Source organism: Haliotis rufescens, unplaced genomic scaffold, assembly GCF_023055435.1.
Source record: "Haliotis rufescens isolate VD_foot unplaced genomic scaffold, xgHalRufe1.0.p SCAF_4, whole genome shotgun sequence".
NCBI lineage: Eukaryota > Metazoa > Mollusca > Gastropoda > Lepetellida > Haliotidae > Haliotis > Haliotis rufescens.
In genome coordinates, this window is record NW_025964112.1 from 43,048,439 (window position 1) to 43,192,617 (window position 144,179).

The window sequence follows — 144,179 nt, forward strand, 5'->3', positions numbered from 1 at the left end:
AGGTACATAATTTGATGAGGAAGAATGTTTAGCCAAAGTTTCACCCAGTTTATTAGCAATATCTGATTTATCAGTTAATAATTCATTCCCATTTTGAAGATGGTGGATACCAGATTTAGATCCCTTACCTTTGATTTTTTTAATCATGTTCCAGACCTTCGACATTGGCGTACGTGAATTTATTTTTGAAACATAAGCTTGCCAAGACATGCGTTTATTTTGCCTAAACGTACGCCGTGCTTTAGCATTTACAATTTTGAATTTATTTAAATTATGTACCATAGGATGGTGACGGAAATACTTTTCAGCTTTCTTCCGTGCCTTCCTAGCTTGTTCGCAAGTATCATTAAACTATGGTTTACGGATGTGTGGATTAGCAGAGGACTTAGGAATAAATTCATCAGCTATGTGATTTAGTTCATCAGAGTGAGTGAGTGAGTGAGTATGGTTTTACGCCGCTTTTAGCAATATTCCAGCAATATCACGGCGGGGGACACCAGAAATGGGCTTCACATATTGTACCCATGTCGGGAATCGAACCCGGGTCTTCTGAGTGACGAGCGAACGCTTTAACCACTAGGCTACCCGACCGCCCCTAGTTCATCAGAAAACATTTGTATTGAATCAGGAACATCAATAAAACGACCAGGATGTAACTTGTTTTCACAGAGTAATTCGAACAACGACCAATCAGCTTTACTGAAGTTCCATCTTGATGATGGAGGAACATCAGATGGAGTTATGTTTTGAAGAATAGTCGGGAAATGGTCACTTCCACAGAGGTCGCCGTGGACTGACCATTCAAATTCATTTAATAGTTCAGAGTTTGTGAGTGATAAATCAAGAGATGAATATGTGCCTGTACCGGGATGTAAATAAGTTTTAGAGTTATCATTAAAAATACATGTCATTGTTCGAAATAAAGTCTTCTAATATTTTCCCTTTATGGTTTGTAGCAGTACCACCCCAAAGTGGATTATGCCCATTGAGATCTCCCATGATGATACAGGGCTTGGTGAGCTGGTCATATAGGGCTTGAAGATCAATTATTTGAAGAGTCGAAGATGGAGGTACATAAAGAGAACATAACGTGAAAACAAAGTTTAAAGTTAACCGAACAGCAACAGCTTGAAGTGGCGTATTAAGAGGAACAAGGCTATGTATAATACCCTGCCTCACCACGACAGAAGAGCCTCCAGTGACTTTAGCAGCTGGAGGTGAATAGAAATGATACGAATCATACTGTCTGATGTCAATTAAATCAGTATTTTTTAAGTACGTCTCTTGTAAGCACAGTGCTGATGGTTGATAATCCTGAATTAATAATTGTAAATCATTTAAGTTGTTCCTTAGTCCTCTGCAATTCCATTGGATAATGTGAGAAGAGCTACTCACGGCGGCTCAACTGGAGATCGTGAGCGGGAGGGAGGTCCATTCCCATGAGCTGGGACTGAGTGACTAACCTCCATCTCCAGAGGTTCAAAAGGATTATGAACCTCAATAGTTGTTGTAGGAGAAAGATTGGCTTGCGTTTCTTCTTCGATTGTTTTTTGTTCATCCTTGATATGTGGGCTTTGCCCTGAACAGTTTCAATTACGGTGTCTGGTTCTGAACGAATAGTTGTAGTAGGTTCTGGTGAGAGAGTCTCTGTTTGAGAAGCTGATTTTGCTTTGGATGGGTCATTTCGAGATGTCTTACTGGTCTCCTCAATAGTAATTTGTTTATCCTGTATCCACGAGATATCAGTTTGTGTGGAGGACGTTGAAATGTGACAGCTGGAGTAGGAGAAGACACAGCAGCTGAATAAGTACTGGTAGAAGTTTGCGATGGAAGGAGTAATTTGTTGGCATCTGTGTAGGAAATGTTGTTTGTACATTTGAGTTTCAAGATTTTAGTTTCCTGCTCAAATACAGGACAGGATTTGGATGAGGACAAGTGCTTTCCGTTGCAGTTGGCACATTTGATTTCATTTGTGCAGTCTGAACTCTCATGAGTTCCACTGCAACGGAAACATCGTGCCTTAGTAGAACAAAATTTAGCTCCATGGCCGAACTTTTGACAATTGTAACACCGGAGTGGATTTGGGATATAAACCTCAACTCCGATGTTAAAGTAGCCAGCTTTAATTGATTTTGGAATAGTGGACATTGAAAAAGTGAACAGATAAGTCTGGGTGTTAACAATAGTTCCTTCCTGTGTTTTCCTGGTAAAACGCTTAACTGCGGTGACGCCTTGATTTTTTAATTCATCTGCTATGTCCTCTTCTGCCATGTCTGACAGACAGCGAGCGCGATCTCTCAAAATACCTCTGCAAGAATTCAGTGTCTTGTGCACTGAGACAACAACCTTTGTGTTAACAAACTGCTGGAGATAGCAAATTAACGGATTGTTGTCTCCGTGTACATTAACAAGGATTGAGCCAGAACGAAGACGTGTGACATTCTTGACTTCCCCACAGGTACTTTGGATTCCCTTGGAGATGACAAAAGGATTGAGCTTTAAAGGAGTGCCATCAGCGGATAAAATGACGATGAACCTAGGCCAAGAATCGGCCACTTGTGGAGAGACATCTTCATCAGACGAGACAGAATCTGTATGCCTACGCTTGTTTGTATTTGAAGAACCAGAGTGCAGATTTAGAGACATGTTGTAAGTATAAGTTTCAGCATCCCTGCTCCCCACCCACCATCGACTGTCAACAAGGACAGTGTTATATTGCACCGGATATCCAGGATGCAAACACCAGGGATACAGGGATGTTATACTCCAGCAAATATGACTTGAATAGCTATATTTATCTACCAGATGTAGTGCCAGGCAGGTTCAGTCCATAACAAGAAACTGGAGACATACAGAATACAGAGGTCAACATCACCAGATTGGCCCTTGAGCCACCGCCTTCTGGCGTAAGACTCTAGGCAATTTATTCAATCCAAAATTGAGAATTCATACAAATAATGCACGGCCAAGACCAAAATATACATTATCATACAACACAGGTGTGCATATACAATATTACGCACAGGGCCTGGCATGACCAGCCGATTGATAAGACCGGGCCCATCTTACCACCCGTCTAGGCGAAGTAAGGGTCGAAGTAGTGTGTTGGGCAAAGGAACACAGTTCCAGGAACCAGTGCCCTCAACTACCAGACTCCCGTCCTCCGCCGACACAGGGACGCAACCCACGGCAAACGGGCTGCCCACTTTGATCGCCTCTTACGACCAGCAATGGGGTGCTGTGGACATATTCCAACCCGGTTGCTCTTCACGAGTGCCCCCCCCCCCCCCCCCGCCATGATATTGCTGAAATAATGCTAAAAGCGGCGTAAAAATACATTCAATCACGCACTCACTCTTTAAAGCTTTTCCCATGATAATTTGTTTTGGATAAAATCCCAGACACTCACCCCCTACAGACACTTCAGGGTATATAAAATGGTAGGTCCCTAATTCTGAACTCACTATTGTACAGCCTCGAACTGTGTTATTAAGGTTTCATTGTTAAACGTCAAGGTGTCGGCCATGACAGTTTACTGCGTCATCTACTTTCTTTCATGAATGTTCGCAAATAATATCTAAACATAGTAACAGGAACCAGGACCGCGATTGACGTGTATTCATAAGTCATATCGCTGGTTTATAAAGGTATTATATCCACCCGGTATGTTATTTCAGCTTTGAATCAGTGTGGAAGAGCGTTGTGAGATAAAGCCTCAAGGTACACATGTTATGTTGATATGTAGACATGGTTATCCCATGGCAATATATTTGACACAGGTATCATTTTAAGTTTGGGACCGTAAGTGTACTGTTGTTGGTCAAATCCTATTTTCAAGTGTATGCTTTCCTTTCCTCGTTTAGTTTACTAAACTCTAGTATTGACAGCTTAATGACAACTTTCAAACTGGTGGCTGTCGGTGACGAAGCAGTTGGGAAGACTTGTCTTCTAATTGCGTTCAGCACAGGCTCCATTCCGGAAGAGGGGGTGGGGGTGGGGTCGGGTGTGTGTGTGGGTGTGTGGGTGTGTGTGTGTGTGGGGGGGGGGGGGGGGGTTGAGTGGTAGTGGTGGCGTGAGCTCCTTAAGAGAAAGTGTTTATCATAAAACCGTAACAGTATTAATGTAGCGGTCATGAACACCTTCATTATGACCAACGTCCCACGCCGTCGGGTGACGATGACACATTAGCAATCAAGTCACCAAGCCTGACCACCCGATCCATTTAATCACCTCTTACACTCAGTACGGGTTCCATTCACGGAGAAACTGCCTTCTTCAAAGCCCGAATATTAGATGGCGATTACATGTCCTTTGTTTTTAAAAAAAATAATCCTAAAAGAAGTTTTGTTTCTGCTTATATCTCCAGGAGGATTATGACCGGCTCCGCCCCTTGTCCTACCCCCAGGCCGATGTGTTCCTCGTGTGTTTTGATGTCACGAACAGAGACTCCTTCAAGAACATCCGTAAGAAGTGGTACCCGGAAGTAGATCTCCATTGCCCTTATAAGGCAAGAGTAATCGTCGGCTGCAAGACAGGCGAGTGTTGTACACGGCGACGTATTGATTCGGGTGGTCAGAGGTAGAGCACTACCGCCCTCTGTAGGTCAGTGTTTGACCACCAGCAACATGTGTTGTACAAGGTGACCTATTGATTCGGGTGGTCAGGCTCTGTGACTCTGTTGGTTGTGAGTCTTCGTTTCGTTGCTCACAATATCAACCACGGGTCCGTAGGCATTTTGCCATTCAAGCTCCGTACAACGGCGTCCCGATATGTATAATAACGCAGATTTAGATGTACTCAATGCGCCGGAGCTAAACCTAAACACATTGTTGTGTGGCATTATGGCGACAAACAAACGATTTCAATCATGATCAAATTGTGATAAATGAAAACATGGCTGTAAGATAAATTCGCTGAAGGCACAGAGGGTCCGTCAAACCATATTCCCCTCGAGGTAAGCCGACAACTTATATACAGTAAACTACGTTTATAACGAACACGCTTATGACGAACTGACGGATATAACAAACTTATTTTTTTGTCCTGACCATGTGCTGTATACTAGTATATGCTGCAAATATGCTCATTATGAACAACGGTTATAACGAACTAAAATTAGTGATCCCTTTAAGTTCGTCATAACCGTAGTGTAATGTACATTGTTATTCCAGACTTGCGTGATGGTGTCGGTGACAAGACAGAAGTGTCCTACAAAGAAGGCTCAGCATTAGCTTGGTCATTGGGAGCGAATTACTTTGAAACAAGTGCCCAAGCTATGACAGGTTTTCAGCAATGTTTCGAGGGAGCCGTAAGTACGTTTTCTTACCTTTCATTAGATATATGCAGTCCCCACCCAACCTCAGATGCATTGTATTATCCCCGGATCCCGAGATATTTTGATTGTACAATATACTGTAACAAATAATTGTGACCGGACTGAAATGATGGATTGTCTTGTATGTCACTGGTGAATGATGCATGGATACCTTTCAGGTCAAACTTGGATTTAAGTATGATGAAGCCAGGAAGAAGCGAGACAGGTCAAAAAAATTTAAGAATCCCCTGCCGCTTCCTCCAGCAAAGCCACCTGCAGGTATGTACACTCTACTACACAAACAGTAACTTAAAAATAGCCGAAATTACATTGTAGACACTGTACTCACTAATACAGTTGGACCAGACAATCCAGTGATTGATATCATGAGCATCGATCCACGCAATTGGGATCGATGACATGCATCAATCTAAGTCAGCGAGCCTGACCACCCGATCCCTTTAGTCGCCTTTTACGACATGCATAGTCGCCTGTTACGGCAAGCATGGGTTCCTTAAGACCTATTCTAGCCCGGAATCTTCACGGGGACACTAATACAGCAGTGTATGAGATATCTGTACGACTTTATTTCATGAGATCGCCGTCTGTTAATTAACTTTCTTTGAGGGAACGAGTGAATGAATGAGTGAGTTGGATTTATCTCCGTTTGACGGATTTTCAGTTATCTTCTGAAGCAGATCTAAGATGTGCATCATATACTACGTTGCCAAAATCCACACGTGCGGTTATGGTGCTTATAAACTAAGAATCATAATCTAAAATTCGAACTCACGTTCAGGGCACATCTCGGTGTTGATATTAAAATGATTGACTTCACTCAACATGTGTAACTAATGGATTCAAACTACCGTTTGACCGATGTCTGGCATCGTGAAGTATTACTTTATAGTTAATATCTTCCATGCGTCAGGTATTTGTAAATAATCACCATGATGCCACTGTAGAGCCAGCCCCGTTGCCGGAGATAGAGGCGTCCAAGTTTGCTGAACACTGGTACCAACTCCTGGAGTACCCCAAGTTCTCGGACGTCACCTTCCTCCTGGGGGACAGGCATCAACTGGACGCCCACAAGCTCCTGTTGTCCTCAGCCTCAAAGTTCTTCGCCCAAATCCTGCAGCTGCCAGTGACGAGAAAGGTAATGCGTCGTTGTGATGTTTCATTGCCAATAATTGGCCATCTCGATGGTTTTCAGAATGTATTTTTCTGGTAAAAACAAACGTTATGGTAACATTACGGAATACCTTGATACACAGTTTTGCTAAAGGTGCATGAGTGATATATAAGCAGACTTTATCAATATTCAGGCAACATTACGACGGGAGAGATGGGTTTTACACATTGTACGAGTCTATCCTCTTTAATAACCCATGCTCCACCAAAGACGCAGATATGTGACCTTTCATCTGTGTTTTGTATCTAAATATTCAACAGGTAGTGTTTTTATTCAGGCCAAGCGGCTGACAAAGGTCAAGGAGACAGAGGTCATAACCCGGGATGACCTCAACTGATCCCGGTTGTTTTTAGGTGACGAGTCCGGACAATGAAACGGAGAGATATGTTCTTTTGAGATGCCCTTCAAACAGTGTTCAAATATTCAAACTACGATTTTTGTTCAGACCAACCAGCTGGCAAATGTCAAGGGGACAGAGGCCATGACCCGGGAGGACCTCAACTCTGGCAAGGTGGAGGGCATCACCTTTGTGTCCGACACAGACTGTAAGACAAAGCCAGGTCACGTCATTATTCAGCTCAGCGCTGACATCACTGCCGCCACATTCACACACGTGCTGGAGTTCCTCTATACGGGTAGGCATTTGTTTCCCCGCCCTTTTCTGTGTTAAATAGCACGAAGTCGAGTTAGTGTATGAAGTTTTATGCAGTAGTTCAAAGCTGTATAAATGGTCTTTGCAAAATCGAGTCCAGGTCAAGCAAACAGCTGCTTTATAGCACAAGCAACGGCCCATATCATCGGGGTAAGATGGCAAACAGTTAGCCAGGTCAGACTTTGTAACCACTCGGTCTTAGGGTTTAGAGTTTTCGACCTGGATTAGGATAAAGGGGGCCTTTCTCCTGACAAAAATAATGTTACGTGTCGGAGTTACATGGCCTTTGTATGTCGTGGAACTTCCGAGGTCATGCAGTCAGAAGGAAATACCGTGTTTTTTCCACATATTGAGTAGTTGCTGGTTGCTAGTTCGAGTCTCTGTGAATTCCATCTCAGAAAATAGCAGGCGCACGTTTACAGGAGTCCATGAGAACATTTCCTTTCTGGTTTTACAGGAACTCCCCGACTGTCCGATAATGTCAGTGATGAACACCTTGAAGACCTCATCAGGGTGGCCAAGATATTCAGATATCCCCAGCTGGTAACGATTTGCCGCAACGTGTTGAACGACGAGGATATCCTTAATTCCACAATCAGCACCTTCCTCAACGACGAGACGGCGGCCAAGATGAAGGAGCTGTACTTCAACCAACCGGAGGAAGCTGATGTGGTTTTCGACATTGGAGGTAAAGGCGGGCACTACCCTATTGTAATTTCAATGTTTTTGGAAGCTCATGATACTATGTCTGCTTGTGTTTAAACGATTATGTAACTTTGATGGTCTGTTTCGTGCTGGATACTTTGTGAGTCCGAGGTCATCTGATTCAGGTTTCGAGGTGTACGCACACAAGGTAGTCCTCATGTCTCGATGTGACGTCATGGCCGCCATGTTTGGAGGTGCCTTCATGGAGGCTTTTCAGTCGGGAATGTGCAAGGTATGTCCTCGCATCTGCAAATCATCGTGAATATTTATTATTAATCTGTAAAGTCGGCACGGTAATATAATTATTGATTTGTACGTAAACAAACACTCAGTGGACAAAGTGTGATTTTATAGATTTTTTATATATAAATTATTTGTTTGTTTGTTGTTTAACGCCGCACTCAGCAATAGTCCAGCTATATGACGGCCGTCTGTAAATATTCGAGTCTGAACCAGACAATCGAGGGATTTACATCATGAGCATCGCTCTACGCAACTGGCATACGATGACATGCATCAACCAAGTCAGCGAACCTGACCACCCGATCCCTTTAGTCGCATCTTACGACAAGCATAGACGCTTCTTTTTGAAAGTATGCGTTGCTGAAACCTGTTCTCCGTCTAGATCTTCATGGGTCGTGATTTTATATAATCTATTCTCATAGAACATTTGTGAAGAGAAATGGGTCGTACATTTGTGTAATGTGAAAGCTCTTCAGTTCCCTTAAGTGGTAAAAGGATAAAGAAATGATATATTAGAAAATATATATTGATTGTTAGAAGATGAAATTTAGAAATTCACTGGTTTTGTTCCAGGTGAAGATTCCAAACACAAGCTACGAGTGTTTGCTTGCGTTATTGGAGTATATCTACACAGACCACGCCCCGATTGAAGGTGGTGATGCGGTCGGGATATTAGTCCTGGCGGATGAATACTGTCAACCTCGCCTCGTGAACCTGTGTGAGTTATACATCACCAAGGAAGTTGACCGGAGCTGTACCAAGAACATCAAGAAGTCCGACATTGACGTCATCGGCCTCCTACTGACATCACAGGTAGGGTTATATTCAGTATGAAGATAACGCTATCGTGAGACTCAGTTACTTAACTTTTACGTCGTTTCAACTTTCAGAAAACCCGAAAGTCTTCACCAGTAAACACAGAGAAATTGATCAAGGACGTGGGCAGTTGGGTAGCACAGTCTACTATTTGTCCGGCATGGCAAAGACCCGGGTTCGATTCCCTTCTTGTAAATATATGCAGCCGGTTTTTGGTAGCCTTACCTCTGCTTGCTTGTTACGGGTTTTTTGTAGCGCCACAACGCCGCGCAGCTGTCTAAATGGTGCCTGCACTTCATCTCGTCCAACTACATAGCGTTCTCCAAGAGGTCAGAGTTCATCATGTTGAAAGGCGACAACAAGGTATACGTGGAGGAGAACCGATGGCCGCCAGTGGCCTACCTCAAAGAACTGGAGAAGTATGAGAAGAAGGTGTCCAAACTAAGAAGAACATGTTCAGTCATGTGAACAATTTCATAAACAGACTCATCATTGGATTTTTATGCTGATCGTGTGCATCACACGGGAAATGTCCTATCAGGTGACGCACTGCAGTACCCGGATAGGAATTACTACACGTTCATTATGCGGATGTACGAAACTATAAAATAGTTGTGATATGACTGTGAAATAGCTGTGATATGACTGTGAAATAGCTGTGATATGACTGTAAAAATAGGTTTTATATGACTGTAAAATAACAGTGAAATTGAGCGACTGAGTATTGTTTTATACTACTTCTAGCAATATGCCAGCAATATCACGGTGGGGGACACCAGACATGCTGTGAAATATATGTTTTATAACTGTGACATAGGTGTGATATGATTCATCTTCCCGAGGTAAGAGAGTTAACTGACTATAAAAGTCCAGTTTCCAATCTTGCCGAACTAGGCTGGTATTATGGAGTAATGTTAAATTTTGGCTGGACTAACGAGTTTGTTCATAGTCCAATCAAATTGGCGCACCGAAATCGAAATCCGGTTCGTAAACTGTCGTGCAGATTTCGGTCGATTGCAGGATTTGCAATGCATGTGCACCGCCAACTCGATATCAACAGTTATTTTCCAAATCTTTTCATGTTTTAAATCAAGGTGCTCACGTGAGGGTGGAAGGGACATAACTGGTAATAGCCACTGGTGGAGCTACGATCGAGCCCAGGAATTCCAACCTAGTTCGCCAAGGGTGGAAACTGGACTTTTATAGTCAGTTAACTATCTTGCCTCGGGAAGATGGATATGATTCGGAAGCAGATCTGTGCTGTAGCAGTGCCGTGTGGAAAAGCTTTGAAGTAGCTGTGACATAACTGTAACATTGTAACCTGGGGCGATATGCTGTTCCCAGGAGTAATTCTGTCGTTATTGAAATGTTCATTTTAAAGTTTCAGTTGTGCTCTTTGCCTGTGCGAGTGCATGAGAGTGAAACTACGGTTATAACGAACTCAAAGGGACCACTATTGCGAGTTTGTTGTAACCGTAGTTCGTTATAAGAATTTCGGCCGTCAGACATCTTGGATCAAAACAGGTGACCACATGTATGCGCAGACTTTCCTCGCGTTTGAGAAAATTAATACACAATGCCTGCCATATCCATGACTGATATATCCTGTTGTATATAAACATGGCTACCTACATACATGGATACTACTTTAAGGTCTACTCGATTCTTTCATAATACTTTAGTTATTCGATCATGAAATGGACCGCTTCAGTGGTGTAGTGGTAGAGCGTCCGCCCGGAGAAGTGTAGCGGAGTCATACTTATAATGTAGTTTACAAATCCTTAATAATGTACAGTCGGGATTTAAAGGTTTTACAAAAGATGGATTGTTGAACGAAACAAGAGAACAATTGATAATTGCTGAAATGATCACATTGGCAACACCAGAAAACATTTCTATTTATCTTTGCTGTAAGAGTGTGTTTAACAACACCACGAAAAGACCGCCTCCGTGATCTAGTGGAAGAGCATTGTGTGTGGCTGCTTGTTCTAGTCCGGACTGATGCTGATTTATACTGCTAGCCCACTGAGATACCATGCCGCAGTGTAACATGAATACCCCACTCAGACACAGTATACTGACTCTGAACAGACCAGTCCTTGTTTTAGCTCCTTAATGCCGAGCGCCAGACAGGGTAACAACAAGTACCATCTTTGAACGTCTTTTGGTATGACGCGGCCGGGGATTGAACCCCGGACCTTCCGCTCTCCGGGCGGACGCTCTACCACTAGACCACGGAGGCGGTCTGGATAGAATAGGTCCCCAGCAAGGTATAATGGTCGTAAGAGGAGACCAACAGGATCGGATGGCCAGACTCGGTGACTTGGTAGATGACGTGTCATGTATCCCGAAGTCGCGGATGGTTGCTCACATATCAATCACTGGATTGTATGGTCAGTACTCATCGTTATAACTGTAATATTGCGGAGTGCGGCGTTAAACAACAAACTAAACGAATCGCTCTTATTTGGCAAGTGATTCACCGGCACCGAGATGTTTGTTTGGGACAAGTGCAGCAGGATCGATATACAGAGCTACGGACCGGATAGCGATCTGCAGCTGGCTGCATGCGGAGTAGATCTAGATTTGACATTCCCTGTTGTAGTTGAAAGGCAATAACTGGCATCGGATTAACATGTCCAGGCACCTATCTGTCATCTATTCATCAATTAATGTGAATGTACAGTTATTGTCGTCTTCATACAATGTTCAGTGTTCAAAAACAGGAAGAATAGTTTCATTTCCTTAAGATGACATGAATCCATTGAGGAGAGAGTGAAAGAAAATATTGTCGCCAGTGCAGTTCCCGTGACATTGATGATATTCCCCACTCTCCTACCCAGAGTTCCAAGTACCTCTGCCACAGACCAGCGACATGTGACGATGTCAGATGTCACATCTTACAGTGCATTAAAGAAATTACCTGTGTTTTTCATCCGTTTCATTTTTGAAAAGTCTACACATGTAGATAAACATATGGTATGAAATGGTTAACTTTCACTGAGAAAATGTCCTTCAACGTGTAAAATGTTTACGCTTGCGAATTTATCCTTTGTTCACATTGGCTGTACGGCTCTTGGAGATCCCTATGGAGAGCTAGCGGTATGGTCACTTTGATGTGTAAAGATGAACAAAGATATATTATCATTCTCTTCGCTGTTGTTGTAGAAACATACCCACAAATTAGGCCAAACAATGTGTCAAAGCGCACTGGAAGGCTTGCATTAGGCCAGTCTGCTCTGATTTCAAAATAAGCGCGTTTGTTTACAATCAAGAGGTCACTAGGTATGCAAATTAGCCTGAGACAGCGGTGTCAGTTCTGCACGCATGGTTTCAACGACCAAACATGTCATATTGATTCTGGGCAGCTTTATACTGTTTTCCAGAGATTTCGATGTCAAACTGCCACAAGGAGGCGGCCATGACAGCTAACAGCGCCACCTACTTCCTCTGACGAATGTCCACAAATAGAATCTAAATATAGTAACAGGAGACGCCAAAACGATTGGCTGGCATTTTTAACTCATATCGCTGGTTCATATAGGCAGTATACGTCAACCTGCTGTGTTTCTTAAATTTCGCAGTGAGATACGGTGTTCGGAGACATTACTCGTAAGTACATTTCATGTTTACACGCATGTCTATCTACGTTTGATTTGTTTGGTCTCCGATCTGGTTAATTCAGTTCAATGTCAGACATAGGTGTTCTGCCCAGTAGGATGCTATCAACATAATTCTGTTTACATTCTGATGTCATATTACCTAAGTACAGCTATGACATAGGAACAAATATAGCACAAAATATGTAAAGAGTAATAACTTGTTAGCCAGTCTAGACCTTGTAAGCACGGAAACCTCGCTTACCAGACGGTCTTGTTTGGAACACCTATCGTAATACATGTATATGTATATAAGTTAGTATCTATTTGTTTGTTATTTAACGCCGCAGTCACCAATATTCCAGCTATACGACGGCGGTCTGTAAATAATCGAGTCAATCAAAACAATCCAGTGCTTGAAAACATGCATCAAACCAAGTAAGAGAGCCTGACCACCCGATCCCTTTAGTCGCCTCCCGATCCCGTTAATCGTGACAAGCATAGTCACCTTTTACGGCCCTATGTATATATATTACTACCGACAAAAAATAAGGGAACTTATGATTTGAATGTAGCTATCGTTCAGATGTACATTTACAATACAGTGGCGTTGCATCTGAGCGCACCATGTGATCATAAACAGCACGTGATGCACGTTCGCACAGAAACCCAAGTGAACTCACGAGCTCTAATGAAATGAGCTCAGCACACTCTTGAAAAAGGCTCCGAGACAGTATCTCAATGAATAGACGCAAGTATGGGCACGACAGTGGTATGTGGATGGCGTCAATTTCCCAAGTTGCATGAATGTTTAGCAAACAAAGTGTAATTTCTGAGGGACAAGTATGGTTAAACAGGTAGGACTGCAATGAGACACTGCCGTGGCAAGCCTTAAAAATGACACATATACAATATCGTCTCAATACACCAATTCCGCAAACCAAAACATTCAATTCTGCTCCTGTTATCAATAGAGAATGCTGTACAATAACAGGAAGGCGAATGTCAACATCTACCGTTAAAAACCGGCTCTGTGCAGTCCCCTGAAAGCAAGACCTCCTGTGAAGGATGTGACCCTAACAGTTTACCATGGACGACAAAGATTTTGGTTGCCTAGGCAACACCAGGGGCGGGATGTGCGCCAATGGCGTTACACCGTGTTAACATACGACTCAAGGTTTCCCTTCGATTCACAAATGGCAGAAAACGTTGTTGGCGAGGTAGCGTCGAGCGGTACGCCAGGGCAACAGTTCGTGACCATGATCGGTTAGGGTTTGTAGTGTCATGGTGTGGGGTGGTATCACACTTGACAGGGCGAACTAATTTGGTTATTGTGAATGGACATTTGACTGGCCAACAACATGTTCACAAAATTTTGCATCCTATCGTTGTTCCATTCGCTAGAATTATCGGCAGAAACTGCAAGATGACAATGTCAGACCACATCGCGACGAGGTCGTCACCGATTATCTCCGGCGAGAATCGGAATACCCCCGACATGTCCATGAAAGAGCATCTGTGGGATGTTCTCGGGCGGAGAGTGTACGCCAGCACCAGCCAACGCGGCCCAGCTTGGGTAGCTCTTCAGGCGGAATACCAAGGGCAACCATACGCATGTTAAACAACGGTATGCCATCAAGGTGTCGTGCATGCATCGTCCAACAGGGTGGGCACACTAGAAATTGATCTACACCCCCGAAATTAGTTTTACAGACATTTATCATCATTACTCCTCCACGATAATTTCATCAGTTCCCTTTTTTGTGTCGGAAGTATATATTTACAGCAACATTAGGGCAACACCCGAATTAAGTCAGTTTCTTGAGCATAAATCCTTTAATGCTCTTGCAGGAATTTAATCATTAGGGGTGGTGGGATAGCATCGTAGTTAAGGTTTCGCTCAATACGTCGTATGCCCGCGTTCGAATCCCCACATACATACAATGCGTGAAGCCCATTTCTGGTGGCCCTTGCTGTGATGCTGCTGGAATATTGCTAAAAGCGGCTTTAAACTATACTCACTCATTTAATTGTTATGTTTGCTGTTCATTCCATGTTTGTAAATTCTTGTTTTGACAGTAATATGAAGGAAATCAAGCTAATTGTTGTCGGTGACGGTGGAGTTGGGAAGAGTTGTCTTCTCATTGCATACACTACAGGCTCCTACCCGGCAGGGTACATCCCCACGGTGTTTGACAACTACGACGCCAACGTCATGGTTGATGGTGAAATTATACGCTTAGGTCTCTGGGACACAGGCGGGCAGGTAAAGTAATCATAATCAGCTTAAATGTTCATCATAATACTCATAAAAAGGGCCCAATACTGTTATTAATACCAGAATTATGTCAACACGTTTACATCAGACAGACCAATGGTTGATAGTGTGAACAATCGTGGGAATATTTTGCCTCCGATTTTGTCAATTCTTAAATCGTTTGCCTCAGATTTTGTCAATTCTTAAATATTCTGTTACGTATTACCATAATTTAATTAATACTGTTGCGAACATACTCAGGTTCCATGTTTTCTATAATATACAACGTTGAGCAATTGACAGTACCTTTAGTCAAAACGCCCCTCTAAAAATGAATCACAATGCACTTTTGGTAAAAAATGGTCAAACTACCCTACCAGAAAATAAATAACTCACCATGCATTCTTGCCTTACAATATGGGAGTTAGACTGAAGTAATACCTTCTTGTTTGTTTGTGTTTATGTTTGTTCATAAACGCTGCTCTCATTATTATTCCAGCTGTGTGACGGCGTTCTGTAAATAGTTACGCCTTGATAAGAGGAATCAGTGACAGCTTTTGTGTTGGCTAACGCAGCATATATGACGGTGGTCTGTAAATAATATATTCTGGACCAGACAATCCGGTGATTGACATCATGAGCATCGATCTACGAAATTGAGATACGAGGACATGCATCAACCATATCAGCGAACCTGATCCCCCGATCCCGTTAGGCGCCACTTATGACAAGCATGGGTTGCGGAAGATCAATTTTAACTAGGAACTTCGCGGGTTAAAATCAGTGATTGATATTATGACCAACGTCCCACACCGTCGGGTGATGATGACACATTAGCAATCAAGTCACCAAGCCTGACCACCCGATCCATTTAATCACCTCCTACACTCAGTACGGGTTCCATTCACGGAGAAACTGCCTTCTTCAAAGCCCGAATATTAGATGGCGATTAAATGTCCTTTGTTTTTAAAAAAAATAATCCTAAAAGAAGTTTTGTTTCTGCTTATATCTCCAGGAGGATTATGACCGGCTCCGCCCCTTGTCCTACCCCCAGACCGACGTGTTCCTCGTGTGTTTTGATATCAAGAACAGAGACTCCTTCGAGAACATCCGTGAGAAGTGGTACCCTGAAGTACAGCACCACTGCCCGAACACGCCAAAAGTAATCGTCGGCTGCAAGACAGGTTAGCAGGGGTCTTGGTACATTATAACTCAGTTCCAAACTAAGGGGTTTTGTCACTGGCAAATGTTGAAACGATTCAAGTTTTAAAGAACATTTCTTGTTCATACTATGTTAACAGATTGTTAACAATTTGACATGATGTCATTGGACCTGTTTGTGTTTTTCGATAAAGGACTTTAATCGATACTAAACCAGTAAACAAAGTTTGTTTGTTTTGTTTGTTTGTGTTGTTAAACGCCACACTCGGCAATATTCTAGCTATATTATGGCGGTCTGTAGATAATATGTCAGGGCCAGACAGTCCAGTGATTGGCATCATGAGAATCGATCTACGCAATTGGGATACGATGACTTGCATCACTTAAGTCAGCGAACCTAACCACCCGAACCCATAAGTCACCTTAAACGACAAGCATGGTGAAGACCAATTCTAACCCTTATCTTCACGGGTTTCAAACCATGTAATATTGCTTGTAAGAAGTGTTTACACCACACACAAACACTGAAGATGGCTTTCTGTGCCATGATGCCATGGGGTTCAAATGTAACACATCTGGAAACACAGGTATCACGTCGCTATTGATATTAGTTAAATAATAGCTTCTAAATTCATTTGACTGTCATCTTCCTCACATGACTTTCCTTATTTTCATTGCCTTTCATCTAATTTGTGTTTCAGATTTGCGTCGAGGAGACGGGGATAAGACCACGGTAGCATTCAACGAAGGCGCAGCATTGGCTGCGTCACTTGGAATGACGTATTTTGAAACAAGTTCTCTGGCCTTTACAGGAGTGAAGCAATGTTTTGAGGGAGCCGTAAGTAACCTTTTCTGAAGCTTCAAGAAATAATTATACATGAATAAATGAGAAAACCCAAACGCCGAAGTGAATTCTTCTATTCCAACAAGGCATTTTGTAGCGCCTTTCACCTGGACCACGTGTTTATATCAAAAGTTTATAAGAAAATAACATAGAGTGCGTATTATTATGAGCACAAGGCTCAGGCCAATTGATTTAAAAAGCTTTAAATATAAAAAGTCAACGCCAGAGAATAACCAGTCTCGTTTATCCGCCGAAATAGATTCCATTGGGCGTAAAAGTCAAATTAGTAATAAACTACTCAAAAGAAGTTAAGGATCACCCGATTCTTTCATATTGGTAAGGTTAATCTGCCATGGCATGATAGATTAACTATAGTAATATGAAAGAATCAGGTGTTCCTTAACTTCTTTTGAGTCGTATATATTAAGGGATTATTAAATCAATGATGACACCAGGTGTTCTCGAAAAGCCACTTTGTCTGCTAGCTCAAATTTCATTGTTTATCAGTCGAGCAGTTAACAATTATCCAGATAAAACAGAAACAATGTCTCACACAGTACACGTGCTACAATGTCTAGACCTTGACTGAAGATGAGTCCAGATCGTGGATCAAAGCCCCCGATTAATAGCTATTGTTCTATTGCATGTAATTGTTGTTTAAGGAACATGTCACTCTTTCAGATCAAATTAGGATTGAATAAGCCTTCGGTACCGAAGACGTTCAACATCTTTGGAAGATTCAAGAAACCTATGCCTCTGCCCCCGGTGATGCCTCCTGCAGGTATGTACACACTACTACTCTAGATACACTAGAAGATGAATACGACTGGCTAGAACAGTGTTCAGTAACACTGGGTGTTGGTATGTGATGGAGCTGGATGTGGAATGGACATAATTTACGAAGACTATCCTCTCTGTTAATTATCTCCCTTTAACCGAATGATATTGATTAAACGGCTTGATCAACATTGTCAATCTTCCTGAGGCAAGGACGTTAACTGACTATTCCACCCTTGCCGAACTACGCTGGAATTTCTGGGCTCGATCGTAGCGCCACCAGTGGCTTTTACGAGTTATATCCCTTATGTGTCCCTCCTATTGACCAATCAGATTCCATCTCTCATATCGCTGGCATTTGCTTCAAACAAAATGGCGGCGCCATGTCAAGACGATCTGACCGATAATTAAGCTCTTTATTGTAATAAAACGGGTCTTACCTCGCAAAGTGCATCACATCACTTGGGCACCTTACTTCAAAACATTAAAAGATTTGCAAAATATCTGTCGACGCCCAGTTGGGGGTACACATGCTTTGCAAATCCTGCAAATCTGCACATTGAAACCATGTTGTTTTCGAACTCAGATGTCTCGGTCGTTACCCGATTTTGATTTGACCATGTATAGACTTGTTAGTCCAGACAGAATGTAACTCCGGAATTCCAGCTTAGTTTGCCAAGGGTGGAAACAGGACTTTTAAAGTCAGTTAACGGCCTTGCCTCGGGAAAATAGTAGTGGTGAAAAAATCACTGTTGTCAATGTTCGTTTTTTTTATTGTCTTGATACTATTGCAGGTAAAGTCTAACAGGGAAAAGGTCAAAATCACGGCGATTTTGAGATTCAAATCCACTGTCAGTGATCCTGGCACTGCTAACGGCGGGAAATCTACACGGATTATTGCGCTGCCATAGACCACTGGCATCCTGATTTTACAGATTAGACAGATGAATTCGTTTTAGTGCTTTTACAATGACTGTCACTGCAAAGCCGTGTGATATAATGATTAGTATTTGTAAACTTAAAATCAATATTGTGAATGCTTGAGTTATTCGTATCAATCATCGTGCTACTATTATAGGCCGGGCCCCGTGGACGGAGATAGAGACGTCCAAGTTTGCTGAACACTGGTACCAACTCCTGGAGGACCCAAAGTTCTCGGACGTCACCTTCCTCCTGGGGGACAGGCATCAACTGGACGCCCACAAGCTCCTGTTGTCCTCAGCCTCAAAGTTCTTCGCCCAAATCCTGCAGCTGCCATTTACTAAAAAGGTAATGGTTCATTGTGGTGCTGATGTAATATCGCCCTTCCCACTAATTGACATATTCTTTTGAACCCGTGAAGATCCGGGTTAGAATATGTCTCCAGCAACCCATGTCGCCGTAAAAGGCAACTAACGGGATTGGGTGGTCAGGCTTTCTGACTTGGTCGTATCCCAATAGCGTGTATCGTTGCTCATGATCTCAATCACTAGATTGTCCGGCCCAGACTAGATCAGATCGCCGTCATATAGCTGAAATAGTGCGGCGTTAAACAACAAATCAACGAAACAACAAACATATGCTTTTGATGTAGAGTGTATGTGTATTCTATAGTAACAACTAGCATAAGTACTATATAAAGAAGTCTCATTTACAGTCTTGATAGAGACACGATTGACTAATTGAGTGTGAGTTTAGGTCGCGATTAGGAGTATTCAAGCAATATCATCGTGGGGAACATCAAATATGGACTACATACAATTTACCAATTGTGGGAATCAGTCCCGGTTGTTTTTAGGCGACGAATCCCGACAAAGAAAAGAAGGAGAGATATGTTCTTTTGAGATGCCCTTCAAACAGTGTTCAAATATTCACAACTACGTGTTTTGTTCAGACCAACCAGCTGACTAAGATCAAGGAAACGGAGACCATGAGCCGGGAGGACCTCAACTCTGGCAAGGTGGAGGGCATCACCTTTGTGTCCGACACAGACTGCAAGACAAAGCCAGGTCACGTGACTATTCAGCTCAGCGCTGACATCACTGCCGCCACATTCACACACGTGCTGGAGTTCCTCTATACGGGTACGCATACTTCGTTGCCGCCATGTTCTGTGTGAACTGAGACCTGACACAGTGAGTGAGTGAATAATATGTCACACTTTAGTTAGAAACCTTCCAGATATCACAAAGCGACATGGGCCCAGTTTCACAAAGCGATCTTAGCTTCAGAATTGTCGTGAATCTATGTTAAGGCATTAAGTTTCGGTCGTCTTAGATCGCGTTCCGGTAAACAGTCGTGTTCGTCCAGGCGAACTAGTGGTTGATAGCAAGGACATCGATCTACGTAGTTGGGATATGATGGCATGCATCAATCTAGTCAGCGAGTCTGACCACCCGATTCCGTTAGTCACCTCTTCCGACAAACATAGTTGCCAATTACGACAAGCATGGGTTGCTGAAGACCTTCCCGGATCTTCACGGATGTAACCTATAGTGGTTAATAAGTTTATTCGTCACGCCGTAGGCCCGGGTTCTATTCCCCACTTAGGTACAATTGGTAAAACGTCTCTCTCATCGTAATATTGATGGAGCCCGTTGTTCCTGTGCCTACTTGTTAAACATTAGGTCCGGGTCACGTCCCTTTATGAAACCCTATCGAGAGATATTAAATTGCTAAAACCGCAAACAAATAATACACTTCCAACCACTAACTTCTCCTTCATTTGTTAGAAAGCATCATGTTACCATTGACAAACGTTCTGTTTTACAATAATTGCCAAACACTTGGTCTAGAAAGTAAAATATCAGGTGTAAATGTTTACAGGAACCCATGAGAACACAGTCTATCTGTTTTTCAGGAACTCTATCTGTTTTTCAGGAACTCCCCGACTGCCGGATGACGTCAGTGAACAATGTCTTCAAGACCTCATCAGGGTGGCCAAGATCTTCCGACTTCCCCAGCTGGTGACGATTTGCCACAACGTGCTGAACAAAGAAGAGGTCCTCAACCCCAGCATCGGCACCTTCCTCAACGACGAGACTGCGGCCAAGGTGAAGGAACTGTACTTCAACAAGCCAGAGGAAGCTGATGTCGTTTTCGACATTGGAGGTAAGGATGTTTGATAGACCATTGTCATCAGGCTGCTTAAGGGAATCTCTTGATATCATTTATTTATTTAATTCCTGCGCAATAATTAGGTAAAGGTATTGGTGTTCTTCCTACATCTGAGGGGCACGGGGGGCCCAGTCGTCTAAGGCGCCCCGATTCGCTGTGCAGAGTTGCGTCCCTTGGGCACGCCAGAAACCTATGATTGTGGGTTCGAATCCCGGTTCGCCCCGATTATGTTTCTAGGTTTGTCAGCACCATTCCCGTGCTCGTGGGTTTCACCGAAGTGGTAAACGTCTGAGACCTGCATCACTTGGGGCTTTCCTCCCACATTAAGCTGATACGCCGTGATATAACGTCACTCACTCTTACATCTGAGTATTAACAAGCTATTAGTTTGAAGCAAAAAATGTAACCAGCATCACCAAGGTCATTGTAATACTGAAATGAGTGTAAAGTGTAATGTTAAAGTCATCTGCATTGCCCACCAACGGGAAAGACGCATGGAAACCGTGTTTGTTATTGGTTCAAGGGCATTGTTACCTTGGTAGGAGACTGTGTTTTGGACGGTAAATGTATTCTAACTGGTTGTCTTAGCATGACTTCATTCTGTTCACATGAAATAGATGGCAGTAAAAACTATTAGCTAGTTCATAGAAGTTGTTGTGGTACTGTAAAGGGTTTAGATGCTTTACAATCGCATGAACACCCCCGTACTCACGCCGAGGCAGGACAACGTGTCTTTAATTGGTTCAAATGGTTTGTAACCTTGAATCTTTTCCGTGCTGAAAACTGTGTGAGTCTTGAGATTTCATCTGTTTCAGGGATCGAGGTGTACGCTCACAAGGTTGTCCTCGTGTCTCGATGTGATGTCATGGCCGCCATGTTTGGAGGTGCTTTCATGGAGGCTTTTCAGTCGGGAATGTGCAAGGTATGCCCCAGCATGGTGGTGGTGGTGGTTCGAACTTTGTGGATCCGTTTATTTATGAGCTGAAGTTAGTTTGTGTAGCAACATGTGATCTATATTGTGTTTGCCAGCGGATTACGGATTTCATGTTGGTATTAATGCAGGCCGACCAGCCAACTTGTATGGAGGTGTACAAGATTGTGACATCATGCCAATCAGGCAGCTACCTTTAAGGACGATTAGTGACAAAGTGATAAACTCGGAATGGACAGTTGTTGTTTATTGATGCCAAGTAGTTTATTGAAGGTACCTTTTTAGATCGTTTTTAATCAAACGTATAAAAATGTAAGCCCTCAGTAGCAAATTGTCATTATTCAAACCTGTACACGGGTCCTGGGCGCGCCATGAACCTATCCCGGTTCGCCCCGATTATGTTTCTAGGTTTATCAGCACCATACCCGCGCTCGTGGGTTTCACTAAAGTGGTTAACGTCTGAGAACTATATCACTTCAGGCTTTCCACCCACATAAAGCTTACTTGCCGTGATATAACTGGAATACAATTAAACGCGGCGTAAAAGCCAAAGCACTCGTTCAACAACGTATGTCCTCTCTATGTATGTGTCATGTCTGCTCTTGAAACGTAATCAGACCATGTTCATGACAGAACAATGTGTAACTCTTCCAGCTAAAGATTCAAAACACAAGCTGTGAGTGTTTCCTCGCGTTATTGGAGTATCTCTACACGGACCACGCCCCGATTGAAGGTGGTGATGCGGTCGGGATATTAGTCCTGGCGGATGAATACTGTCAACCTCGCCTTTTGAACCTGTGTGAGTTGTACATCACCAAGGAAGTTGACCGGAGCTGTACCAAGAACATCGAGAAGTCCGACATTGACGTCATCGGACTCCTGCTGACAGCACAGGTAAGGATACTAAACATCATCACGATAGCGCCATTATAAATCTAAATTCATGTGTATATCAGGTCAGGGCACTCGCTGTACAGAGTTGCGTCCCTTGGGGACATCAGCAACCTATGATTGTGGGTTCGAACCCCGTTTCGCCCCGATTATGTTTCTAGGTTTGTCTGCACCATACCTGCACGTTACTTTTCTCCCGCATGATGCTGACATGACGTGATAACTGGAATACTGTTAAAAACGGCGTAAAACCAAACTCACTCACTCACTCCTTTGCATATGGTACCTTCATCATTTAAAAAAAATATTTTTACACGGTTTCAAAGGTTATCATTAGAAATCAAGATTAAGGGACCTATCATATGACATTTTCAAAAATGCTTCCATTTGTACCAATATCAAGTTTCACTAACCGCTCATGAAATATCTTCAGGCATTTTAGGTTATCGTATCGCCATAACGTCTTCATTCCCTTTATGGTATATATTTGTAGCTCATTCTTGGTTGCCCTGTCGTATACGTACATTGCTCTCTTGTTATGTTTTTCTGTAGCGCCACAACGCTGCGCAGCTGTCCAAATGGTGCCTGCACTTCATCTCGTCCAACTACATAGCGTTCTCCAAGAGGCCAGAGTTCATCATGTTGAAAGGCGACAACGAGGTGTACGTGGAGGAGAACCGATGGCCGCCGGTGGCCTACATCATCGAGGTGGAGGAGTATGAGAAGAAGGTGACCGATCTTGGAGGAACATGTTCAGTCATGTGAAACAGTTTTACAATCGGATTCTTGCATGATAAAAAGCTGATGCTATTCGTGTGCATAACATTTTCAAGGGAAAACCGGTATCCAAGGGAAGCGTTGGTAGGGCTCGGATAGGAATTGGTACACACGAACAACGTGCCTTATTCGGGTGTAACTGTGACGGAGGCGTCCCAAAACCTTCCTTGGTGGTCATCTTCCCGAGGCAAGGGAGTTTTCACCCTTGCCGAACTAGGCTGGAATTATGGAGTTATATTTTGGAGGGACTAACGAGTCTATGGATAGTCCAATCAAAATCGAATCGACATCCGGTTCGATTACAGGTTTTGCTAAACATGTGTACCGTCAATTAAGCGTAAACATATATTTTCCAAATCTCTTCATTTTCTTAATCAAGGTTCCCACGTGATTTGATGCACTTCTCGAAGTAAGAACCGTTTAATTACAATATAGATCTTGATTATCGATCAGATCGTCTTGATTGGGCACCACCATTTTGTTTGAAGCAAATGCAAGTGACATTAGAGGTGGAATCACATTGGTCAATAGGAGGGCCAAAGAAGGGACATTACCCTTAATAGTCACTGGGGACGCTGCAATCGAGTCCAGAAATTCCAGCTTAGTTCGGCAAGGGTAGAAACTTGACTTTTACAGTCAGTGAACTACCTTGCCTCGAGAAGAGGTGGTGGTATGCTTAATGTTTTCTTGACATGTTGACACATGGCGTTCTGAACATGACTGTATGATGACGTGTTGATTGCCCCTCTGCTAATGTGTCCTCGCATTTCTCAACAACAAGAAGCACATCAGAACTATTAACAAAAAAATGAATGCTGATATATTTATGAGTTGTACTTTCAAGAGGTGAGCCTTCCTGAGCCTTTTGTTGCCACGCTGTGGTACGCTGTGATATGTTTGACTGGCGAACATTTACTCATTCTATTGTATCTGGGTACCGTTTCACAAAGCAGTCGTAAGTCAACGGTAGACAACTCTAGTGCGGATTTTCCTACCTCACAAAGGGAAAGAGCTCCAGTCGTATTTTTTTACGTGCGTGTAAGTTGGCCGAGGTTACGCCAGTTTTAGTGTAGCTTTGTGAAACAGTCTTAGACTATGGCGTAAACATTGCGCAAATATAGCGTAAAATTTACGAGCGCGTAAATTTACGACTGCTTTGTGAAACGGTACCCTGGTCAATAATTCCATATTGCAATATTCATTTTAGTATTTATGTGTTTATGTGCTGCGTGAGTATATGCGATGTGTGTCGCCTTGAGTGTAAGTGCTGTTTGAGTATATATGTCGTGTGTCAGTGTGTATGTGTGAGTTTACGTAGTGTGTATGTGTGAGTGTTTGTGATGTTTGAGTGTATATCGTTTGTCAGTGTGTGTGTGTTTGCGTAGTGTGATGTGTATGTATATGTTTGACTCTTTATTTTGTGTCAGTGTGTATGTGTGAGTGTATGTGATGTTTGAGTGTATATCGTTTGTCAGGGTGTGTGTATGTGTGTGTGTGTATATGTTTGACTCTTTATGTTGTGTCAGTGTGTATGTGTGAGTGTATGTGATGTTTGAGTGTATATCATGTGTCAGTGTGTATGCGTGAGTGAACGTAGTGTGTCTGTGTGAGTGTATATGATGTTTGAGTGTATATCGTGTGTCAGTGTATATGTGTGTGTGCGTAGTGTGATGTGTGTATATGTTTGACTCTTTACGTTGTGTGTCAGTGTTTGTGTGAGTGAACGTAGTGTGTACGTGTGTATGTGATGTTTGACTGTATACGTTGTGGGTGAGTGTTTGTGTGAGTGTAAGTGATTTATGCCTGTGAGCGTGCATGTGCCTATGACATGATCTGTTGTGAGACAGTGTGAGTGTATGTGGTATGTTTCGGTGTGCATGTGTGACTGTATGCTTCAAGCCTCTGTGTGTGAATTCATGTAATGTGGGAGTGCACGTGATGCATGTCTATGTCCGCGCATGTCCTGTATGCCTGCGTGATGGTTGAGTATATATGAGTGCCTGCGTGATTATATGTGCGATGTGCTGTGTGTGCATATTGTGTATGCCTGTATGAGTGTGAGTGCATGTGATGTGTGCCTGTATGCGCGTACGTGTATGTGATGTTAGCCTGTATTATGCGTGTTTTGGTTAATGAGGCTCAAAATGCGCAAGGATAACGTGGGTGGATTATCAAACATCGTCTTTGCCATTGACATGCCCCACATATCCACGTGTTATCCACGACTGCTTTGTCATGGCAATTCCTTTCTGATTTTAAGTACGTATATGTATGTTCGTAATAAACCTGATAATTTACATTAAGATCTTTTTGTTGGTAAAATGTCGTAATTGTAGTTATGGTGGGTCATTTACTGGATTATCTGGTCCAGACTCGATTATTTACAGGCCATCGTCATATAGCTGCGGCGTTAAACAACTAACAAACAAATATAACGAGAACAGTTCGCGTTCTTAGAAGTTTTGTGAAACCCTCGAGCAGGGGTATTGTGCTGACAAACCTAGAAACATAATTGGAACGAACCGGGATTAGAACCCACGACCATAGCTTTCTGGCGTGCCCAAGGGACGTAACTCTGCCTTCTGCGGCGCTTTATGCGATTGGGCCACCCGAGTATATTTGTCAGAGTACCTTATCGGGGTATTCTTCTCCTTCACGTGATACAAAAGGACACACATATTTTGGACCACAGCATTTAGTAAGAATTATAATATCGCTACTGTTACAACAACAGCCACAACCACTTCGATATTACAGATAGCTGTGTGCAGGAACCGGAAATATGAGTGTCCGGTGATGCGGACAAGACGAGGGTCAAGTACACCGATACAGTCTCGTGTAAACTTAACATGACATCTGCCTAATGCTGCTTGGACTTAATCTCCAACACAATGTGAGTACCGTGATAAAGAAAGTAGCTACTTATCACGCCACCGCTGTAGAGGCTTGGCGTCCATGAAATTATTATACCCTGCGGGGTTAATCCGTGGAGCTCTTTTAGTTGTGTGATGGTTAAATTTAGCATGGTCTTTCTAAAATACACAGTGGTAAATGAAAATATATTGGTTTATTTAAAATTGACATTTTTCATATACATGTAGTTACTGATATAAAACGCGATTTTGCATATTTAATGTTTCTTAAATATATTTATTCAGGGTAAAATCGTTTGTGTTGTTTTGCTACATTTCCCGACGCTATATTTTTTGACAAACCGCTTTGTCGGTAAGAACGATTACCTCCCTTGGCTGTAGATTTATATCACGTAGTACTTATGTACGGAGAGTGTGCTATTCAGGCTGAGTCCAAGGACAAGTATAGGTTGCTATAACATCCGAGCTATGAAATACCAACATGAATTTAGGTCAAGCTCTCATGCGGTGTCAGTTCAGTGAAGCACTTAAAGCCTACTCAACAATCCTTCTCACTCGTCACACGGGTATTTCAACAGATTGTTCAACAAGTGTAAATACCAGGCTTCAATAAATAAGAATTTAATTAGATAATTAATTAAATTAAAAACAACAATAACCTGTCCATATACACCAGAAATATCTGCTGAAGGTAGGGTCGATTGTACGATCCCGACTATATCATGAGCATGTGTTTATAAATCACTATCAGAAAGCAAGGTGAACGTATATTGCCCCACCGGTGTCACCCCATCACAAACACATGCAAAGGCGAGTCAATTACTCACCTAAAAAAACGCGAGAACATATGGTACAATCAAAATAGAAAACTGCACGAGACATAATTTTTGACTCACTGATGGTTCAACTTTGGAAATGTCCCCCACATGTATTTTAAAGATATAAACACATGTCTTCATACCACATGTAAAACAAAGGGTTTTGTATTAGAGCCTTATCAATGTTTGTCTTCATTATTACATGTATGGTGTTTGGTCAGTGTGCAAAGTTGACAACAGTATTGATCCAAGTTGTTCACTGTATTTAATGTATCCATACCGTTTTCACTGTGGGTTTCTGTTACATGTGGTTTATTTCTTCGTCAGTTTTTTTCCTATACGGTCTGTATATCATCATCTTCCCGAGGCAAGGGAGTTAACTGACTGAAAACGACCAGTCTAGACTGGAATTATGGAATTTAATTTTGGCTGGACTAACGAGTCTATGCATAATCCAATCAAAATCGCTTAACGAAATCGACATCCGGTTCGCAAACTGCAGGATTTGCAAATGATGTGCACCGTCAACTGGGCGTCGACAGATATTTTCCAAATCTTTTCATGTTTTTAATCAAGCTGCTCACGTGATTACATGCACTTCGCGAGGTAAGACCCATTATTTTACAATATAGATCTTGATAATCTCAGATAGTATTGATTGGGCGCTGCCATTTTGTTTGACGCAAGTGTAAATGATAGGAGAGGTGGAATCTGATCGGTCAATAGGAGGGACATAGAAGGGACATAACTCGTAATAGCCACTGGTGGCGCTACGGTGAAACCTGGAAAATTCAGCCTAGTTTTTCTAGGGTAGAAACGGGACTTTTACGGTCAGTTAACTGCCTTGTCTCGAGAAGATGGTATATCATGCAACTTATTAACACAATTGTCTATTATTAGCCTTAAAAATATGGTTGCATGATTATATGCAAGATGTTGGGTTGGACATAGTAAAAAGCTTTCACAATACTTCAAATCTAAACCGGAAGTAATCACACCAAAACGTTGCAAGTTAAACGGAACCGTACACTACCTTATCAAACTATCACATCAAACATTCCAAAAAACCAACCAATTAGTACTGTATATAAATCCTTTCATCCCATTGCTTTGCTTAGACGAACTTCATTTGTATCTGTCATTATATTTTGTTACGGGGAACATCTAAGGCACTGCATCAGTGTTTACTTCTATGCGATGTGAATAATCGATATTACGGCGGTGTGGTTCATCGCGAGGTTGTAGCATGCTCCTTTCCATGTGATCTGAAACGCCGCAATGACATACAGGGCCCTGATTGGTTCTGTTCACAAAGAGATATTAGCGCTACGACTGACGTAAGTCTATGTTAAAGCATGGGAGTCACGATCATCTTAGGGCATATGTCGAACGGGATCCTGGGCCATGCCCTTCGTAGTGTTACGACTGCCATAAATCTACGATAAAGTATGGGGTTTACGATCGTCTTAACGCTTGATCACTTTGTGGAACGGATCCTAAGTTAAAATCTGTTTTACATGTTTACATCCACGAATAATGATGAATACATGACACTTATGGATAAAACTTCGTTTTATTCTTTGTCACGACGTTTCAGAGCTATTTTATTGCTCCTTCATCAGGTGAAGGTGTGCTTTGATATCATAATTTTTTAATACACAAATTGGTGTTACTTCCCTGTGGCACATTCTGGACTCCGTTATTGTGAAAGAGTACTGCTTGTCAGCCTGTTGAAGCCTTTTATTACTTAAAGCTTTATAAAACATAGGTTTAAATGATAACTGTGTGTTGGTTGTTCCCAGACACAGAGACACAATGCCGAAGGACCGACCGGTGTGCGTGAGGATGGTACTTGTGGGGGACAAGTTTGTGGGAAAATCCAGTCTGGGGTCGTTCTACGTTCTTGGATATCTGCCTTGCGATCTGCTGCAGATGGGACAAATGAAGAATAAGACAATCACAAAGAATGGCAGACTCTACACCATCAACCTACTGGAAACTGGATCAGGGGTAATAATTGTAAAATCTATTGAGCAATTTTTTTCTCTAAGTGTTTCACAAGCATGGACTCGGGGCATGGGTGGTCAAGTTTTCTAAGGCGCCGCAATTCGCTATGCAGAGATGCGTCCCTTGGTCATACCAGAAACCTGTGATCGTGGGTTCGAATCCAGTTTTTCCCTTCTAGATTTGTCAGCACCATACCCGTGCTCATGGGTTTCACCAAAATGGCAAATTTTTAAAACCTGCATCACGCCCATCTTTCCTTCAACATCAAACTGGCAAGCTGTAACATATATGAAAATCTGTTCAAAGAGGCGTTTAACCCAACTCCCTCGCTCATTCTACGGACGCAGGACAGCCTCGTCGTTAATGCATCCTCTATACTGAGATCTATACATAATGACATATAGTGTCTTTTCAATTCGCCAACAGGATGAGTATGACCGCCTGCGACCATTGGCCTACCCAAATGCTGAGGTGATGTTACTGTGTTTTTCAGTGGAGAAGAAAGAATCACTGGAACTGATTCAAACCAAGTATTTTGAAGAAGTGCTGTTACACTGTCCTCGTGTACCCCAGCTTCTTGTTGCATGTAAAACAGGTGATGCTATCTCTGTGTGTGATGTTAAATGATGTACTTCTCCTAGGTAACAGGTGATACCAAGTTTGTGTGTGATGTTATATGATGTACTTCTCCTAGGTAAGAGATGATGCTAACTCTGTGTGTGATGTGATATGATGTATTTCCCCTAGGTAAGAGGTGATACCAGGTCTGTGTGGTGTGATATGATGTATTTCCCCTAGGTAAGAGATGATGCTAACTCTGTGTGTGATGTGATATGATGTATTTCCCCTAGGTAAGAGGTGATACCAGGTCTGTGTGGTGTGATATGATGTACTTCCCCTAGGTAAGAGGTGATACCAGGTTTGTGTGTGATGTGATATGATGTACTTCTCCTAGGTAAGAGGTGATAACAGGTCTGTGTGGTGTGATATGATGTATTTCCCCTAGGTAACAAGTGATAAGATGTCTGTGTGTGATGTTATATGATGTACTTCCCCCAGGTAAGAGGTGATACCAGGTCTGTGTGGTGTGATATGATGTATTTCTCCTAGGTAACAAGTGATAAGATGTCTGTGTGTGATGTTATATGATGTATTTCTCCTAGGTAAGAGGTGATACCAGGTCTGTGTGGTGTGATATGATGTATTTCCCCTAGGTAAGAGATGATGCTAACTCTGTGTGTGATGTGATATGATGTATTTCTCCTAGGTAAGAGGTGATACCAGGTCTGTGTGGTGTGATATGATGTACTTCCTCTAGGTAAGAGGTGATACCAGGTCTGTGTGTGATGTGATATGATGTATTTCCCCCAGGTAAGAGGTGATACCAGGTCTGTGTGTGATGTGATAAGATGTACTTCCCCTTGGTTAGAGGAGATACCAAGTCTGTGTGTGATGTGATATGATGTATTTCCCCTTGGTTAGAGGAGATACCAAGTCTGTGTGTGATGTGATATGATGTATTTCCCCTTGGTTAGAGGAGATACCAAGTCTGTGTGTGATGTGATATGATTTATTTCCCCCAGGTAACAGGTGGTACCAAGTCTGTGTGTGATGTGATATGATGTATTTCCCCTAGGTAACAGGTGATACCAAGTCTGTGTGTGATGTGATATGATGTATTCCCCTTGGTTAGAGGAGATACCAAGTCTGTCCGGGTGTGATATGATGTACTTCCCCTAGGTAAGAGGTGATACCAAGTCTGTGTGTGATGTGATATGATGTATTTCCCCCAGGTAACAGGTGATACCAAGTCTGTGTGTGATGTGATATGATGTATTTCCCCTTGGTTAGATGAGATACCAAGTCTGTGTGTGATGTGATATGATGTATTTCCCCTTGGTTAGAGGAGATACCAAGTCTGTGTGTGATGTGATATGATTTATTTCCCCCAGGTAACAGGTGGTACCAAGTCTGTGTGTGATGTGATATGATGTATTTCCCCTAGGTAACAGGTGATACCAAGTCTGTGTGTGATGTGATATGATGTATTCCCCTTGGTTAGAGGAGATACCAAGTCTGTCCGGGTGTGATATGATGTACTTCCCCCAGGTAACAGGAGATACCAAGTCTGTGTGTGATGTGATATGATGTATTTCCCCTAGGTAAGAGGTGATACCAAGTCTGTGTGTGATGTGATATGATGTATTTCCCCCAGGTAACAGGAGATACCAAGTCTGTGTGTGATGTTATATGATGTATTTCCCCTAGGTAAGAGGTGATACCAAGTCTGTGTGTGATGTGATATGATGTATTTCCCCAAGGTAACAGGTGATACCAAGTCTGTGTGTGATGCGATATGATGTATTTCCCCTTGGTTAGATGAGATACCAAGTCTGTGTGTGATGTGATATGATGTATTTCCCCTTGGTTAGAGGAGATACCAAGTCTGTGTGTGATGTGATATGATGTATTTCCCCTTGGTTAGAGGAGATACCAAGTCTGTGTGTGATGTGATATGATGTACTTCCCCTAGGTAATAGGTGATACCAAGTCTGTGTGTGATGTGATATGATGTATTTCCCCAAGGTAAATATTTGTAGGGACCGAAATTAGTTCTATTATACTGGGAGCGGGGACGGGGAGGGGGGAGGGTCGAGGGGGAGGAGAGGCAGAATATGTTAATTACTCTTCAAGACTTCCATTTTTTTCTCTTAAAGGTGAAGCCGAATTATATTAGTTAATATTTATTTTGTATAACTCGTGGCAAAGAGATTTTTTCATCTGTTTTCTGGAACAAATCATTTTTAAAGACGGCATAAAACAATCAGCAATGGAGAAATTATAAAAACCTTTTGTTTCTCTAGGATGAATATTGCGTGAGTTGCATTGTCTGTGGCTACCACACATGAGCTTTACGTTGTATCCTTTGTGGGAATTGGACCAGAGGTGTCGACATGGACCAGCTGGTTCGTTCTAACCTATCTGGATCAGTGTAGTAATGTACCATGGTGGAAGCCTAGTTTTTGAAGGGGTCAATATACAACAGTACGTTGTAGACATGAGTGAGTGAGTTGTGTTTAACGCCGCTTTTAACAGTATTCCAGTTATATCACCGCGTGTCAGCTTAATGGGGGAGGAAAGCCCGAAGTGAAACCAACGAGCACGTGTATGGTGCTGACAAACCTAGAAACGTAATCGGGGCGAACCGGGATTCGAACCCAAAATTATCGGTTTCTGGCTCGCCCAAGGGACGCAACTCTGCACAGCGAATCGCGGCGCCTTAGACAACTGGGCCACCCGTGCCCCCCTTGTAGACATGAATAGTGATCAATCACCGATTTGGTTGTATCTAAAATACACACATATAAATACGCCCCTGTGTTGCCTTGGACTCTAGTATTGTAACACATATTAAGATCGTCTTGGTGTGGAATCAGATCAGTGGCAATGAGAATATTTGCAGATCTGAGAGAGACTTGTGAGGACACGGTATCGTATGATGAAGGGGCGGCTATGGTCAAGGTGCTAGGATGTAGATATTACGAGACCAGCAGCATCAACAACACGGGAGTTGAGGAGTGCATCAATGCAGCGGTATGTAACAATGGAATACAAATGCTTCATCAGAGGTGAATTGGAGTTAGCGTCTCGTTTACGATTTAAAAACAAACTTGCATAGCGACGTGAATGCATGTGTACGTGGCTGAACACCTATTGTAACCCGGATGTTCGCGGGTGTAACCTATAGTGGTTAACATGTTCGGTCGTCACGCCGTAGGCCCGGGTTCTATATATTTACCAAATGTGTAAAGCCTAATTCACATCCCTCACGTCGTAATATTGATGGAACATTGCTAACAATGACTTAAATACCTGCTAAAAAACGCGCCATTGATATAGACTACTTTTTGAACATGTACAGTTCATTCCTTTTACAAAGACAAAGCGACAACATTAAGTAACAGTTACTTGTGAGATGGCATTAAGATCATCCATTATACCCATGTGCGGAATCAAACCCAGTCATTCGGCGTAAAGCCAACGCTTCACCCGCCAGGGGCCTATTTTCCAAAGCGACCGTAGCTCCGCGACTACGGTAATGTATAAGTAAGGCAGTTACGACGGTGTCACTGCTACGGTCGCTTTGTGAAGCTGGGCCAAGACTTCCCCATCGCTCTTTTCGCGAATGTTGGAATGAAACATTGAAACGTGACATACATGTACATGAAACTGTTCCGTGGGATTTATCCTACCGTTTTCTTTTCAGATAGAAGAAGCAGAGAGCTATAAGCTGCTTGTACAGAGGAAACAAAGGCGATGCACCGTATTGTAACGCCAGGACCGATCGAATGGTGTGGAGCCAACTTTTCACATGAAAGTATTCTACTGCCTTATGTTGTGAGGGTCCGATGAATTCGCCTATCTATTTGACAGAAGGTCCTGCTAAAACTCATTGGCTGTGGAAGCATGTACTCTGTACATGAAATGTGAAAGGTGTATCTGGAAAGAAGATTATTATTCGTTAAAGAATATCTCATTTGACATTCAGCAAACCCCGTAAGTTGGAATACTCTGTCGTACAGCAAACCCCGTTAGTTGGAACACACTGTCTTATAGCAAACCCCGTTAGTTGGGACACCATGTCATACAGTAAACCCCGTAAGTTGGGACACACTGTCGTACAGCAAACCCCGTTAGTCGGAACACCATGTCACACAGTAAACCCCGTTAGTTGGAACACCCTGTCTTACAGTAAACCCCGTTAGTTAGGACACACTGTCGTAAAGCAAACCCCGTTTGTTGGAACAACCTGTCTTATAGCAAACCCCGTTAGTTGGAACACCCTGTCTTATAGCAAACCCCGTTAGTCGGGACACCCTGTCTTATAGCAAACCCCGTTAGTTGGGACACCATGTCTTATAGCAAACCCCGTTAGTTGGAACACCCTGTCTTATAGCAAACCCCATTAGTTGGGACACACTGTCGTACAGCAAACCCCGTTGGTTGGAACACCCTGTCTTATAGCAAACCCCGTTAGTTTGGACACTCTGTCAAACAAGTTAATCCCCGTTCAGACACTTTGTCATTCAGTTAACCCCTGTTAGTAAGAGGTCCCTGTCATGCAGAAGATCCCCGTTGGATGAAACACCCTGTCATACAGTAAACCCCGTAAGTTGGGACACACTGTCGTACAGCAAACCCCGTTAGTCGGAACACCATGTCACACAGTAAACCCCGTTAGTTGGAACACCCTGTCTTACAGTAAACCCCGTTAGTTAGGACACACTGTCGTAAAGCAAACCCCGTTTGTTGGAACAACCTGTCTTATAGCAAACCCCGTTAGTTGGAACACCCTGTCTTATAGCAAACCCCGTTAGTCGGGACACCCTGTCTTATAGCAAACCCCGTTAGTTGGGACACCATGTCTTATAGCAAACCCCGTTAGTTGGAACACCCTGTCTTATAGCAAACCCCATTAGTTGGGACACACTGTCGTACAGCAAACCCCGTTGGTTGGAACACCCTGTCTTATAGCAAACCCCGTTAGTTTGGACACTCTGTCAAACAAGTTAATCCCCGTTCAGACACTTTGTCATTCAGTTAACCCCTGTTAGTAAGAGGTCCCTGTCATGCAGAAGATCCCCGTTGGATAAACACCCTGTCATACAGTAAACCCCATTAGTTGGGACACCATGTCATACAGTCAACCCCGTTAGTTGAGACAACTTGTCATACAGCAAACCCCATTAGCTGGGACACCTTGTCATACCGTAAATCCCGTTAGTTTGGACACCCTGTCACACAGTAAACCCCGTTAGTTAGGATATTCTGTCAAACAGTAAACCTCCGGCCTTTATTTGGGACACCCTGTCATACCGTAATCCCCGTTAGTTGGGACACCCTGTCATGCAAACCCCGAGCCAGACACTTGTCATTCAGTAAACCCCTGTTAGAAGGAACACACTGCGGTGCAGGAGAGCCCCGTTAGTTGGGACACCCTGTCATGCAAACCCCCAGCCAGACACTTTGTCATTCAGTAAACCCCTGTTAGTATGACACACAGCGGTGCAGGAGATCCCCGTTAGTCGGGACACCCTGTCATAAAGTAAACCTCCGTTATTCCAATGAATAATTAACGATATTTGTTAAGTTGGACAAACTAGGAACGAGAATGTCAGGATTAACCGGGTTTCACTGTATATACGAAGTAAAGAAGAGTATAGTATCAAACCAGAAATATTTTGTGAATTTTTTGGCAAGAATTGAATCAATTTGATCAACTTATTTTTTTAGATTTCATTTCACAGTGTGTAAATAGCGTGGAATTCTTTTTAACAAAGTCACGTCGTCACATAAAATGGCGGTCACGACAATACAATAATTTTTCATCCCAAAGGTATGAACAGAAACGTTTTGCTGTCTATTTCAGCAACTGATATGACACGTGTATCGTGATGGTTACTAATATGTGCGAGCGACAAGGGCACTGGAAGAGTTGTCATCACACAACGGCGATCGTTGGGACGAGTGGTGCCCTGTGACTCACTGCAAGACCATATCCGTGATGACTGCTCCTTCAGACAAAAATCCTCTTTGTATACGGGTGCGCATATATTGATTCAAAAGCTAGTAAATCATCTTAAAAAATACGCCAACAACAGTAGCTTTTACAGCTTGTGTATTTGATCATTAACACACAAAAAACCCGTAAACAAAAATACATAATCAGTGACATTGTTCAGAGAAAAATGCAGCACAAGCCCCGCCCATTCTAGTATCAGCAAATCAGAAAGCAGTAGTCAGTTAGTAGGCGTGACCTAACTCTTTTTCGGTTTATGGAAACATAAAAAAATTCTTTGCTTGGTTAGCCTATCAAATGCCACGGAATCACTCGCATTTTATCTATTTGTTAACAAAACAATGAACGCCTCAAGACATGTTCCTTCTCCAATTATATATGAGAAGCAAAATAACCTTGAGACAAGAACTTGTGTGAAAAGTGCGATGCAGGTGCCAAAAACAGATTCCTGTGGTACGTGCTGTGTATACTAGCCTCTTGGCGACAACACAGGCACATGGGGCATCTGTTTCGGTAAGGGATCACACCTTGCTGTTGACGAATTACCAATCCAAGAAGCAAGCTAGCTATTAACATAGACCAATGCATCTACCAACCCAGTATATACTCAACTGTGTTATAGACAATCTGTATTAACCCCCAACAATATGCAATTTTGACAGGTACAAATTCATATATTAATGTCAACATTAACTGGGGTAAAACTACATTTGTTCAAAGAAATAACATTTTACAAACAACGATGGCATACAAACATAGAACTGTAACTATAGAATGTTGAAGAAACCAATAAACGTACAATAAATAGAATCCATTTTCAGAAGAAACATATTCTCGTTTTTAAGGAACGTGCACATGGTTGTACGCCGTTAAACTGCTTTTTTAATTTTTTTGTAATTCAATAGAATTATATAAAATATGAAACAACGTTTACCATCATGTGTTCCATTACGAACATCTTGACACTTTAATGTTCATTAATTACCATTAGAACACAGAATCAGTCCACAAAAGGGTATATACTCATTAGGAGTTTCTCGTCAAGCATGTATGTTTGCATGTACTCAATTGCAACATGTACATGGATATATTAGTGACAAATGTCCATAGTCATAGGAAATCTCTACTAGAAGAAGAACCCATTGTACTATTCCGACTACACCATAAGCACGTGTTTATGAATTACTTGGTTAAGGAATAAAGTAGAGAAAACTAAGGGCAGCTAATGAAACTAAAATTACAAATTACAATACATAATTAAAATAAGCGTATTTTAAGAGATCATACGCTATACACACAATGTTCAAGAAACAAATTAGAAGGAAAATACAATTTGAAGAAATTACGTGTGGTTTTCCTGTCACATCATAAGCTTCACGCCTGCACTTTCTTCACATTTCTCAAATACTGCATCTGCTATGTAGATACTTCATAATAAATACGTAAATAGAAGTACACATAAATATCTCTTGAACACTTTGCCGCTTGTAATGAGAAATAAGTACAACATAAATTAAAAACCATTCAAACAAAATTCTGACAAAATATGAAATAGGCAGGAAAATGTTTGAAAACATTTTTAGCATTTTTACTCTTGAGATATCTGATGCCAGTGAAATTCACTGTGTTGTCATGTAAACCTACAATATACGAAATGGTATCCTACTCAATACAACTACATCACTCTCCATGGTTATATTAAATACCAAAGACGATCTGTCTTTACCTTTGTAGGTGTATTTATGCTGAGGTTAATAGCTAGGGTAGTGAAACAAGTTATTATTGTAAGAAAATTCTAATCATGTATTTTTATGGCTAAAACATAATCATTAACAGGACGCAACATGTTCAGACATTCAGTACTGAAGGGCAACGTTGAATACCATTTGGTATCAGACAGCCATTTGCAAATGTACAAAGGAGCCTTTTTAGAACCCCTTATATTTTAACAAACATGGTTGATAACTTATAGGAGTCTATTTTGAAAAGTTGTATTTTACACTCAATGGCTGCCTCAGCCTTAAACTAATACATATAAGGTAAAACTAGTTATATGGTTCAGTTATTCGAACATCCATTGGCACACATTCCCTCATAACACCATCAGTACAACTTGCCGAATGTCCCCTTTCTTCTACTACGTTGTTCATGCAGGTCCTGGTCGTCGAACATAGCTTATCATAATTCAGACATTTGCAGACTTGTTTCCGCTCTATGTATTGACTTTCGTTTCAAATACATCATCTTTTTAGCGAACGCTCTTCCCATCGTACCTGGCAAGGATGTATCAACGTTTGGAACATCGTCATCATTATCCCCCTCAGGAACATAAACCCCAGCAATACGATTACCTCTTTTTGCCTCTGCTACTACATAATCGTACATCTTACAAGAGTACCGATGTCGCAACATATTTTTGCCAGTATTCCTTCTGTACGCATTCTGTCCTGCCGTATATTTTCGGGGGCGTGTATGTTGGGATGTTCCTAAATCTTCCAGAACCGTCGATGTGAGATCAAGATTGCCGTTGAGACGTGTTGCAGTCATTGACAAATTGCGTCTTCTTGTGGTGGCCAACGTCCTGGCAGTTATACCACCTGTAACTACATCTCTCAGTCTGATGTAGATGTGTTCCTGATCCTCGTCGTACTCAGTAGTGAGTTCTGTTGTTTCTTCCAATTTCTCCATTAGTTGATGGGTTTGTTCATCAAATTTGACAGCTTCATCAACTGTACCCTTAAGGGACGCCATTGATATGATATGTAGGAACGTTTCCCAGCGATGGAACAACATCCCGCAGAACTGGATCAAGATGAGAACAGTGAAGAAGATGATGAAGAGAAGTCCAAGGATATCAATCTTTAATGGAACGACTTCCCCATTCAGGTTGTACTCAATTGTAAAAGTGGCAGCCTCACGAAGCTGGAACATAAAGTTGATAGCCATCCAGAGAGCATTCATCATCACCATCAGAAAACACACGTCATTTCTCAGCTCGATTAAGTCAGCCTTGTTCTGGGTTTCTTTTTGAGGATCCTTTTCTATTGGTTTTAAATACTTCTCAATTAAGACATTCCAGAAGTCCTTTTCTTTGCCGATAAGTGTCCGAACTGGTCCATTTCCAAGTGCCGGATCATGAGCCCAGTGATTACCCCTGTAATAGTCTGTCTCAGGTTCGTCTTCTGTTGGTACCGGCTCTTCGGTAGAGGTGGGTATTTCTGTATCAGGTTCCTTTAAGCTGCTGGCAATACTCGCATGCGGCGATTGACTTTGAGGTTGTTTTCCTGTTGACTGATCTAACAGTTTAGCGATATTATCATTCATTTGTCTCAGAAGTGTCACAACATCGTCCTGCTTGTCTGTGTTAGATGATAGTAGGTTAGGTTTTAGCCCCTCGAATAGTTGTTTGAGTTCTTGGATATAGGTTGAACTAAAGAAAAGATGTGCAAACAAACCATCTTTCTTCTTTTCTTTCTTTTTCTTCTCTTCGGTTTCTTTTTCAGCCGCCAATTCTTGCTTTGTTTTCCTCCTGGGTAGTTCACGAGTGCCCCAGGATACAATGTTCAGGTTGCAAAGTGAATATATAAACAGTAAAAGATACCCGGAGGGGATACACAGGAAGTACAGAAAACCATGAGGTAAACAACTTATTTCTTTCCAATGGAGCAGCCCAGACAAGATGTACAAGACAGAGAGAATGGTGGTAAAGAGGACACTTGGGTGGAGAAAGCTTTTCTGGAAGGCAATCACGACAGTGCCAGCAATTACAGCCATCATAATGAAGGCATAGATTGCACTAAATACTGCTGCAAGAGTAAGCTGAATCTTGGTAGAGGTGGTAAAGCAAGCGATTGTGAAGATGGTTGGAATGAGCAAGGACATCAAATAAGCATATATCAATCCAGGCGCGAAAACTGCTTCAATGGCCCCGGCAATCATCATGATGACAGTGCCTGGTCCCAAGACGGTCCCTGCCATCATCGCCATCTGGTATACTATGTACAGGTAGCTGATGTTGGAGTTGTGAGCGACAGTTACTTCAGATGATGACAATAGGTCCATGATATTGGCCAGGGTGGACGGAGTCCAGCGTCTTCTCTGGTTGAAGAACTCATTGAATCCTTCTGGGGCGTACGTGTAGGCATCAGCGGCAGCGGCATAGTCCACTCGGTACCCTTGCTGAAGCAGCAGCGTGCACAACCATCGGTCTTCACCTGGGACAAGGAAACCAACATTACATATTCTGAAAAATGATGCTTTCAAGATGATCATGAATACGTTCTTTGTGAAATGGGTCTATGTTTAACCTATGGATACCTTGATCATATTGCAGGAAGTGTCCAGGTTTGGTTGGTAGTGTTGTGTATGTCCTCATGATGTTGTCATCCATTAAAGCCGAGGCTCTGAAGAGGGAGAAGCAACCAGGACTACAGAGGACGCAGCCTAGGACATGCTCAGTCGATTTCTGTAGCCAGTGACCAATAGCATATTCAAATTTCTGGTACCAAACAAGAGGCCCTGCAGAGAAAAGATAAGATTACTATGTACTGATTCTGTGAATGATCTCGAGTCATGTATGATCTTTGAGATAAAATAGCGACGTGATACATCTTTAGATTTATAATCTGAAACACGTTATACTTTATTAGTTGGCACACCTGAACCGATAGGATGGATTCTGCCACAAACTGCTCCAACTTTCTCGTTCGACATCTTGTCTAGCAGAACTCTGACCGACCCAGGGCTGAAGTCAGTATCGCCATCTAGAGCCAGGACATACGTGTTTTTGCTCTGAAAATGATAACAATATTGATCAAATCTAGCACACACGTGTTAGTTATGCTTAAAATCAAGGTTCCACCACGAAAGGCCTGGTTAACACTACGGAAGAGATTCAGAGGAATTTACTGAATATGTCAACATGATCCCGATTGCTATTCAATACTACGACCTTTACAGTGAGTATTCACACGGCTTTTATTTCTTTTATGACAATGGTGTTGATGGCGAGTACTACCTGTAGACTTACCTACCTACGCACCGGCATTCAATGATCCATTCATATAGGTTTCACCACTAATTTACTTTCTGAGTACTTTGTGGCGCTGTCGTTTAGAATTCCGTTAGCAAATCCACTACATATACATACAAGGATATAAACCTGAGGAACTGTGTGCGAAATGAAAAACATATATATCAAGACTGCGCTGTCAAATATTACACAAGGCTCTGGCATATTTCTTAAGCATAACTGAATCCTGAATTTATGAGTTAATAGTATTTACCTTTCTTTTCGTGTCTAAGTCAATCATTTCGCTGACGTGCTTCTTGTCCACTGGTGTTTCAGGGTTGATTTGTTTAACGATGTCTTGAGCAGAATCTTTCAGTATTTGATACCCCAGCAAGTAGTACATGTACATCACCTACAACAATGATCAGCATCTCCGTGTGATCAACATCTTAAGGTTACCCATGTGCCAGATGTCTGACTCCAGTTTTTATATGTTGATTCCGTAAATCAGCAACATTTTGCTTATGGTAAGACATACAAATAGATACAATCATCGTACAAAACGTCTTCTCGTACATGTAAAAATGTAGCCCTTAGAATGTAGCTGATCATTTTTGTTCAAATAATTGTTAAACATGGAAAATACCCTGTTTTCTTTTTGGCAAGTTTTGTCAAGTAATCTCGGGCGCTGAGAAGAGATCTCTCACAGTTTTCATGACCCTTTGCTAATGTGCACGCTTAGGTACACTCGATTATGACACTTGATCGTTCAGCGTCAATGTATATATCCCTTTAGATAAGTGGCATCAGCGACATGTATAGTTGTCGAGTGTCCCACGAGCATGACTAGGGTGCTCTGAAATCAAGGGTCATAATCGGGCGAATCTAGGATCGTAGGATCCTGACAAGTCTAAGGGACGCAACTCTCTGCACCAGTTTTGGCGCTGTTCACAGCTAGGCCGCGGCCTTCACCGTTAACAATAACCAATGGCTAGTAATTACCTGTGACCATCGCTTCCGGTGCCGGATCTTGTTTTTATCCTTGATGTGGACATACAACAGATTCCCGCCAGGCATCTCCCAGATCAGCTGGGCCCCGTACGGAGTGATGACTTTGTAGGGAGCATGCAGATGCATGTACCTCTGGTGAACAGCGCTAGGGGACAACAATGTCATAATTCAATAGTAATGGCATGATAATAATAATAATAATAATAATAATAATAATAATAATAATAATAATAATAGCACTCCTTTTCATTTGGCACTAAAGTCAATACTCGTGTATGCTTAAAATGCAAAACCATTAGCACTCCATTTAATTGATCGGTGTGCACTCGAATTTCATTCTCAGCTCCCTGTGCAATATACAAACCCAAGCTGCATTTGAGGCTCTGGAAGGTTGACAGTCACATTGTTAAACATCCTACCGGGTATCCATTAATTCCTGGGTGAACACTAAAGCTGGGACATAATGGAAAACTTGGTCGCAATGTTCAAGTAAAAAGGAATTATGACAAACATGTGTTCTCAAATTTAAAAAAATGAAATAAAAAATGATTATGCTATTAAATCAAACTAATATGCCACAGATGTAACAAACCTCCAACTTCGTAAAGGTACGCATTTATCACACTCACACACCACTTCCACGTATTATTGTGCTTGTTGTTTAACGGGGGCGGTCGGGCGGCCTTGTGGTTACAACGTTCGCTCGTTACGCTGAAGACCTGGGTTCGATTCCCGACATGGGTACAATGTGTGAAGTCTATTTCCGGTGTCCCCCGCTGTGATATTGCTGGAATATTGCTAAAAGCGGCGTAAAACCAAATTCACTCACTCACTGTCGTTTAACGCCGCCGCAATATTCCAGCTTATGACGTCGGCCTGTTAATAATCGAGTTTGGACCAGACAATCCAGTGACTGACACACGTCAACATTGTTTGGGTCAAACCTAAGACAGAAGCAACATCATTCTCGTCTTACTTCTACATATGATTAAATGTCATACCTGCACGCCTGACTCATGACCTTGATCAACGTTCTTACAAACACGTTAGCCTGCCATTTGTCATCGTCGTTAATTTCCAGAGAATCATCAAAAAATATGTGAGCTGGAACAAAAATGTAAAAACAAGATATATATCGTTTCTCAAATGATGTCTCGAAAGAGACAGTAATTTAAGTCGTAACACTAACGAGTATATGGGCGGGAGATTGATTCACGCAGTGGAACTTCACCAATACTTCAAATTCACCACGCCACTAAGCTACTTATGGTTGTGACAATAATCCATATCGATAGGGTATGATTCCCTTATTCTTTTGTTGTTGTTGTTGTTGTTGTTTAACGCCGCACTCAGCAATATTCCAGCTCTATGACGGCGGTCTGTATAACAGCGGTCTGTAAATAATCGAGCCTAGGCCAGACAAAGCAATGGTTGACATCATGAGCATCGAGCCATGCAATTGGTATACGATGACATGATATCAACCAGGTCACCGTGCTTGGCCACCCGATCCATTTAGTCGCCTCCTGTGATAATTATAGATTGACGGGGATCTATATTATAGTTAAAATGGATAGAATTATCACTAAACCGCCCTGATGTTATCAGAAATAAACGGCCCACTGTAACTTTAAATATACCCTCATATTGCTTGACGATGGGCCATTATCACGTTCGTTGTTAGGTGACATCATAGGGATAGGGATCGGTGACGTCACGTTCAATAGTGACATCATCTGGTTCTATGACGTTTCCATAATTGTAAAAGTGGGTCAGTGACATTCGTGTTGATTGCAGAAAATGTTTCTATACTGATATTGGTGTTCCTTTTTATTTGATAACAAATTTTGTACATTTTATCTATACTCATGGTAACGCTATTTTTAAGGGCATTATCATTTGCAGTAGCCCTCGGTCTTTTCAACAGCTCTCCTTCGTCGGGCAGTTAATGGAAGACCTCGGGCTTCTACAAATGATAATGCCCTGTAAAATAGCGTTACCCTTATAATATTACCCGGAATCCCCACGGGTTGGTCTTCATACAATGACGATTGGGCCGACAGATTTGCATGTTTGTAGTCTCTTGTTCTGTCACACAAAGTGCATTAGAGAAAGAGTTCGCGTTTCAGAGTCTAATGGATTGAATGGACATAATTTAAATCAAAACTAAATATACTGTGTTTTCAATTAAGAGCTACGTTACCTAGAGATTTTATTACGCTAGATTGAATTTGGAATTGATCGCGCGGCATATATATGACATCGCAATGATGGCGTCGGATTTCATTCTTTGTCGTTTCGTTTCTTATGACATTGTCAACTTTTTTATCTTCTGGGTGGAGGGATGTCAGGACTGATGACGCTTACCCTGATAGTTGAACCTATCTCTCACGTCTACTGTATTACGAAGAACTGCACATTGCTCTCTCAACGCCTGTTCTTTGTCCAGCCTGGGGATACAATAAACGTGGAATAGTATCAGCGACCACCATCCCCCCTAGACTGAAATCAGGTTCTAAATATACTCACGTATATGCAACTATACCTTCAGTACAAATATAAATTAGAAGGAAAATGTTATTCTTCAAAATTCGCAATTTCGAGAATTCGATGATCGTGAGTTCGAATTCCTGATTCGCACCGATTATGATCCTAATTCTGTCAGCACCCTACACATGCTCGTGTTAGGGTATGGTATGGGGTTATCTCCCTTTCTAACATGCAACGATGTGACTGTAATAATGGTCAAAGTGGCTTAACCCCAACTCACGCACTCTTAATATATGCAACTACCTGAACAAAGATTTCAGTAGCTGGGTCATTTCTATCTTGGTCTCGTGCCACATAGTTGCGCATGCATATATGAAGGGAATCTCTGCACTGGTTGCATCTTGTTGGGTTGAAGAATTAGATTGCTTGACACCTCTAGGCTTGACTATGAAGAAGTGCTCTTGCTGATCGGTAGGTCCATCGCAGGAATAGGTGACAGTTTCGTTGTGACGACGACGGTTCAGGACAAGGTTTTCACACGTCAGTATCCCACAATAAAATGGGTTGATGAACAGTCTGGAAAGAAATATAGAAACTATTTATACTCGCTGTTATTGATGTATACGGAGAGATATACAGGAGTGTATGGGCACTCCGGGAGTGTTAGATCAATCAAGGAGTTAACTCATGCTGAATCAGAGCATGATGTCTAACGCCACCGCAGTCGGTAACATTATGGCGGCCTGTCTGGGCCTGACAATCAAGTGACTGATAGCATGAGCAGCGATCTACTTCATCGGAACAGGATAACACCAATTAGTCAGGTCAACGCGCCTGACATTCCGACCAGTTAGTCGTCTCTAACGGCATACTCTGCCCGAACCGTACTTTTTCTTTACAAAAACAACAAACAATAGCGTTACCTTTCAAAATCCTCCAGACGACCTTGCATTGGAAGCCAAATATGTCGAGAGATCCACAGCAGTGACATAAACCATAATATTCCTACATAGTAGACATTTTGTGAGACGTCACACTTTTCTCTGTATATGGATATGTGTTGGATGAAACCAGTATCATTGTGATGACAGTCACCAGCTAAAATCCCCAGTGTAACGAGGATGGACACGACGATTGGTACAGCGAAGGACGTTATCTGCATCTGCAACTTACAGGCTATGTACGCTGCATAGTACGCTACAAAACCACCGATAGACACTGCTAACAAGGAAGACAGCATGGTGGTATCTTCGTGTAATTCCGTGAACACAAAAAATACCTTGTCAGTGTTCTTGAGATCAACCCCCTTCAAATACATCACCAAGTAAACTGCCGCAACAGTGATGATGACCTTCCACACTCCTGCCACCATCGACACGCTGCACCTTCCTTCTTGCAGTTCAAAGCGGACCTTCAGTATTTTGTTCATGAAGCGGTTGTTGTAGTTGCCGCTGTCTGGCAAACCTTGGGAATTCAGATGGCCGATATGACCATCTACAAATGTCTCCCAGCATTTGATGGAGGTGAACAAAACCCCGATCACCAAAACAGCTTTGTCTTCTGGATTTGCCAGGCGCTGTGCTGGATCTATGAAGGGGAAGAGTAGCAGGACCACTGAAGCTTGACAGATCAACGCAAAGACATCCAAGCTCTTCTTCAAGACAACCTTTACTTTGGAATCCCCGTACACGTTGCCGGAGCAGGTAATCAGTAGAAGGGACGGCAGAATGTTGGTTGCGCTGAGGAGAAGTGCGCCAGATATAACGTCATACTTGGGTAGGATCCAGAAGACAAGGGCACACAGTCCTAGGGAGTGAATGGTCTCAAAAAGCAGAATCTGAAACAGTGAGGTCTAAATTATCAATAAACACTAAATATCGCATCAATACTTCAATATTTGCAAAGGGTAAATATGAAGATAAAAATGTATCCTGGTTGAAATCCTGAAATATAAATCTTTTCTCTGGCATGGCTATCGACTGACATATAAGTGTGATAATGTTAAGAACTATTTGAAATAACTTTATATAATCTAGTACTAAACTGAAACAATCAACGTGTTTGTTTAATTTGTAAAGGACATGTTCCTACCGTGATCCACGTTAGGAGGCCAGGAGTTGGGGAGGATCCAAAAAGCCATTTGAGGAACGACACAAAGGAGGTTAGCATGTAAGGAATACACATTGCTATGGTCAGGAGGAAGTAGTGGGCTGTCTGAATGTAGGTCGACTTCATACTATATCCACCCTGAAAACACAAATGACAACATACTTCTACTTTAGGAAACTAATCAATACAAGTACAGTAAACCACATTTATAACGAACACGCTTATATGGAACTATTTTTCGGTCCCGTCCATTTGCTGTTTATATGCTGTATATATGCATACAACGAAGTTCGGTTGTGAAGAATTAAATTAGGGGTTCCTTAGAGTTGGTTATAATCGTAGTTTACTGTATGTGGACCTGTGGGTGACATTAAGACGTCAACATGTTGACAATGTCCTTGTAGTATATTGTAGAATCAAGCTCATTAAAATCAGATCTCAGTTCTCGCTATCGCTAAACAAAGATCTGAGGACATCCCATTACGGGTCACGTCAGAACGACCTTTCATCGAACCAAACAGAGCGTCGCTTACCAGATCATGAAAGTGACAGTCGGAATGTGTTTTCTAATCATGAAACCTCGAAATATTCACAGAGGCCATTCCGAACGATAGTCATGGGTTTTATGATTATATCCATACACTCTAGGCCACCTATAAGCCATTCCAGAATGTTCCTTTGATCAGTTTTAAAAATGTTAATCGAGAATACGTCAAAATATGTTTCGAAGCGTAGTCACCAGTTTGAAACTGGTGTCGTAAAGCTCGAGAAAGCTGCTTACTGATTGGCTAATGTCGATTTCTTGTCAGTCATTTCATTTGTCGGTCAAAGTCCGTGAAAGTTCGTTCTGACGTGACCTGTAATAGGATGTCCTCAGATCTTGGTTAAGCGGTATGAATGTGATTGTAGTTGAATAGGTTAAGTAACTTACGAACGAACTTAACTTCAATAAGGTAAACTATATTTACATCTAGTACGTGAATAAAAATACGTTCATAAAATGAAGGTATATGGTTAAATTTAATGGTTTGCTAGGACGTGCCTATGCGCAATCATCTTCAAAGCTTACTTATTGGCAAGGTTTCATGACAACAATATATATGCAAAATATTTGTTAAGTTTAGTCTACACAAGCTGTAATTTTCCGTCGTGTTTTTCAGTGTGCAAGGGCGGGCAACTCGTTTAATTAACCATTGAAGTGGATGAATAACGCAGTGGTTGAAGCGTTAGCTCGACACGCCCAACACCCTAACATGGTCACAATGTGTGATGCCTTTTTGTCTCTCCGCCACCACCTTTGATGAAGATAGAAAGTTGCTAAGATAGTGTGAAATCCTACGTACTCACTCTCTAAATAGCCTCAGAAGTGTGACGAGTAAAAAGTAGTTTGTTTCCATTTTAAGGTAATCGTTTTGGTATGGAAAACAAGGGTTCTTTTCAAACTGAATTATACTCGTATATATAGCGAAAATGTAACAAGAGGCTTTTATTTTTAAAACGTGAAAGTCCACTCCTTGCCTGCCTGGTGGTGCTTGCTGTGGAGGAAGCTGCTGGAATGTTGGAGAGCAGGACCATCAGACCAACTCTCTGTGCCACGCATGCGCAAAGAAGGATCAGGAACAGCAGAATGTATACTGTGCATTTGATGACCTTTAAAGTCATCTCGTCGTAAGCATCCTTTCGAACTACTTCCGTGTCAACAGTCCGAAATACGTCCCAAAAACTGAAAAACAGAAAGAAAATATATCAAATGTTATGACTAACAATGACTTACTTTAAGCCAGCTCGTGATTCAGGTGGTTCCATTTATTTATAAAATTACAATTCTGTCTGTCAGAGTGAGAATACATTCGTGCGCCTTTACAAAAATCCATATAATCACAGTCCTGCACTCGCATTTGAGGCATGGTGTGAATCGGTGGCAGAATACATCTTAGGGTGTTCACGCTATGAAAGATGTATAAAAAGAGATTATTTTGTAACATGAGCCATGGTGCTTTCCCAAAACCGACACGATTTTGTTTGCAGATGTTAAAACCTAAGTTTCCTCCACGAAACGAAATTTCAATGTCAATGACCAGATTATTGTCCAGAAAACAAGGAATCCTAGGAGGGACATTGTTGCGTTTTCGTAAGGGCGACAACGTGACATTGTCTCTGCTAGTATTCCATAGACATGTAATAAGTAAACATAGGTTCTAGTACAGCAAACTCACTCCACTTCGTCTTTGTCATTTGTTTTCCCAGCTGATGCATTAGCCCGAGATGCCCCAAATTGCTTGGCGTCCGAGGCTGAAGTTTCAGATTTCGTGTCTCGAGCTGAAGACGTTGAAGGTCTCTCAGTACCATGTTGGGTGGTACTTGAAGAAGCTGCGGGTTTTGGAGGCCTCTTGGTGCCTTGTTGTGTGTTACCTGAAGCAGCTGCAGACTGTGGGGGTCTCTGAGTACCACCTTGGGCTGTAGCACCTTTATGGTTCGGTGTGGTCGGTCTGCTGGTTCCACCCTGGGGACACGTTGTGGGCGCGGGGGTAGAAGGCGGAGACCCAGCCTCAGACCCAACCAGTACAAACGTGGACTGTGTACTGTCAGACCGAGGGGTGTCACTTCGATCTTCAGCCTCCCCAATGGTAGACAAAGACGGACTTAAATGATCGGAGATCTGGTAAAAGACATATTTTATCAAGTTAATCATTACCAATAATTTTCATTTATGAACAGGGGCGGTCGGGTAGCCTAGTGGTTTAAGTGTTCGCTCGTCACGCCGAAGACCCGGGTTCGATTCCCGACATAAGTACAATGTGTGAAGCCAATTTCTGGTTTTCCCCGCCTTGATATTGCTGGAATATTGCTAAAAAGGCGTAAAACCATACTCACTCACTTATTTATCTATAGCTGCTATATCACAGTAATAACGTCAATTGCCATTACCAACATGAACAGCTCCAAGCAGTGTGTGAATCGACAATAAATATTCACATACACAATCGTTTATTAGACTTAAAAAATTTCAAGTTCTGTGACGTTTTAACCCTGTGTGGATTATGTCCCCAGCACTCCATACAGGGAAATGAGGACCGCCTCCGTGGTCTAGTGGAAAGAGTGTCTGCCCGGAGAGCGGAAGGTCGTGGGTTCGATCCCCGGTAGCATCATACCCAAAGGCGTTAAAAGATAGTACTTGTTGATACTCTGTCAGCCACTCGACATTACCACACACACACACACACACACACACACACACACATTCACGTCGCTAAATAAGGGCGCCAATCTTGACTGAAACGTTAAAGCCCATTTCACCTCACCTCACCTCACCTCACCTCACCTCACCTCACCTCGCCTCGCCTTACCTCACCTCACCATGAAATGAAGTGAAAATCGGATGGTTACAATGTACGTCCTTGCTAAAGTCCCCGAGTGTGTGTGAATTCAACCACTAGTAGGTCTGGCCAAGATTCGATTATGTACATACCGCCTAAACGCCTGGACCGCCCCTCACTCTAAATCATTTGCAGGTTCTCCTCTAAAGTATTCAGAGGTTAAATAGACTTAACATTAATTCTTACCAATTTTGTAAACCCCTCCTGAGACTTTCGTTCCTCTTCTTCTTCTCTCTGTTTTAGGCTCTTTTTGAGTTTGTCCAAAACATCGGTCTTCATGAACACCTAGACACAATCATTTCATTAATTAAAATATGATTAAATATGTATTCTCGAGGATGTATAACCAGCACGTTTACAGATCGACTTGATGTAGCCCCTTAATGTATTCGATGTCTTACCGTGTCCCTTCCACAGGCATAGTCACAGGAGGGTATTCGAGCGGCTTTCAATATGGCCTGTGATGTTGCCTTCGGGCTCATGGCGCTGTCGGCTTTTCCAGATTTAGTTGAAAATCTGAAAGACAAATACGGTAATGGGTGTCTTTTGTATCGCAATCGAGATACACCATATTTTACAAAATAATCCACTTTATAAATTGTTCTGTGACAGTAGGGATTATTCTAAGTTTAGGAGTGGTAATGGTCCTGCCAGCGGATGGCTGAGCCTCATTAAATGTCGAGTGCTCGTGTTTCTAGATATTTTTGTAGTGGTAATCTCGGCAGGTAGTAAGTTAGAGTTACCTCCATTGGTTGTAAATAAACAGGACAGGCTACCCCTTTGAGAAGTTTCGTGATGTGACAGTTTCTAGAAGGCTGACAGTACCAATATAAGAGAGAGACAAGGGCTTGAAAAGTGCGTTGGTACACCAACTTACTGCCAGCTTCTCATGATCACACTGTTTGCGAATGGACCATGTGCCTCTTACAAGACATTCGAGTGAAAGGTTCTGTTCCTTTGTGTGCGGACGTGTTGCTGCTGCCACATACTTTACCCATTGCATTGTGATTACTCATTGACCTTGTGAAGTAATTGACGGATTCACAACTTAAGTCTGTACGAACCGATTCTTGGGTTAACATTCGCGTTTCATCTTAGAAATCAAATCAATAAAGCATTGAACCTTTGGATACAAGAACAACGCACGGCGTGCCAAAATATCCGTATCCAGATCTCGAACCAAAGATTTTAGTCAAATGAGACTAAATAGATCGGATGGTTTAGTTCGTAACTTGGCTTGACCTCGAGGTTGTGGGACGATGTTCATAGTGCCAGATTCTATTTTATATAGACCGCTTAATAATAGTTGAATCAATTGCTGACTGATTTTTAACAAATACATTGCAGCTTAACACGAAGAACAGTATCATTTTCTCTATCTGCTCATAATGAATGTTGCATCCGGTTAAGAATTAGGTTCTTAAAGACCTCCGGCGGTTGTAAATGTTTCAGGTGGTCAGGTTCGGTGACGTGGTCGAGTGCATGTCATTGTATCTCAATTGCGTAGATGGATGCTCATGATGTTAATCACTGGTTTGTCTGGTCAAGGGTCAATTATTTACAGGCCGCCTTCAAAATGAATAATTGTGTTTGTGTCTTGTTAACATGCTTTACCTTTCTGCGAGTTCTTTAAAGGATCTTCTGACGGGCCAGCCTTGCTTCCTGATGCGAGCCACCTCTGCTATACCATTGTATTTTAACTGTTCCAGAACCGACGCCTCCTCAAATTCGCCCGGGACACGTTGCGTGTTCGGTTTGATGCATCTGAAAGGACGTATTGAAAAGAGAAAAATATATATCATTATCAATCCGTTTTTGTGTGGGTTCATACATTCGCTGTTTAAGACCATGTTGATTATTATACCCTATTTAACTGTGTATTTATACATGTTGTTTTTCATATAAGTATTAGAAAGGTTGCATAACACTGCCCCCAAAAGATATTTATGACACACCGATTGCCTTCTTGTTTTAGCCTTCTTGTTTTAGGAATGAGCAAACCTTGAATGAAACACACACACAAAAACACACACAAAAACACACACACATTACGTTTTGCCGTACGTTATTGTAAGTACATGCATTTTATCATTACTTTGTATCCATCGTTATCTTGAAATGGGTTAATCCGTTAGATTTCAAGGGGAACGCTACCTTCCGGCTTAGAGCTCAGTCACACATTCAGGATTTTTACTGCCGTCCTTGATAGGACCATTCCCGATAAATTATTGCCTAAAGACAGTTCAAGATCCTGCGATTCGTGGCGGGAAATTCACAAACAATCAGATATTGTTCCTGAAGCGTCCCGATTCAGCCGTTTCCAGCCGAATTCGTCCCGAATGTCCCGTTCTCAATCCGAATCTGATCCGATTTGTATCTTCCGCATGGTAAAAAACGACCGAATCTGTCCCGACAGCGTCTCGATTCTACCGAATGCGATCCGTCAGAAATCAGACAGTGACCGGACAGTGAACCGACAAAGACGATTCGCATTCGGCAAGATCTGGACGCAATCTGGACTCAATCGACAAGAGACGGCAATGAACAATTCATGCCCGTTCGTCACGACAGCGTCCCGATTCACAGGACACCGTCCAGACAACACAGGACATTGTTACGATTTTGATCCGATACATCAGAATCTGTCATGACATAGTCACGATTGTAATCCGACTAGACAAAATATGGGGACGCACCATACTGTCGGGAGTGCTTGGCCGACCTCTCTGCACCTTTCCCGATCCGTAGGACTCTGTTACGGACGTATATGACTGCGTTCAGACAATGACTGGACATTCCAGATCATTGAGGATAGTAATCCGACTTTTTCACTTTTCGTGTCGTAGCCCTGTCTGATCTCAAACGGCATTCGCCCCTTTCCGTAACCCGAGGCTTGTCCCGGAATAACAGAATGCTCAAACGGGAGGCATAATCGGCACTGTGTAAACGGGGCCTTAACGGAGTTTCACTGTATGTCTTATATTGAACGTACCTGACAAATGTTGTTTGGGATATTTTCATCAGCTCAATCAACTCCTTCATGGAATTCTGTTGAGAGTGGACAATAAATGGAGACGGTAATTTAGAATATCACACATAAACAAATCTGATCATGTAGCATTCTAATATTTAAAAGAACAACTGAAAAGCTTTATTGTTAATATTCTTTGACAGAAGCATCAGTACAGTAAATATATGCGCGTCATATTAAAATACATATAAAGTTCCACCACTATGAACATGACACGTTCACTGTATGCTCACTGTTAGTCCTATGGATCCAAGGGTGGGCCAGATGTCTAAGGCGCCACAATTCGCTTTGCGGAGTAGCGTCCCTTAGGCGTGCCAGGAACCTGTGATCATGATCACTGGTTCGAATTCCGGCTTCGCTCTGATTATGATTCTAAGTTTGTCAACTAAGACTATGTATTCTCTATATAACCAGTATCCACTATCAGGAAAGTTAGAGTAATACCTTCACATATCCAATAACAGTGCGCGTGTCCTGGTGTCGGTAACGCTCGTCACCAACCATTAGTTTCCCGAATCTTAAAATGAAAACCAAACTCAGAAAGTCATATTCACAAACATAAAGTCCTTGCATCATTCATTAGACTACAACTTGTTTGCTTGTATAGTCAGGTGCAAGCTAACCATAATTTAAGGATATATATGCAAGGCGCTATGCCAATTGAATCCTGATTGGCCTTATATGTTGGGTAAAAGGCATACATCTGAACTTAATACAAACGTATGATAGAACGAAAACTGTTAGTAATACTTCCCCAAGGTCAACGATAGATGTGGTATTTACGAAGGACTGGGGCCTATATACATGTAGGTGTTTGTGTTGTGGCATTCATTTCACTACATTCGGTCACATATCTCCCCCGTCATTACACTGGCTGCGAATCCGCGAGGGGATTGATTTTAAAATCCTCTCTCTTGTCTGCCGGTCTCTTCATAACACTGGCCCTGTCTATCTTCAAGAAATGTTTCTCCAATACAGATCTACCAGAAATCTCTGATCCAAAGACCAACTTCTCCCGTCTGTACCAAAATACAGATTAAAGTCCCTCGGTGCTTGATCCTTCTCTCATGCTGGTGCCTCTCTATGGAACTCCCTTCCCTTCAGCCCCAAAGTGCACCTAGTATCACTGCGTTTACGTCTGGATTCAACACGTACCTTTTGGAACGCTATGTTTTTATTATCCTACTATCCCCTCTCTGTTATATATGTACATATGCTGAATTTGCGCAGTGAGCATGTCCCTCGGTGATGTGGATTTTGCGCTATACAAATAGCCTTATTATTATAATTACCTTTGGGTGTGAGTTCTTCTGAGCTCCCTGACGACACTGCGAGTGAAACTTTCTCTGTGCTGTGTCGGTTTCCTCATCTTTGGCCGACCTGTTGTCCGGAAGTTGTACTGCGAGCTTAAAAACAATAACATAGCAATAATAACGTTAACCTGTATACAATATCATAGCCCTAAAAACATGTACACAATAACATATCCCTAATAACATGTATACAATAACATAGCCATAATAACATTTATAAAATAACATAGCCCTAATAACATGTATTCAATAACATAGCTTTAATAACATGTATTCAATAACATAGCCCTTATAACTTGTACACAATAACATAGCCCTAATAACGTGTTTACAATAACATTGCCATAATAATCTGTATACAGTAACATAGCCATAATAACTTGTATACAATTCCATAGCCCTAATAACATATATACAATACGATGTTCGACAAAGGATTTATCTGACATCCGTACAAGTTTAATTTGTTTGCTTGTTTCTTGTTTACCGCCGCACTCAGCAAAATTCCAGCTATATGACTATCTACTTACCCGAATCCCCAAGGGTAAGGTCTGAGGTTATATGAGACCAAGACCCAGGCATATTGGCAGGCCTAGCATAATTGATTCGTCAATTCTACCCACTTTGTTCTTGTTGTTTGAATGTAAACCCAGATATATTTATGCATATCGATCTCGCAATCAAGGATTACCATAATGACATAATGTCAGTAATTCCATGGACACCGGAGTTTAAGATGACACACATACTCTGATATGGTTCCTGTGTCTCCTTTCTTCACCCTGAAGAGATCCGACACCATGTCATTGGAACTGTTCGCCATACAGTCAACCATCTCCTGACTCAGGGCGTCTCGGTTCTTCTCCAGAAAACCCCTCACGCCATAGCTCACCTGGCCATTGTAATCACATGCATATATGTAAGCCCATAGTGAAGGAACAATACTTATTCTCAAATCGCAGCACCTCACTTCACCACCCCAACTCCCCAATATCAAATGGCCTGTTCATAACTATTGCAACTGTAAATTTCCATATTCATAAGAAATTTCGGCCAAAAGCAGAGCCGATTGTACAATTCCGACCATATCATGAGCATGTGTTTATGAATCCCTATCAAATGGTGATGATGCAAGGTGTTCGCGAAAAGATAAGCGTAACCTGCTCCATCGGTGGCACCCGTCACACACACACACAGTCATACAAAATCAGGGCAATTGTTCAGTTGACAACTACCGTATTCGACGTAATAAGCACCCCGCGTTAATAAACGCCCACGGCGATATTTGTTAATATATTGGTTAGTTAACAATCCCAATTAGCACCCCTTCAGATTGATCAAGACTTATTTATTCGTGTATAATACGTGTGTTATATGCATCCTTAATCAGGGGAAATTAAATTCTGTAAAAATATATCTGTCGTATATAAACATTTCAGGCTGTCAGCATATACCACGAAATTTACGATCCTCTCAACTCTTTTGTTTTTCACCAAAATAATAATCTTATAAGAGCCCCCTATTTCTAATTTTAAGAGCGCTTATTTTGTCGAATACGGTAATTACATTGGACAACATTTTTGGCGATGCGTCAAATTTGGAAATATACTTTTTCAGAGCAAAACATATGAAAGATGGTGCCATGTTTACATGTCCAATTACTCGTATATACTTGAAATCATTGCTTCCATTTGGTTGAACCATATGAATTGGTACCACGCTCTGTACATAGTAATGGTACCCCATGAGGTTCTGACGCCAGGACTAGAGGCACCAATGTACAATATCAATGCCAATACAGACATTGAGACATACATGAAGGGAGGCACAATGATAAACAGACGTCTCTTAAGCCAAGAAACAAATTCTACCTCTCTTGCAAAATGCTTGATGATGAACGTGAGATCGTTTCCAGGAGGTTTTCTGAAAACAGTGCTTCCTTTAAATTTCTGCGTCAGTTTGAGGAGCAGCGTTTCGTCTGTAGCCTGCTTCAATTGCGTGTCCTCATCAATCAGATGCAGTATCCCTTTCTCCTGTAAACCATAAGGTGGACATGAATATGTACCATAAGGCAGTATGGTAAGAACGTATACTGCTTGATAGTCAGAGAAAATCAAGTGGTGACCAATCTGCGTTATCTGCCCCTGTATTGCCCGTTTGTTGTATTGAAACCCGACACAAAACACTATTTCTTAGATTGGCAGTTATTTCGTAATTATTTGAAGGAGACGACTATCATGATATACAACGGATGCAACGGTGAATAATTTATGCCATTTTCTCAATGCTATGATTGTACAAATGTATTGTTTTTGAAACTGGGGCTTCTTATTCGGGTTGGACTGCAGTCAAATTCCTAAATTGGTATTCCTGTATGTGGCCCTAAAGCTACGATTTATGGCATCAGTGGACAATACACAGTGGTGACACCCAGTCAAACCTTCTAAACTTGGAATCATTGGACGATTATTGTGTGGACGTCAATGTATCTCCAAGGAGACATTCATCCATACCCAGGATACGTTTATCTGAAAATGTGTTATCCGGAATAGTTTTCTGAAAATGTGAAACTGTGGATTCAAAACTGGAAGAGAGATATTGCAGAAAGAGGCCTACCATAAACGCCTGAATGATGTGGTCATTGTTTGTGTACGGTATGTCCAAACAGTCTCCGGCCACGCCCTCATTCCGATAGATCTCTTGCTCTCGCCTGAAGATCTGCTCATTCATGAAGCCCTGCATCTTCTCATTGACGAGATTGATACACATCTGTTCAAAGCTGTTCTCCTTCAGACACTCGAAGCCACAAATGTCCAGGATACCAATGCTCCCTGCCCTGTTGTCACTGAAGATACAGAATAGTTGATCTGTCACTCATCGAAACAGTATCCAGTCGTCATTGAAGATGCAGATAACATCTTGCTTCTTCAGAGGCAAATACAAATACCTTGATGATAAATACATTACCTATCCTTGACATGTATATCGTTGGTCGTTAAAGGCTGCACACTTTTCGGACTCATTTGTGGGTAATTAGAAACTGTTCTTTTATTGTAACTGATGTACACTGATAACATTTATTGATGAACGAAATCTTAACATCGATATAAGCAACATAATATGTCTTATACATAGTTCTAATGCAAAAACTGAATGCGAATATTATAAACGCCTTGCTTTCAATACATTAATATTTTACTACTGTAGAGGAGAGTTACACGTACTTGGTGAGTTGAGATGAAATGGAGTTTAACGTCGCGTTCAAGATTATATATGGACGTGCATGTGTGTGTGTGTGTGTGCGCGCGCGTGTGTGTGTTTGTACTAGTCCAGACTAATGCCGATTTTATAGTGCTAGCCCACTGAGATACAATGCCACAGATTGACACGAATACCCCACCCAGACACAGTACACTGACTCCGAGCCGACCAGTCCTTGTTTTAGCCCCGAGCGCCAGACAGGGTAACAACAAGTACCATCTTTTAACGTCTTTTGGCATCACGCGGGGGAGATTAACCCCCGATCTTCCGCGCTCCGGGCGGACGCTCTTCCACGGAGGCAGTCTTTACATGTACTGTAACAGTATTGACATGGTCACTGGTTGATCAAGATTGGCATGCATACAACGTAAGGAATATTAAGTATATATATTTTACGTGCTATAGCTGGCGTGGAGGGACTGGTTGATCTTGCGAATGATCCATCCAAACAGTCGCTCATACAGAGTCTTGGCCAGGGAGTCTCGAGTTCCTTCAGCGTCACGCTTTGTCCTCAATGTCTCGATATCACCTCCGTCACCTGCAGCAACACCAACGTCGACAACAGAAAGTCAGGTCTGCAGTGTTTCAACTCTTCATATAAGCCCTGATGTTTTCTTTATTAGATTTGTTTTTTGTTAAACTCCGCACTTTGTAATATTCCAGCTATATGACGACGGTCTGTTAATAATTGTTAGTCGCCTTGTACGACAATCATGGGTGACTGAAGACATATTCTAACCCGGATTCTAATAATACTGACTAAAATAGAGAAAGTCAATATCGTTTTTAAGAAATAAATCAGTGAAGATCCGGGTTAGAATAGGTCTTCAGTAACTCATGCTTGTCGTAAGGAGCGACAAACGTGATCGGGTGGTCAGACTCGCTGACTTTGCTGATGCATGTCATCGTATCCCAACTGCGTGGATAGATGCTCACGATATAATCACTTGATTGTCTGGTACAGACTCGATTATTTATAGACCGCCATCATATAGCTGGAATTTTTCTCAGTGCGGCGTTAAGCAACAAACAAACAAATTAACATGTGCTATTTACTGTTTCATACGCAGGGCATTCTATTTCAAGTGAGTGAGTGAGTGAGTTTGTTTTTCCGCCGCTTTTAGCAATATTCCAGCAATATTACGGCGGGGGACACCAGAAATGGGCTTCACACATTGTACCCATGTCGGGATTCAAACCCGGGTCTTCGGCGTGACGATCGAACGCTTTAACCACTAGGCTACCCGACCGTCCCCCTATTTCAAGCAATACTGAGATTCAAAAGCATTCAATTCCATCATTCATTGGTACCTTCTCCTGGTATGCATATTTTCTTGGTAACAAGGGCTTTGGCAACATCTTCAGAGTTGGTGTCCAAGAGACTGCACACTGGAAGTACAAATGTGTAAATTAATACCAATCAACCACACACGATGTTTTACTTAAATGAATTTCATAAAGTGGCGATGCATGGTTTGACGAACATAATTTTAGTATGACATTTCACAAACAAAATGTGGGCATATTTGAATTAAAGTCCACCTATTCTCAGTCAGACAGAGAACTTTTATAATCTGTTTGACATTAAAAAAAACATAAACAGTTTCCATAATCAAACTAGAATTTTCTCATTTTGTGTCAATTGCTATTCAGACATTTATTCCACATATATTTTTGTTTTAAATTAAGTTCCAAATCATTGGATACTCCAAATGGTTATGCATCATTTTTAAACTTGGGGGACGATGTATAGTAAAACAAGAAACAAGAAATAGTTATTATATTATGTCGATTAGGACATCAAGACATCACCAACTGTTGTCTATCATGATCTGTACTAGAATAAACTGTACACCTACCTATACCAAGATGATGTTCCTCTTCTACATAGGTGGCTTTATCCTCATCTTCAAGGAATTCTATATTAGTTAAGTGAAGGATTGCAGCCAGTAGCACTTTCACGTTTTCCCTCTCCTAGGATACAGGAAAGTAGATACAATATAATGCTAAACACGCTTGTATCACGGATGGCAAATATCAATGATATAACTTCTTCATGATGACTGTGAATTGTAGAAGACAAATCATGGGTTATGTAAATAGGACCCCAAAGACATGATTTCAAAAATGATTATGTGCTATTGCATTAAGAAACCATTTCTTTAAAAAAAGCCATTTTTGTCTGATTTCTCTTTTCGACATCCTCCTGCCTCCATTGATATCTTATGGACGTTGCGAATTCAGGCGAGAGCAAGAGATCTATCGGAATGAGGGCGTGGCCGGAGACTGTTTGGACATACAGTACACAAACAATGACCACATCATTCAGGCGTTTATGGTAGGCCTCTTTCTGCAATATCTCTCTTTCAGTTTTGAATCTACAGAGGTACATTTTCAGAGAACTATTCCGTTCTCAACCTATCGTTTCTAGCAGTTACCTCTCCTGTGAGCCCGACATTCTCCATGATCCGCATGCATTCTTTGTACGTCTTGGCGTCGTTGATCTTAGAGTTCCTACGACTGACGTCAGCGATTCTGAGAGAAGAACGAATATGACAGGATAGTTACACAGAGAAGTTTGCTACAATGGCAAATGAGTTTCTCGGATGTTGACATGCACATGTTTCTCTGAGAAACTACCGAGCACAATGCTACTAAAATAGAATGATGTCATCTAGTGCCATAGTGGTAATATCATTTGGCTAATATAAAAACAATTATTTACACCAATGTCAGTGCTTCTATCAATGCAAATCATGATGTCATACCAGTGCCATAGTGGTAATATCATTTGGCTAATATAAAAACAATTATTTACACCAATGTCAGTGCTTCTATCAATGATGTCTTGATGTCATACCAGTGCCATAGTGGTAATATCATTTGGCTAATATAAAAACAATTATTTACACCAATGTCAGTGCTTCTATCAATGCAAATCATGATGTCATACCAGTGCCATAGTGGTAATATCATTTGGCTAATATAAAAACAATTATTTACACCAATGTTAGTGCTTCTATCAATGATGTCTTGATGTCATACCAGTGCCATAGTGGTAATATCATTTGGCTTATATAAAAACAATTATTTACACCAATGTCAGTGCTTCTATCAATGCAAATCATGATGTCATACCAGTGCCATAGAGGTAATATCATTTGGCTAATATAAAAACAATTATTTACACCAATGTTAGTGCTTCTATCAATGCAAATCAGGATGTCATACCAGTGCCATAGTGGTAATATCATTTGGCTTATATAATAACAATTATTTACACCAATGTCAGTGCTTCTATCAATGCAAATCATGATGTCATACCAGTGCCATAGTGGTAATATCATTTGGCTAATATAAAAACAATTATTTACACCAATGTCAGTGCTTCTATCAATGATGTCTTGATGTCATACCAGTGCCATAGTGGTAATATCATTTGGCTAATATAAAAACAATTATTTACACCAATGTTAGTGCTTCTATCAATGCAAATCAGGATGTCATACCAGTGCCATAGTGGTAATATCATCTGGCTAATATAAAAACAATTATTTACACCAATGTCAGTGCTTCTATCAATGATGTCTTGATGTCATACCAGTGCCATAGTGGTAATATCATTTGGCTAATATAAAAACAATTATTTACACCAATGTTAGTGCTTCTATCAATGCAAATCAGGATGTCATACCAGTGCCATAGTGGCAATATCATTTGGCTTATATAAAAACAATTATTTACACCAATGTCAGTGCTTCTATCAATGCAAATCAGGATGTCATACCAGTGCCATAGTGGTAATATCATTTGGCTTATATAATAACAATTATTTACACCAATGTCAGTGCTTCTATCAATGCAAATCATGATGTCATACCAGTGCCATAGTGGTAATATCATTTGGCAAATATAAAAACAATTATTTACACCAATGTCAGTGCTTCTATCAATGATGTCTTGATGTCCTAGTCGACATATTATAATAACTATTTCTTGTTTCTTGTTTTACAATCCATCGTTCATACACAATTTATACTTGTCTATGACATGACATAGATCTTAAAGAGATAGTTATGGCAATGACATTAGGGACGCCATATCCTTGCCATTATGGCATCCATGATGACGTCATTACTGTTGTATTACCAATGCACTGGAAAAATCGTCACATAAACTGCTGGACAAAACAAATTATGCATCCATGTTTGATTGTGGCTAAAAATGAAAGTAACAAGAAATGGTTATTCGATGGTTATGTAGTTGAAACGGGTATCATAGTTGTGTTTTGGAACGTTTTTCCCCCCAACGTTTTGATGACGTTTGTATTTGTTTGGTCAAATCCAATTTTCAAGTTTATACATGTACTTTCTTTTGACGGTTCAGTTTGAAACCAGCGCGCACTTCACGAACCAAGCATAACTCAATATGAACTTAATTATCCCTGTCCTTTACTAAGCATAACTCGATATAAACTTAAATGACCTTGTCATATTAACAAACACCGTAGTGTTCGATCATTTAGCTTATCGGGCCTAGTGGTTAAAGCGTTCGCTCGTCACGCCGAAGATCCGGGTTCGATTCCCGACATGGGTACAATGTGTGAAGCCCATTTCTGGTGTCCCCCGCCGTGATATTGCTTGAATACTGCTAAAAGCGGCGTTAAACCATACTCACTCACTCACGCATTAAGCCTATCACCAAGCGGGACGGAGGAGGGCCCAGTTGGCTGGTCCCGCCGATGACCAGCGTTCAATGGCCAAATGGGTACCATGTGGTGTCCAATCCCCCAACCTGATATGGCAGACATATTGCCAAACAGCGGCATACAACTCCACTCACCCACCACTGATCAGTTGGACTGACTTTAACATTAACATGAATCGCACAAGGATGAAAGAGTTATAGCCCTTGAATTTCCAAGCAGCAGTGGTGGCATGATGTGAGACTACCACACGCTGGTGTTAAGGCATGACCATACAAACGAACAAATGAAGAGTTAAGCCTCTTAGATCTTGAAGCCTCTTCAGGACACTGCCTCAGAGTTGAAAGACTTGCAGAGGCGTGATGAGTTCTACCCTAAAGACCTGTATATAAGATAGCTTCGCGACAGTTCGCAAAGAACATTGAAGAAGGAAGCGTGGTTTATGTATCCATAAAGCATTGTTCCATCATGACGTCATTTCTTGAGATTCGAATATGCGCTGGCAACTTGATGACCTCATATACTAGACGACTATATTTATAAAGAGGTGTCTGGTAAGTTTTCCCCATATACATGTTTGTAGCTGGGCTACGCAGTGGCTGAACAATCGCATCAGAAGTTGGAGAGATATGGTAATGGAGAAAAGGTACAGATAATCGACGTGAGCATTGTGAAAATATGCGGGAAATAACAAACTTAGCCCACCGGATCTTAAAATGGACCTGTCCGACATTTCCGAGGTTGGATTTTATTCATCATTATCAAAATTTGGGTAGAATATTTTTTAAAGCTTGTACATTTTATCAACATGTACATAATGTTGATATATATATATATATATATATATATATATATATATATATATATATATATATATATATATAATAAACTACTCGTGGTCGTTGTTTATCGTACAGTAAAACACTGTAGGGATAATAAACCAATCGGGGCTACTCGCCTTATGGTTTATTCTACCTGCAGTGTTTTATTGTACGATAAACAAATCCCAGTTGTTTATTTCTAAAATATGAGTGTATAGAGTTATGTTAAAATTCCACCTTTTTATATTATTTAACGTTAAATTGGGATCATGTTGGACCTCGTGGGCTTCATTAAGCTTTCAAAGGTTTTTTTTTAAGTAATTCCATCTGGTTCTGCCTGCTTGCCTGTTTGTCTGACTGCACAATTTGATCATGTCCTACCCAGTTTTTATAACGTGGTTGGTAAACTTACCCGCATTTGTACCGAAACGTCGTATTGAAAGAAACAGAAGTTGAAATCGATGTAAAAATATTCAGCCACTAAATCCATATCATCATGACTATAATGAATCATCAGCTATCTCGCAGTAAAGTGTGTCAGTTTAGTGTCATTGTACCTGAAAGTAGCATCTTCCCTCATCGACCAGGCTGTCCTCTCATCATCAGCCATTCCAGCAAGGAAGCTGTAGAAGATGTGGAAGTTGCCCTCTCCCTGTGCCTGGTGAACCACGCGCGTCTTCTCCAACATGTAGTCCTTGATGGTGGCTGCGGTAAGGGAAAAAATAATATCAGAATATTAGAGTAATAACTCGCCTCGTTTTTACGAAGGTAGGGACGATTTCACACAAAGGTTCAATGGTGATGCCCATTCCTTGGGTGCTCTGCCGTGATGTTGCACTCACTCACTCACTCACTCACTCACTCAACCCGACCTGCCACTCACTCACTCACACAACCCGACCTGCCACTCACTCACTCACTCAACCCGACCTGCCACTCACTCACTCACACAACCCGACCTGCCGCTCACTCACTCACTCACACAACCCGACCTGCCACTCACTCACTCACTCAACCCGACCTGCCGCTCACTAAGAGTTGAGTCCCTCATTCGTGCCCGAAATCGAGGGTTCGAATCCCAGATAGTAATTTTATTGGGTTTGTCAGCACGATACAAATGCTGGTGAGTAATATAACTGTTCAAAGCGGCTTTAATATACAAATTCACTGTTTCAATTCCTAATCATTTGTTCATCAATCCAAGGTGTGGTGATGTTATGTACCTCCTTGAATACCGCCATCCTCGGAGACGTTAAACTGAATATATTTGGCGAATCTACTTGAGTTGTCGTTGAGGGTTGTTTTTGCATTGCCGAATGCCGTCAGTAGAGGGCTGACCTTAGGATAAAATAAATAAAACTTCAAAACAAGTAAAAATATGTTTCACAGTTTTGCAAAAGCTATTTCTGATCGTAAATATATGAAGTGCGGTTGGATATAACTAAAAACTATGTCAAAGCCAATGCATGTCTTGTTCCTTAAACAAATGACCCGTGAAGATTCCCTGGTAGAATAGGTCTTCAGCAACCCATGCTTGCCGTAAAAGGTGGCTATGCTTGTCGTAAAAGGCGACTAACGGGATCGGGTGGTCAGGCTCGATGACTTGGGTGATGCATGTCATCGATCCCAATTGCGCGGATCGATGCTCATGATATCAATCACTTGATTGTCTGGTCCAGACTCGATTATTTACAGACCGCCGTCATATAGCTGGAATATTGCTGAGTGCGGCGTTAAACAACAAACCAACCAACCTTAAACAAATACTGCCGCTGGTGTTTTTACTATAACCAACAAGATATGTTTAATTATTATTCTGTCAATTTTGCTAGAAAGGGACACATGTAACCACAATTACACTCACCTCCAATATTCTTTCATGTAAACCATTTTGGGAGTGGCCACTTATCTGCATCAAATGTTTCACCATGTATTTGGTGTTCTCTGTCTTGCCTGACCCAGACTCGCCAGACACCAACACAATCTGAAGGCACACATCAGGTAGAATGTAAATATAGAGTAAATGTGAATCAATTTGTGACATCCTTACCTTGTCAGCTTGCTGACGGGGTTAACCTCTTTGGTCATGTGAACAAGGCGTCCGACCTCGGATCAGAAGGTCAGTGGTTCGTATCCCATCACGGGACTCGGAAATTTTATGGCCGCTACATTGGCGCCCAACGTGGGGCTGAGCACGTTCATATTAAATTTGAACAAAGTAAGCCTCAGTACCCTACTATGCGGCCCGGGACGGGCCTTCTGTTGACGGGGTAGTATGTAGCAGGGCATGGGGTCATCCCACAGATGACATCCTTACCTTGTCAGCTTGCTGACGGGGTTAACCTCTTTGGTCATGTGGACGTGCTCACGTGATTTGATGCACTTCGCGATGTAAGACCCATTTTATCACAATATAGGATCTTGATTATCGATCAGATCGTCTTGACTGGGCGCCGCCATTTAGTATTAAGCAAATGCAAGTGATACGAGAGGTAGAATCTGATTAGTTCATAGGAGAGGCACAGAAGGGACATAACTCGTAATAGCCACTGTACGGCAAGGGTGGAAACTGGACTTTTAAAGTTAGTTAACTCTCTTGCCTCGGAAAGATGACCATCTCCATGATCGTAATATTTCTCGGCTGAAAGCAGAAACCATTGTCTGCTTCCGACTATATCACCAACATGTGTTTATGAATCACAATCAAATAGAGAAGATAACTGGTGTTCGCGAAAGGGTGAGCGTTTCCTGTCCCAGCGGTGCACCGTTACAAACACATGCAGAGGTAAGTCAATTATTTACATGAAGAAACACGGTTACATAATTTATTATGATTAAAGTCAAAATAGGGAATTGCATCGGATATATTTTTTTCGCCGATGCGTCACGTGGGAAATGTGCTGCAGGTGTATGCAATAAAACGTTTTAAAAGCTTTACTGATGCTTTGAATGTTGTAACCTTCATCAACTAATATTTGAGCAAGAGTCGTTTGACGCTGCTACAGTAAGAAACCGACCTGGTTGGTGTGTGACTCCTTCAGTCTGCAGAAAACGGCGGCTGCCACGTGGAATACATGGGGATGCTGGTCATGTTTCAGCGTCTGCCAGGCGTACTGGTCGTGGTGCTGAAACCACAGAGTGAGTGAGTGATGCTGAGATATATCAAAGACGTTAAGGGGGTACCACGAATAGCGGCATGGCACCAAGTATTGAGTTACTTGAGTTACGTGTTAGTCATGAATATGCTTTTTAATGGTTGATGTGAGAGGCGGAGTGAAGATGTGAGAATATGTCAAGTTGTTTGTTATGGTTAATTAGTTCACAGTGACATACATTTGTTGAAACAAGTCAGAAACGTCCGTAAGTCCATGCGTGTATCACCTGTGTTTTCAAGCACTTTGGTTGATAGGGGAATGTTATCATGTTTCGATGACGATATCATATTCAAAATACAGCTTTAAGTTTTTATACATACCTTTTTATCATATATGGGCAGCTCTTTGAAGGGATTGATAGACAGAAGAACATCTCCACACCGAGTCTGTAAACAGATTAAACAAAAACCAATACAGTACAAGCCACGATTTTAATTTACAAAGATCTCGGTTTCTATAAAAGGGCGACACACGTACGAAGTATATAATTAACATGACGAAAATTGTGAAATAATATTTGGCCATTAAGTAATATTCGTCTGTGATATAATGACGTCTTTATTAATTTAACACAGTTGTTTAGTAGAAGGAAATTATTAGTTACAAGCAATTTATATTGCTTAATACTGCAAACTACGTTTTTAACGAACACGCTCATAACAAATTAACCGATATAACGAACTTATGTTGTAGTCCCGGCCATTTGTTGTATATATGCTGTATATATGTTTATAACGAACTACGGTTATTACGAACTAAAATAAGTGATCCCTATGAGTTCGTTATAACCGTAGTTTACTGTAAAACATTGCAGCAAGAGTATACCGGAAAATCGTATCTAATTCTTGAATTGTTGTAGGCAGGACACAGCAGGAGGAAGTTGTATTCAGTTTCAATTGCTTGTAAGTCACATGGTAGACATATTGCTGCTTCATACGGTGGCCGTTCCCATCGTATTGTAATGGTTTTTTAAAAGATGTTCAGATGCCCTTTATTGGGATACTAATCGTCGTGATTCTCTGGCTATTACAACATTCAAGTCATATTCTGTGTTAAGTGAATAATCAAATCCTTTTTGATTCCTTGTGCTATGACGTTGATAAAATATGCTACATTAGTCGGACCACTTCGTACTTAGGATGCAAGCGTGCATTTCGAAAGCAGGGTCCGCAGTGTTTTTACTGTATTTTGTAAATCACATTAGTGTCAAAAGGGACAAACAATTCAATGATATAAATGATTGATTTCAATGGATTTATTAAAAAAAGGACAAGATCAGGTTTGTTTATCTGGATATGTCTGTGGCTGTGTACGGCATATTCCAAAGAATTTTGTATTTATCATTTTCCATGACGCCCTCTACATATTCCGGGTCGTACCATGGATTAACCTCTGTGTCAAAACCATATGCATGGCGAAGATGGTAATACAATGATCGAGCCACTCCTTCATGTCGCTTAAGATACTGTGTTTGTGCCAAGGCTGGGCATCAAATGACAATGTGATAGACATTCTCTTTAAATTCATTGCATATTCTACATTTCATATTTACATTTTGATGCAAAATCACACACTGACGGTTTTGAGTGGGAAGTGACTGGTCCTGAGCAGCAAGCAGTAAACCTTCTGTTTCACTTTTCAGAACAGTCGACTTAATCCAAGCAAAGGACTCTGCAAGGTTGCACATGAAGTCAATGCAGTGGTCGTTCAGAAAGCCTCTCCTAATGAAACTGAGTCTGGGCCGAATTGATATGACACTTCGCGTGGTTGACACTCATGTACCGTCCTGCAGTACAGAACCATCAACAAAATCAAAACTGACATTGCCATTATGGCTCGTTTAAGAAAACTGTGGAATGCCTTGTTTTTATCACGAGTCTTGACATGCTTCACAAGAGTGAATGAGTGAGTTTGGTTTAACGCCGCTTTTAACAGTATTCCAGTTATATCACGGCATGTCAGCTTAATGTGGGAGGAAAGCTAGAAGTGATGCAGGTCTCAGACGTTTACCACTTCGGTGAAACCCAAGAGAACGGGTATGGTGCTGACAAACCTAGAAACATAATCGGGGCGAACCGGGATTCGAACCCACAATCATAGGTTTCTGGCGTGCCCAAGGGAAGTAACTCTGCACAGCGAATCGCGGCGCCTTAGACGACTGGGCCACCCGTGGCCCCCGCTTCACAAGAGGATCATCAGACAAATTAATGTATGCAAAAGTGCACAATACTATTTTCTCATGAAGAACCTCCACCTTCACACTATTATTATTATTATTAATAATATTATTATTATTATTATTATTTTATTATACAATGGATAGCGTTTATCAATACAATAAGTATTGTATCACGATCTGAAAAATATGCAAAGAGGTCACCTGGTAGGTTTCACATTTACAGATCCCATTTACAGATCAATCGTGACACTCGTTACAATCTTTTACAATGCAGACGTGACAAGACGTGAAAAGCGATTGCGAAGAGACTTTGAAGGGATAACCCCGTCCACTCATTCTACGCATTTGCGGCACCTATACATTAAACATGTAAAAGGTAACACCCCATTCGCATTCATTGTTGCTCGCAATACTGTAGCATATTACATTCCACATACACCAGGACGACACTCGGCTAATCTTAACAGTAATGTAAAACGCCGGCTACAGTGCAGCATGGTATCGAATGTACATGACTCATTTAATATAGTGCTTCCCGATTCGCAACCAGGAAGATATCGGTGTCAAAAGAAGGAGACGTTTATTGGCTACATTACTGAATTGTTGTGAATACCTACCTATACTCTCTGAGCAAGTCTTATAAAGCCGTACGTCTACATTTAGATATATGGATTGACATATTCAAGCCATGGACCATACACCGAATTACCGCCCACCATTTAATACTCAAGAGAAGTCCTTGAGTTTCTGCGGGAGACTTCTATATATTTTCGGGTACTGCTTCAACACGTGCAATTTATTTTGTGATAGGAGGAAACACACACATAAGGACTCATTGTCGCACTTTATATTTGAAAAACTAACTTTAATATGACGTAAAATATGTCAAAATTTGATTTTTTTATTATCGATATGATGCATGTGGGTTTATTTCAAAACTTTAGTACATTTATTCCTATACGATCACACAAGTGGTACTTCGTTTATCACCAAATAATTTTTTTCTCCAGACTCCAATAAACCCTCAATCTCAGGAACACTTTCAGCGTCAAAACAAAACTTCTAAAACCACTATTGACGTCCCAGGATTCGGTAATTCGGTGGGGCAACTCACTCACTCACTCACTCACTCACTCACTCACTCACTCACTCACTCACTGATCAATATGGTGTTAGATGTAATATCATTCAAAAGTACCCTCTACTTACGTATATAACGTCGTTTTTGTATCTTTGTCTCAAAACCTCGAGAATTTTCTTCTCACTTAGGTCACCTAGCAAGGTCAGGTCACTCTTCGAGGTCATCTCGTATATAGAAGGGTCACCTTGACCACCGGTCACTATTCCGAGATAAAAGAGCCTTCAATAGGAGATGGCTTCACCAACGCCTTGTATTTATTTGTCAACAACACTTAAAGCAACCTGCAAAGAAGATAAAATACTTTTATAAACACCAAAGTCATGTTTAATGCTCATTATAACTCAAATAAGTGAGTAAGTGAGTATGGTTTTACGCTGCTTTTAGCAATATTCCAGCAATATCACGGCGGGGGACACCAGAAATGGGCTTCACACATTGTACCTATGTCGGAAATCGAACCCGGGTCTTCGGCGTGACGAGCGAACGCTTTAACCACTAGGCTATCCGACTGCCCCATACCTCAAATAAGCTACAATTAAGTTTAACATCGTTTTTGAAAGAGAGAGAATCACAAGCAGTAGCAACAAATTTGATTCACAGAGTTCAGGGTAGCCTAGAGGTTAAAGTTTTCGCTAGTCATGCAGAAGGCCGGAGTTCGATACTCACATGAGCACAGTGTCTGAAGCCCGCAGTGATAATACTTAAATATTTCTAAAAGCGGCATTATACAAATACATGTTCTCATTCACTCGCTCAAGTCATTCAAACACCTGACAGACAATTCAGAACATATGACATATATATATATAATAATACCAGCTATGTTTATGCTCTAATTACACAAACACAGCATAATCAGTTTCACCAAAGCCAAAATACACGTGTATACCGTTACTGAACATTTAAATCAACCGTGGAGCATGACCCCTCTTTAAAGAAGATGGTGTATAGATATATACTCTTTACATCGTCTACCTCCTCACTGTCTGTCTGTGCCCAGCATCTTCAATTCATCAGCAACCACCAAATTCGCCCAGAACTTGACTGCAGGTTAATTCGTAAAGAATGTTGGAAGCAATGTTCATATAACACAAGATTATTTGCCATTTGTTGATTATAACACACGCTTGTCTCCCTAGGCTGAACACTTAAAGCCAACGTTAGTCTTCAATGCGTTAATACCCGAACCCTCTTCACTGTTAACGTCTTCAACTGAAGTTAATCCACCCCCTCTGGTGACAAGTACAAGTGTACAGTTAACGTATACACATGCGGTAGGACACTGCATGGGGTACAATGCCCCGCTTTAGAAATATAGGTAGGAGGGGTAATTTATTCTTTACTTACTGTTGTCACGTAAGGACGTGTAACTAAATCACACGACATGAAAGACTTACACTATTTGAAAGAACCGATATCCTTGAATTCGTCACTTAGTTATTGCGAAGAGATTTGTGGATGATTTTTTTAAGGTACAAAAATGGATAATTCTGATTGATAATCTTTGTTGTCATTTTGATATTGACCTGGGATACGCCTACTAAAGATGTTATATTACCATACTGAATATATAATAAACACACAGTGAGTGAGAGAGTGTGGTTTTACGCCGCTTTTAGCAATATTCCAGCAATATAACGGCGGGGGACACCAGAAAATGGGCTTCACACATTGTACCCATGTCGGGAATAGAACCCGGGTCTTCGGCGTGACGAGCAAACGCTTTAACCACTAGGCTACCCGACCGCCCCAATAAACACACAGGAAAATCCCGTATATATGGATGGTATTAATATTGTTACGGTGCTATTGCCTTGTACGAGTACCGTAAACTACGGTTATAACGAACTCAAAGGGATCAGTAATTTTAGTTTGTTATAAACCGTAGATCGTTATAAGCATACATACAGCATATATACAGCAACTTGCCTTGACCAAAACATATGTTCGTTATATCCGTTAGTTCGTTACAAGCGTGTTTGTTATAAACGTAGTTTACTGTATAGAATTATACGTTCCCTAACGTAAGCAACACACTCCAATGCATTCAGTCACAAATCTGAATTACCGTATTCGACGTATTAAGCGCCCAGGGCGCTCTCAAAATTAGAAATAGGGGGCTCTTATTAGAATGTTATTTTGGTGGAAAAAAGAGATTTGAAAGATAAATTTCGTGGTTTATGCTGACACACTGAAATGTTTATATGCGACAGATAAATCTTTCCAGAATTTATTTGCCCATAATTAAGAATGCATATAACACACGAGTGCGTATTATACGCGAATAAATAGTCTTGTGTACATTGATCAATCGGAAGGAGTGCTTATTGGGATTTTTTACTAGCCAATATATCAGTAAATATCGCCGTGGGCACTTATTAGAGCGGGGCGCTTATTACGTCGAATACGGTACGTTAAATAAGTTCCAAAGTGGTAACTTGGGCTGTGGTGCTTTCTTAATTTGTTTGAGAGAGTATGTGAGTGAACATTAACCCTGCATGAGAAATATGTCATCAATACATGGATGAGAACAATTTGTAGGACAAAGTTGCACAGAGTCTGTATATTTCTTCAGCTACAGCTGCAAAATCAGGGGTTTTTCCATTAAAACTACGAACTAAATACTTATTAGGAATAAAGGACACCTTGCAGCAATGTAATTTTTGTGGCACGCAATTTCCTTTTTTCAATGTTGTCTGAATTTTCTTAACAAATTTTCTGGGAAAATTAATTTTCTTTGCCAAAAGCAGAGTCGATTCTACGATTCCGAGTGTATGATGAGTCTGTGTTTATGAATCATTATCAAAAAGTGATGATACCACGTGTTCGCGAAAAGGTGAGCGCATCCTGTTCCACCAGAAACACCCGTCACGAACACATACATGCATAGGCAAGTAAATTGTTCACCTAAAAAACACGGGAACTTATGGTACAAGTCAAAATAGGGAACTGCATCGGACATCATTCTTTTCAGTGATGCTTCAAATTTAATAATGTCCTCCATATTTTTACCATAAAGCTTTTTTAAAGCTTTACTCAATGTCGTAACATTGACTGTAACTTCTGAGCAAGAGCCGTGTGACGCTCTTTGATATCGTGGTAGAGAAAGCCTATACGATTATGTCTCTTAAGTTGAGAAACCAAGATCGGGACTTCCGGAATATTCCTCGACATAAAGGGAAAGTTGACAATTGGAAAGTTGAAGTCATCCCTCTTGTCACATAGTCTTGTGGAGATTGTTATATCAATTAGAGTGATTTTGATGTTGGAAGAAAGCCCTAAGTGATGCAGATCTTGGTGCTGAACTGTTTGATGAAACCGATGAGAATTGGTGATGCTGACAAATCAGGCTTAATCTCCTATTTAAATAATCATAGATGTCTGACACCCATAATCATAGATGTCTGACACGCATAATCATAGATGTCTGACACGCATAATCATAGATGTCTGACATGCATAATCATAGATGTCTCACATGCATAATCATAGACGTCTCACATGCATAATCATAGACGTCTCACATGCATAATCATAGATGTCTCACATGCATAATCATAGATGTCTGACACGCATAATCATAGATGTCTGACACGCATAATCATAGATGTCTGACACGTATAATCATAGATGTCTCACATGCATAATCATAGATGTCTCACATGCATAATCATAGATGTCTGACATGCATAATCATAGATGTCTGACATGCATAATAATAGATTTTCACATGCATAATCATAGATGTCTGACACGCATAATAATAGATGCCTGACACGTATAATAATAGATGCCTGACACGTATAATCATAGATGTCTGACACGTATAATCATAGATGTCTGACACGCATAATCATATATGTCTGACACGCATAATCATAGATGTCTGAAACGCATAATCATAGATGTCTGACAAGCATAATCATAGATGTCTGACACACATAATAGTAGATGTCTGACACGCATAATCAGAGATGCCTGACACGCATAATCATAGATGTCTGACAAGCAAAATCATAGATGTCTGAAATGCATAATAATAGATGTCTGACACGCATAATCATAGATATCTGACAAGCATAATCATAGATGTCTGACAAGCATAATCATAGATGTCTGACACGCATAATCATAGATGTCTGACAAGCATAATCATAGATGTCTGACATGCATAATCATAGATGTCTGACACGCATAATCATAGATGTCTGACACGCATAATAATAGAAGTCATTCGCAACAAACATATTCTGCCCCCAACAAAACTCCCAGCCTTCTCTGTGATCTGTGTTAGAATTGGTCTTCAGCAACCCGTGCTTGTTGATAGAAACGACTAACTGGATCGGGTGGTTAGGCTTACTTTACTGACTTGGTCGATGCATGTCATCGCATCTCAGTTGCGTAGATCGATGCTCATGATGTCAATAAATGGGTTGTCTGGTCCAGACTCGAACTAAAAAGTATGGCGTTAAACCTAAAAAAAAATCTATCGAAAATAACAACACATACACGTTTTACATTTTAATGTCATACTTATTGTGTCAAAATGCAATATTTACATTAACTGAAGTCAAATTACAATTTCAAATATACAAACCATATGTACAACGCATTTAAAATCTCATACATGTTCACCATTATCTATTGAAAACGTCGAGCATATACAGTTTGGGCGATGGTATATGCATATATATGTATATAATTTCCGGAGATATATATGTATATATATGTTCCTAATGGAATGCCGTTAGGCGGTATGTGTCACAGTATATCACACGGCGGTAATTAGAGCTGTGTATGTGTGAGTGTGTGAGTGTGTGAGTGTGGTTTTACTCCGCTTTTAGTAATATTCCTTCATAACCACGGCGGGGACAGCAGAAATGAACACATTGTACCCATGTAGGAATTCGAACCCAGGCCGTGACGGGCTAACGCTTTAATCACGAAGCTATCCCACCGCCCGGTGTGAACGATACATTCTCTCTGTGGAATTAAGGAAATCATTATCTTACATAAAAAAGTATCATCAAATGTGAATCAGGAGACTTAGGTATTTTCAAGGACTTGAATGAATTGTGCTAGCACTACCAATTAGCCCGAGCCTGGTCTCTATAAAAACTTGTTAAATATAGTTTTGATGCTAAGTACATTTCATGAACATTCTGATAGGGAATAATTGCATTGCAGAAAGAGTATTATCTACTACCTAAATCACCACACCAAACCCTGTACACGTTGGTCGTTGATCTTTGGAGTGAGTGAGTGAGTTTTACGCCGCTTTTAACAGTTGGTACCATATGGGGAATCGAACCCGGGTCTTCGGCGTGACGAGCGAATGCTTTCACCACTAGGCTATCTCACCGCCCCTTTCCTTGATATACCGACATGATGTCATGAGCTTATATAAAACGGTTAATGTCTTATCTAAAATGTAAGCAGTGTTCTGATGTTAACATTTTTGTTGGCACAAATCCGCATAAGTGAGTTTAAATACTGGTCGTACTAAATATATTGGGTAGGCAGGCTCGGTGACATGGTTGGCGGTGTGGATCGTTGTTCATAATATCAATAACTAGTTTAGTGATTATTTACAGGCCGCCGTCACATTCTGGAGTGTTGCTGTTTGCAACGCTAAACATTCAATACCGACAAAAAAAACAACCTCGAAACATAATGTCGATTGCCACAGCTTCTATTTGGCATCTGGGGATAAATCAAGGAGTGACCGACTCGGTGTCTGAGCGGAGGTATTCAAGATAAACTGCGGCATGGTAAAAACGCACGCACGCACGCACGCACAAACGCACGCACGCACGCAAATTAAAAATATGAGGTTAACTCTCCCACTCGCCTTTACTTGTTTACCATATACTATGGCCGGACAAACACAAAAAAGGACACCAAACATAGTTGAAAGTTAGAAAATGTAGAATGCAAAGTAGTTATATCGTTAGTTATCCAAAGACATATTACAATGATTAATGAACAAGAATCCATAGCCATGAAATATGACACATGGAACAACTTTTCAGTGCGAACACGGTATGCCAGTTTATTATGGTCTGAACGCTCTAACTCACGTAGGGCACAGACGTTCACATTGCTGATTAGACCACCGAGGATGGATGTGCTGACAAACAGGATCGCAATCACGGTGAGTTTTTGATTCAAGGTTTAGTCAATGGTTACTTGTAAAATTAGGGGCGCAACTCTGCATTGCGACTTGCGGTAGCAGACACTTCGGCAACCTATGTCCGCTCGTTAAATGCGTTGCATGAGTGTATTGACTCAATGGAATCATATTTAACCCACCACACAACAATCTCTACTCTGCACTGGCAGCCGCACAAAAAAACCTTTTCACTGAATACATAGCCAGTGTAGTCAAAGTGTCTACTGACATACAAGTCCATTTCAGAATTGTGTAGTTTGTGCGCCATGCTGCTCAAACATTGACACAAATGTTGCACCATTCCTATCCGTTGGTTCATTTCCCGAGCCTCCTTGATCTGTAAACCTCGCATCCCTTTCTCGATCCTTCAACCGTTTGACCTTTCTTGCAAAGTCCCTTCCCATCGTCCCTGGCATGACGTCACGTATTTCAGAATATATTGGATCATCTCCTCCACTCCATGGTATCGCCCCTTCATTGGGTACTTCTACCTGTGACCATACTTTATTGATGGCTGGTGTATAGAATCGGTTTCTCAGCCCTCCATCAAACTGCTGATACCGCCTGGAAGGACGTGGTACATTTAAATCACGATCTCTGTTTAAGTTTCTTGTTGTTCTCGAAACGGAAATAGGCCTCTTTGTAGATTTGGCAAGGTTTACTCGTCTGGACCGTGCTAAGTCTCTCATGGTTTCTCCTCGTTGTATGACAGAGCGCATTCTCTCCTTTCGTCCATCTTCTTCTTTTCCATCATCTTCATAATCAGGAAGAGGTTCCAATTCATGTTTCAGTGTTTCCATGATCTGCTCTGTGTCTGAACTGAACTTGGTTGAATCTGTTTGATCCGTCCTAAGATTGGTCATCGATATGAGATGAAGAAACGTTTCCCAGCGATGTAGCAACATTCCCAAAAATTGGATAACTATCAGTATAGAGAAGAATGCAATAAACAAGAGCCCAAGGACACCAAATACAAGGTTCTGCTCCTTGCCAGTTTCGTCCTTATATGGGATTGTAACTCTGAGAACTTTTTTCCACTGGAACATGAAGTTGACAGCAATCCATAAGCTGTTTAGCATTATCATTGCAAAGCAGATGCTGTCTCGCAATTCAATTAAACCCACTTTTACTTGCTTTTCCTTTTGCTCATCTTTATCTATTGGTTTCAGATATTTTGCAATGAAGCTTTCCCAGAAACCCTCTTCAGTCTCACACAGCTGCATGACAGGACCTTCTCCCAACAATGTGTCTTCTACCCAGTGTTTTCCAGAGTAAGGATCAACTTCTTCAGGTTCATCGTCGTCCTCCTCTTCTTCTTCCTCTTCTGAATCTGAATCTGGGGACACATCGGGTGTCACACTTGTGGGCGTGTCGTTCGTGATGTCATCTTCGGGTCGAGTGATACCAATGTTGCCGCGACCAGACTGCTCTGCGATCTTAACAATAGTTTCATTTATCAGCTTCAACTGTTCTACAATTGCATCGTTTGAACTGGTCAACTTTGGCTTCAGTCCATCGAGAAGTTGTTTTAATTCCTTAATGTAGGTGGAACTAAAAAAGAGTCGGGCAAAAAAGCCATCCTTTTTCTTTGCCTGCTCCTCCTTTTCCTTCAATGCTTTTTTCTCGGCTGCGAGTTCTTTCTTAGTCTTTCTCTTGGCTATTTCCCGCGTTCCCCAGGAGACATTGTTGAGGTTGCACAGTGAGTAGATAAATAGCAGTAGGTAGCCAGTCGGTATGCAGAGAAAGTACATAAAACAATGAGGAAGGCAGTTCAACTCCTTCCAATGTAGCACTCCTCCTATAAAAAACATGGAGAAAAGGAGCACAGAGAAGATGACACTCGGGTGCAGAGGGCTCTCTTTGTAGGCTATGATTACAGTACCAGCAATGACGGCCATCATGACGAACGAATACGCAGCACTCAACACAGCCGCCACGAGTAGTTGTACTTTTGCTGGAGTTGTAAAACAGATGACAATATACACACTTGGAATAGATATGGATATTGCATAGCACACGAAAATGTCCAGAGTGAACACTGACTGGATGGACCCTGCAATCATCATGATGACAGTGCCTGGTCCCAAGACGGTCCCTGCCATCATCGCCATCTGGTATACCATGTACAGGTAGCTGATGTTGGAGTTGCGAGCGACAGTTGCTTCAGATGATGACAATAGGTCCATGATGTTGGCCATGGTGGAAGGAGTCCAGCGTCTCCTCTGGTTGAAGAACTCATTGAATCCTTCTGGGGCGTACGTGTAGGCATCAGCGGCAGCGGCATAGTCCACTCGGTACCCCTGCTGAAGCAGCAGCGTGCACAACCATCGGTCTTCACCTGGTACAAGAAAACCAACATTACATATTCTGAACGTTTGTTCTATTTCATATAGATTCATAAACACATGCTGATGTTGACATTGTGGAAAGCGCACAATAGCCTGTGCCTTTAGCAGCGATTTGTTATGATTACGAAAAGGGTTTGTGGCTCTAATTGATCATGAATAATTGGCTGTGCAAAACCGTATGTTTTCAAATACGTTCTACACATAGTCATATATGATTTCATATATACATCAAAAGGTCTTAAGAGAATTTTAGGTATCAGACAGAAGTCTCAAACGGTTGTATATTTTATGTTTATGAGGCGGTGGGGTAGCCTAGTGGTTAAAGCGTTCGCTCGTCATGACAAAGACCAGAGTTCGATTCCCCACATGGATGCAATGTGTGAAGCTCTGGTGTCCCCCTCCGTGATATTGCTGGAATAGTACTTAAAGCGGCGTAAAACCATATTCATTCATTATAATGCTTCTTTGAAAGTTTCAGTATGAATGATCATAAACTCTTTCGATGCGGAAAAGATGGGTTCAAAAATACATTCGTAATTTGGGAGATTTACAGTTTCTCATGTCTTTTGGCCCTATGGACTGCAGGACTGAAGGTGTTTCTGCAGCATTACCTTGATCGTATTGTAAGTAATGCCCCGGTTCAGTCGGCATTGTTGTGTACTTCCTCATGATGTTGTTGTCCATTAGAGCCGAGGCTCTGAAGAGGGAGAAGCACCCAGGACTGCAGAGGACACATCCAAGGACATGCTCAGCAGATTTCTGTAGCCAATGACCAACCGCATACTCAAACATCTGGTACCAGACAAGGGGCCCTGAGAAACAAGAAAAGACAACATGGGTTATCATAACAAAATACCTAAAAATATATGTTTGTAGGGCACAATTTTCAAAAACAATTATTGAAACTAAAAGTGATGTGTGAGGAACACTTTTTATTTTAATATAAATATCCAACAAACATAACTGGGCACACATTGATTTCGGCTCTTTAATAAAATGTCAGCATGGATAACACAGTCTGTTTCGTAGGAGCAGGAATTTTGTTTTTATTGCCAACAAGAATGACTGACGAGCAGGATTTCAACTGATGAGCTGATGCCCAAGAATCAGTTCCTTTTGTAATATACTGTTCCCCTCAAAACAATATTTTTTCCTTGTATCTCTTGAGTGTATACTTCCAGCATCTGGGGAATGCAAACAAAAGACACAATACAATTTTTTTTCCATAATAAATCGTACGATTGTACGCTTCCCACCATTTCCTGAGAAATTGTTTATGAATCACTATCAAATAGTGACGAAAGAAGTGAGCTTATCCTGACCTTACTGTTGGCACCCATCACAAACATGCAAAGCCAAGTCAGTTCACGTAAACATACGGGACAATAGGTAAAAGTCAAAACATTGGTAATCAGCAGGTTAGTATAAGTGAAGCCCAACTTCAACCTATTGGGTGGATTCTGCAACACAGTGCAGCTAGGTACTGAAGCCATACCTGATCCTGGTCGTGGATTCTGCCACAAACTTCAACTCAGTACTGAAGTCCTACTTGAACCTATCGAGTGGATTCTACCACCAACTTCAACCTAGTACTGAAGTGCTACCTGAACTTATCGGGCGAGTTCTGCCACACACTTCAACCTAGTACTGAAGTCCTTCCTGAACTTATTGGGTGGATTCTACCACACACTTCAACCATGTACTGAAGTCCTTCCTGAACTTATTGGGTGGATTCTACCACACACTTCAACCAAGTACTGAAGTCCTTCCTGAACTTATTGGGTGGATTCTACCACACTTAAACCAAGTACTGAAGTCCTACCTGAACCTATAATGTTGATTCTACTACACACTTCAACCTATTAATGAAGTCCTACCTGAACTTATTGGGTGGATTCTACCACACACTTCAACTCAATATTGAAGTCCTACCTGAACTTATTGGGTGGATTCTTCCACACACTTCAACTCAATACTGAAGTCCCATCTGAACCTATTGGGTGGATTCTGTCACACACTTCAACTCAGTACTGAAGTCCCATCTGAACCTATCGGGTGAATTCTGTCACACACTTCAACTCACTACTGAAGTCCCATCTGAACCTATCGGATGGATTCTGTCACACACTTCAACTCAATACTGAAGTCCAATCTGAACCTATTGGGTGGATTCTGTCACACACTTCAACTCAATACTGAAGTGCTATCTGAACCTATCGGGTGGATTCTGTCACACACTTCAACTCAATACTGAAGTGCTATCTGAACCTATCGGGTGGATTCTGTCACACACTTCAACTCAGTACTGAAGTCCAATCTGAACCTATAATGTGGATTCTACCACACACTTCAACTCAGTACTGAAGTCCTACTTGAACCTATCGAGTGGATTCTACCACCAACTTCAACCTAGTACTGAAGTGCTACCTGAACTTATTGGGTGGATTCTGCCACACACTTCAACCTAGTACTGAAGTCCTCCCTGAATTTATTGGTCGGATTCTGCCACACACTTCAACCTAGTACTAAAGTCCTCCCTGAACTTATTGGGTGGATTCTGTCACACACTTCAACCTAGTACTGATGTCCTACCTAAACTTATCGGGCGGATTCTACCACCATCTTTAACCTAGTACTGAAGTCCTACCTGAACCTATCGCGCGGATTCTGTCACACACTTCAACCGAGTACTGAAGTCCTCCCTGAACTTATTAGGTGGATTCTACCAAACACTTCAACCTAGTACTGAAGTCCTACCTGAACTTATTGGGTGGATTCTTCCACACACTTCAACTCAATACTGAAGTCCTTCCTGAACTTATTGGGTGGATTCTACCACACACTTTAACCTAGTACTGAAGTCCTAACTGAACTTATTGGGTGGATTCTACCACACACTTTAACCTAGTACTGAAGTCCTAACTGAACTTATTGGGTGGATTCTACCACACACTTCAACTCAGTACTGAAGTCCTACCTGAACCTATCGGGCGGATTCTGTCACACACTTCAACTCAGTACTGAAGTCCCATCTGAACCTATCGGGTGAATTCTGTCACACATTTCAACTCACTACTGAAGTCCCATCTGAACCTATCGGATGGATTCTGTCACACACTTCAACTCAGTACTGAAGTCCCATCTGAACCTATAATGTGGATTCTGTCACACACTTCAACTCAATACTGAAGTGCTATCTGAACCTATCGGGTGGATTCTGTCACACACTTCAACTCAATACTGAAGTGCTATCTGAACCTATCGGGTGGATTCTGTCACACACTTCAACTCAATACTGAAGTGCTATCTGAACCTATCGGGTGGATTCTGTCACACACTTCAACTCAGTACTGAAGTCCAATCTGAACCTATAATGTGGATTCTACCACACACTTCAACTCAGTACTGAAGTCCTACTTGAACCTATCGAGTGGATTCTACCACCAACTTCAACCTAGTACTGAAGTGCTACCTGAACTTATTAGGTGGATTCTGCCACACACTTCAACCTAGTACTAAAGTCCTCCCTGAACTTATTGGGTGGATTCTGCCAAACACTTCAACCTAGTACTGATGTCCTACCTGAACCTATCGCGCGGATTCTGTCACACACTTCAACCGAGTACTGAAGTCCTCCCTGAACTTATTAGGTGAATTCTACCAAACACTTCAACCTAGTACTAAAGTCCTACCTGAACTTATTGGGTGGATTCTTCCACACACTTCAACCGAGTACTGAAGTCCTCCCTGAACTTATTAGGTGGATTCTACCAAACACTTCAACCTAGTACTGAAGTCCTACCTGAACTTATTGGGTGGATTCTTCCACACACTTCAACTCAATACTGAAGTCCTTCCTGAACTTATTGGGTGGATTCTACCACACACTTTAACCTAGTACTGAAGTCCTAACTGAACTTATTGGGTGAATTCTTCCACACACTTCAACTCAATACTGAAGTCCTTCCTGAACTTATTGGGTGGATTCTACCACACACTTTAACCTAGTACTGAAGTCCTAACTGAACTTATTGGGTGGATTCTACCACACACTTCAACTCAGTACTGAAGTCCTACCTGAACCTATCGGGTGGATTCTGCCACACACTGCTGCCACCTTTTCGTTGTGCATCTTGTCAAGCAGGATTCTCACAGAGCTGGGGCTGAAGTCAGTGTCTCCGTCAAGAGCCAATACGTACGTGTTCTTTGTCTGTAAGAAAATTCGATTTTGAAATGTCCGGTAAATTATAAGCATACAGGAATTATATTGTTTCTCTGGTTTGTAAGGGAATGGCTACGACTGAAACAGAAGGGCAATCTCCTTTGCATAGTAACATTCCTGATAACATCACCGATCGTTTCACATAACCATTGCATGATTTGAATAATTTGATATACCTTAAATAAACGTGACTGTTATTTCGAATGCCTTGCCTTTATTTCGGGCTAAACTACCGGGCAAGAGAAACTTATCACCTTGTTCTGTAGCTCCATACAAAGAAACAAAGACAGGTGTTAACAATATGATGATTATTTTAGTGAAAGAAATCCGTACAAAACAATAATGCCCTATCGATAGTGCACTTGCTATTATGTCGAGCGAAAGAGACATTAGGTCAAAACAAAACATTACGTTAACACGAGTCAAACAGAGTCAACTCAAAGGGTGCTCATGAAGTGGAATCATGTGACAAGACATGTCCTTAGTAGCGTGTGTGATCACCCACTGCACCCTACCGCCCTGCTGAGGGAGGTACGCGTTGTCTCAGCTGTCGATCAAGATGATCCCAGAGATGCTATATGGGATTCATGTCTGGAGAACATGCTGGCATGAGGTCGTGCATTATACTGGTGCGAAAGGATACCCCTTGACTGTCCACGTAAGAATGGCATTACAACAGGTCGCAGCACTTCATCTCTGTATCTTTGGCCAGTCAGATTACCACGGATGATGACCAGCCTTGTTGTCCACTGACCGCAAATCCGCCCCATTCCATGACGACGCCTCCACCATAAGGGTGCACATCTTGGATGCAGTTAGGTGCCAGTCGCTCTCCCCTACGTCGATAAACACGGACTCGGCCAACATTTCGGAACAAGTTAAAGCGACTTTCATCTGTGAACAGAACCCTTTCCCAATCACGCCGCTGCCACCGACGTACAGTTCTTGCCCATTGTAATCTGCGTTGACGGTGTAGGGGTCAAGGCCATTCCACGGAAGGGGCGGTAGGCTCTGATACCAGCAATGCGTCGTAACAGTGTTCGTCTGCTGATGGGCAGTCCCGGTGCCGTCGCGCCGCCATTGACGCCGCCGTCACGTATCGGTTGCGCAGGCTGATTGTCCGGATGTAGCGGTCACCATATGGCGTTATGGCCCTTGGTCTTTCCGATCTTGGACGGTCCTGCGTCTGGCCTGCTTGCTGATAACAAGTTGCTGATACTGGTTTGACTGCAGTTAAAGGTTTTTGCAATGTGCCCTTGAGAGGCCCCCATATCGGAAATACCAATAGCTCTGTCACGTTCCTCTTGTGTGAATGTCGATGTTCTTTTTTATGCTGCATCCTTGCTCTGCCCAACGTCGGTATTTATGCAACAATCATGCACCAACATTTTTATCAGTTCCCAAACATCCTGTTTTTCCTATTTTTCATGACTGCACGAAATTTACTGAATCTTGCAAAAAGTGACTTTCATGTGTGCACAGCGTGTGTTTTGGTTAATGTGTTAACGTTCTACCTTATCGCACCATCACCGTCTTGAATTCAGATGAAACTTTATTTTAAAATGATAAGTTTCTTTTGCCCAGTAGTGTATTTCAGTATGATTGCAAAATGATTTATTGAAGACATTTCATAATTCATTACTAAGTTGACATATCAGGCATGTTCGATTATATGTACAAATCCGCAAGCCATGTTATTTGGAGGATTTGTATTGAAGTACTTTACTCGCGCTTCACATCCAAGGTTAAGAGAATTTTGAAATGTTCTAAACCACAATTCTTTGACGAATGCTAAAGAGAAATATTATAAAAGTCAGTGTCATAGTGAGGATATAACAACACAAACAATATATTTACTTGTGTATGATAATAATGATAATATGTGTTGCCATGTGGTAAGTATTTGACGCGTATACCAGTGACGATCCAGGGCCCACTTTCACAAAGCGATCTTAGCTTGTCGCAATAAGCCACTAACTGGATCGTGTGGTAAGACTCGCTGACTTGCTTGATGCATGTCATCGTATCCGAAGTGGGTGGTCCAGACTCGATTATTTACAAACCGCCGCATAATACATGTAGTTGGAATATTGCTGAGTGTGGCATTAAAGAACAAACGAACAAACAAATGCTTGTATGGACTATGACACGATCAACAATGATCCGGTCATCCACATATAATCATGTCATTAATGAGTGATCACAAAATAGACCTGCATTTACTATTAATTCTACCAGTGGGTATTCCGATGACGCCATACATGTATCTCTCCACTAACATAATTATGCTTGTCGTAAGAGTCGATTAAATGTGTCTTGTGGTCAGACTAGGCGTCTTATCTGACTGCATGTTACTGTATCCCAATTGCGTTGATCGATGTTCATAATGACAATCACAAGATTGTCTGGCTCAGATGTTCACAGACCGCCGCCATAGAAAAGAAATATTGCTGATTGCGGCGTGAAACTACAAACAAACTATCAATCCCTTAGGCCAGGTTCACACAGTGCCGATTATGGCTCCCGTTTGAGGTCAGACAGCGCTACGACACGAAAAGTGAAAAAGTCGGATTACTATCCTCAATGATCTGGAATGTCTTATCATTGTCTGAACGCAGTCGTATACGTTCGTAACAGAGTCCCACGGATCGGCAAAGGTCCAGAGAGGTCGGCCAAGCACTCCCGACAGTATGGCGCGTCCCGAAACATTCGGAAAACTCAGCCGATTTTGTCTTGTCGGATTACAATCGTGACTATGTCACGACAGATTCTGCTGTATCGGATCAAAATCGTAATAATGTCCTGTGTTGTCTGGACGATGTCCTGTGGATCAGGACGTTGTCGTGATGAACGGGAATGAATACTATTGTTCATTGTCACGAATTACAGGAGCTTGATCAGACTTTTGACAAATTTTAATCGGGAATGGTCCTATCAAGGACGGCAGTTAAAGTCCTGAATGTGTGACTGAGCCTTTACTCACCTTCTTCTGGACATCTAAGCTGAAGAGTTCTGCCACACCATCTTTGTTCATTACATCTCTGTCCCTCGCCTTCTGTATGATGTCGTCCTCAGACTCCTTCAATAGTTGATAGCCCAGTAAGTAATACATGTACATCACCTGCAACCAAGCACCTTGCCATCAGTTTGTACCGCCAAAAACGTTTGTGTAGCCTTGTGGCTGAAGTGTTAGCTTACCACCCAGGTTCGATCCTTCACATGGGTACAATGTGTGAAACCCATTTCTGGAGTTCCGTGCAGTGATATGGTTGGAGTATTGGTTAAAACGGCGTAAAAATCATCACTCATTCACTACATAAGGCTTTAATGCATCACTTATCCGCAATGCAAGGATGTCATCCGAAAGCAAAGACTATTCAAGTGCCTGTGAGTTTCACCAAAGCGATAAACATAATGGGAACTGGTGGCTCAGTCGTCCGAGGCGCCGCGATAAGCTGTGCAGAGTTGCGTCCCTTGGGCACGCCAGAAACCTATGATTGTGGGTTCTGATCCCGGTTCGCTCCTATTATGTTTCGAGTTTTATACCGAGCTCGTGGATTTCACCAAAGTGGTAAACACGTGAGACGTGCAACTTGCCGTGATATAACTAGAATACTATTCAAAGCGGCGTTAAACCAAAACCACTTACTCAGATAAACATCAGTGAACTGCGTCACCTCAGTATTTCCTCTCCTAATATGGACTTGGTACATTTTAGACTCAATACTAATAAACCTCACTTAATTCATGCAATGAGTGATGAAGGAAAACGCATCATGGGGAACGTCAACGACATGTAGTCGTTGAGTGTCCCACGAGCATTACTATAGTGCTGAGAAAACCAAGGGTCATAATCGGACGAATCTGGGATCCTGGCGCGTCTAAGGGACGCAACTCTTTGCATCAGTTTTGCGCTTTTCACAGCTAGGCCGCGGCCTTCACCGTTAACTTTAATCAATGGCTAGTAATTACCTGTGACCATCTCTTTCGGTGCCGGATCTTGTTTTTATCCTTGATGTGGACATACAACAGATTCCCGCCAGGCATCTCCCAGATCAGCTGGGCCCCGTACGGAGTGACTACCTTGTAGGGATCGTGCGTCTTCATATACTTCTGATGAACAGCACTGAAGATGAAGAGAAGGAAACTAATGTAACACATGTCTACATTTACTCGCCTCCCAGTGATGATTTCCAGGTAGTAAATATAAAAACTATGAAACATTTTTAGTTCCAAATATTTACCCGTTTACAAACAAGGCTGATCGTGCGATTTGCCACCTGATCCCCGTTCCGCAAAGTGATCTTGGCGCTAAGGTGCTCATAACTCCCATACTTTAACATAGACTTACGACAGTCGTAGCGCTGTGATGGGAGTGAGTGAGTAAGTAGGGTTTTACGCCGCTTTTAGCAATATTCCAGCAATATCACGGCAGGGGACACCAGAAATGGGCTTCACACATTGTACCCATGTCTGGAATCGTACCGGGGTCTTCGGCGTGACGAGCGAACGCTTAAACCACGAGGCTACCCGACCCGTAGCTTTGTGGAACGAGCCCTGGTTGATAATGTGTCATCATGACCCGATGGCGATGATTGCTGCTCATGCTTTCAACGCCTGTTTTTTCGGGTCCAGACTTTATTACACTACTGATTAGTCTAACAATTCTCAATGCGGCGTAACATATCATTTTTATCTCAGTTCAACTTGGTACTTGGGATTGATTTCGAAAGCGAGGTCTGCATGTTTGCCGTGTTTTTTCTGAATCTTGTCAATCACATTGGTGTCAAAAGGGACAGAAAGTTCAATAATATAAATGATTGCATTAGATTTATCAAAAAGGACAAGATCATTTTTGTTGGCCTGGATACGTGGGAGGCTGTATATGGGCCTATTCCAAGTAATTTTGTATTTATCATTTTCCATGACGCCCTCTACATATTCTGGGTCGTACCATGGATTGACCTCTGCGTCAAAACCACAAGCATTGCAAAGACGGTAATAAAATGATCGATCCATCATGTCGCTTAAGATACTGTGTTTGTGCCAAAGCTGGGCATCCACTGATAATGGACAGTCTCATTAAATTCATTACATAGTCTACATTTCATATTTATATTTTGATGCAAAATCACACATTGACGGTTTCGAGTGGGAAGTGACTGGTCCTGAGCAGCAAACAGAAAGCCTTATGTTTCACTTTTCAGACCAGCCGACTTCATCCAAGGGAAGGACTCTGTAGGGTTGCTGATCTAAACACACTGCACATAAAACTCGATGCAGTGGTCGTTCAAAAAGCCTCTCCTTGAAAAACTGAGTCTGGGCCGATTTGATATGGCACTTCGCTTGGTTGACACTGCGTCTCCAGCAGTACATAACCATCAACAAAACTGAGATCATGTCCCACATCCTTGGCTCGCTTACGAAAACTGTGGAATGCCTTGTTTTCATCATGAGTCTTGGCATGCTTCAAACGAGGATCATCAGACAAATAAATGTGTGCAAAAGTGCACAAAAAAATTCTATTATGAAGAGTCTCAACGTTAATCAAGCCACGTCCCCACATTATGATTGGTAAATATAAGCGATTGGGGGAAGAGCGAGGGTGGTTGGATCTGTTGCCTGACATGAATCTTCGTGTGAGGGCATCAATACCCTGAATTTCTTGTTTCGTCCAATCAACAACGCCAATAGAATACGAAAGGACGGGCACAGCATAAGTATTTGTGGCTTTGACTTTATTGCGAGCGTTCAGCTCTGAACTCCAGATTTTCGTAAGTCTACATTTGTGCTCTTCCCGAAGTTTGTCCTGGATATGGGCACTCTGGAGTTTGTCCCTAATCTGCATCCATAAGTACGTGAAGGCCTGACCTTCCATGAGATGGTCAATAACTCCTCCTCTATAAATTATTATTATTATTATTATTATCATTATCATTATTTTATTATTGTTGTTGTTGTTGTTATCATTTACGAAAGGGAAATGTTCAGGTGACTTAAATCGTTGACAATACGGCCCCTTTTAGGAACATACATGTGCCCATTACACTGAAGAACTAACAAGTCAACCACACACCTCAGAACCATAAAGTACACAATACATCACAACACATGCTGCAGACTCGTGAACCCTTCAAGAGTTTACAATGATGACTGTTCTGGAAACTTACCAGCTTGCATCATCCATGACGTTCACCAACATCCTTACGAACGGGTTTACTTGCCATTTTTCATCCTCGTTCAGCTCAAGTGCATCGTCAAAGAAAATGTGGCCTACAGCATAACAATGAAACGTATTATTGTTTATCTGAAACGATATCATTAATGATCTATACCAAATGGAATGCACGTCTGTAAAACAATTAACCCCTCGGGGAGTCATGATGTGGCATCACTTTTAAATGTTGAAACGCGGACTTGTCCATGCGTATCAGGAAGACAATATCATCAATGGTTTTAACCTCACAATCATGGTGTACGTCATTGACAGTGTTTTTCATACTAATAGTCGCATAAATATTTTTCACAAGGTTTTAGACTGATTGGGAATGGAAGCGGCTCTCCGCACAACATCCGTGTTTCGAGGCGGCCGGGTAGCCTCGTGGTTAAAGCGTTCGCTCGTCACGCCGAAGACCCGGGTTCGAATCCCGACATGGGTACCATGTGTGAAGCCCATTTCTGGTGTCCCCCGTCGTGATATTGCTGGAATATTGCTAAAAGCGGCGTAAAACCATACTCTCACACTCACTCACTCACATACGTGTTTCAATCTTTACCTTCGAAAAAGGTTGTTGAACCAAAGTAACAATGTTTATAATCTTAATCTTTTACGCAACAGGTGCGCCTTACGGTTTTTTTTAAATCAACGAAAATCATAGTAAGAATCAACGCAAGAGAGGCATTCTGGAGCGCCATACTGATGATCACCAGAATAACATCTGGTGGGTTACAACAAATCAGTCTATACTGGAGATAGAGAGCAATCATGATGCAAAACTGTGAGAGGAAATGAACCTTGAAAGTTGAATCTGTCTGCAACAGTTTTCCCTGGGTGTAAATATGCGTACTGTTCCCTTTCGGCCTGCGCTTTGTCCAATCTGAAACAATTGACATTCATTTCATCTTTTGTTGTACAGTAAAACTTTACATTAACACGATATTTCTGAAGATGTGTATTTAGATTTGCGGGTGTTTAAATATTTAGTGCTAGGATTCGATGCCCAGAATACCACAGTTCCTTACAGGTCATCTATAACAAGTACCAACGAACAATTATGATATATTCGGAATCTGGGCGGTCGGGTAGCCTAGTGGTTAAAGCGTTCGCTCGTCACGCCGAAGACCCGGGTTCGATTCCCGACATGGGTACAATGTGTGAAGCCCATTTCTGGTGTCCCGCCGTGATATTGCTGGAATATTACTAAAAGCGGCGTGAAACCATACTCCCTCCCTCACTCACTCACTCACTCACTCACTCACTCACTCACTCACTATTCGGAATCTAAAATGCTTTTTACCCGTGAAGATCCGGGCTAGAATAGGTCTTCAGCAACCTATGAAGAGGCGACTATGCTTGTAGTAAGCAGTGACCAATGAGATCGGTTGGTGACGCTCGGTGACTTAGTTGGTGCATGTCATTATATTCCAATTTCGCAGATCGATGCTCATGATGTCAACCACTGGATTGTCTGGTCCAGACTCGATTATTTAAAGACCGCCGTCATATTGCTGATGCGGCGTTAAACAACAAACAATCAAATAAACTCTGCTTTTAGTAGAGATTTGTTATGATTATGGAAACATAATGTATGAAGCGACTGAAGATTACCTGAATAAGGACTTCAGTAGTTGCGTCATTTCCGTCTGAGTCTCGTGCCACATGGTTGCACATGCAAACACAGAGGGGACATCCAGTGAATCTGTATCCGTCTCTGCATCCGACTGAGATGGTTTTGGTTGTGCAATAAAATACTGCATCTTCTCATCATCATCTTCCAATCCATAGATATCTTCATTGTGGCGACGTCGGTTCAGCAAAATATTCTCGAATGTTAGTATCCCACAGTAAAACGGGTTCATGAACAATCTAGAAAGAAAGTTTTTCGTGAATAGAATTCAGGAAAAAACGTAGATACATGTTCTATGTTTCACATTTTAAACGAATCAATTTCATTTTTACTTCTTAAATGGGGGGAGGGGTGGTAGGCACGGATGGCTCAGTCGTCTGAGGCGCCGCGATTCGCTGTTGGGACCTGGATCTTCACGGGTAGTTTCACATTCTACCCACAGGGGAATCAAACGAAGATCTTCGGGGTGACGTGCGAACGTGTTAATCACTTAGCGTATCGAACGGCGCTGGATCAAATAGGGGAGGATAGTTAACAAATATTGTGAAGGAATACAAGGAATAAATATACAACCTGTCATATTCCTCCAGACGTCCCTGCCTAGGGAACCAAATGTGTCTCGTTATCCACAGCAGCGACAGGATCCAGGCTATGCTTAGGTAGTACATGTACGCGACATCAGAAGCTCCTTTACAGGTTTCCGGGTGTTCTGGGTAGAATGCAATGTCCTTGAAAGGATCCCACACTTTCTCGCAATGTATTGTAAAAAGCCCCTGAATCACGAAGATGGAAAGGGTCGCGGGAAGCGCCAACGATATTCTCTGCATCTGCAGCTTGCATGCCAAGAAACTTCCATAGTACAGAACAAATCCGCTGATCGTCACTGATAGGAGACTTGAAAATCTGGTAGGATCTGAGTACAAATTGTCAAAGAGTTTGAAAGTGGTAAGAAGTTCACCGTTAAGTCTCTCAATCTTCTCGCCCATGTGTAAATACGCTACTCCGTATGCAAAGGAGCATGTGATGATGATCTTCAGAATGCCAACTATCATAGACACAGCGTATCTCCCTTCACTTAGTTGATAACGGATTTGCAATAATTTGTTGATGACGAGGTTGTTGAAATGCTTCTCGTCGCGTTTGCCGCCCAGCGTATGGACACGACCATCGACAAAATTTTCCCAGGATTTTAGTGACGTCAATAGGAAGGCACAAATCACTCCAGGGTAGTCAAGACTTTCATTTTCGACATCTATCTTGGTAATATCGACTTTCTTCCGTTGGCTAAAATTGTACAGAAGCATCATTGGGATGACTGATAATTGACAAAGGAGCGCAATTGCATCCAGAAAGGCCTTCATGCCTCCTCGGCTTTTGGATTCCCCTTGTATGGTCTGTGATGAACAGGTAAGTAGGAGAAGTGCAGGTATGAGGTTGGTGGCACTGAGCAGAAGGGATCCCGATATGAAGTCATACCTGGGTAGTACCCAGAAGACAAGAGCACACAGTCCCACCGAATGAAGGGCCTCAAACAGCAACACCTTTAGAAGAGACACAGCTTGTACAGAATTACATAAGGGTGAACAGCCGGGCAAAAGAAAGTATACACTTGTCTGTGACCAACTACAGACGTTATCAAAAGGCTGGAAACAGTCGCCGAAACTTAAGGTTCAAAACACAACTATGATACCAAATACATCGCCATCGAATAACAATTTCTTGTTTGTTTGTTTGTTTGTTTCATTTTAGCCACCATCAAGCCTCGGTGTCTACTTTAATTTGGCACAGCAGCTTAATATACCTCTTCAGCCTGCGGCAGGCCAATGGTTGGAAATCTTAGAATCGATTCGAACCATCAGCCAGGTCAGAAACGAACGTTGATCTCCTTTGTGACTAACCGTCCAAGTTCTGTCGATGCACAGCAGCCGTGGTCAAACCGAGTATTTGTTTTATTGTTGTTTAACGCCGCACTCAGCAATATTCCAGCTATATGTCGGCGTTCTGTAAATAATTGAGTTTGGACCAGACAATCCAGTGATTGATATCAAGAGCATCGATCAACGCAGTTGGGATACGATGACATGCATCTACCAAGTCAGCGAGCCTGATCCCCGATCCCGTGTTGTCTCTTACAACAAACGGGCCGCTGAACATGACCCGTGTTTGAACACAGAGACAAGGGTGATAACCCACAAAGATACATTGACGGGGAATGCAGCGATTTGTATCCAACCGATATCCATTGCCCTTGAATACACTGGGTTGCGGTTGTGTACGCTCTGCGCACAAGGGGGTAACTTGAGAAAGACATAATGATATCGAATGGCAACTCAAAGTTCTGTGGCAAATATAGTGCTAAAAACGTTAAGGACCACCCGATTTTTTTAATGACCATAATTAATCTGTCATGCCAAGACATTAACTATAGTAATATGAAAGAATCGGGTGATCATAAACTCTTTTTGATAAGTATACAACCAATATATGTACGAACAGATTCCGCAAAAAAAAAGATCCCAAGATGTAACGATTGTTTCTCTGAATATTTCTTACCACAAGCCACGTGAGGACTCCGGGAGTCGGAAACACTCCAAACAGCCATTTAAATAAGGAGCCGAGTGAGCTCAACGCATAGGGTATGCACATCGCTATAATCAGGTAGACGTAATGCAACAGGTGGATGTGATAGTGATCATGCCCTCTGGATACCACCTGAAATGAGACAAATAAATCTATGCATTCAATATGACAGGGGTTCGATGGACACAATTGCATTGTGTGAATCCCATACACAAACATGCAGATACTGCAGGCGATTTCTATATTTACTCTCAAAAGAAGTTAAGGACCATCCGATTCTGCCATATTACTACAGTTAATGCGTCATGGCATGGGGGGCTCTTGGGTAGATCAGTGGTTAAAGCGTTCGCTGGTCACGCCGAAGGCCCGGGGTTAGATTCCCCATATGGTTACAATATGTGAAGCCCATTTCTGGAGTCCCCCGCCGTGGTATTGCTGGAATATTGCTAAGCGGCGTAGAACCATCATCGCTTGCCCTGTCAATGTTAATTGTAGTAATATGAAAGAATCGGATTGGCCTTACGTTTTTAGATGTATATCAACGCTGGGCCTGAACGTCCCCTTGAACAGGAGTTGAAAAGCGGTGACTTTAAAATAGAATTCTGTTTCATGTCTCACCAGTTTGTTAGAGCTGTTGGTGGCAATGTTTGAGATTATGACCATGAGCCCAAGCCTCTGTGCCACGCATGCGCAAAGGATGATTAGGAAGAGGAAGATGTAGACCAACACTTTTAACACCTTGAAGGTCATCTGGTCGAACGTTTCTTTCCGAATCACCTCCGTGTCGACAACGCGGAATATGTCCCAGAAGCTGTAAGACACATGTTCACAGTGAGTATCGAGTATGTCAGCATGCAAAGTGTCAAGTATGGGTCTACCGTGGAAATTCGGATGAGATTAGAGGTACCAAACAACCTGGTTCAAAAATGCGACCAAATGTATCGGGTAGTCAGGCAGACTGTTGTATAATAATAATAATAATAATAACAATAATAATAATAATAATAATAATAATAATAATAATAACAATAATAATAATAACAATAACAACAACAACAACAACAATAATAATAAACACCCACATCTTTAAACAATAAACCAAGTGAGCCTTATTGGTCTGCTCTGTCTTGGATACTAGGGATATATTTTTGAACACTGTCTCTCATTCTCATTCTCACACTCGCTCACTCTCTCGCTCTCGTGTGTGCGTGCGTGCGTGTGTCTGCTGATACTAGTCCGGACTAATGCCGATTGTGTAACGTCAGTCCACTGAGATACCATGCCACAGTTTAAAATGGATAGCCAACTCAGACACGGCATACTGACTCCGAGCTGACCAGTCCTTGTTTTATCCCCGTAATGCCGAACGTCAGGCAGGGTAACAACAGTTATCTTCTTTTGTAATGACGCGGCCGGGGAAACACGAGGAGGATATCAAGTCGCAGTGTTATATGTGATACATTACATTGCTGTTAATTAATAATGGACAGAGAGATAACAAATACCAGGTTGTCTCTTTATGCTCGATTTTGAGACTATTTAAGAACTTACTGGGATTGTTTGTCATCTGCGGCTGGTGGTGTTCTTCGGGGCGAAGCGGATTCTTCGGAAGGATGTGGGGGTGGGGGTGGGGTTGGGGGTGGGGGTGGGGTCGGGCTTCTTTTTGGAGCTGCAGTTTTCACCCTTTCATGTCTGTGTGTTGATGAAGAGGAGCTCCCTGAGCCTCCAGATGTTCCTGCCGCCGAGGACATTCCGGAAGATGACGATTCCCAATCCTCCGGGATATCTGACAACGGGCTGTACACTTCGCCCTATACATCAACAAACCCCTAGATTCATTATATACACCGAGTAGAAAGAGAAAGTATTCCGAGATTTTTTATGAAATTGATAAAATTGATAGAACTGTTGTTATATTTGATTATGTCTATTTTACCATCACGCATTCATGTAACAGTTTAAAAAAAATTATTCTACGGCCTGTAGATACTACCAGAAGACTACTTGCCCCCCTTTTGTCTGGTGCTTCTATCTGTACCTCTTTTCGCGTGCGTTCTTCTTCCTCTCGATTTCTTCGTTTGCGTTCTCCTTCCTCTCGTTCTTTTCTTTCGCGTTCTAGTTCCTCTCGTTCTTTTCTTTCGCGTTCTAGTTCCTCTCGTTCTTTTCTTTCGCGTTCTAGTTCCTCTCGTTCTTTTCTTTCGCGTTCTAGTTTCTCTTTCTCTTCCAGTTCCAATTCTTTTCGTCTCAACTCTGCCTCCAATTTCACCAAAGCCAAATCCGTCATGAATAGCTGTAAATTAGTAAATGAAACTGTTACGGCTACATATAGTCTCCTATATAAAAGATCGATTGGGTTAAGAATCCGGCCAACAAAAAAGGCAGTTATTCATATGATATTCTTTTGCCACGTTTCCTATTTAGAGACGCCCCCGGTGTCTGTTTCTGTTGGACGTGATAATGATCCGATGTTTACAAGAGACCCTGCTTCAATTGCTTCACGACCCAATGAACAGATCTTTCCTCGGTATTGATGCCCGGGCATGGTTTGACGGGGTCCTCCCAATTGTCAGACACCAAGTTGTCAGACACCCAGTTGTCAGACACCCAATTGTCAGACACCCAGTTGTCATGATCAGACACCCAATTGTCAGACACCAAGTTGTCAGACATCAAGTTGTCAGACACTCAGTTGTCAGACACCCAGTTGTCAGACTGTGGAATATTGTTTAACTGCCACACACCCCTTTAGGCAGACCTGTGCACATTGGCGACAGCACTGTTGGTAATTACGTCAGGACAACTTCAGACCACAGTCATCCTCCAGAACAGCCTGTCTGAGAAGATCAAGTTTGTCAGCAGCCTTATCAAAAGGGCCAGAGAGAGAACCCATATGCAGTTACTCTACAAAGAATCCGATTCCGTATCTACCAGCATTCCCCAGAATTCCTTTACCTGAGCAAAATATTCCAAATTCAACAATGAATTTGGAAATTACTCGATTATGATTGGTCAATCAGGGGCTATTAAATGACAATAAACCCCCTCTGATTGAAACAGCTGGTTTGACGTTCGCATCACCGCGGAAGCTAATATTCATAGAATAGTACTTTTTTAGTCATTGTCGGAAGGCGTATATAAATAATTATACCCACAATTACAGGTTACAAAATGTAAAGTTGCGGTTACTACAATATTTAAAGATTGTGTTGCAGTACTTTTCGTGCAGAAAACTTGATAGAAATCTATAAAGAGAATGTATTTTTAAGTTTCGGGGACAACAGAGAGCTTTGAATTTGGCGCTTCTCTATTTACGACTGTGACGTCATATCTTTTGCGTCACAATGAGCGATATGACGTCATAATGATGACGTGCGGTGAAGAACGCTTGCCATGCCGCTTCACTCAATATATTAGAGTGCGCGGTCGGTTCCAAATTCAATTAAGGGAGGTAAAATTTCCAGGTCACTTAGCTCTACATTGAAAACACAGTATGTCCTAAGTAGAAACCAATAATAATTCAAGAATAAACACTGACTGGTATAAATTGTGTACCAGTTGTCACACAGTTGTTGACGACAGGACTAGTCCATTAGGATTTAAGAGGCTATATCACACACCTGGTGTGCCCTCAACCATAAAAGTTGTTGTAAGCTGTCTGGCAAATGGGGGGTCTGACAAATGCGAGATGGCCGGTTTGACATAACATTGGGGTAGCCACCTCCATGGTGTAGTGTTTGCAGGTAGACGTTGATGGTGGGGGCAGATTATCATCATCTTCATTTGGGGCAGTATATTGTCAGTACAGACTATCAGATGATAAAGTTTGGATAATGGTTTTTGGACTTGATAATTTGGTGATAACAGCATTAAGGAATGTTGGTATCTTGTTGCTATAGTAGTGAGTGAGTGAATATGGTTTTACGCACTTTAAGCTCTATTCCAGGATTATCACGTCGGGGGACACCAGAATGGGCTTCTCACATTGTAGCAAGTAGGGAATCGAAGAGGTCTTTCGGCGTGACGAGCGAACGCTTGAACCACTAGGCTACCCCACCATGCCGTAGGTATAGTAGGTGACAGGAAATGAATCTTAATCTTAGCAACTACTCAGGTATTAAACACACTGGGGGAGGATTAGCTGCGAAAGAAACTGATCAATGCAATTTATTTGTTGATTTGGAAGGGGGCCGTACCTCCAAGTGAAGTACTACATTGCCTTTTTCTGTCAAAATTAAACAAAATAGGCTTTATAACCTGGGATTTGGTATGTTCAGTCTGGAAAAAAGACATTGAGATATATATATATTTATTTATTTATAGTTTAACAAGATCCAGAATCTGTAAGAGACCTATTTAATGAGGGAAGCCGTCTTACCATTTTCTTTCCCAAAGTGAATTGGTCTGCCTGCACACCAGTAACTTTAAGGATGTCTTCACACCTGGTAACGTCAGTTCCCTCTGAAGAGGTTGACAAGATCCCAAATCTGAAAAGATCCATGACTTTAATTCCTGATACAAAGTACCATCTGCCATTTCATAAACACATAGGGTATGGATCACGCAGCCTCAAGAAGCGCACTGTGCAGAGTTGCGTCCCTTGATCGTGCCAACATGCTCTCGTCTCCCAGGTTCTAGATGCACTCAAGTTATCAACAAGCATATCACATAATTGGAATAGTGTTCAAAAGAACGTATCTAACTGACCATTCTGTAACTTGGTTACAACTGTTATTGTCATGGTGACATTCATCTACCGTCATATTAATATTATAATGCAACAGTCATTACAATATTGTCATTCGACAATGATGGTAATATTGGCATGCACCATGATAATAAAACCCCAAATCCCCATACTATATCCCAGAAGACCCGTGAAACACACAACATGCAAGAACAAATATTTAATATACAGATTCTCAGAAAATTGCTAAAAGTATTCGTGTCAAACCTTTTGAGGACATCCTTGAATGTCTTCCTGATGGACCAGCCTTCCTTCCTAATGCGGGCCACCTCCGCGATCCCGTTGTATTTCAGCTGTACAACCACTTCGGCATCCAGGAACGTATCTGGGGCAAGCTTCGTGTTGGGTTTGATGCATCTGAGTTTAATACAAAATGTGAAGTTAACCTGACATGAGGGATGCAGACATAGGGTCAGGACGTCAGTAGAGTTTCGTGGTGTCACTTTGTAAACTTCGGCATTATACTTCTAAGTATAATGGCATACGTTTCATAAACATGTACTTGGCAATGTGTATCTGACATTGAGTTCATTTGAAATTTAACAACATTGAAATTTGGAATAAGAGTGAAAAACATGTCTTACCTGACAAAACTTGACCCGGAATTTCTCAACTTATCCACAAGATCATCCAAAGAATTCTACAATGTAAATATATATTTCAAATAATTGTTCAATGCCTCTAAACACGTTCAGCTGTGTGAAAAGCCAATATGCATCAAATGTACCATGTTAGATAATCAAAGAGACGATAGTTGGTATATGTACTTTAATTGGTCGGCAATAACATGAACAAAAATAAACATCAATATTAAATTTGAAAACCTAAAATCTAAATTATACTAAGTCTTTGACTTACTTTGAAGTATTGGGTGACTGTTTGTGTTTGAACGTGTGTCACTTCTTCTCCAGCTATCGTTGAGGCACCCCTTGAAGACAATAAATACGCCAAATAGTTATTATACATACAATGATCCCTTCTTAACCCGACGTCCTGGGGACAATCACAAAAATATCAAGATAACCTATATCGAGACAAGATGAGTGATAAACGGAAAACCTTACTGCCGTTCATCATTTTATTCCAAATAAAATCAACCTTATTCAATTCCTGGAAACGTTCGTACATTTATATTTACTTTAATATAATGACATCAAACTTAATTATTTCTCATGTTTTCCACAAGTTGTTCTAGCTCTAATGTTTAACAATATGCGGTAAGGGCTACATTCTAACCTACATCAGTACTACACTAATGATTGTTTGTTTAAACATTTCTATATGGTGTTTCCTGAAAATACAGTAGGCCATGTAAGAGTAAGGCGCTAAACCAGCCGGGCTTCACCAAATACTTATTTTGTTCAAACATTCCACCATCTGCATGGCTATTCCTCTGTATATTACGTAGTAAGACCTTTCTAGTCGTTCTGTTTTACCCAGAGTTTCACAATGTTGTTTGTTTTGTGCCTTACGTTTTACTTTGTAACAGCTGGCCATGATGTTCAAATATCCAAAGTAATTGAAATCTATATGTACTTGGTCTCTATAAAGACGGTTTCCTTGTCTTGCAATCAAGGAGACTAGAAAACTTGAGAAACTTAAAGATACTTGAGATACTTAAGCTACAGAAAAAGGCCATTTTGTCAGGAGGTAACCTCCCAGTGTGGCCACCGACCTGCCTACGCCTCATTGAACACAAAGTCCAGCTGGAATTGGATGAAGTGACAGTGTCAAGTAATTGAGTAAGAAGGAATTAGCAACTAATTCTGTACTGATAAAGAAAGAAATCTGTCCTGACCAGAGATGCTTATAAGCATCTTTATGTAAGCAGTTACACAAGTGAAATGAATAGTGACACTGAACAATAAACACACAAAACGTTTTCAATGCAAACGGTAAATAAATGTATCATATGAATACTTTGTTTTGGTTTATTTTTTTAGTTAAAGATCTCAATCAACCATGAGTGGTTATAATGGGAATAGTAAAATGAAGAGTGGTCACAGTAGGATCTTTCACTGTAACTAATTAAAACACAGTGGTCACACAGGGAAGGGCCACATTGGGAATAAACCTGCCAAGATAGTGTGTTCTGTCGCGTGATTAACAACAAAGAGAATCGCGGCAGACCCCTCGGAGAGGAATATATTCAATTGAAATGCTATATTTGTGTGAAGATTACCTCCTACTGGCCATGAACTGGTTATGGCTCTGCCTGATGTCCTTGATGACGCTTCGAGAAAGATGTTCACCACGCGTTCTTCTGGTCTGCGACATACCGTGACGAGTTGACTTCCGGTAGTTGAACTGGGTTCTGCAGAGGAGACACACATACTGGACATTCACGTGAAGCTGATTGGTATTTGTAGCATGATATACAAGGACAATATATGTTATTAATTGACACAGCGTCTGGGTACGCACACAGGACCTAAGCAGCGACTAAAGCCTGGCTGATGCATGTCATCGTAACTCAATTGCGTTGACGGATGCTCATGGTGTCAATCACTTGATTGTCTGGTCCAGACGCGATTATTCACAAACCGCCATCATGTAGCTGAGAACAAACAAACCGAACCAAACCCTGCAAATTCGAGTGGTGTGTGCTCGTACCGGCGACGTGGTATGTTGATCATGGTCATCAATAAGAGATAAAAGCGTCAAAATCCTTTTCATATTCTAAGAAATCACCGCCAAAAGCAGGATCCCGAATGCATCATAAGCATGTGTTTTTGAATCACTATCAGGTAGCTTGATTCCTGGTTGACTGTGTAGGGTTCGGTTATCTTACCCTCTATGATATAGAGTAGGGCGTAATAGAAATAAATTGTATTTTCTTTTGGATGTCGCCCACTTCTTTGGTGACATGGTACTTACACAGATATAGTTCCGGTATCGCCCTTCTCCACAGTGAAGAGGTCAGACACCATCTCGTTTTGGCTGTCTTTCATACACTTAATCATCTCCGGACTTAGGGTGTCACGGTTCTTCTCCAGGAAACCTTTAGCGTCATAGCTCACCTGAACACATGCATTGAAACATTAACATGCGGGTGTGGCTATGCTATGATGCTTGATTGAAAGCATTGCATATTGGATTTACCCTCCGATTTTAATACAATTATAATCTTGACTAAACTTAACATTTAATTCGTTGACGTTGCGAGTTCATCAACCTACGAACATGGTCTTTTTAGTAAATTGAGTAATTTTTGGTAAATCTTAAGTAACTATGTACAATGCATTTATCAAACGTCCCCTCGACCCTGTCCTGGTTGTGATCGTGGAGACTTGGTTTTGACAAGCAGTGTATATTCTGGCAATATAATATACATCACAAACAGACCTAGGGACCGTTCCGCAAAGCAATCTTTTCATTAAGACAGTCTTATCTCCAAGACTTGAGCACAGATTTATACTAGTCGTCGCGCCAAGATCGCTTTGTGAACGGGTCCTGTCAAACTAGGATTCGCATGATTTACACATATTGGACATTAACTAAACCTGTCAAAATAGCCGTGGCTGGCCATGCCAATTTGTTATATAGAAATGCGTTTCTTTCGAACTGAATTTAATCTGAAAGTTACGTGTATGTATATACGTTGATCAGTTACATCTTGTGAATTTAAGATCTTGTTTTAAGTTAAAATTTGTTCAACTCTAATTATGACACTTTGACATAAAGCATACCTCTCTTGCAAAATGTTTGATCCCAAAAGTAAGGTTAGCTCCTGGCGGTGTTCGAAAGACTTCATTGTTGGCAAATCTGTCCTTGAGGGTGTGTACAAGCGATGAGTCTGTGCCTTGCTTCAGTTTGATGGTATATTCATCTATTTGGTCGAGTATGCCTTTCGACTGAAGAGAAATATACATATTGTCTGAAATATATGGATCTTGAGAGCATATATTATATAATGTTTGTTTGTTTGTTTGTTTGTCTGTTTATTATTCATCATTAGTTCAGCTATATGACGTCGGTCTGTAAATAATCGAATTTTTTACCAGACAATCCACTGATTGACATTTTGGTTATCGATCTTCTCAATTGGGATACGACAACATGCATCAACAGAGGCAGAGAGCCTGACCACGCGATCCAGCTAGTCGCCTCTTCGGCAAGCTCAGGTCGCTGAAGATCAGTTCTAACTCGGATCTACATGGGTAATATTATATAATGACAGAGAAACTCGTTACTCCTGAATCCGCCGTGATGAAGAAATACGGTAATTCATGCCGTCATACCTACCATAAAGAGAGAAACGATGTGGTCATTGTTTGTGTACTGTATGCCCAAACAGTCTCCGGCCACGCCCTCATTCCGATAGATCGCCTGCTCTTCCCTGAAGATCTGCTCATTCATGAAGCCCTGCATCCTCTCATTGACGAGATTGATACACATCTGTTCAAAGCTGTTCTCCCTCAGGCACTCGAAGCCACAGATGTCCACCATTCCAATACTGCCAGCGTTCTCGGCACTACAAACGTACACAGAAATAGTGAGTGAGTGAGTGAGTGAGTGAGTGAGTGAGTGAGTGAGTGAGTGAGTGAGTGAGTGAGTGGGTGGGTGGGTGAGTGAGTGAGTGAGTGAGTGAGTGAGTGAGTGAGTGTGATGGGTTTAGCGCCGCTTTGAACAGTTTGGATGTGGGAAGAAAGCTTGAAGTGATGCGGATCTAAGATGTTTACTGCGGTGGTGAAACCCACTAGCATGTGCATGGTGCTGATCATGACAAACTCCGAGATATAATCAGTACAAACCGTCATTCGAACCAACGATCATAGGTTTCTGGCACGCCAAGGGGACGCAACTCTGCACAACGAATTAGAGCGCCTAAGAAGACTCGATCAAGAATACCCACTACACACAACTAGACGTTTTGTCCATACAAACGAGTGTGTTTGTATGTTGGCTAGATTGGATTGTTGCACGGGCACATCGCTCTGATTGTTTGCGACAGCCTCCGTGGTCTAGTGGTAGAGCGTCCGCCCGGAGAGCGGAATGTCCGGGGCTCGATCCCCGGCCGCATCATACCAAAAGACGTTAAAAGATGGTACTTGTTGTTACCCTGTCTGGCGCTCGGCATTAAGGGGCTAAAACAAGGACTGGTCGGCTCTGAGTCAGTATACTGTGTCTGAGTGGGGTATTCGTGTTAAACTGCGGCAGGGTATCTCAGTGAGCTAGCACTATTAATTGGCATCAGTCCGGACTAGTACAAGCAGCCACACAAACACACATACGTACATGCACGTCGCTATATAAGTGCAATAATCTTGGACGCGACGTTAAACCCCATTTCACCTCACCTCACCTGATTGTTTGCTTTATTTAGTACCAAACAGGACCATTTGACCAACTCGTGTTATTCCGGGAGAAGCCGTCTTCTTGCAGGTTACGGAAAGGGGCGAGTGGTGACGAATGATACAGGACGGGTAACACGTGTCGTTTTTCGGATCACAGTTTCTTAGTAAAGTACAAATTCTACTACATTTTTACCACTTTCTTAAAGGCATTGTCTAATTATACAGAACTTATTTCGATGCCTGTGGTACTTAAACTCTGCAGACTAACTTCATCCTATACATCAGAATGGGTTGCAATACTGACGTGTCGTAGCACGGATGAAGCGACTCGTTGATCTTTCGGATGATCCAACCGAACAGGCGTTCATACAGCGCTTTGGCTAGTGCGTCTCGGGCCCCCTCGGATTCTCGCTTCCTTCTCACTGTTTGAATGTCCCCTGGCAAAGACACGGAAAGTTTGTTTGTTTGTTCCTTAACGCCGCACTCGGCAATATCCAGGCTTTATGACTGCGGTATGTAAATAATCGAGTCTGGACCAGACAATCCAGTGATTGACATGCATATTCACCGATCTACATGGGATACGTTGACATACATAAACCAGGTGAGCGAGCCTGACCACCAGATCCCGTCAGTCGCCTCTTATGACAAGCATGGGTTGCTGAAGACCCTTTCTATCCCGGATCTTCACGGGTCACAGACAGGTTATTATCACATAATGGGTAGGTTGACAGGATAATGCCATTGGATAAAATAAGGTATCCGTTAGGTTGATTTACGGATACATATGAAGGAAAAAAACAACTACGGATATTTACCCCAGAAATGTCCCATGCCTCCACCCTTAATATGAATCTCCAAAATATTATATTAGATACCTTGTCCTGGGATATGTATTTTCTTTGAAACAAGGGCTTCTGTGACAGCATTCGGGTCAGTGTCCAACAGCAGAGTCACTGTAAAAATACACAGGCAATTATTTTACATGTACCTCTGTCCACCAGCTTGAACGGCCACGTGGCACCTACATGTATAGGATCACATCGATAACATTAAGAATAGTGGAGTTATAATGATCATGTCATCATATTTAAGAAGCTGTGATTCCTGATTTACTACGACGCATTAAACAATATCCATGACTTGACCCAAAGACACACTTAATTCAAAAATAAAAGTGACAAAACCCTTTCCATATTGATAAGAAATCTCGGCCCAAAGCAGTGTCCATTGTACGATTCCGACTTTACCATGAGGATGTGTTTATGAATCAATATGCAATACTCATGAAACAAGGTGTTCGCGAACAAAGATTCCCTCGACATACCCATGTCAAAGAGCACCTCGACGTTGACACCTACACCCAAGAGCATCTCGACGTTAACACCCACACCCAAGAGTGCCTCGACGTTGACACCTACACCCAAGAGCAGCTCGACGTTGACACCTATACCCAAGAGCACCTCGACGTTTACACCTACACCCAAGAGCACCTCGACGTTGACACCTACACCAAAGAGCACCTCGACGTTTACACCTACACCCAAGAGCGCCTCGACGTTAACACCTACACCCAAGAGCACCTCGACGTTGACACCTACACCCAAGAGCACCTCGACGTTTACACCTACACCCAAGAGCACCTCGACGTTAACACCTACACCCAAGAGCACCTCGACGTTGACACCTATACCCAAGAGCACCTCGACGTTTACACCTACACCCAAGAGCGCCTCGACGTTAACATCTACACCCAAGAGCACCTCGACGTTGATTCCTATACCCAAGAGTACCTCGACGTTGACACCTACACCCAAGAGCGCCTCGACGTTAACACCTACACCCAAAAGCACCTCGACGTTGATTCCTATACCCAAGAGTACCTCGACGTTGACACCTATACCCAAGAGCACCTTGAAGATAATACTCCTCTACAAGAGAACATCGACGTTGACACCTACACCAAAGAGCACCTCGACGTTGACACCTACACCCAAGAGGGCCTCGACGTTAACACCTACACCCAAGAGCACCTCGACGTTGACACCTACACCCAAGAGCACCTCGACGTTTACACCTACACCCAAGAGCGCCTCGACGTTAACACCTACACCCAAGAGTAGCTCGACGTTGAAACCTACACCCAAGAGCACCTCGACGTTGACACATACACCCAAGAGCACCTCGACGTTGATTCCTATACCCAAGAGTACCTCGACGTTGACACCTATTCCCAAGAGCACCTTGAAGATAATACTCCTCTACAAGAGAACATCGACGTTGACACCTACACCCAAGAGCACCTCGACGTTGACACCTACACCCAAGAGCTACTCGACGTTGACACCTATACCAAGAGCACCTCGACGTTGACACCTAAACCCAAGAGCACCTCGACGTTGACACCTACACCCAAGAGCACCTCGACGTTTACACCTACACCAAGAGCGCCTCGACGTTGACACCCATACCCATGAGCACCTCGACGTTGACACATACACTCAAGACTAGCTCGACGTTGACACCTACACCCAAGAGTACCTCGACGTTGACACATACACCCAAGAGCAGCTCGACGTTGATACCTATATCCAAGAGTACCTCGACGTTGACACCTATACCGAAGAGCACCTTGAAGATAATACTCCTCTACAAGAGCACCTCGACGTTGACACCTATACCCAAGAGCACCTCGACGTTGACACCTATACCCAAGAGCACCTCGACGTTGACACCTACACCCAAGAGCACCTCGACGTTTACACCTACACCCAAGAGCGCCTCGACGTTGACACCTACACCCAAGAGCGCCTCGACGTTGACACCTACACCCAAGAGCACCTCGACGTTGACAACTACACCCAAGAGCACCTCGACGTTGACACCTACACACAAGAGCACCTCGACGTTGATACCTCTATCCAAGAGTACCTCGACGTTGACACCTACACCCAAGAGCACCTTGAAGATAATACTCCTCTACAAGAGCACCTCGACGTTGACACCTACACCCAAGAGTACCTCGACGTTGACACATACACCCAAGAGCAGCTCGACGTTGATACCTATATCCAAGAGTACCTCGACGTTGACACCTATACCCAAGAGCACCTTGAAGATAATACTCCTCTACAAGAGCACCTCGACGTTGACACCTATACCCAAGAGCACCTCGACGTTGACACCTATACCCAAGAGCACCTCGACGTTGACACCTACACCCAAGAGCACCTCGACGTTTACACCTACACCCAAGAGCGCCTCGACGTTTACACCTACACCCAAGAGCACCTCGACGTTGACACCTACACCCAAGAGCAGCTCGACGTTGACACCTACACACAAGAGCACCTCGACGTTGATACCTCTATCCAAGAGTACCTCGACGTTGACACCTACACCCAAGAGCACCTTGAAGATAATACTCCTCTACAAGAGCACCTCGACGTTGACACCTATACCCAAGAGCACCTCGACGTTGACACCTACACCCAAGAGCACCTCGACGTTTACACCTACACCCAAGAGCGCCTCGACGTTGACACCTACACCGAAGAGCACCTCGACGTTGACACCTACACCCAAGAGCAGCTCGACGTTGACACCTACACCCATGACAACCTCGACGTTGACACCTACACCCAAGAGCACCTCGACGTTGACACCTATACCCATGAGCAGCTCGACGTTGACACCTATACCCAAGAGCACCTCGACGTTGACACCTACACCCAAGAGCACCTCGACGTTGACACCCACACCGAAGAGCACCTCGACGTTGATACCTACACCGAAGAGCACCTCGACGTTGACACCTACACCCAAGAGCGCCTCGACGTTGACACCTACACCCAAGAGCGCCTCGACGTTGACACCTACACCCAAGAGCGCCTCGACGTTGACACCTACACCCAAGAGCGCCTCGACGTTTACACCTACACCCAAGAGCGCCTCGACGTTGACACCTACACCCAAGAGCGCCTCGACGTTGACACCTACACCCAAGAGCGCCTCGACGTTTACACCTACACCGAAGAGCACCTCGACGTTGACACCTACACCCAAGAGCACCTCGACGTTGACACCTACACCCAAGAGCACCTCGACGTTGACACCTACACCCAAGAGCACCTCGACGTTGACACCTACACCCAAGAGCGCCTCGACGTTGACACCTACACCCAAGAGCGCCTCGACGTTGACACCTACACCCAAGAGCGCCTCGACGTTTACACCTACACCCAAGAGCACCTCGACGTTGACACCTACACCCAAGAGCACCTCGACGTTGACACCTACACCCAAGAGCACCTCGACGTTTACACCTACACCCAAGAGCGCCTCGACGTTGACACCTTTACCCAAGAGCGCCTCGACGTTGACACCTACACCCAAGAGCGCCTCGACGTTGACACCTACACCCAAGAGCAGCTCGACGTTGACACCTACACACAAGAGCACCTCGACGTTGATACCTCTATCCAAGAGTACCTCGACGTTGACACCTACACCCAAGAGCACCTTGAAGATAATACTCCTCTACAAGAGCACCTCGACGTTGACACCTACACCCAAGAGCGCCTCGACGTTGACACCTACACCCAAGAGCGCCTCGACGTTGACACCTACACCCAAGAGCGCCTCGACGTTTACACCTACACCCAAGAGCGCCTCGACGTTGACACCTACACCCAAGAGCGCCTGGACGTTGACACCTACACCCAAGAGCACCTCGTCGTTGACACCTACACCGAAGAACGCCTCGACGTTGACACCCACATCGAAGAGCACCTCGACGTTGATACCTATACCCAAGAGCACCTTGAAGATAATACTCCTCTACAAGAGCACCTCGGCTTTGATATCTATACCCAAGAGCAGCTCGACGTTGACACCTTTACCAAAGAGCAGCTCGACGTTGATACCTATACCCAAGAGCACCTTGAAGATAATACTCCTCTACAAGAGCACCTCGGCTTTGATATCTATACCCAAGAGCAGCTCGACGTTGACACCTATACCCAAGAGCAGCTCGACGTTGACACCTATACCCAAGAGCAGCTCGACGTTGACACCTACACCCAAGAGCAGCTCGACGTTGATACCTATACCCAAGAGCAGCTTGAAGATAATACTCCTCTACAAGAGCGCCTGGATACACTCACCAACATTCAAGGGCTCCTCATCCCATATTTCAGACGTATCACTTTTGGGGTCCTCCAGGAATTGTATCTCTGTCAGGTGTATGATGGCTGCCAGGATTCTCTGTATATTATCTCTTTCCTGCAAACGAAATATCGGTCAATCGATATTTATAACAGTGAGATCAATTGGTTTGGACCATTAAGTCAGGTGGTTCCCACATTATATTCGCTGTGCAGAGTTGAGTGTCATTATCCTATGATTTGCACTGATTATGTTTCTTGGTTGTTCGGGGTTTCATCAAAGTGGTAAACGTCTGAGACCTTCATCACTTGAGGCTTTCCTTCCGCATCAAACCGACACCAAGTGATACAACTGAAATACTGTTCAAAGCGGCGTTAAATCAACTCATCACTGAACTGAGTTTAATGCAGATGTGTACCCTCCAAGATCACACTGCACTCATTCTTGTTAAACTTACACGTTTCATAGAATCATTGAAAATAGGTTCGACGATAAATATTTCTTTTTGCACTTGACGGATGCAACCGAATGGTATGTTGGTTTAGGGCTATCGTTTTGGGGTATTTCTAGGGACTTAATGTTGCGAATAGTTTACCAACCTCTTCCGGAATACCAATTTTCTTCAGAACCTCAAAATATCTGCGGTAATCATCAGCATCTTCGGAAGTCCTCTTTTTGTCTCTGCTTTTTGCGATTCTAGAACATAAGACAACTCTATCAGATCCAGTTGCAATCCCCCGGAGAACAGGTCCACAACTGCTTATAACTGTCATACGAACTGATTTTGCGATGTCACTTCTATAACATTTATCCCACTGGTCTAATGCGCCGCATCTCCCGTTTCCAGAGTTGTGCCCCTTAGTTGTCAACACCAGCCCTGTGGTCGTATATTTCACCAAGGTTGTAAACGCCCACCTAATACTTCCCTCGGGAATATCCTTCCACACTAATTCGATATGCCTTAAAGCTTGATAACAATAACGGCACTTAAATACCGTTAAAAGCGGTGGTAAATCCACTTCACCCACTCCAACAATCACTCACTCACTGGAAACATGTCTATTTTTGGAAAGTACCGCCAAAGGAACTAACCTGTATTTCTTATCTTTGTTAATGGACAAGAAGATGCGATCTTCTTCCGTTAGCCCTGCCAGTAACTTGTAGAAGATATGGAAGTTGCTTTCACCGCTTCCCTGGTGAACCACCCGGCTCTTCTCCAGCATGTAGTCCTTTATTGAAGCTGTGAGGAAATATTGGAGACTTGAGACACACACACACGCCATGAGTCCTAAACCGGCTTGGGGCCGTGGGGTAGTCTGGTGGTTACATCGTTGGTTCGTCCAACTAAAGTCCCAGGTTCGTTACCCACATTAGTATCCCTTCCCATATGTTCCATAGTGACATCAAACCCACTGTCAATACCTCTGTACGCTCAAAACATAGTCTAGTATCATTATCATCACCAGCGCACCGCTTTCAGCAGTATTCCATATACGGTCACGTTTAACAAATTACAAAATGACACTTAGTCACTAATATATTATGACACTGTCTAACCCATAAAATAGAACTGTGATTGTTATAAATTGAATATTCATAAGCAGTAACACTTCAATTCATCGTCATGCTCAATTTATCGTCATGATATCGTCATGCTCGCTTCACAACTGTCCTGCTTGATTTAAATTACTCCGGGGCGGTGGGGTAGCCTAGTGGTTAAAGCGTTCGCTCGTCACGCCTGAGACCCGAGTTCGATTCCCCATACATGTGTAAAGCCCATGTCTGGTGTTCCCCGCCGTGATATTGCTGCAATATTGCGTAAAGCATCACTCACTCACTTAAGTTATTCCACGTCTTACGTGATGAGGGGAGAGTGGATAGCCTGGGGCGTAAAGCGACGAAGGTCCAGGAGCGATTTCTCACTTTGGTACAATGTTAAGGCCATTTTCAGCAGTTAAGAAATATCAGTTAAGGGTAGTTACACAACTCGTATATGTTCACGAAGAAAGGCTGATAGAAGGAGGGTTGTACATCACGGAAACATGACAGGTTACTTACCTCCCCGAATGCTTCCATCTTTGCCAAAGTCAAGTTGTAAGTACTTGGCAAATCTACTCGAGTTGTCATTGAGAACTGTCTGTGCATTACCAAATGCTTCAATCACAGGGTTTACCTTAAAATATATGTTATTATTAATCAAGTATCACAATAATAGAGCGAATCTCGTAATTATGTTTTTCAGGTGAACATTTGTCTTGCCTTTGCATGTGTTTGTGAGGGTGCTACCGGAGAGGCAAGATTTCGCGAACACGTGGTATCATCACTATTAATTTGATGGTGATTCATAAACATAAGGTTATGATATAGTCGGACACGTACAGTCGACTCTGCTTTTAGCAGATATTTTTTTTATGATTATGGCATTAATTTGTGTCGCTTTTGTTACAATGAAGAAAGAAGTTCTTTAACATTTTTCAACTCTGGGGATTGCTTTTCTTTGTAAGATCGTGTTCATAAACATCCTGGGTTTTTATCATGGAAATCATCGTCCCTGAAATAGAAACATGGTCGTAGTCTACCTCTTTTAATATCATATATACTCAATATTGACCCCCGTGTGACTCGTGAAGATCACTGTTAAAATTTATCTTCATCAATCCATGTTTGTCGTCAGAGGCGACTAACAGGAACGGGTTGTCAGACTTGTTGCATGGCATCGATGCCCATGATGTCAATCACCGGATTGTCTGGTCCAGACTGGATTATTTACACACTGCCGACAAAGTACTTGATAGGTGAATGCATTGTTAAATGTGTCTGTAGACTCACCTCCAGTATCTTGTCTTCCAGACCTTCAAGAGAGCGGCCACAAATCGTCATCAGATGCTTCACCATGTATTTTGTGTTCTCAGTCTTTCCTGAGCCAGACTCACCAGACACCAATACAACCTGTTGGGAATATTACATTACCTCTAGCATATTCTTCAGACGAAATTATATTCATTCATTACACACACTGACAGTAAGTACCCAGTATCGGTGTTAGTGCTTTTGGTTTAGTTCTTTAACTTGCCCAGGTCTTAGCAGGGGATATATAATGTCAACTATTCTACTGACAGTATCCTACTAGATATTGTAGATTGTCTTATACGGTAAAAAAAGAAGAATATCTACTTATTTATGTTTTTGATAAATTCCAATGAGCACTCTCTTGATTTAGATCTTAATCACATGATCTGCTTTCGAACCAGGGAGACATACGCAAATTCCAAGAGAAAATGAATATATTAAATATGTAAAAACTTATCAAAACTGACATTTCCTTTCACCATGCTCTTAGTATGACCAAATACGGTAAAATGATTTTATGCATTGTACTCATTAATTTTTCACAAAATCAGCGTTCAGAAGGAATACATTCCAGAAAGTCAAGCTATCTGTAGACAAAACTAAAGACAGCCAAGTGTATCATGGACTTCGTTGTTGCAAAATGAATATATTTCTTAACGTTTGTCTTTACGTATAAGGTGCAAAACTCTGCACATGTACACAGCAGCCGCAGTACAAAAGTAACATACCGTTTTTATGAGTGTCAACAAATTCAGTAATGGTACTCTCGTGTTAATTGACTTTCTGGTTCATCGATTGTCTGGTTTGTTTATAGGCTTACGTCGCATGGCAGCAGTACTGCTGTGCTGCGTCAGGCAATAAATACTTACTTTTTATGCAAATTGTATGAATGGCGGGTTCTACCGGTCGAGCAGGACATGCTTACCCTTTTCGCGAACACCCTATGTCATCACTGATTTTCATTTTAATATAATTTCCACAGCTATTTGCCCTTTACGTCAAGTGGAATCTGTTTCGGCAGATAATCTAGGCTGGTTATTCTCTTGCATGGACAATTTCTAGTCACCTGGTTGGTCTGGGTCTCGTGGAGTCTCTTGAAGGCCATGGCGGCTGTGTGGAATATATGGGGCTCCATGTCGTGGTTAAGACCCTGCAAGCCGTACTCATCGTGGTGCTGTAAACACACCAATTCAAATAACTGCCGGGTAAAAGAAAGCATACACTTGAAAGTCGGACGTGACGAACAAATTCCAAACGTTATCAAAACGTTACTAGGCTGAAAACAGTCGCCAAAACACTGCAAACTTAAGGTTCAAAACATAACTAAGCTACTCGTACCAAATACATCGTCTGACCATTGCTTGTTTGTTTCATCTTTAGAGAGAGAGAGAGAGAGAGGGGGGGGGGGGGGGGGGGGGGGTTAAGTAGTCATTGAATTTATGGCGACGGTATCCTCGTGTGGATATCAGAGCATTTAGGTTTTGCTCAGCCTTAATTGGTATGAAAAAACGTCTTTTACCCTTCAGGAATTTTTCGATGAACACAGTTACATCAACTTAACACATATTTATAGATATTCATTATGCTTTAAAATTCCTTTAAGATCACAGCTCATAGTAACACTTATACAAGATGAGCTCGTGTTTCTGTGCAATACATACCTCCTCGCTATATATTGGCAACGTTTTGAAAGGGTTGATAGACAGAAGCACATCTCCGCAGCGTGTCTGAAATGGGATACATGAACATTTATGTTTACTGTATGTATGTCTTTGCATAACAATTTTATTTATGTGAACTTACATCTACCATGTCAACCACGGATAATTCTAATATGACTCAATATAACACCAGAGCGGGGAACTACCACTACCATCCCGATATAACATCAGAGTTGGGAACTACCACTACCATCCTGATATAACACCACAGTGGGGAACTACCACTGCCATCCTGATATAAGACCGGAGCAGGGAACTACCAATACCATTCCGATATAACACCAGAGTGGGGAACTACCCCTACCATCCCGATATAATGCCAGAGCGGGGAACTACCGCTACCATCCCAATATAACACCAGAGTGGGGAACTACCACTACCATTCCGATATAACACCAGAGTGGGAAACTACCCCTACAATCTCGATATAACACCAGAGTGGGGAACTACCCCTACCACCCCGATATTTCACCAGAGTGGGGAACTACCACTACCATTCCGATATAAAGACAGAGAGGGGGACTACCACTACCATCCCGATATAACACCAGAGTGGGGAACTACCCCTACCATTCCGATATAACACCAGAGTGGGGAACTACCCCTACCATTCTGATATAACATTAGATTGGGAAACAACCACTACCATCCCGATATAACACGAGAGTGGGGAGCAACCACTACCACCCCGATATAACACCAAAGTTGGGAACTACCTCTACCATTCCCGATATGACACCAGATTTGGGAACTACCACTACCATCCCGATATAACATTAGACTGGGGAACTACCTCTACCACCCCGATATAACACTAGAGGGGGAGCTACCCCTACCATCCCGATATAACACTAGAGTTGGGAACTACCACTACAATCCTGAAAAAATACCAGAGAGGGGAACTACCCCTACCACCCCAATATGTCACCAGTGTGGGGAACTATCACTGCCATCCTGATATAAGACCAAAGCGGGGAACTACCACTACCATTCGGATATAATGCCAGAGAGGGGAACTACCACTACCATCCCGATATAACACCAGAGTGGGGAACTACCACTAAAATCCCGATATAACACCAGAGCGGGGAACTACCTCTACCATCCCGATATAACACCAGAGGGGGTAGCTACCTCTACCATTCTGATATTACACCAGAGTGGGGAACTACCACTACCATTCCGATATAACACCAGAATGGGGAACTACCCCTACCATCCCGATATAACACCAGATTGGGAAACTACCACTACCATCCTGATATACACCAGAGTGGGGAACTATCACTACCATCCCGATATAACACCAGAGTGGGGAACTACCCCTACCACCCCGATATAATGCCAGAGTGGGGAACTACCTCTAACATCCCGATATAACACCAGAGCGGGGATCTACCCCTACCATCCCGATATAACACCAGAGCGGGGAACTACCACTACCATCCCGATATAACACCAGAGTGGGGAACTACCACTAACACCCCGATATAACACCAGAGTGGGGAACTACCCATACCATCCCGATATAACACCAGAGTGGGGAACTGCCACTACCATCCCGATATAACACCAGAGTGGGGAATAACCACTACCATCCCGATATAAACCAAAGTGGGGAACTATCTTAACCATTCCCGATATGACACCAGATTTGGGAAGTACCACTACCATCCCGATATAACATTAGAGTGGGGAACTACCACTAACATCCTGAAATAATACCAGAGAGGGGAAATTCCCCTACCTTCCCGATATTACATCAGAGTGGGGAACTACCACTACAATCCCGATATAACACCAGAGTGGGGAACTACCACTACCATCCCGATATAACACCAGAGGGGGGAACTACCTCTACCATTCTGATATAACACCAGAGTGGGAAACTACCTCTACCATCCCGATATAACACCAGAGTGAGAAACTACCTCTACCATCCCGATATAACACCAGAGTGGGGAACTATCTCTACCATCCGTATATAACACCAGAGGGGGGAACTATCTCTACCATCCGGATATAACACCAGAGTGGGGAACTACCTCTAACATCCCGATATAACACCAGATTGGGAAACTACCTCTACCACACCGATATAACATCATATTGAAGAAGCCATAAATGAGAGATGATGTAAAATCTATGAGGGTTTTCTCCCCTAAATAGAAGATGAATGTCATCGCTTACTCATTACTCAATATCAAGCAGTGAGACGTTTGTCCATCCCTTTAAACTTTTATGAATATCCAACAATCCACGAATTTAATATGCTTATGCTATCATCAAATGCAACCATCTTAAAACATGCATTAGTTTATAAATATCAAGCAATGTTTGTGAGACGTGCTTCAATGTACACCTTATTACTCAGTACTTCTTGATGTGTAACCTTGGCCCATGCCCATGGGGCTCTTCTCCCTTATAAAGCTGACGCATTTTACTACTGAAATTCCTTTGAAAGTGCCATTAAGCTACTCACTCAAGCATGGGCCAAGAACTGTTGTTTTGAGAAAAATGCAGAAAATCATCGGTAACGAATCAAATTTTCATAGATTCCAACATATATTCTACCATGTCATTTCAGAATCCTGCATTGGTCCGACACAGGTATCTTGTCTACGTTAGACCATTTTTTTTTTCAGGAGCACTTCTTTCGCTAGTTTTGCAATTTCAAACAGTGATCATGCTCACTTCTTTAATGTTGCTAATTAATGTGGTGCGGTTCCTACATTATATATAGCAAGTGTACATGTTGCAATATATGTCAAGTGGAAAACTGGAACAAATACTTAGAGAATGTATTGTAAACTTCAGTAACATCAACACGCTTCTCTATCACGCACTGTGACGTCGTGTCTACCACGTCGCCATGCTTTGACGTTCCACCTGTAGCGTTTTATGACGTCCTAATAGTGGTATGTACTTTTGCTTCAATTACTCTCGGGATTTCAGTTCGGAAAATGTTTACAAGACATCTGCCTGTGTGATGTTATTGTGTCTCATTGAAGTTGTTCAAGTACTATGGTGAAAGTAAGGTGTGGCCTATATATCTTCAGTCAACCCTGATTTCCCCTTTTGTCCTGCAATTATAGATTAAAGCGACGATACGTCACTTATAATTTCCGCTGTAACAAAAGAGTTCGCGTTTCTTGTGTCATTACGTCATGGTGAATGGAGGTAAATATTGTATGTGTTCAATGAAAACGTTTGGAACTTCGATTCGATACCCGTATTTTCAAAAACAAAATCTCATGTTGTCGTGAATATTCGATTCTGATTGGTCAGCCAGAGGTATCAAAATCACAATAACTACCCCTGACTGAATCCACGGAAGCTAGTATTTATAGAAATGTACAATTATCGGTTCCAAATACAGAGTTGCTCTTACTACAATCTTCAAAGTATGTTATCGGCTCCACTAATATACACACACACTCACTACATTAGCGTCACATTCTCTCTCTCTCTCTCTCTCTCTCTCTCTCTCTCTCTCTCTCTCTCTCTCTCTCTCTCTCTCTCTCTCTCTCTCTCACACACACATACATCACACACTCCCCTCAGACCGTAATTTAAACAATATTCAAACATCTACTCACACTCATGATAAGGTAAAACAACATGTTGACTGAGCTGTTGAAATATAATCGATTTCACAAAACAGCAGCGCATTTACTTTATTGTTAAATACATGCCTATACTTTCGTGAACTGTACTTGTCTTTGTGTGCATAATCATATATTTACACAGATATATCGATCAACGCACATCTGTATTGATTTTGCGTCGTTGAATACCATGAAGTTGGTACTACATAAGTACCACCAGCGACAATTCAGAGGGTATTTATCCTACCCGGAAGATTCATTAAAGTTTAACGCCACTCGAGTACACTCGCCTATAACTAGTGCTTGGTAGCTCCCCTGCCTATTCCGGGAAATGTATTGTGTACAATGTAATGTTAAGCGGGTGACTAGACTGGGATCACATGCATTGTGTGATATTTAGATCGTGTCATGCTTGAATACCCGGTTAGAAAACATTATTTATGTGTTTCGCCTGTCTCTATGTCACTATGTTTAGGCCTTGATATATAATTATAAGATTTTCATTCCACTGTCTCTCTACAAAGCACCCCTCCGCGCCCATTGTACCAACAGAGGAATGCGTGACCAATTTTGTTTTGTTTTGTTTGTTGTTTAACGCCGCACTCAGCAATGTTCCAGCTATATGACGGCGGTCGGTAAAAATTCGAGTCTGGACCAGACAATCCAGTGATTGACCTCATGAGCATCGATCCACGCAAATGGGATATGATGACATGCATCAACCACGTCAGCGAACCTGACCACCCGGATCCCGTTAGTCGCCTCTTACGACAAGCACAGTCGCCTTGGACGGCAAACATGGCTTGCTGAAGACCTATTCTCTAAGTAACGATAGGATTTATGGATACACAACTTCTTTATTACAACACCGTTATCAAACAAGTGATAAACTTGCTTGATAACATTGTTAGAACCTACACCGAAACGTCGCTCTTAATTGTAATCAAGAAGTTGTTCATCCATAAATTCTATCCTTATTTACTACTCCAGCTTCTAAATGCCTATCAAAGAATTTATTCTCTACCCGGATCCTTACGGGTCCATTTTTTCTTTACTTAATCAAATAACCCATACGCGTTGTTCTACCAAACATCTATTCTCCATATGAATCACCTCTGTTGACAGTTAATGTATACAAATGTTCCTTGAACGCATAATCTCAAAATTAATGTATTGTGGCCTTTTGGGTATTAAGGCATGCCAAGACGTACCACAAGACGTGTACACCCAACTTAGCCTCACACATCTATCTATCTATCTATCTATTACCTCTGTTGACAGTTAATGTATTCATATGTGCCTTGAACACATATTCAGGGTATTGAGGCATGCCTTGTTAATCCGGGAACGCACCTTTTCGAATGATTACTGTTAAGAACGTATTTTTTTTAACTCCGTAAACATGATTCGTTAATTAGAAAATTTCATAATCCGGACTATTTACCGCTGCCGTACAAATTAACAGGATTTTACTGAATGTCCCCATCTTCATGTCACTGTCCTGATATGTATTGTATTGTGTGCCCTGAGTGTCTTGCACGATTATATCGATTCCCCAGTTATTGCTAAATCACTATGACAGTAAGGAAACTGATATACAAAAGAGAATATGTGTATGTTGAAAAAACCCATCCAAATCCCCATCCCGCGCCATTTGTTGTAGTTGTTTGATCAAAGTTAAAACATTCAAGGCCTCATTTAAGCTTTCACAAAGTTTTATGGAAGACATGGGGAGGACATTTCCAAATTTGACGCATCAGTGACAAATACTATGTCCGATGCAATTGCCTATATTCACCTGTGCCATATGATTTTTTTCAGATGCACAATTGACTTGCCTTTGCATGTGTTTGTGACGGGTGGCATAGGTGGGTCAGGACACGCTCACCTTATCGCGAACACCTGGTATCATCACTTTTTGATAGTGATTCATAAACACGTGCTCATGATACGGTTGCAATCGTACAATTTCTTGTTGCTATGGAAAGGGTTTTGTCCCTATTATTTACTAAATAGCTAAGATGTTCTCACAACTCCCTTCGCGATATAAGGTGAAGTTTCATTGGATGGTTTTACTCTTCATTTTACTTTTACTGAGCTCATTCAAATGGTTTAATATCAGTTATTGAATTCGAATTACCCTAAGAAATAATCACACTCAAAACATGCATCTTTATTTCAAGGATTTATGTTTGAAGGATAAAACTATTATCCTTCTCTAATGACTGTATCGTGATATTGATGCTTTAACAGATGACATATTGTTGTTATATAATTAGCCCATCCACGACATTGTGCCTGAATTAATAGCAGGTCCATTATACGTCAAAAATTCATCGCTGAATAACGTCTTTAGGATACGGTCTACTGGGGCGGATGTTCTGTATTCCAGAAGCGCAATGTGGTGACATTATACGCCTGCCATCTCGTTCTTGGCTCTGTACCAGGAAGTTGAAAGGTGACTTTTGCTGAATGCCTGATACGATCCCAGTTCATCTTCCGAATAGACAGGGATCATATATTTGTAATGCGATAACGAGAACGTGACAGTCTCTGGTATGTTGCCAAATAAATCACGTACATGGTTATGCCCTTTCATTTTTATGAATAGTGCTAACGTTGAACGTCGCATATAAAATATGGAAAACGTAAATACATTATCTTCAAATGGTAATTACGGCAAATATTTGTCTTTGTCTAGAAGTATTTTTTTTTTACTGAAGCATTGTCGATTTGACGTGAAATATTAATTCAGTGAAGTTACGACCAGGGTGCCGTTGTACAAAAACCTTAGCGCTACGACTGTCTATGTTAAGGTATGGGGGTTACAATCACCTTAGCGCTAAGATCGCTTTGTGCAAGTGGGCCCAGGTCGGTAACGCTAGAGTTACGTCACTGCGTCCTGTAATGAATTCAATCAACAACCTAACACAACCAGTAGTTGGTTGTATGATACTGTCATGCCATACTGTCACACAATCAAAGAGTTTTAATTTTTCATTCTAATCTGAAGTTGAGACAACCTGTGAACCAATTTCGTCGACTCATATGACAAGAACGGATTCAGTACCTACGTAACAATGAAACATCCGACTCCCAAGAGGTTTGGTTTGTTGTTGGTTAACACCGCACTGAGGAATATTCAACCTATAAGACGGCAATCTGTACATAATCGAGTCTAGACTAGACAATCCAGTGATTGATATCATGAACAACAACCCACACCAGCGGTACGGTGACACGCAATTAACCTAACCATGGAGCCTGACACTCGAACCATTAAGTCGCATCTAACGACCACCATAGGTCGCTGGGATCAATTCCAACCTGCAATTCCCACCGGGTCATGAAGACGCCGATCACGGGACTCAGATACAGCAAAGATATTTATATAAAATCTCTAAGGGAATACTTGCAGTAGATATACCGGGCAAAAGAAAGTATACACATGGATTTGACCAAAACATAAATTACAGACGTTATCAAAACGTTAACGTTACTAGGCTGACAGTTCCTCTAAACACTGCAAATGCGAGGCCCAAAACACAAATAGCATACCCTATGAGATGCATGTCCATCGAATAACCATTATCTTTGTTTCATATTTAACCACAATCAAACACGTGTGTCTACTTTCTTTTCCGACAGTTTAAATGAGAACAAAATACATTAACAGCCTTGTACCACATATTACAACTATCGATGGCTAGATATATAGTTACAATTGAGGCGGATCAATGGAAAGCGTCTTACGTATATCTTGTCATTCTCGTATCTCTCCTTCAGAACCTTCAAAACAGTGTCTTCTGTAAGTTTGCTCAGTTGGGTCAGGTCACTGACGGACGTCTCGTCCTTCCACCGTATACTACCGCGGGCAGGCATCATGGGGGCTGTATCCTTTAATCCACACAAGCTTCAATCCTTCACAGGAAAGTTAAACCTCTACACGGTGTATCATATCCTGCTGTAAGTCAGTGGGCTATTGTTGAAGTGAAGTACTTATATTCCTATAGTCCGTTCTGCAAAGATCAAAATTATATTATTTGACACACAAAAATATATATTCTTGCATCGAGAAGTACACATATCTTTTGAGCACTGCTGTGAAAGCTGTGTTATAGTCCAGTAATGTCCAGCTTCAACAAAATTGAAGAAAACGAACGCACATGCCATTACATACAAATACGCTGTACATGACGGTACACATAATCACGTACAACTAAAATTGATTATTTAAATTGTCACGTACATCTACGAATCTGGGTGTATACGTTAAGATAAATATGACGTTGTTAAAAAGCTCATTTTAACAAACTTTTTTGTCATCAAAAACTGGTTTCCACAGGAGCAATGGCTTGTGTGGGATCAATGAACCATATTGACGTTATCGATTACCAAGATCACACCACTCTCTAGATCTGCCAGTGAGGGTCGGTCGGGTAGCCTAGTGATTAACGCGTTCGCTCGTCATGCCGATTCCCGACATGGGTACAATGTGTGAAGCCCATTTCTGGTGTCCCCCGCCGTGATATTGCTGGACTATTGCTAAAAGCGGCGTAAAACCATACTCACTCACTCACTCCGCTGCTGAAACTGGTTTGCTGTACGTTTTACATTCGAGACACTGGTTACTACTGTTTTTAAAATGGAGAATGTGAAGGAATGATATTGGTAATATATACAATCTCACCCTCGTGTCGTTTGAAAGCAAATATATCAACATTCGTCGAGACAAGTTGTATACTTTAAAGATTCGTGTTGATATATTTGATATCATTTGTTTCTTTTTGTTTGTTGTTTGACGCCGCACTCCGCACTATTCCAGCTATGTGGCGGCGGTCTGTAAATAATCGAGTCTGGACCAGACAATCCAGTAATTTACATTATGAGCATCGCAATTGGGATACGATGACATGCATCAACCACGTCAGCGAGTCTGACCACCCGATCCCGTTAGTGGCCTCTTACGACAAGCATAGTCTCCTTTTACGGCAAACATGGGATGCTGAAGACCTATTCTACCCCGGATCTTCACGGGTCTATTTGATATCAAGAGGCACGAGGCTTTGCTTCTCTATATGTTACGAAATCCGTGTATGATATCATTGTTGTAAAATATGTTTTGAAGCTATGCTCACGGGCCCTTTCATTTCGACAATGGGCAAACATAATGTGTTGTTTCAACCAAGTGTAAATGTTTTACCCTGTTTAACTTTGAGATATAACCATTCTTGCCAATATTCAAGCACGTATTTTTTAACCAATACGACAGTACATGAATGACAAACATTTAAAAAGAAATTGATCATGATGATCACTTACCACCTTTTAGAACAACATCGGCCACCTTTGTCGATAAGCACAAGAGTTCCCTAGTCAGACCACACTAGAAATATACACAAACCCCATCACAACCCGCTGACGGATTATGCACTGACGAAATGTGAGCAGACGATCCCAAGTCACGTGACGTCCCCAGCAGACGACAATGTTGGTGCAGCGAAGCTTGACAGCATTAAGTCTCTCCGGAACAATGTACCTGGTTGGAAGATGATAGCCAGCTTTTGATCCAGGTGTGTGATTCCTGAGAAGAATCTACTGTTTCACATAAAAGTGCCAAGGAATCTTAAAAATAACGACACTGATACAAACACTGGTCACCAATAGCCATTATGAACGTAATACGTATTAGCAGCAGTACGAGAATTCTACTTCATTAGACAATCTTGCAAGGACGATCTGTACATGCATGCTGGAAGGTTTTATCATATATCTTCTCGATATGATGCACAACGGGTATCACGGATAGACGCTTTATAACACGTCTCCGAAGGTCAGGTTTTAATCATTGCTCAGCCATACACGTTCAGGAACAGGAGGCCTATATTCGTTGATGTTAAAGTTCAAATCCGTTAAGAAGGTTTCAATGACAATGAGTAACATAGCCGCTGACATGCCATACTTTCTTCAAGGGAGTGGTGTCACACGCAGCGTATGGGTATTGTCATGATATTAGGTATAGGAATAGTTTGTATACGACATTCTCTGAAGCCGTCGTGTATGCAACTCTTTAAAATGCTAGTAGCATGCTCGAAAATAGTTTACCTGACACCCCTTAAACAAGTTCAAAGTAACTCTTTAGTGGTGTAATATAAAACTGAATATTTATCTTCTTAAGGATAAGCGTTTACTTCTAATTTTCGATCGTGGATCTCTTTATGCATTAACTATCGTTATACAACTTTATATAATGTGTATAGGATATTGTATAATTATGTCATATTACATGACGCATGACGCCTAAATAATCTCCTCCTCTTTCTCCCTCTTTCTCCCTCTGCCTCTCCCTCCTCTGCCCCTCTACCTCTTTCTCCAATTCTCCCTCTCCCCCCCCTCCCTCTGCCTCTCCTCCTTGCTCCCTCTGTCTCTCCCCTTCCTCTTCCTCTCCTGACACAAACGCCTAGTCTCAGTACACATCTTTTGTACTTATATCAAACAGTAGTTTTAAGAACTGATGCATTTGTAACGCATGACGCCTAAATAATATCTCCCTCTTTCTCCCCTCCTCTCCCCGCCTCTCCCACCCTCTTCCTCTCCCGCCCCCTTCCTCTCCCCCCTCCTGTCAACAACGCGTAGCCTAAGTATATACACCCTGAATGTGAAGGTATTGGGTTACTGTTCCTCTATAGTGACCGACCACTAGAAGCTATGCATGCTGTGGACTGAGGCTCATGATCACCTGCTCTACCAGGAAGTTGCGGTGACGGGCTTCAGCCCCAGCTCTCCAACAATAGACTCTGATTACCTGTATCAGACAGTTGATGTCTCAAGGAATGTGACGAACAGATTAACCTGCTCCAAGAAGTTGTTTTGAAGCTAACTAGCGCGGAAAGAAGAAATGCGTATTTCTTAAGGGTAAACCAATTTAAATGTAAAATGGTAGTCACGGTGTATTCATAACATAGAGGTTGTGCAGGCAGATGGAATGCTATATTTTAGGGAACAAGTTTGAGATGACGTTACTGATCAGATGATAATATTAACTACCTCTGTAAACTACGTGACTGGGGTCAGTTTGAATCAGGGTTTAAGCGTTACTGCGGCCAGTATGAAACAGGGATGGTGCGTCACTGAGGCCAGGATCAAACATGGTTTAAACGATTGTGAGGCCGGTATGAAACAGAGTTTAAGCATTATTGGGGCCAGTATGAAACAGGGTTTAAGCGTTATTGAGGCCAGTATGAAACAGGGTTTAAGCGTTATTGAGGCCAGTATGAAACAGGGTTTAAGCGTTATTAGGGCCAGTATGAAACAGGGTTTAAGCGTTATTAAGGCCAGTATGAAACAGGGTTTAAGCGTTGCTGAGGCAAGTATGAAACAGTATTTTAGTGTTACTGATGCCAGTATGAAACAGGGTTTAAGCATTATTGGGGCCAGTATGAAACAGGGTTAAAGCGTTATTAAGGATAGTATGAAACAGGGTTTAAGCGTTGCTGAGGCAAGTATGAAACAGTATTTTAGTGTTACTGATGCCAGTATGAAACAGAGTTTAAGTGTTGCTTAAGCCAGTATGAAACATGGTTGTTGCGTCACTGCGGCCAGTATGAAACATGGTTTAAGCGTTTGTGAGGCCAGTATGAAACATAGTTTAAGCGTTATTTGGGCCAGTATGAGACATGGTTTAAGCGTTTGTGAGGCCCGTATGAAACAGAGTTTAAGCGTTATTGGGGCCGGTATGTCACAGGGTTTACGCGTTGCTGAGGCCAGTATGAAACAGGGTTTAAGCGTCATTGAGGCCAGTATGAAACAGGGTTTAAGCGTTGTTGGGGTCAGAATGAAACAGGGCTTAATCGTTATTGGGGCCAGCATGAAGCAGGATCTAATGTTACTGAGACCAATAGGAAACAGGGTTTGTGAGTTACTAAGGCCAATAGGAAACAGGGTTTGCGTGTTACTGAGACCAATAGGAAACAGTGTAGGCGTTATTGAGACCAATAGGAAACAGGGTTTACGTGTTACTGAGACCAATAAAAAATAGGGTTTGTGCGTTACTCAGGCCAGAAAGTAATTCAACTTGATTTCTACCTGTTACAACTTATACACTTGAGGAAACAGTGACAACCAAGGCCCCGTTCCTCAAAGCGATCTTAGCGCTAAGACTTTACTCCTTTACTCTAAAACTGAATTGCCACAACAGGGCCCAGGAGCTGGTAATATAAGAACGGGGCCATCCAAAGTACCAAGTTGTCCGACTCCCCATTGTTCTCGGTGCCTTAGGTTTGGTACCTCAAATCTGTTGACAGACATTGGGAGGGTACCCGGGTTTGCTACCAGGAATACAGCCCTTCTGGCAAACTGGGTAATGCAGGAGGCTGAAGTGTTGGGGAGTCTTCACTCCCAATCGCTGTCTGGGCTGCGTGTAGAGGGGGCAAGGGCACTGATCTGATGATGAGCCTTACCAGCCTGACTTTGCCAGGATCACCCAAACCATCTTTGATGCATGTTTTATTTTAATCTGTACATAATAATATAAAAATAAAAGTAGGGTTTCACAAATCAATGATCGATGGCATATTTACTTTGTGACATGACTAAGTGGTTGATTGATCCCAGCATGCTTTGAGCCTTTGGTGAACGAGCATGTCTTGGAATGATTGATGCTTGGTTGATTCGTACATTTACAGCAACACTTAACGTTATGAATCATATACATATATAAACCACCTTGGGTCGTGTTTTGTATGGAATACTAGAAGGAACATTGTCGCGTTGTCGCGCTTTCTAAAAAGCACAAATTGTCAAAATTAACCAAACGCGACAATGCGACGATGTCCGTTCCAGTCTTCTATGTATTGTAATGCATGGAGAGAGATCAAGATGTATTAGTTATGACATATGACTTACATGACAAGACGATTTCTTATAGTTGAAAAATGACTTTCTCTATGTTTCTTTCCCTTTCTTATTGGCACACATTTCACGGTGTTCCATTTGCCACCGTTTATGTCTCCCTCTCTCTGAGTAAGTGAGAGTGGTTTTACGCCGCTTTTAGCAATATTCCAGCAATATCACGGCGGGGGACACCAGAAATGGGCTTCACACATTGTACTCATGTCGGAACTCAACTCTACTGTGGTATTGAAATGTGGGATAGTTGTACTCTTCCCTAAGTCGTATTCTAGCTATATGATGGCGGCTTATAAATAAACGAGTCTGGGCCAAGACAGTCTGTGCCCATCGAGACAACACAGTTATTGATATTGTGAGCAACAATCCACAAAGTCTCGCTATCAACCAAGTCACCAAGTCACCAAGCCTGACCACCCGATCCATTCTGACAGCCTTTACGTGTCGACACTATTAGCTTCGTTTACAGGATTTTCAATAAACAAATAGCTTCTCCTCGAAACGTTGGTGAGATTATAAACGTATTGGTGAGATTATAACATGCACGTATGCAGTATGTAATTTATACGCGCGTATTTGTAAATGCAAGGGACGAAAACATTTCCTTAATCATTAGAAATCCATTGCACGATTCCAACTATACCATGAGCATGTGTTTAGGAATCACTATCAAATAGAGATAATACCAGGCGTTTGCCAAAAAGTGAGCGTATCCTGCCCCACCGTTGGCACCGGTTACAAACACATTCAAAGGAAAGGCAATTGTTAGCCTTTAAACACACGGGATCATGTCTCCCGTCAAACCTTTGGAAAACTTTGCTGGGGTTTTGAATGTTGTGACCTTGATGAACAACGTTTGGGCAAGAGTCGTATGTCGGCGTTCTTTGAAATCCTCGTAGAAGGAGCTGTGAAATGTAGACACCAAAGGCTGGAATTGTTAGAAAATTGCGCGACATAACGGTAAAGCTGACGTTTGGAAAATTTAAGTCTCTTGTCAATCATTCATGTCTGGATCCGTCTTCATCGCTCTTGCTCGACATCCGTGTCGTAAAATCAGCATCGTTTTTACTCTCGTGTAGTATTACAGTTTAAACAACATGACCTAGACATCCTGACATGCTCAATTTTGAAAACAAACAATAACAACATATTGACTGCAAGTGTAGGCACTTGAATCCCTTCTAGGTCTCCCGTCGTGAATCCACTGCGTAATGCAAGGTAAGGCGCTCTACACTGACATACATATTAAAAAAGGCAATATAAGAAATTGTTATCTTTACATGCTCAAACATGCTTCGCAATATCTTTGTCAAATCTGGTTTTGATTATTTAGACAGCTAGTATCTATCCCCATGGGTACTTACTGTGCCCATCTCGTCCCTGATCTGTTTCTCTTTGCGAACAGATCGGATGTTTTCTTTGGTTCAAATCAAAGAAAAGACACGTTGCAAAAAAGTGCAACCTCAGTTTGAGATATATAGACGACCTCTTTTTACAGCAATGCCAAGATAAAAGAGTGTCTTCATCGCATCTATCCACCTGGTTTGGCTACAATAGACAAAATATTCAATATCTTATCTGTATCAGCACACAGAAAATCAAAATGATGACAGCCTGTGGATGGCAAAAAGTGAGGTGAAATGTGTTTTAACGTCGCGTCCAAGATTATTGCACTTACATTGCGATGTGCATGCACGCACGCGTGCGTGCGTGCGTGCGTGCGTGCGTGCGTCCGTGCGTGCGTGCGTGCGTGCGTGCGTGCGTGCGTGCGTGCGTGCGTGCGTGCGTGCGTGTGACTGTGGTTGTGGCTGTGACTCCTTGTACTAGTCCGGACTGATGCCGATATATTATTATACTGACTCCGAGACAAGTCCTCGTTTTAGCTCTTTAATGCCGAGCGCCGGATAGGGTAGCAACAAGTACCATCTTTTAACGTCTTTTGGTATGACGCGGCCTCTGGGCGGACGCGCTACCACTAGACCACGGAGGCGGTCGTATGACAAAAGAAATGATTTTGATTTCCCAATTGTAAATTTCCCGTCTTACCATCACCTCCAGTTTGTGGCGTCTTCATTCCTCAGTTGGTCAGGTTCTTTGAGACTTGACATTTTAGTATTGTTCATATTTTAGGGAAATAACCATTTGCTTCAAAAGTTTCGACTAAACTTTACAATGAAATTTTCACCATCAAAGGCTTGGTTGTCAATCTAGAATATTATATAATGGAAGGCATGTCATTCAGGAGAATTTACAAAATGTGACACGTGGCTTCTCAACATGATATCCGATGCTGTCTCATGCTATGTCCTTGACATGGAGTTTTCAAGCCTCCCTTTCCACTCGATATTGCCTTTGAACTGACAATTGAGTGGCGGGTGCTACCTGTAGAGCAGGGCCTGCTTACTCTTTTCGCGAACACCTGGTGCCACAACTGATTTTCAGTGATCTATTCTAATAATTTTCATGATGATCTATAGAATGTGTTTCAGCAAATATTCGAGACTGATTATCAACTTTTACATAGAGTAGGAAATATATGTAAAATAGATGATTATTGTCAAAATCGTTGCTATAATACAATACCCAAAGCCAAGAATTGAGTAACATGACTGTTGTATATTTTGTTTATAGCTGTGAATTATCAAACTCTTCTGATTAATTGAAGGATTACCCAAATCATCTTAAGAATAGGGGGCAGTCGGGTAATGTGTTTCAGCAAATATTCGAGACTGATTATCCACTTTTACATAGAGTAGGAAATATATGTAAAATAGATGATCATTGTCAAAATCGTTTTTGATGCTATAATACAATACCCATAACCAAGAATTGAGTAACATGACTGTTGTATATTTTGTTTGTAACTGTGAATTATCAAACACTTCTGATTAATTGAAGGATTACCCAAATCATCTTAAGAATAGGGGGCAGTCGGGTAATCTAGTGGTTAAAGCGTTCGCTCGTCACGCCGTAGACCCGGGTTCGATTCCCGACATGGGTACAATGTGTGAAGCCCATTTCTGGTGTCAGCCGCCGTGATATTGCTGGAATATTTCTAAAAGCGGCGTAAAACCATACTCACTAACTCACTATATGCCACGACTATGTTAACAGGTTATGGACGGCATCGATGTTTTCTTTTGTGGGTCGACCAGAGTCGAGGTCATCCCACCACGCTGAAATTCCTTCACCAAACGTTTAATTGTGGTATACGATGGGGCAGACCATCCGTATAGAGCATGCAAGCCTTTCATCAATGTGCTTTGGTGATTGACTCACTAGGATAAAACATGTGATAAGGCACGGGTGGCCCAGTCATCTAAGGCGCCGCGTTTTGCTGTGCAGAGTTGCGTCCCTTTGGCACGCCAGAAACCTATGATTGTGGGTTCGAATCCCGGTTCGCCCCGATTATGTTTCTAGGTTTGTCAGCACCATACCCGTGCTCGTGGGTTTCACCAAAGTGGTAAACGTCTGAGACCTGAATCACTTCGGGCTTTCCTCTCACATTAAGCTGACACGCCTCGATTAACTGGAATAGTGTTAAAAGCGGCGTTAAAACCCAACTCACTCACTCACTCACATGCGATGATTGCTCTATACTGTTTTATCCGTTTCAATGCGAAGGAGTAAAGTACCTCAGAATCGAAGCCAAATTATCAGCAAGTCTGATTTTATCACTGAACCACTTCAAACTGTGAAAGATGTCTCAACAAACACAGATGAACACTGATGTTACATATAAGCTTAACAGCTGCCTAGTTATGTCGGCTCAAAAACTGATACGCCCTTTTTGTTACCACACTTTGTGTATATCTTTATCCACAGATTACTTGAGATTACTATGTCCTGGATGTTTCCTGTGGTCACCCCACAGTTCACCTTGTGTTCTGGGGACGGGCACACACGAGAAGCAGTACATTCAACACCAATGAGCTCAGGAGATACGAGGCCACAAGCACATTTATTCTCGATTCTTTAGGAGTAAAATCGACGTTTTCTTTTGTTCATTTTGGGTTAAGATATAAGGATTCTTCTTGACGAATATACATCGCAATACTACTCAGTGTGGTCAGACATACCTCCACTTTCTCTATACTAAAGTAATACAAAGAATTGGACGTGTTTGAAACTGTGAACGAACGAACGAACGAACGAACGGATGAAGGTTCCTTTACGCGGCTTCGCTCCTGAGATGTTGACTATATACATGAATTTGAGCCTTGTGTACGAAACGAAATACAAATTTATTGCGACTATCCTCGGACATCGAGAGCGCTTTGGTCCAAGAGGAAAACGTCTAACTGGGTACAGTACTGGTTGTTGGTCGCCTTCCCCTTGACATTGAGAAACTTGGGGTACGACCTGTTGTTCAGGACGAAGAAGTTCGCCTGAACATGAAGTCCCGTGTAGGGATCACCTACAAATAAAAAAGACATCATAACTGAACATGAAAGACTTCGGATCGGGACTGAGAAAGCCATTCAATCAAAATAAGTGTAGGCATCCGAGACAAACAAGGATCAGCTCTTGTAAGAGATGTGTGAGTTTGATTCAAAACTGATGTAAACAGTTTAAATTTACAATTATGTCATGAGGTGTCATTTTCATGTGGGAGACAATACCGAAATGATGCAATTCTTAAAAATATAAATATAAATAGACGTTTAAAGGATATGATTGAGGCAGTGAACAAAACACTGAAGGACAAACCTTACACTGTCCAAACTAAATTATAAAGCACGAGGTGAGGTGAAATGGGGTTTAACGTCGCGTTCAAGATTATTGCCCTTATATAGCGACGTGCATGCACGTGTGTGTGTGCGTGCGTGCGTGCGTGCGTGCGTGCGTGCGTGTGTGTGTGTGTGTGTGATGCCAATTTTTAGTGCTAGCCCACTGATCGAGATACCATGCAGCAGTTTAACATGAATACCCCACTCAGACACAGTATACTGACTCCGAGCCGACCAGTCCTTGTTTTAGCCACTTTATGCCGAGAGCCAGACAGGGTAACAACAAGTACCATCTTTTAACGTCTTTTGGTATGACCCGGCCGGGGATTACAAAGCACGATTTATTCATAAGACCATCAATAAGATTAAAAACATGAACCATGACTGCAGTAATAGGGGTCTTCTAGTTGCTGTTGCTTGTTGTTGTTTGTTGTTTAACGCCGCACTCAGCAATATTCCAGCTGTATGAAGCCGGTCTGTAAATAATCGAGTCTGGAACAGACAATCCAGTGATTGACACCATGAACATCGATCCACGCAATTGGGATACGATGACATGCATCAACCAAATCAGCGAGCCTGACCACCCGATCCCGTTAGTCGCCTCTTACGACAAACATTGGTTGCTGATGACCTGTTCTACCCCGGATCTTCACGACTATGTTAACAGGCTTTCCTGACTACGGTACTTATGGTCGGATTGGCACACCAAAACGATTTTGATGATTTTGCTCGTTTGTTTGTTTGTTTGGTGTATGACGCCACACGCAGCACTATTCAAGCTGTAGGCTGCCTGTAAATAATTGAGTCTGAACCAGACCATCAACTGATCGATATTGTACGCCAGGATCCACGCCGACGGGCTTCGATGACACGTAATCAAAACAAAGTCAACAACACCTTTTTTTTGTATTTGACCCAAACCGGTTTGTCGGACACACTTACCTAAAAATATCCGAGGCCCATCCTGAACAATCGCCATGTTGTGTTTCTTTAGAATATTCTGAAAAATATGTCATGCGCATGTTGAATATAAACGGATATGGTTTCACAAACATCACGTGCTTGTTCAAGCAGACCTCACCGACAATCATAATGATAACACTCTAGTCTGCACAGACAGGACCAGGGGTGGTGGGGGTTGCCAAAGACAAACAATCCGGAAAGCACTAAAGCGTGCTTGTATGGCATTATTTCTTTTCAACACTTAAAAGTTTTTACTTCGTCAGTAATATAACCGAGGCATTTTCTCAAACAGGAAGGAGCTGGAAATGATTTCTTCTACCGTCTAACGGGGCGGTCGGGTAGCCTAGTGGTCAACGCGTTCGCTCGTCAAGCCGAAGACCCGGGTTCGAATCCCGACATGGGTACAATGCGAGGAGCCCATTTCTGGTGTCCCACGCTGTGATATTGCTGGAATATTGCAAAAAGCGGCGTAAGATCAAACTCACTCACTCACACACTCTACCGTCTAACATCAGCAATGCGTGAAGTAGAAATCGTGAAAATCTGTTCATTCTATTTTCGGAATCAACAGAATCTAGTGATTTCTCTAACTTAAGTCATGTGTGAAGCCCATTTCTGGTGTCCCCCGCTGTGATAATGCTAAAGGCGACTCACCATACTCACTCAATCACTCACTCACTAATTTAAATCATGTTATGGTTCATATATAATTTATCTATAATTTTGCATAATGACCTATAGTTTTGTCCGTTTTATTTGTTCTAAATGCAGTCTCAGAAAGGCTAGTGAATTCCTGGTTTAGAATGAACTGCATAAACAAAAGCATGACGTCATCATAATTGTTTCATAGAGGGTAACTGATGAGCGACAACATGGGTATATTGTTAAGCTTGCAGATTGGGTAGTGAGTGAGTGAGTGAGTTGGGTTTTACGCCGCTTTTAACAGTATTCAAGTTATATCACGGCGTGTCAGCTTAATGTGGGAGGAAAGCACTAAGTGATGCAGGTCTCAGACGTTTACCACTTCGGTGAAACCCACGAGCACGGGTATGGTTCTGACAAACCTAGAAACATAATCGGCGCGAACCGGGATTCAAACCCACAATCATAAGTTTCTGGCGTGTCCAGGGGACGTAACTCTGCACAGCAAATCGCGGCGCCTTAGACGACTGGGCAACCCGTGGCCCCGATTGGGTAATGGGTAGAGGCATAGTTTAATTACATTTAGATCTTTTAACTCCGATCTTTATACTTGCTGTTTTGAAAGAACAAATCGTAGCAGTAATGGAGAGCAAGTCAATTTGTCATTACATTTTTTTAATTGATTCATAAACTATAAGAGTAGCTAATTGTATGGGTCCATAACGGACCCGCATCGTCATTGGCATGATGTCATGTACTTGTCAGTTGACATGTTGACTGCGGTCAGTGGGAATAAAATGCCCGGGAATAAAAGAATACGTCAAGTGTTATTCATTACCAATCTTTAAAATACTCTTTATAGCACACTTTTTTCCAGCTAATAAAATGTAAATACTATAAAACAATAATGACAATAACACATACATTCTACAAAACAGTATTGTTATTATAATATTGTTACAATTACAAGACGTGGTCTAAGACGACGTAAATTGCTTTGCAGAGTTGCGTCCCTTGGACACGCCAGAAACCTATGATCGTGGGTTCGAATTGCGGTTCGCCCCATTGTTTCCAGGTATATCAGCGCCATACCCGTGCTCGTGGGTTTCACTAAAGTGGTTAACACCTGCATCACCTCGGGCTTTCCTCCCACATCATATAACTGGAATACTGTTCAAAGCGGCGTTAGACATACCTCACTCTCTCACAGTTATAAGACGGTTTGTTTGTTTGTTTGTTGTTTAACACTCAGCAATATTCCACCTATATGACAGTAGTAAGTAAATAATCGAACTTGACCAGACAATCCAGTGACTGACATCATGAACATCGATCCACGCAATTGAGATTTATGACATGCATCAACCAAGTCAGCGAGCCTGACCACCCGATCCCGTTAGTCTCCTCTTATGACAAGCATAGCCACCTTTTACGGCAAACATGAGTTGCTGGCGACCTATTCTACCTCGGATCTTCACGGCTAGACTAATATTTAGTCTATGAAATCTTATATTATACAATACACTTCTTGACTGTTAAAATAAAAAATAAAAATTCCCTCTGCTGATTTCATATGGAATAGAGCTAGCTAGAGCTGGCTAGACTTGCTTTTGTATACGTTTTCATAAAATAAATATATTCCACAGTCATGGTGCAGGACTACTTCACGGTCTGAAACTTTGTATAAGACGGTAGCAATAGTAGCGGAAAAGGTCGCGCCAACTTATAACACTTGACTTGTCATGCGGGTGCCTGTCAAACATAGATTATAAGTCGGCCATGATGTACGTCATTCACTCGACATGCCATTATCACGACAGACAACCAAATACTGGCCGGTGATTGGCTGACATCAACAAAAAGGTTGAGGTTACTTCCTGGATTCCACGTCCCTGAAACTGGAGACCATGAACACGGATGAAGCAAACCTTTGTCTCCATCACACGTGGGTGGTCATGAGGAACTAAACCTACCCGCGGCATTAGCATCTCACTGAGACTTAACGGTACACATAAACGCAGTGATACGATAAGATCGATTAATCGATAACGTATAAACATCTGGATTGGGAATCTTTTGTATGCGGCAACTGGTAAAGGTGTATTGGGTGCTGCTGAATGTAAGCTAGTAGGGCCACATATATAACTATTCAAATGTAGAGGGACTATTATGTTATTACGGGTGGGGAGAATATTGTTATTGCATGGCTACACCTTTTCACCATGAGAAATAGTTCTCGCTGACTCATATTCTTCTGTGCGTATTTACTGACGGTTTGGTTTACTGAATAACGTATACAGTAGGTTAACAATAGCAATTGTTACCACAGCTGCCACGACCCAAATATGTCCCCTCACTGTCTTTAATCAATTCCTCAGGATTAAAATTAGAAGTTGGGGTAGGTTAGGGGGTAGAGGTCAACAAGAAAATTTAACAAGCTATTACATGTGTATTTCAACAAGTGTATTGTTCATGTCAATGTGGTCCCTATCCGATTATAAAATACTGAAATTTAACTAGCTATTACATGTGTATTTCAACAAGTGTATTGTTCATGTCAATATGGTCCATATCCGATTTTAAAATACTAAAATGTAACTAGCTATTACATGTGTATTTCAACAAGTGTATTGTTCATGTCAATATGGTCAATATTCGATTATAAAATACTAAAATTTAACTAGCTATTAAATGTGTATTTCAACAAGTGTATTGTTCATGTCAATATGGTCAATATTCGATTATAAAATACTAAAATTTAACTAGCAATTACATGTGTATTTCAACAAGTGTATTGTTCATGTCAATATGGTCCATATTCGATTATAAAATACTAAATTTTAACTAGCTATTACATGTGTATTTCAACAAGTGTATTGTTCATGTCAATATGGTCCATATTCGATTATAAAATACTGAAATTTAACTAGCTATTACATGTGTATTTCAACAAGTGTTTTGTTCACGTCAATATGGTCCATATTCGATTATAAAATACTAAATTTTAACTAGCTATTACATGTGTATTTCAACAAGTGTATTGTTCATGTCAATATGGTCCATATTCGATTATAAAATACTAAAATGTAACTAGCTATTACATGTGTATTTCAACAAGTGTATTGTTCATGTCAATATGGTCCATATTCGATTATAAAATACTAAAATGTAACTAGCTATTACATGTGTATTTCAACAAGTGTATTGTTCATGTCAATATGGTCCATATTCGATTATAAAATACTGAAATTTAACTAGCTATTACATGTGTATTTCAACAAGTGTATTGTTCATGTCAATATGGTCCATATTCGATTATAAAATACTAAATTTTAACTAGCTATTACATGTGTATTTCAACAAGTGTATTGTTCATGTCAATATGGTCCATATTCGATTATAAAATACTAAATTTTAACTAGCAATTACATGTGTATTTCAACAAGTGTATTGTTCATGTCAATATGGTTTATATCTGATTATTAAATACAAAAATCGAGTTCGAACCAAGAGAACCGTTGTAATGAACACATAATGGACAAAATCAAATGGTCTGACAGACCTTGGGCTGTTTCTGGAGTCACACTATCATATACACACATGTATATTTAGAAGCAGGCCGTGATCGCGTTAAAACTTAATTTATTCTCACACATTTTAGTCCCGTGTAAAATATGTAGGCAGGGCGTTTCCAGCCATTTGTTCCTGCTCAGGACAATGCACATTTATTTGTATGGGCGAATATAACTCCTTATCCGCGGACCATTAAGAAACAAAAATTATGCTTATTCCGAAACAAACGAAGTGTTAGTAGTCATATCATTGTGTATGTAATAATTATGCCATAACCGTTCAGTCACATTGCTTTAAACAGTGTCTCCGTTCCAGATGACAAATTATTTAAATATGTTACTTTGTTGTATGAATACTCATTTACACAAAGCTATCTCAGCGCTAAGACGATCTCAACTTGTATACTTTAACATGCATCACTGACCTGAATATCTCCATGTTCAGAGAGCACGCCCATAGATAATTATTTGGATATTACAACATAACCATGATCAGTTAATCCTGAAATTTGTTAAACTGAGAAACTGAATAAATCTAGACTTGCTAAGTATTTTAGACTTATGATTTAAGATATTTTTGTTTCCGTGATCGACACGAGAGACTAATGCATGTCTTAAGGTAAAAGTGGCCTGTTGAATAACATGGTGTACTATCCATGAACACTGCTCGGGTAATTGTAACCCTTCTCTGCTGGGCCACTGGTATACCCCCATAACTAATCAGTCCGAGTGATATACCATTAGTTATATATCACCGTCACTTTGTAAAGCCAGTAGGAGCAGGGGAGAGACAGGGGTCGCATTTTCCCTCAGATGTTTTCATCAACAAATTCCACAAGGATAATTCGCTCAAACCTCAACCCATCGATTAATATCTACATACATTGAGAGTTTGGGTGAAAGACCTAATTTAGAATCAATATACTTTAGATTTAATAATATGCTTTTCAGTTTTGATTATGTATTTCGGGCTTACTTACTCCCCCACCACCATCACCACCAGACACACCACCATACACACACCACCAGACACACACCACCAGACACACACCACCACTCCACTCTGAGTCTGAGATGCGCTCCTACGGGCCTGTGTGCTTCATGAGTGAGTGAGTGAGTTGGGTTTAACGCCGCTTTTAACAGTATTCCAGTTATATCGCGGCGTGTCAGCTCAATGTGGGAGGAAAGCCCGAAGTGTGGCAGGTCTCAGACGTTTACCACTTCGGTGAAACCCACGAGCAATACATTTTCATCTACGAAGTTTGATGATATATGTCAAACTAAATTACATACGTTAGCACCGCCTCCGTGGCCTAGTGGTAGAGCGTCCGCCCGGAGAGCGGAAGGTCCGGGGTTCGATCCCCGGCCGCGTCCTACCAAAAGACGTTAAAAGATGGTACTTGTTGTTACCCTGTCTGGCGCTCGGCATTAAGGGGCTAAAACAAGGACTGGTCGGCTCTGAGTCAGTATACTGTGTCTGAGTGGGGTATTCATGTTACACTGCGGCATGGTATCTCAGTGGGCTAGCACTATAAATCGGCATCAGTCCGGAGTAGTTCAAGCAACCACACAAACACACACACGCACATGCACGTCGCTATACAAGTGCAATAATCTTGGACGCGACGTTAAACCCAATTTCACCTCATCTCACTTTTTAGCTTAACCCTTATCCAGCCTCCGCGCCTCACTGACTTTTCGAGCCTTTTATTCAGTTTTGTTCTCGACGTAACTTACACCGTTAGGGCTGTCACTGGATAAAGGGGACAGTCTCATAAACTACATTCACAAATAGTCATTCACTGAACATTCCAGGCCGCTCATTGCCCGTCTCTGAGGTAGTTTTACCGTGTAATTTCACCAACGTAAACAGAAGGACAAAAACTCTAAGGACAACGTGTGGAGAAATACGATATGTACAGACGTATTGTCTGTTAGGGGATACTTAATTAACTTTTTGTATTCTGTGAACCAAAAACTTGTTCTGTAAATGTATTTCACAACTGCGACATTATCATACTTGGGACTATACTATATATAGTGCAGATAAAATGTGAAAACAGAGCAGAACATCTCTCACTGAAACCAGTGTTGAGTTTAATCTCGGTCTGTGGTTACTTACGTCAAGGTGGGTCTGATTGAAGCCAGGGTTGAGTCTTATCTCGGTCTGTGGTTACTTACGTCAAGGTCGGTCTGATTGAAGCCAGGGCTGAGTCTCATCTTTGTCTGTGGTTACTTACGTCAAGGTGGGTCTGATTGAAGCCGGGGTTGAGTCTCGTCTCGGTCTGTGGTTACTTACGTCAAGATGGGGTCTGACTGAAGCCAGGGTTGAGTCTGATCTCGGTCTGTGGTTACTTGCGTCAAGGTGGGGTCTGATTGAAGCCAGGGTTGAGTCTCATCTTTGTCTGTGGTTACTTACGTCAAGATGGGGTCTGATTGAAGCCAGGGTTGAGTCTTTTCTCGGTCTGTGGTTACTTACGTCAAGGTGGGTCTGATTGAAGCTGGGGTTGAATCTCGTCTCGGTCTGTGGTTACTTACGTCAAGGTGGGTCTGATTGAAGCCAGGGTTTAGTCTTATCTCGGTCTGTGGTTACTTACGTCAAGGTTGGTCTGATTGAAGCCAGGGTTGAGTCTCATCTTTGTCTGTGGTTACTTACGTCAAGGTGGGGTCTGATTGAAGCCAGGGTTGAGTCTCATCTTTGTCTGTGGTTACTTACGTCAAGGTGGGGTCTGATTGAAGCCAGGGTTGAGTCTCGTCTCGGTCTGTGGTTACTTACGTTAAGGTGGGTCTGATTGAAGCCAGGGTTGAGTCTTATCTCGGTCTGTGGTTACTTACGTCAAGGTGGGTCTGATTGAAGCCAGGGTTGAGTCTCGTCTCGGTCTGTGGTTACTTACGTCAAGATGGGGTCTGATTGAAGCCAGGGTTTAGTCTTATCTCGGTCTGTGGTTACTTACGTCAAGGTAGGGTCTTACTTGAGCCAGGGTTGAGTCTCATCTTTGTCTGTGGTTACTTACGTCAAGATGGGGTCTGATTGAAGCCAGGGTTGAATCTTATCTCGGTCTGTGGTTACTTACGTCAAGGTGGGTCTAATTGAAGCCAGGGTTGAGTCTCATCTTTGTCCGTGGTTACTTACGTAAAGGTGGGTCTGATTGAAGCCGAGGTTGAGTCTGATCTCGGTCTGTGGTTACGTACGTCAAGGTGGGTCTGATTGAAGCTGGGGTTGAGTCTTATCTCGGTCTGTGGTTACTTACGTCAAGGTTGGGTCTGATTGATGCCAGGGTTGAGTCTTATCTCGGTCTGTGGTTACTTACGTCAAGGTGGGTCTGATTGAAGCTGGGGTTGAGTCTCGTCTCGGTCTGTGGTTACTTACGTCAAGGTGGGGTCTTATTGAAGCCAGGGTTGAGTCTCATCTTTGTCTGTGGTTACTTACGTCAAGGTGGGGTCTGATTGAAGCCAGGGTTGAGTCTCGTCTCGGTCTGTGGTTACTTACGTTAAGGTGGGTCTGATTGAAGCCAGGGTTGAGTCTTATCTCGGTCTGTGGTTACTTACGTCAAGGTAGGGTCTTACTTGAGCCAGGGTTGAGTCTCATCTTTGTCTGTGGTTACTTACGTCAAGATGGGGTCTGATTGAAGCCAGGGTTGAGTCTCATCTCGGTCTGTGGTTACTTACGTCAAGGTGGGTCTAATTGAAGCCAGGGTTGAGTCTCATCTTTGTCCGTGGTTACTTACGTAAAGATGGGTCTGATTGAAGCCGAGGTTGAGTCTCGTCTCGGTCTGTGGTTACGTACGTCAAGGTGGGTCTGATTGAAGCTGGGGTTGAGTCTTATCTCGGTCTGTGGTTACTTACGTCAAGGTTGGGTCTGATTGAAGCTGGGGTTGAGTCTCGTCTCGGTCTGTGGTTACTTACGTCAAGGTGGGGTCTGACTGGAGCCAGGGTTGAGTCTCGTCTCGGTCTGTGGTTACTGACGTCAAGGTGGGGTCTTACTGAAGCAAGGGCTGAGTCTTATCTCGGTCTGTGGTTACTTACGTCAAGGTTGGGTCTGATTGAAGACGGGGTTGAGTCTCATCTTTGCCTGTGGCTACTTACGTCAAGGTGGGGTCTGACTGAAGCCACGGTTGAGTCTCATCTCTGCTTGCGGCTACTTACGTCAAGATGGGGTCTAATTGAAGCCAGGGTTGAGTCTCATCTTTGTCTGTGGTTACTTACGTCAAGGTGGGGTCTTACTGAAGCCATGGTTGAGTCTCATCTTTATCTGTGGTTGCTTACGTCAAGGTGGGGTCTGATTGAAGCCAGGGTTGAGTCTCATCTTTGTCCGTGGTTACTTACGTCAAGGTGGGTCTGTTTGAAGCCAGGGTTGAGTCTCATCTTTGTTTGTCGTTACTTACGTCAAGGTGGGGTCTGATTGAAGCCAGGGTTGAGTCTCATCTTTGTTTGTCGTTACTTACGTCAAGGTGGGTCTGATTAAAGCCAGGGTTTAGTCTTATCTTTGCCTGTGGTTACTTACGTCAAGGTGGGGTCTGACTGAAGCCAGGGTTGAGTCTCATCTTTGCCTGTGGTTACTTACGTCAAGGTGGGTCTGTTTGAAGCCAGGGTTGAGTCTCATCTTTGTCTGTGGTTACTTACGTCAAGGTGTTTCTGATTAATGTCAGGGTTGAGTCTTATCTCGGTCTGTGGTTACTTACGTCAAGGTTGGTCTGATTGATGCCAGGGTTGAGTCTTATCTCGGTCTGTGGTTACTTACGTCAAGGTGGGTCTGACTGAAGCCAGGGTTGAGTCTCTTCTCGGTCTGCGGTTACTTACGTCAATGTGGGTCTGACTGAAGCCAGGGTTGAGTCTCATCTTTGCCTGTGGTTACTTACGTCAAGATGAGGCCTGATTGATGTCATGAACACCTGCCACCATCTCTCATAGAAGGGCCTGGGTACGGGGATAAGACCTAGCTCCCCAGCGTACATCTCGGTCTGTTCTGCCTCCAGGTTGAAGGACACCAGCCATGGCTTCATGTCAGTGTTGAAGCGTACAATCTTCACTCTGTGGCCGAATCTAACATAGTCCACATTACATTTTAATACAATATTTGATGTTTATATCCATATTGGAATGATAAGAAATAAGAATTCATGCTATAAGTTTGTAGCCAAAATATTTGATAAGTTAAATCGAATCAAATTAACCAGAAACACACCGTGAACACAAAGCTGAAAATTAGACAAGTGTTGAAATATGGCGATCACTTAATAAATAAATCTAATGTTGCATTAAGTACGAGATGTGACATAAAAGTTCTGAGCCTAACTATGATGGACTGCGTTGATGGCTGCTAATTGTTTTAACATAATCCCTCCGAGACCCACACTTCTGCCAACGATATTGGAGTGCCTGGATCCCAAGTTTTTGAAGATGAGGAACTCTTACGGTGCCAAATCTGGTGAATACGGAGGATGTTCCATGAAGCAGACTCACGCATTGCAACACTGACGGAATAACACACCTTCCACGACGTGCAGCCTTGATATTCTCACGCAGTTGCCTCAGCAGATTAGAGTAATATTGGTCATAAATGGTCTGACCTTTCGGGGGACAGTCTAACAGTAGGATTCCTTTGGAATCACAGAAAACCGAAGCCATCACCTTGCCTGCTTATTGAACAGACTTTGCCGTCTTCTTCGGAGGAAGAGAGACGTCAGATGTTTCCACTGCTTTGTGTTGTGTTTAGTCTGGCTGATAGTGGAGAACCCAAGACTCTTCCCTTGTTACAATTGGCTCATCAAAGCCAGCTAGGAGATGATGAAGCTGAAGCGTGTGTGATCAGTCAAAGAGTCAGAAGCTTCGGAACCCAGCGTCCTGAAACCTGTGTCATTCCCAGTTCATTCCCCAGTATCTTCTAAACTCTCTCATCGGACATGCCTTCTGTATTGTATTTCACGTATGGTGAGTCGTCGATCACCTATCCATATCACTTGGGCACGCCGGAAACCTATGATCCTGGGTTCGAAACCCCGTATCGCCTGGATCATAATTCTAGGCAGGACCGCACCATACGTGTACTCACGGGTTTCACCAAAGTGGTAAATGACTAACACCTGCATCACTTCAGGCTTTTCCTTCCCCCATCAAACTGACAAGCCGTGATATAACAGGAATACTGCTAAAAGTGGCGTTAAACCAAACTCACTCACTCATAACCATATCATGAATTTTATCAACATTTTCCTTAGAGGTGGCTGCTAAAGGTCTTCCTGATGTTGGATCATCTTCGAGGAGTTCTCTTCCCACCATCAACTAAAGTTGATGGCATGGACAGCTGTTGGAGTTACCTCTTTAATTTGGAGATACTTGATGACAGTGCTGTAACCAACTGTGACCATTGTCATCAAGAAACTATACCTAGTCACTTGATGCCTGCAGACATATGCTGCCTGGTTGTGGATTTGATTCCACTGCAGCCTGTAAGCAAGGAAGGTTGTTGGTTGGTTGGTTGTTTTACGCCGCACTCAGCTATATGAAGGCGGTCTGCAAATAATCGAGTCTCGAGCAGACATCATGAACATCGATCCACGCAATTGGGATCGATGACATGCATCAACCAAGTCAGCGACCCTGACCACCCGATCCCGTTAGTCGCCTTTTACGATAAGCATAGTCGCCTTTTACGGCAAGCATGGGTTGCTGAAGACCTATTCTATCCCGGATCTTCACGGGTCGTAATCATGGAAGGTATTGCACTTAATACATGCACACAGTTAAGGGTGCACTATGCACCCCTCGTAGTTAGGCACAGAACTTTTCAACCACACATCGTTACATTAACTGTTGTCGTAGACGTTGCACTGCGCCGTTACCTATGGTAGGCTCCAACAGCTGTCTCTGGGGAGTCGCCTGCAGCGTTGTAAATACAGGACAGACGATGCCATTCCGAGAAGTACATATTCAGCGTGCCTTGATCCGTGTCTGACAACAGTGGACGTGTGGATTTGTGTGCATATGTAAATTTAATATTAGGCAAAATAGTAAATAAATGTTTCTCATATCATGCTTCGTGTACGTGTGACGGAAGCGTGGAACGGATATGGGGAAAGTATAAAATCAAGGCTTCCAGGTATTATCTAATCATAGCCTCTAGGTAGTCTCATAGCCTACAGATAGTATCTCATGGCCTCCACGCATTATCTGATCGTATCCAGGTATCATTCATAGCCTCCAGATATAATCTTATAGACTCCGGGTATTTTCTTTTAGCCTCCAGGTATTATCTCATAGCTTCCAGGTATGACCCTATAGCCTCCATGTAATATCTCATAGCCTCCAGGTATTATCTCATAGCTTCCAGGTATGACCCTATAGCCTCCATGTAATATCTCATAGCCTCCAGGTATTATCTCATAGCTTCCAGGTATGACCCTATAGCCTCCATGTAATATATCATAGCCTCCAGGTGTTATCTCGTGGCCTCCAGATATTACCACACAGCTTCCCGATATTACCTCACATTATTCGTGTATTCTTTCGTGACCTCCAGATATGATCTCATGTATCTGGATTATCTCGTGGTTCTCCAGATATTATCTCATAGCCTCCAGGTCTTCAGGTATTGGCTAGTGTTCTCCATATATTATCTCATGATCTATAGATAAATAAATGGCCCCCGTTCCATCTTTGTCTTGAAATAATTACAAACGTATTTAAAAGTAACATTGGGCAGATCGATTAGAAAAGATAATATTACTCGGGGATGATCGACTACAGAAAGTTATAATATCTGTATTCCTTTCACGTGCCACCTAGCGCATGCAGTAAGACGTAGTTAGTTGGTAAATAATACCTTCAAGGCGGGCTGAAAGAAACATGGTCATTAAAATGTCTGATTGCTCAAATGGTGTCACATTGTAGTTTAAGAGACACACTGGTAACTACAGATGGACAGTAGATTATTTCCATGAGACCACGTGTGTACGTTAAGAAACCCAAATTAATGTCTTCATGATGCTAAACAATTCATTTATAAAATCTGATCTTATTACAATTAAATGTCAAGTTTAGAGTGAATAATGTGTGCGTTGCAGTTTTCATATTCTTCCCCACGTTAACTTAAGCACACGGTAAAGGGCCTTCTAACCTTGACCACATTTCGATCAGACATAGAACGAAACTTTCCAGAAATTGTCACGTCAATTGTCTGCTGTGACCCTTACATTACTGATAGACATAGGGGTAAAACTGCTACCCTAAATAAAACAATGGCACATTTACCATCGTAACTTTGTTCTGCTTTGGCCATGTTCTTAAGCGCCTTGAATGTTTTAGTGGAAGGTTTGATCACCATGACGCCAGAGTTGAAGACGTCAGTCCAAGTAGCTTCCGGCACGGCCGATAACTCTGGGTGCTGAAACAACTCGTCCACGTTTCTCAACACCTGGAACAATAACATGTACACTGCACGTATGTGGGTACAAACAGGCGGATTATATATAGAATTAAGCATCATATGATTAGGAATTGACTTTATTATTGTCTTTGGTGGTATAAACGTAAAACTCCGTCTGCACACATATCAGAGTAGCGAATTTACATAAAGAGCATTAATAACTCCATATGCCAACTGTTTGATGGTCACTAAAGCAACATCTGGTATGAAAGCATAGTAAGTTTGTTCTAAAATTAACATATAGATGGTTTATATTTTGAAGTATATTTCTCATATAACTATCTTTTATCACGAGCAATGATTGGAGTGCAACAAATGTCTGGAGGAATCCATAGATAGTCAAAGAAACAAGCCAAGCATTAACATATATCAAGACATCTATCTACTCAAATTACATACTACTCAACATTTGCTAAGGACTACGCCTGTAACTAAAGATGACTGTTGGCCCTTAGCTTATCCTGAGCAGTATACTTATAAATGCAAACGACAACCATCGTTACCCTCTGTCACATAAACACGTATATTGTTATTTGTTACATTGGTTGTTTGTTGTTTAACGCCGCACTCAGCAATATCCCAGCTATATGACGACGGCATGTAAATAATAAAATATGAAACAGGCAATCCAGTGATTGATATTATGAGCAACGACACACACCGCCGTCCACTAGGAAACCGAGCCTCCAATCAGAATGAGGGATTCTGAAATGTCATGGTAGAATTATGTTTATTCCAATCAAAATGCAGAATTCTTATATGTCATGGTATAATTCTGTTTATTCCAACTTCGGGTTTATTCTGATTGGAATAAACATAACTCTACCATGACATTTTAAAATACTGCATTCTGATTGGAATACACACGACATTACAAATACATTTCAATACTCACAATAGTGTCAGAATGAAGGTAGACAATTTTGTCGTATTCTTTGAACGACCAGGCCCGGAGTTTGCCGAACAGTGGCGAAGGAGGCTGGTCGCCTTTCTTCACTTTGACTGGCTTTATATCAACGACTTTATCAAAACGGACGTCCAACATTTCTCTGTTGAGGAAGTATAACACTATTAAAGTGATACGCCATAGAATGACTGATAAATTCATAAACGAGTCGTCTAAGGCGCCGTGATTGGCTGTGCAGAGTAACGTCCCTTGGGCAGGCCAGAAACCTATGATTGTGGGTTCGAATCCCGGTTCGCCCCGATTATGTTTCTAGGTTTGTCACGCCATACCCATGCTCG

General features: G+C 42.0%; 7 protein-coding genes and 1 long non-coding RNA gene across 11 annotated transcripts in view; 3 read left to right on the forward strand and 5 right to left on the reverse strand.

Moving 5' to 3' along the window:
* Positions 1 to 2,524: 2,524 nt before the first annotated feature.
* LOC124135979 (rho-related protein racA-like) lies at positions 2,525 to 9,613 on the forward strand. The gene is made up of 10 exons (XM_048381577.1): positions 2,525 to 2,593; positions 4,367 to 4,535; positions 5,172 to 5,308; positions 5,494 to 5,593; positions 6,280 to 6,470; positions 6,952 to 7,141; positions 7,616 to 7,846; positions 7,989 to 8,095; positions 8,680 to 8,919; positions 9,178 to 9,613. The coding sequence occupies exons 1-10, from the start codon at positions 2,525 to 2,527 to the stop codon at positions 9,388 to 9,390; spliced, it is 1,647 nt and encodes a 548-aa protein (XP_048237534.1). The 3' UTR covers positions 9,391 to 9,613.
* A 2,801-nt stretch (positions 9,614 to 12,414) lies between these two features.
* On the forward strand, positions 12,415 to 24,626 carry LOC124135934 (rho-related protein racA-like). The gene is made up of 11 exons (XM_046501630.2): positions 12,415 to 12,534; positions 14,601 to 14,787; positions 15,794 to 15,962; positions 16,641 to 16,777; positions 17,465 to 17,564; positions 18,639 to 18,829; positions 19,434 to 19,623; positions 20,420 to 20,650; positions 21,472 to 21,578; positions 22,242 to 22,481; positions 23,031 to 24,626. The coding sequence occupies exons 2-11, from the start codon at positions 14,605 to 14,607 to the stop codon at positions 23,241 to 23,243; spliced, it is 1,761 nt and encodes a 586-aa protein (XP_046357586.2). The 5' UTR covers positions 12,415 to 12,534; positions 14,601 to 14,604; the 3' UTR covers positions 23,244 to 24,626.
* A 1,227-nt stretch (positions 24,627 to 25,853) lies between these two features.
* LOC124135930 (rho-related protein racF2-like) lies at positions 25,854 to 35,659 on the forward strand. Of its 2 annotated transcripts, none has more exons than XM_046501626.2 (5): positions 25,854 to 26,148; positions 28,749 to 28,956; positions 29,380 to 29,548; positions 32,417 to 32,547; positions 33,221 to 35,659. In XM_046501626.2, exons 2-5 carry the CDS (start codon positions 28,762 to 28,764, stop codon positions 33,284 to 33,286), a joined length of 561 nt encoding a protein of 186 aa, XP_046357582.2. In that variant the 5' UTR covers positions 25,854 to 26,148; positions 28,749 to 28,761; the 3' UTR covers positions 33,287 to 35,659. The 2 variants fall into 2 exon arrangements, with proteins under 2 accessions (XP_046357582.2, XP_048237923.1); XM_048381966.1 differs by having other exon boundaries at positions 28,755 to 28,956.
* LOC125372337 (chitin synthase chs-2-like) lies at positions 35,616 to 46,289 on the reverse strand. Its single transcript, XM_048381965.1, has 10 exons — positions 46,137 to 46,289; positions 44,969 to 45,882; positions 44,349 to 44,621; positions 43,923 to 44,005; positions 42,557 to 42,659; positions 41,547 to 41,700; positions 40,819 to 40,956; positions 40,192 to 40,324; positions 39,851 to 40,051; positions 35,616 to 39,747 (listed from the first exon to the last, which is right to left on the reverse strand). The coding sequence occupies exons 1-10, from the start codon at positions 46,278 to 46,280 to the stop codon at positions 37,712 to 37,714; spliced, it is 4,179 nt and encodes a 1,392-aa protein (XP_048237922.1). The 5' UTR covers positions 46,281 to 46,289; the 3' UTR covers positions 35,616 to 37,711.
* A 674-nt stretch (positions 46,290 to 46,963) lies between these two features.
* LOC124135978 (myosin-IIIa-like) lies at positions 46,964 to 66,085 on the reverse strand. Its single transcript, XM_048381578.1, has 21 exons — positions 66,044 to 66,085; positions 65,680 to 65,787; positions 64,527 to 64,646; positions 63,886 to 64,000; positions 63,220 to 63,367; positions 59,575 to 59,671; positions 58,996 to 59,110; positions 58,448 to 58,525; positions 57,533 to 57,674; positions 56,492 to 56,720; positions 55,747 to 55,908; positions 54,625 to 54,767; positions 53,855 to 53,968; positions 53,007 to 53,079; positions 52,524 to 52,579; positions 51,146 to 51,295; positions 49,933 to 50,047; positions 49,718 to 49,816; positions 48,371 to 48,813; positions 47,673 to 47,877; positions 46,964 to 47,011 (listed from the first exon to the last, which is right to left on the reverse strand). The coding sequence occupies exons 1-21, from the start codon at positions 66,083 to 66,085 to the stop codon at positions 46,964 to 46,966; spliced, it is 2,802 nt and encodes a 933-aa protein (XP_048237535.1).
* A 52-nt stretch (positions 66,086 to 66,137) lies between these two features.
* On the reverse strand, positions 66,138 to 70,360 carry LOC124136002. Its single transcript, XR_006861292.2, has 3 exons — positions 70,113 to 70,360; positions 69,206 to 69,418; positions 66,138 to 66,203 (listed from the first exon to the last, which is right to left on the reverse strand). It is a non-coding gene; the product is annotated as an uncharacterized LOC124136002 (long non-coding RNA).
* A 3,285-nt stretch (positions 70,361 to 73,645) lies between these two features.
* On the reverse strand, positions 73,646 to 121,472 carry LOC124135929 (chitin synthase chs-1-like). Of its 3 annotated transcripts, none has more exons than XM_046501625.2 (32): positions 121,018 to 121,472; positions 119,446 to 119,711; positions 112,025 to 112,090; positions 111,430 to 111,537; positions 110,343 to 110,462; positions 109,572 to 109,686; positions 108,606 to 108,753; positions 108,113 to 108,209; positions 107,513 to 107,630; positions 103,226 to 103,303; positions 102,652 to 102,784; positions 101,296 to 101,524; positions 100,740 to 100,904; positions 99,928 to 100,070; positions 99,233 to 99,364; positions 97,909 to 97,978; positions 97,635 to 97,690; positions 97,258 to 97,407; positions 96,682 to 96,790; positions 94,315 to 94,596; positions 93,858 to 94,117; positions 92,925 to 93,117; positions 92,280 to 92,438; positions 90,300 to 91,267; positions 89,708 to 89,965; positions 88,894 to 88,976; positions 88,050 to 88,152; positions 85,852 to 86,005; positions 84,863 to 85,000; positions 81,735 to 81,867; positions 78,269 to 78,469; positions 73,646 to 77,647 (listed from the first exon to the last, which is right to left on the reverse strand). In XM_046501625.2, exons 2-32 carry the CDS (start codon positions 119,575 to 119,577, stop codon positions 75,552 to 75,554), a joined length of 7,197 nt encoding a protein of 2,398 aa, XP_046357581.2. In that variant the 5' UTR covers positions 119,578 to 119,711; positions 121,018 to 121,472; the 3' UTR covers positions 73,646 to 75,551. The 3 variants fall into 3 exon arrangements, with proteins under 3 accessions (XP_046357581.2, XP_048237921.1, XP_046357580.2); XM_048381964.1 differs by having other exon boundaries at positions 94,345 to 94,596; positions 121,015 to 121,472; XM_046501624.2 differs by having other exon boundaries at positions 121,015 to 121,472.
* A 7,352-nt stretch (positions 121,473 to 128,824) lies between these two features.
* LOC124136001 (glycogenin-1-like) overlaps positions 128,825 to 144,179 on the reverse strand; it is a 16,972-nt gene continuing 1,617 nt past the window's right edge. Inside the window, exons 3-8 of the mRNA XM_046501737.2 lie at positions 143,830 to 143,983; positions 142,760 to 142,922; positions 141,352 to 141,460; positions 139,369 to 139,552; positions 130,275 to 130,332; positions 128,825 to 129,016 (exon numbers count right to left, since the gene is read on the reverse strand). Coding sequence (XP_046357693.2) covers positions 128,853 to 129,016; positions 130,275 to 130,332; positions 139,369 to 139,552; positions 141,352 to 141,460; positions 142,760 to 142,922; positions 143,830 to 143,983 — 832 coding nt within the window. The 3' untranslated portion in view covers positions 128,825 to 128,852. The remainder of the gene's footprint in view (positions 129,017 to 130,274; positions 130,333 to 139,368; positions 139,553 to 141,351; positions 141,461 to 142,759; positions 142,923 to 143,829; positions 143,984 to 144,179) is intronic.

What these genes read in the sequence shown, in the direction of transcription:
- LOC124135979 (XM_048381577.1), top strand. Translation starts at nt 2,525, where the DNA reads ATGACGATGAACCTAGGCCAAGAATCGGCCACTTGTGGAGAGACATCT. An exon ending in AGCTGCCAGTGACGAGAAAG is followed by an intron (nt 6,471 to 6,951) that starts GTAATGCGTCGT and finishes ATTTTTGTTCAG; the next exon opens with ACCAACCAGCTGGCAAATGT. An exon ending in TGTGGTTTTCGACATTGGAG is followed by an intron (nt 7,847 to 7,988) that starts GTAAAGGCGGGC and finishes CATCTGATTCAG; the next exon opens with GTTTCGAGGTGTACGCACAC.
- LOC124135934 (XM_046501630.2), top strand. Translation starts at nt 14,605, where the DNA reads ATGAAGGAAATCAAGCTAATTGTTGTCGGTGACGGTGGAGTTGGGAAG. An exon ending in AGCAATGTTTTGAGGGAGCC is followed by an intron (nt 16,778 to 17,464) that starts GTAAGTAACCTT and finishes TCACTCTTTCAG; the next exon opens with ATCAAATTAGGATTGAATAA. An exon ending in TGTCGTTTTCGACATTGGAG is followed by an intron (nt 20,651 to 21,471) that starts GTAAGGATGTTT and finishes CATCTGTTTCAG; the next exon opens with GGATCGAGGTGTACGCTCAC.
- LOC124135930 (XM_046501626.2), top strand. Translation starts at nt 28,762, where the DNA reads ATGCCGAAGGACCGACCGGTGTGCGTGAGGATGGTACTTGTGGGGGAC. An exon ending in TACTGGAAACTGGATCAGGG is followed by an intron (nt 28,957 to 29,379) that starts GTAATAATTGTA and finishes ATTCGCCAACAG; the next exon opens with GATGAGTATGACCGCCTGCG. An exon ending in TCTTGTTGCATGTAAAACAG is followed by an intron (nt 29,549 to 32,416) that starts GTGATGCTATCT and finishes GAATATTTGCAG; the next exon opens with ATCTGAGAGAGACTTGTGAG.
- LOC125372337 (XM_048381965.1), bottom strand. Translation starts at nt 46,280, where the DNA reads ATGAAGTCGACCTACATTCAGACAGCCCACTACTTCCTCCTGACCATA. An exon ending in GTCATGAGTCAGGCGTGCAG is followed by an intron (nt 41,701 to 42,556) that starts GTATGACATTTA and finishes GTTGTCCCCTAG; the next exon opens with CGCTGTTCACCAGAGGTACA. An exon ending in ACTTAGACACGAAAAGAAAG is followed by an intron (nt 40,325 to 40,818) that starts GTAAATACTATT and finishes TATCATTTTCAG; the next exon opens with AGCAAAAACACGTATGTCCT.
- LOC124135978 (XM_048381578.1), bottom strand. Translation starts at nt 66,085, where the DNA reads ATGATAACATTCCCCTATCAACCAAAGTGCTTGAAAACACAG. An exon ending in TACATGAAAGAATATTGGAG is followed by an intron (nt 64,001 to 64,526) that starts GTGAGTGTAATT and finishes TTTTATCCTAAG; the next exon opens with GTCAGCCCTCTACTGACGGC. An exon ending in TTTAAAGAACTCGCAGAAAG is followed by an intron (nt 50,048 to 51,145) that starts GTAAAGCATGTT and finishes TTTGTCTTTCAG; the next exon opens with ATTTTCAACTAAATCTGGAA.
- LOC124135929 (XM_046501625.2), bottom strand. Translation starts at nt 119,577, where the DNA reads ATGATGCCTGCCCGCGGTAGTATACGGTGGAAGGACGAGACGTCCGTC. An exon ending in CGTCTGGAGGAATATGACAG is followed by an intron (nt 89,966 to 90,299) that starts GTTGTATATTTA and finishes CTTTCTTTCTAG; the next exon opens with ATTGTTCATGAACCCGTTTT. An exon ending in GTCATGGATGATGCAAGCTG is followed by an intron (nt 86,006 to 88,049) that starts GTAAGTTTCCAG and finishes CTTCATCTTCAG; the next exon opens with TGCTGTTCATCAGAAGTATA.